We start from the raw sequence: 144179 nt of genomic DNA, 5'->3' as shown, positions 1-144179 counted from the left end.
ATTAATTCCGGGTTGGACATGGCCTTGTTTGTCAGGCACAGGTCACCTCTGAGCAGGCGGTATGTGACTGAATAGAGCTGGAGTTTCTTCAGTCTGGCAGCATATGACAGATTTTGGAGTCCCTTTTCCTTTTGGTGAGGAACTTTTGGGGTCTCTCCAATTGCTGCAGGTGTCGGGTGAGATACATCCCGAATGGGGCATTGTACTCGATCATTGGTCTGATAAGTGAAGAGTACAGGGGAACAATGACCTCACTTGATCTGGATGTGAATCCCTTCATGATCAGGTGGGCAATGTAGAAGGTCTTTCTAACCACTTTAGCAATGTGAGTGTCAAAAGAAAGGCCACTGTCAACCTGGGTCCCCAGGTCCCTGATAACCTCTTCTGTGCTTAATGGATTGCCACCTATATGGTAGCTTGGGGTTACTTTGTTTTTCCCGAAGGGTATGACTATACATTTTTTGGCATTTAACTTCAGGCCATGGTTCTGGCACCAGTTATCAGTTTCCGTGAGACCCCACTGAAGGATATCTGTATCCAATGTACTTTCCACTATGGCGCCCAGTTTGCAGTCATCTGCAAACTTTGTCAGCCATAGTCCTCCTATGTTTGCCTGTACTTCTGAGAAGTAGATGCCGAACAACAGGGGGCCAAGGACTGAGCCCTGTGGGACACCACTTGTGACTGGCTTGGAGTCTGACATGGTGCCAGCAACTCTAACTCTGTGGGTTCTGTCCTTTAGCCAGTTTGCAACCCATCTTGTGACATATGGGTTTACATTTAAGCTGGTATGTTTCTCTATAATACCCGAGTGGGGTATTGTGTCGAAAGCTTTTGCAAGGTCAAAGTAGGCTGTATGGACTGCCTTTCCCTCATCAATGGCCTTGGTGACTGTTTCGAAGACATCGACCAAGTTCAAAAGGCATGATCTGCCCTTGACAAAGCCAAACTGGGTCGGGTCCAATGTCTGCAAGTCCCCTATGTCTTTGTTTATGAGTTCCATTATGATCCTCTCCATAGCTTTGCAGACCAGGCTTGTTAAGCTTATGGGGCGGTAATTACCAGGGTCCGTAGAGGTACTGCCTTTGTGGAGTGGGACCACAGTTGCCGTACGCCACTCCTTGGGCACGTATCCTGTGGTAAGGTTAAGATTAAACAGCTGCCTTATATGCAGGTTTAGTTCCTCGTTGAGTTCATGTAGCACACAGCCGGGGACACCATCTGGTCCCATTGATGCTGTGTTTTTAGCTTTAGAGAGAGCAGCTTTCACCTGCACATTTGAGATGTCTGGAAGGCTACACTCTGCTGGGATAGTTATCTCTCCTTTTGGGGGGGAGAGGGGGGTGAAGTTTTCACTTAACCTGTCTGCCAGTATGTTGGCAATGTCTGTGGGTTCAGTGATTTTTGTATCATTTTGGACTAATTCTGCGCATATCTGGGAGTTTCCACCCAGGTTACTAACATAGCTGAAGAAGGCCTTATGATTGTCTTTTGAATCTATTGCAATTTATCTCTCAAAGTTGGCCTTGGATGATTTTATGAGTGCTCGTATTTTTTTACTAATAATGATCAAGGGTGTCTTCTCTTTTATGGATTTTGCTCTATCATGTAACAGCTTTCTCCTCTTATTGTAAAGTTTGTTTATGGCTGGGGTCCACCAGACTGGACGTTTGCCCTTGGTGGAAAGAGTCTTGGTTTTATTAGGGATTGCCTGATCCATGCAGTCCTGGAGGTGTTCGTAGAAGGCATTTGTAAGGGCTTCCGCAGCTTGGCTTGTGGTTTCCACTGGCTCAGGGGCCTTGAAGGATACCACACCAGTCTTGAGTAGTGTGAAGTTGGCTTTAGAGAAGTTCTTCACTGTGGTCTTTTTTGTTTGGGGTGGGGGCGGGATGTGGATTTCCAGTGAGATAAGTTTGTGATCTGATCTCACCAATGAGGGATATACTTCCGGTGTGGAGCATTTTGTCCTCATGTTTGTGATGATGAGATCTAGTATATTTTCTCCTCTTGTGGGAATGGTGACTAGTTGTTCCATGGCATTTGAATTTATGAACTCCAGGAATCTTTGGGCTAGAAAGTTGGGGCTTGAGTAATGTTCCCAGTCTATATTCAGGTAGTTGAAGTCACCCAATATAATGGTGTTTGGAGATACATTTATACCCTCCAGTGTCTTCAGGAAGGCTGTGTGGGGTTCCTGAGTTTGAGAGGGTGGCCTGTAGCATGCTACAAATTGTAGAGCAGTTTTGCCTATGGTTAATTGCACCTGGATGGTTTCCGATGCTTCGTGCATTGCCACCAACCAGGAGGTGTGGGTATCCTTGATGAATATGGATACACCCCCTCCTTTTGTGGTGTGGTCCAGGTTTTGGGGCCGGAACGCATGATATGAGGTAAAACCTGATAGTGCCGGGGTGCTCTCAGGAGCCTTGAACTAGGTTTCAGTCACAGCACAGACATCAATGTTCTCCATACTGAGAAGGGCCTTGAGTGCGTGCATTTTGAGATTTAGACTTCTGGCATTGAGCAGCATTACCCTTAGTTTCTTCCCAATTTTGTTTTCTAGGGTGGTAGGTTTAGAATTTGAGCCTTGCCTAAAAAAGGCACTATGGGGGTGGCAAGAGCCTTAGCCAATATCCAGAATCCCCGGGGTGACAGGTGCAAGCCGTCCCTTGTGAAGCAGCGTGGCTTGTCAAGCATGTCATCCCAGGCAGACAGACACTGGATCCCCTTTGAATGACACCAGAAATTAAGCCAATTGTTAAAGCTGATCATCTTGTCTCTATGTTGTGGCATCATTCTTGGTGAAGGAAGGATACTGCTCAGGGTCAGGGTCATACCTGCCTGGTCTACATAATCAGACAGCTCCTCTATGTCTCTTTTCAAGTAGTCCAGGGAGGTACGTCTCAGGTCGTTCACACCAGCATGGACAATGACTGTGTCATATTTGTACTTGCTGTGGAGTGACCCGAGTGCTTGTGTTATGTGACGGATTCTAGCGCCCGATAGGCAGCTTACTGTGACCCTCTCCTTGTTCAGCCTGGTGAGTGGGACGTCAGTGTGTCTGACTATGGAGTCACCTATGACAAGCATGTTTGGTGTTGTATTTGGCCTTAAGGGCTGTGACTGCTTTGCACACTGATTTTGTGGTTTATGTGTTGCCTGTGATATGTCATGAGGTGGCAGTTGCTTGGATGTCTGCTTTGGAGGCCTCTGCTGTTTAGGTAAATTTTTGCTCAGAGCCTCCGAGTATGACTTTGTGTGTTTATGTGTTTGATTCACTGTTGTGATAGCTTTATGTGAGACTGGTTTTGTGGTGTGCGTAGTTGCCTTCTCCTCCTGTCTGGTCTTGCCAGTCCTGAGTTGAGAGAGCTCAGTCTCCAGTTTGGCTAAATAGCTGCATCTCTCACAAGTATTTGTGTTATGTGGGAGGAGGAGAGGGTTGTCAGTGTACATGAGGCAATTGTAACATTGCCTCAAAATTCCCAAATTCACCAACTGGACAGGAGAGGATGCCAGCATCTGGCCCTTCGACATGCTAGAGAAATTTAGAAGTTAGGGGTGTAACTGAATAAGAGAGGACTTAGTAAGGAAGTGGGTACTCCTGGGGGGGGTTTGCTAGTGAGGGACTTTGTATAATACAGAAGTGCTAAACCTGAAAAGAAGATGCTTTTAAGACAAGTAAAAGCTTTTAGGAACAAGTGCTGCGCTTTTTAGTTAAGGGATATACTGTTTAGATTACTAGTAGAGCAGTTCTAAGGGAAAAAATGAAGAACAGACTTTATGGAGCCAGAAAAAGTTTAACCTTGTTAAACCAGTGCTGCCCGATGCTGCTCTAGTGGCAACTCCGTGCTAAATCGTGCTAAAGCACTCTAAAGCGTGCTTGATAGCAGGGGCTGGAAAAAGCCAGGAATTGACCCAATTAAACAGAGGAAAAATACTTAAAATATCAAAAGTGGCTCCTTTCTTCTCTCAGCATTTTCTCCTCTTGGTTGGTGCTTCACCAACAGCCAACAAGCCTGAAAAGACGCCAAAACCACGAGGCAACTAGGTTTTAAGAGAGGAAGATAAAGGAGTTTTGGAAATGACCCCTTTTGGCCAATAAAACTACAGTTTCAAGTCAGTAACCACTCCCACGGGGCAGGGAAGCAGCTCAATGTTTTTCACTGCCACTGATCAACAGAGAGACTTTCCTCTAGCCCAAGCAAAAATGGCCTCACAGAAACTTACAAAACAGTTCAAGAACAGCAAGCCTGTAACTTGAACTTTTTTAAATCTCAGAAAAGTGGGAAAAAAGCAAGATTTTTTTTGTTTTTGTTTTTTCAGAGATAGCAGAGGTTCACAAGTAATATCAAGTTATAACAGTGCAGTAAATGACCCCACACAAGAGTGCTAGGTCAAAGACAGAAAATATGCACATTTTGAGAAAAAAATGATTTTAAAATTAAGTGCAAACAGGAAATTCAGTAAACAGCTTTTGGTTGTGCTCTAAATACAGCTACTAATGCAGAAATCAAGTTTAACAAGCCAGAAAATGCTCAAACTAGGCAGCTATGCAGAAAAACTTATCAAATAAACAGAGGAAAAATACTTAAAATCTCAAAAGCGGCTCCTTTCTTCTCTCAGCGTTTTCTCCTCTTGATGGGTGCTTCACCAACAGCCAACAAGCCTGAAAAGATGTCAAAACCATGAGGCAACTAGGTTTTAAAAGAGGAAGATGAAGGAGTTTTGGAAATGACCCCTTTTGGCCAATAAAACTACAGTTTCAAGTCAGTAACCACTCCCACGGGGGGCAGGGAAGCAGCTCAATGTTTTTCACTGCCACTGATCAACAGAGAGACTTTCCTCTAGTCCAAGGAAAAATGGCCTCACAGAAACTTACAAAACAGTTCAAGAACAGCAAGCCTGTAACTTGAACTTTCCAGGTATCTCAGTGGCAGAGCAGTATGGAGTAATGCGTGAACCAGTGCCCTTGCAGATGAGAGTGTAGCCCATGCTAAGACATGTCAGCACTCAGAGCCCCTGTCCATAAAGGACACAGGTGGAATCACAAGACTGTATTTTCTGTTTCACATGCAGTTATATAGGAGTCACTTCACATGGGGTATTGAGGCACTCGGCTTGATGTGGACAGGGTCTGTATTCCACAGATTTGGGAGTCTGTGGGACATGTATCTGTCACACCAACAAGCCCTATTGAAATCAAAGACCAGGTTGATTCTGGCCTACAGGTTGATCGGGTGGGCCTTGACTTCCAGATCTGCAACAGTCCCATCAAGGCAGGGTCTGGATTGCTTTGTTTGCCAGACAGAGGTCACTCCTAATGAGTCTTTATGGAACTGAGTACAGGAACAGTGTTGTTAGTTTATCTGTTTAGGGTAGGTGTTTGGGGTCCTGGATTTTCCCGGTGAGGAACCTCTGTGGTCTCCCCAGCTGCTGCATGTGCTTTGTGAGGTATATGCTGAAGAGGGTGTTGTACAAAATAATTGGCCTTATATGGTTAGAATACATGGATCTTATGAACCTCTTTGTCCCTGGATGAGATACCCTTACTTTCATGTTGGCCCATCTATGAAGCTTTCTGTACAGTGGAAGCAACATGATGCTCAGACTTCAGGTTGCTATCAACCTGGGTGGCCAAATGCCTCACTACTGATTGTGTATGTAGGACATTGTTGTTAATGTGATAATATGTGGTGACTTCAGTCTCCCTGAAGGGGATGATGATGCATCTGCAGGCATTCAGCTTGAGGTCATGTTTCTGGCGGCAGTCATTTGTTTTAGTGAGATCCTGTTGTAGGACATCCACATCACTTTGGGTATTGATGACTGTTCCCAGTTTGCAGTCATCTGCCAACTTGGTCAGCTATAGGCCAGTGTTTTTGGCCTGCACCTCAGGGTAGTATATCCCATATAGCAGAGGCCCCCAGAACAATCCCTGGGGTATGCTACTCATTACAGGAGTAATGCTTGACTTGGCTATCCCTATTATGATTATGTGGGTCCTATCAATGAACCAGTTTGCTACCATCTGGTAACATATGGATTGCTGCCTAGTTGACAGAGTTCATGTACTATAGCCAAGTAGGGAATAGTGAGTAAGGCTTTGGCCGAGTCAAGGTGGCCAGAGTGCACCAACTTTCCATCATCCATGCCTTTTTTGGCTGTCTCAGGGAAGTCATCCAGAGTTTACTGACATACCTTCCCTTGAGAAAGGCAGACTGTGTAGGGTCAGGTATTTGGGGTTTAAAAATCTTCCTTACCATGTAGCACAGAGCAAAATAAGTCTGACTTTCTTTTCTTAAATTTGTGTTAATGCTATTTTTCCTCTTTCTACTGAGCAAGACCAGACAGGAGGAGAAGGCAACTACACACACCACAAAACCAGCCTCACATAATGCTACCACTCCACTGAATCAAACACATAAACACACAAAGACATACTCGGAGGCTCTGAGTAAAAATTTACCTAAACAGCAGAGGCCTCCAAAGCAGACACCCAAACAACTGCTACCTCAAGACACCCCACAAGCAACACATAAACCACAAAAGCAGTGTGCAAAGCAGTCACAGCCCTTAAGGCCAAATACAACACCAAACATACTTGTCATAGGTGACTCCATAGTCAGACACACTGACATCCCACTCACCAGGCTGAACAAGGAGAGGGTCACAGTAAGCTGCCTATCGGGCTAGAATCCGCCACATAACACAAGCACTCGGGTCACTCCACGGCAAGTACAAATATGACACAGTCATTGTACATGCTGGTGTGAACGACCTGAGACGTACCTCCCTGGTCTACATGAAAAGAGACATAGAGGAGCTCTCTGATTATGTAGCCCAGGCAGGTATGACCCTAACCCTGAGCAGTATCCTTCCTTCACCAAGAATGATGCCACAATATAGAGACAAGATGATCAGCTTTAACAATTGGCTTAATGTCTGGTGTCATTCAAAGGGGATCCAGTGTCTGTCTGCCTGGGATGACATGCTTGACAAGCCACTGCTGCAAGGGACGGCTTGCACCTGTCACCCTGGGATTCCGGATATTGGCTAAGGCTCTTGCCACCCCATAGTGCCTTTTTAGGCAAGGCTCAAATTCTAAACCTACCACCCTAGAAAACAAAATGGGAAGAAATTGAGGGTAATGCTGCTCAATGCCAGAAGTCTAAATCTCAAAATGCACGCACTCGAGGCCCTTCTCAGTATGGAGAACATCGATGTCTGTGCTGTAACTGAAACCTGGTTCAAGGCTCCTGAGAGCACCACGGCACTATTAGGTTTTACCTCATATCATGCCCGCCCCAAAACCCGGACCACTCCACAAAAGGAGGGTGTATCCATATTCATAAAGGATACTCACACCTCCAGGTTGGTGGCAACGCATGAAGCTTTGGAAACCATCCAGGTGCAACTAACCATAGGCAAAACTGCTCTACAAATTGTAGCATGCTACAGGCCACCCTCTCAAACTCAGGAACCCCACACAGCCTTCCTGAAGACACTGGAGGGTATAAATGTATCTCCAAACACCATCATATTGGGTGACTTCAACTACCCGAATATAGACTGGGAACATTACTCAAGCCCTAACTTTCTAGCCCAACGGTTCCTGGAGTTCATAAATTCAAATGCCATGGAACAGCTAGTCACTGTTCCCACGAGAGGAGAAAATATACTAGATCTCATTGTCACAAACATGGGGACAAAATGCTCCACACCGAAGTATATCCTCATTGGTGAGATCTGATCATAAACTAATCTCACTGGAAATCCACATTCCGCCCACCCCAAACAAAAACGACCATAGTGAAGAACTTCTCTAAAGCAAACTTCACACTACTCAAGACTGGTGTGGTATCCTTCAAGGCACCTGAGTCAGAGGAAACCACAACCCAAGCTGCGGAAGCCCTTACAAATGCCTTCTATGAACACCTCCAGGACTGCATGGATCAGGCAATCCCAAATAAAACCAAGACTCTTTCCACAAAGGGCAAACGTCTAGTCTGGTGGACCCCAGCCATTAACAAACTTTACAATAAGAGGAGAAAGCTATTACATGATAGAACAAAATCCATAAAAGGGAAGTCACCCTGATCATTATTAGTAAAAAATACGAGCACTCATAAAATCAACTAAGGCCAATTTTGAGAGAAAAATTGCCATGGATTCAAAGGACAATCATAAGGCCTTTTTCAGCTATGTTAGGAACCTGGGTGGAAACTCACAGATATGCTCAGAATTAGTCCAAAATGATATAAAAATCACTGAACCCACAGACATTGCCAACATACTGGCAGACAGGTTCAGTGCAAACTTCACCCCCCTCTCCCTCCCTAAAGGAGAGATAACTATCCCAGCCGAGTGTAGCCTCCCGGACATCTCAAATGCGCAGGTGAAAGCTGCTCTCACTAAAGCTAAAAACACAGCATCAATGGGACCGGATGGTGTCCCCAGCTGTGTGCTACACGAGCTAAATGAGGAATTAAACCCGCACATAAGGCAGCTGTTTAATCTCAGCCTTACCAAAGGATACGTGCCCAAGGAGTGGCGTACGGCAACTGTGGTCCCACTCCACAAAGGTGGCGCCTCTACGGACCCTGGTAATTACCGCCCCATAAGCTTAACAAGTCTAGTCTGCAAAGCTATGGAGAGGATCATAATGGAGCTCATAAACAAAGATATAGGGGACTTGCAGACATTGGACCCGACCCAGTTTGGCTTTGTCAAGGGAAGATCATGCCTTTTGAACTTGGTCGACTTCTTCGAAATAGTCACCAAGGCCATTGATGAGGGAAAGGCAGTCCATACAGCCTACCTTGATCTTGCAAAGGCTTTCGACACAAAACACCACTCGGGTATTGTAGAAAAACTTACCAGCTTAAATGTAAACCCATATGTCACAAGATGGGTTGCAAACTGGCTTAAGGACAGAACCCACAGGGTTAGAGTTGCTGGCGCTGTGTCAGACTCCAAGCCGGTCACAAGTGGTGTCCCACAGGGCTCGGTCCTAGGCCCCCTATTGTTTGGCATCTACTTCTCAGAAGTACAGGCCAACATGGGAGGACTTTGGCTGACAAAGTTTGCAGATGACTGCAAACTGGGCGCCATAGTGGAAAGTGCATCGGACACGGATATCCTTCAGAAGGGACTCATGGAAACAGATAGCTGGTGCCAGAGCCATGGCCTGAAGTTAAACGCCATAAAATGTATAGTCATACCCTTCGGGAAAAACAAGGTAACCCCAAGCTACCATATAGGTGGCAATCCACTAAGCACAGAAGAGGTTATCAGGGACCTGGGGACCCAGGTTGACAGTGGCCTTTCTTTGACACTCACATTGCTAAAGTGGTTAGAAAGACCTTCTACATTGCCCACCTGATCATGAAGGGATTCACATCCAGATCTAGTGAGGTCATTGTTCCCCTGTACTCTTCACTTATCAGACCAATGATCGAGTACAATGCCCCATTCGGGATGTATCTCACCAGACATCTGCAGCAATTGGAGAGACCCCAAAAGTTCCTCACCAAAAGGATAAAGGGACTCCAAAATCTGTCATATGCTGCCAGATTGAAGAAACTCCAGCTCTATTCAGTTGCATACCGTCTGCTCAGAGGTGACATGTGCCTGACATACAAGGCCATGTCCAACCCGGAATTAATGGACATGCTCCATCTCAAAAAATCCAAATCCACCAAAACCACTAGAGCAAGCGACTTAAACCTTAGCATGGATATAAATAGGACGTGCTGGAGGGATAAATTTATCACTCAGAGACTCCCTATGCTGTGGAATAAAATCCCTGTCCATGTGAGGCAGAGCACCTCGCTGACTCTGTTCAAGAGAAATCTAGACCTGTGGATGGGAGATCGTAGGTTTACCCCGGGAATCATCTCTGGGTCACTGCTGGACAGAGGCACAACAAGCTAATGGGCACAGTATTTTTTCATATAAGGGGTGGCATAAGCCACAATAATTTGGGCTAGGCTTATAAATGCCATAGGGCAGATAGCCTAGTATAAACCTATGAACCTATGAACCTATGAACAAATGTTTTTGTAAATTATATTTTCCCATCTCTGTTGTATTTGTAGCTACCTATTGAAATGTCAGCACTCAAAATGTCAACTGCCAACAAGCAAAAAAAAAAAAAAAAAGACAAACTACGGGAGAACAGCTAATCTCTTTAGTTTAAACTTGTTTTTTGAAGGAGGCAATCCCCCTATACACCCTCCTTGAAAAGGTGGGCAAGCTCCCCACATTCCCTGAACTTATATATATATATATATATACCACCAAACAAGAAAAAACAGCACTCAACACAACAAAGCTTCATAATATAGATATTACTATAACAGGCAAAAAAAATGAGTCTGGAGACATTTAATCCAAGAGCTAAATAGCTCTAGTTTACTGGTTTATCACCCTCAAGGCAGTGGAAAAACGGCAGCAGAATACAATGCAACAACAGACTGGTATCCGCTTTCACCCTCTGGCATCCTCAGTTTGAATAGAGGACAAGGCAAAAAACAGAACTGCATTTAAAGATATATACATACATATTGCCTTCACCCAATAATAATCAAATTTAAACATGTTTAAACATAATATATCCAAAATAAATATACACACATATATATATATATATATATATATATATATATATATATATATATATATATATATATATATATATAACATATAAACCCTTATAAACACTAAAAAAGGAAAAGAAAAGAAGGCAACTATAACGATAGTTAAACCTGGATAAGGCATATATCCTAAATATATACTAGATGTATATAAAGAAATTCAATGGTGAGAAATCAAAACTTCATAACCCTCAAGACAAATCTAACCAAATGGAAACACTATGGGCAGGATTCACGAAGGCTTGCACGGAGTGTAAGAGACGTGTAAGACTCCATGCAAGCCTCGTGATCCAGGAACAGCCCGAAACTCCATGTAAGAGACCAGTTAAAATGTCTTTTACACGGACTGGGCGTGGATATACTAAATACCACACTTGCAGCCAAAAGGCATGCAAATGAGGTAGAGTAGCAATCCACGAAACAGAAAGCAGCCCGTGTAAGAGCCGTTTTAGATGCAGAAATGTAATCAGTTGACAACTGAGTACGTTTCTGCAAAAATCACAATGGAGCCATGTCAGCTCCAAATAAAGGGTGCATATGTGTCAGGCATCATGCCAATGGCCAAATATGTGGCCATTGGCAAGGTACCCTGATCCAAATATTAAAAAAATATAAGTTTTTTTTCGGCGATCGCCGATGTTTAAACGCAGCGCAGCCCCGCGCAAATGGCTTGTGCTGTATAAAACATATAAATGATATAAATGAAGGTTATAAACCCACAAATGTGGGTTTTATGCAATACATGGAATTACAATGCAGGGACCAGCAGACCAAAAACAACATGGTCACCGTTTAGTGGTTGCTAAGGGGGGAAGCTGAGTCTAAGACATGTAACTAAGCATTAGTAGGCAATCTGATGTAAATGAGGGTTAGGATACTGAATCCCACTGTCACATAGCAAATGAGCACATTCTGAGTAGTGTAAGAGATACATAAGGGGGAGGAATAGAGTAGGAGATAGTTGACATCACAGGGGGGGAATGGTAGAAAGAAATGCAGTTCATTGGAGGTCAGTGTTAAATGACAGATGACAGACACAGATCATGGAAAGAGGAGTGCCACAAGATAAGCATGGGAAAGTCAAGAAATGGAAGGTGTACACTGTTACTTACACCAAAGTTTCTTGCTGGGCGTGCATGCACATGTGTGCGCGCCATGAGGCGCGGGTAGGACAGTGTGCGCACGTGTAGGGCAGACTGAGCATGTGGGAGCCTGTTGGCAGAGTTGTAACACTGTTTGTGCTGGTGTGCATGCGTTTTAACCCAAATAAGCAGATTCTGAACCGTGTAAGCATGTGTGCGCTCATGTAAGCCACTGTGAGCGTGTTTTCGGTGGTATGCACATTGCTCCCCCCTGAGGAAACATAAAGGAAAAAGGAAGCAACGGAATTAGTAGGAAGCTAGCAGGGAATACTGCTGGAGCTAGCAGGTGAAAACAATTAGAAGCAGGAAATTACACAGGCAGAATAGTAGCTCAGCCAAGCACTTAAAACTCTGCAAACAGCAGTGCAGGATGTATCTCTCAAGAGACACTGCAAGACAGGAGTAAGCTATTAGAAGTGAAAACTGAAAAAGCTGAACTCAGAGCAGAAATGCTAGGGGCTGCCATAGCTGTCATAAGGAGACATAGGTGACTTGCTGAGGGTGGTGACAATGCAGATGGTGCCAGACAACCCACAGTGAGGAGACGGAGAAGAGTGTACAGGCCTAGGGTCACCTACCACGGGTTACATGAGCTGGAGATAGTAGAGTGCTATAGAGTGGACAGAGACCTCCTGCAGCAAATTGTCGAGCTGTGCAGGCCACGCCTCACACACAGAACAAACAGAGGGGAACCCCTCCCAGTGGAAACCAAGGTATGTGTTGGCCTAAGAATACTAGCAACAGGTACCTTCCAGAGACCAACTGGTGATATGATGGGGATATCACAGGCATCAGCCTCCAGGGTACTGCACCAGTTCCTGGATGCCATGTCAGCACATATCGGTGATTATGTATATTTCCCCAATGCACGTGAGGTGTTGGCTAGCAATATGCGTCTCTTCCAGCAAATAGCGGAATACCCTGAGGTAGTGGGTGCAATAGACTGCACGCACATACGCATCAAAGCACCAGCCGGTGAGCGGGGTAGGGCCTACATTAAACACAAGGGCTTCCTCTCCATCAGCTGCCAGGTTGTGTGTGATGCCCAGGGCATAATAATGAATGTGTGGGCTGGCTGCCCTGGGAGCTACCATGATTCCCACATCTGGCATTTGACGCAGCTGTACCAGACATTTGCCAATGGGGACATCCCACATGGACACCTAGTGGGGGTTGCAGGTTATGCACTGGAGCCGTGGCTGATGACACCCATCAGAAATGCACACACACCTGAACAGGAATGCCATAATGAGGCACATGCACAAACACGTAATGTAATAGAGCATGTGTTTGGGCTGCTCAAGTCATGGTTCCAGTGTCGGAGCACATCTGGTGGAGCCTTGCAGTACTCACCAACTACATGTACCCAAATTGTCATGGTATATGCTATGCTACATGATATGATCTTGCGAAAACAGCAGCAGCAGGACCAGCATAGGGCCGGGCCAAACAGCCCCCCACCATTGCCAAGGCCATCACAGGCAGAGCGTGACTCAGAGGAGGAACAACCTGAGCCTGCCCCAGTAGGCAGAAGGAGGTGTGCCCAGTATGCCCTGGCCTTGGCAAAGAGGCAACGCATAGCACATGCACTGGCTCAGTAGGAACCCTGGGAATGATACCCCTCTCTGACTCACTCAAATAATAACAGGGATGCCTAAAATGACATGACCTGCTCTCAAACATGTACAGGGAGTGTAATATGTGCATCCGACAGAGGCAGCCCTGCAGCACCACCTGAGGCATGAATGCCATGTGTTAAGTAATGTAACACCATGTACTATATGCACACCTGAGGACCCTGACTAACATCCACCCTCATCAAGCATGAAGCAACAATATGATGATGGGATGATCAATTGCAATAATTGGCTGAAGTAATGCAGTTAGTCAAAGGGGAGCCAATGTGTTCCAGCCTGGGATGACATGCTGTGCATGACATGATGCACCACCTGCTAGGGGTGGTGTGCACCTATCAGTCCAGGCCTCATGGATACTGGCAAAGGCTGTCAGTACCCACAGCGTGCTCTGAATAGGTAAGTCTCAAAACACAAACCCACCTTCATAGGTACCACATGGGATAAGAACCTAGATGTAATGCTACCCAATGCCAGAAGTCTAAACAGCAAGATGCGTGCAGTGTAAACGCACACAGTATGGAGAATGTTGATATCTGTCCTGTAACAGAAAACTGGGTCAAGGCTCACATCAGCACCATAACACTACCAGGTTATACCTGATACTGTGCTGTACAGCCTCAAAACATGGAACAAGCTACAAAAGGTGGGTGACTAGCAACAATTGTCAAGGATAACCACACCCCCATGTTGGTACCACAACAAGAAGCAGCATGGACTAGCCATGGTCAAGTACAAGTGGCTAAAACCGCCTCCCAGTATATAGCCTGCTACAGACTACTGTCCTAACACCAGGAACTGCACCTGGCCTATGTTGGAATACATGAATATATCAAGCCCCCCAAACCACATTATATTGGTTGACTGAAAATACCCAGACATACACTGGGAACATTATACTAACGCCAACACTGTAGAAGAAATGTTCCTAGAATCCATAAACCAAAATGCCCAGGAACAACGTACCACTCCCACAAGAGGGGTAAGCATACTGGATGTGATAATCAGCAACATGGGTACTGGATGGCAAGATGAGAAGTGTATCCCTCACTGGTAAGACCAGACCATAGAGTAATCACACTTGATATACACATCCTGACCACACTCCCTGGCCAGAAAACCACAGTGAAAAACATGTGTAAAGCATAAGTTGCACCCCTCCAAACTGATGTGGAATCCATTAAAGGCCCTGTGCAGGTGCAAAATATGGGACACACCGCAGAACCTGTTATACAGGCATTCCATGAACACAGCCAGGAATGCTTGGATTATGCAATCACAAATAACAACAAGACACAATGCGATACACGCAGGCATCTGGCATGCTGGACTCCAGCCATTACAAAACCATGCAAGAGAATGAGGAAGCTACTACATGATAGAGCAAACATAAAAAGGGAAGTAATCACTGATCAGTAGTATGGCAATAAAATATGTCCACACATACAATCCACTAAGGCCAGCTACAACAAATAGAATCTGTGAATCCTGAGGCAATGTTACACCTGCCCCAAGTACACAGACAACCCTCAACTCCCCCCAATAAATACAAATATATGTGATAGATGCAACCATTTATCCAAACCGGAGGCTGAGCTCCCCCAACTCAGTACTGTCAAAACTAGTCAGGACGAGAAGGTAACCACACACACCACAAACCCAGTCCCACATAGACCTAACACAACTGTAAACCAAACACATAAACACAGAAAAACATTCCCGGAGGCCCTAATTACAAACACACCACAACAACAGAGGCCTCCAAAGCAGACCCCCAAGCAACCACAACCTCCAAACATAGCACATGCAACACATAGTACACAACGCTGGTGTGCCAAACAGTCACAGGCCAGGAGGAGAAACAACATACCTGATACAGTTGTAATAGGTGTCTCTATAGGCAGACACACTGCTGTCCCACTCACCAGACTGAACAAGGGAAAGGGTACAGTAAGCTGCCTGTAGGCTGCTACAATACGCCACATAACACAAGTACACAGGTCATCAAAAAGCAAGTAGAAATATGATACAGTCATTGTCCATGCTGATGTGAATGACCTGAGATGTACCTCCTTGGGCTACATGAAAAGACACATGGATGAACTCTCTGAGTATGTACTCCAGGCCGGTATGACACTGGCCATTTGCAGCATCCTACCCTCACCAAGAATGATGCCGCAGTACAAACACAGAATGATCAGCTTTAACAGGTGGCACAATTACAGCTGCCAGTCCAAGAGGATCTAATGTCTGTCTGCATGAGATGTCATGCATGACAAGCCATGCTGCTGTTCCAGGGATGGCTTGCACCTGTTACCCCTGGGCATCTGGATATTGGATAAGGCTTTTGCCACCTCCATAGAGCCGTACGTAGGCAAGGCTGAAAAGACTAACCCACCACCCTATAAAACATAAGTGGTAAGAAACATAAGGGTAATGCTGACCAATGCCAGATCTGTAAACCGCAATATGCATGATCCTAAAGCCCTTCCCAGTATGGAGAACATCGATGTCTGTGCAGTGACAGAAACCTGCTGCAAGCCTACTGACAGCACACCAGCACTTATACCTCATATCATGCGTTGTGGCCCCAAAACCTGGACCAAAACATCAAAGGAGGGGGAGTATCCATATGCAGGACAGACACCCAAACGTCCAGGTAACTGACAATGCATGAAGCAGCGGAGACCACCCATGTGCACCTAACTGCAGTCAAAACTGCTGTACAGTCTGCAGCATGCTACAGACCACACTCTCACACACAGGAACCCCACCCAGACGTCCTGAAGACACTGGAGAGTATGAATGTCCCACCAAATACCAAACAAGGTACTCACAAATTACCACATAGGTGGTAAACCAATATGTATGCAAGGAGTAATCAGGGACCTAGGGACACAAGTGGACAGTAACCTGGTATGTGACACTCACATTGCCAATGTGGCTAGGAAGACTGTCTATATTGGACACCGTATCATGAAAGGATTCACATCTACATCAACAGAGGTCATTGTGCCCCTGTACTGTTCTCATATCAGACCCATAATCTAGTACAATGACTCATATGGGATGTACCTTACCTGACACCTGCAGCAGTTAGAAAGACCTCAAAGGACCTCACCAAGAGGATAAAGGGTCTCAAATATATGTCATATGCTGCCTGGCTGTAGACACCCCAGCTGAATGCAGTCACATACTGCCTACACAGAGGCATTGCATGTCTGTTGTACAAGTCCATGTCCAACACAGGAGTAATGGACATGCTCCACCCCAGGAAAATCAAAGCCATTGGAGCTGTGAGAGTGACAGATGTCAACCTCAACACATAATGAAATAGGATGTGCTGGAGGGACAGATACATAACCCAGAGGCTCCCCACACCCTGGAACAGGATCCCACTCCATGTTAGGCAGAGCCCTTCACTGACACCCCTCAACAGGAATATTGCCAAGTGGATGGATGATCATAGATGTACACTGGGGTTCTTCACTGTGTCACGTCCAGACAGAGACACAGTAAAGTAAATCATAAATGGCCATACTATCCACATAGCAAGGGGTGGCGAAAGACACACACACTCTGGCTAGGCTTACAAATGCCCTAGGGTGGATAGCCTAGTATGAACCTATGAACGTATGAAGATACAAATTGTACAGGACACTAAGAATAATCACAAGGCTTACTCAACTGATGGTAGGAACCATGTTTGGAATTCACAGATATGCTCTGAATCACACAAATACTACCAACAACATACCAAACACACACACATATAGTCAACATACAACCTGACAGGGGCAGTGCAAACCCAACCCCCCAGAATGCAAAATATCTATCCCAGCAGACTGCTGGTCCCCTGACATTGCAGATGCTGAGGTAACAGCCAGCATCTACAAAGCAAAACACACAGCAGCAAAGGTATGAGATGCTGTCCTGGGCTGAGTCCAACATGGACTCTAAGAAGAATGGAATGCCAAATCACACTACTGCTCAATGTCAGCCTTACCACAGGATATGTACCCAAAGAGCAGTGTACAACAATAGTGGTCCTCCTCATCAAAGGTGGTGCCTGAATGGATACTGTAAACTACCACCCCAGGATCCTGACAAGCTTGGTCTGCACAGCTATGGAAAGGATCAGCATGTACAGCAGACATAAAGCTATCGGGGAACTACTGACACCGGACCCTACCCAGTGTGGCTGCTGTAAGTGTAGATCCTGCCCCTAAACATGTTTGACCCATTTGAAACAGTCATTAAGGTCATTGATGAGGGCAATGTGGTCCACACAGTGTAGGTGGACCTTGCAAATGCTTCCATACAATACCCTATGTGTTCCGTATGGATATGTACACCAGCTTAAATATAAACCCCTATGTCATTAGAGGGGTTGCAAACCAGACCAAGGACAGAACTGACATGGTCAGATATGCTGCATCCATGTCAGACTACAAACCAGATATAAGTGGCATCCCACAAGGCTTGGTCCTGGGACCTCCCTCGTTCCGTATATATGTCCCATAGGTAAAGGCCAACATGGAAGGACTGTAACTGAACATGTATGCAGAGGAGTACAAACTGCCCACCATATCTGACCCCCAGCTGACACAAGCATCCCACAAAAGGGCCACATAGAAACAGACAACTGGTGCCATAGCCATGTCAGCAAGCTAATTGCAGAAATGTGTATAGTCCACCACCGTGGATATACAGTAAGTGCCCACCAATTACCACACAGGTGTTAACCCATTACGTACCTAACATGTAATGAGAGACCTGGGGACACAAGGTGATAGATATCCTGCATTGGACAAACATGTGGCTGTAGTGTTCACAGAAACATACCATATACCCACCTAATCATGAAGGTTGTCAGATCTAGATAAGGGGAGGTCACTGTGGCTCTGCAGTCATCCTTCATCAGCGTTACAATTGACTACAATAGCCCTTGTGGGATGTTCCTCAGCAGACACCTCCATCAACTGTAAAGTCCACAACAGTACCTCACCAGGAGTAGCAAAGAGCTTGAACAAATGCCATGTGATGCCTGATTAAACAAACTGCAGCTCCACACACTGCCATACTGCCTACCCAGAGGCAAGCTGTGCCTGATGTATAAAGCTATGTCCAAGCTGGAATCAATGAACATGCTGCACCTTGTACAATGTGAATGGCAGTGAGCTATGCACATGAGAGACCTGAACCCCAGCACTGACATACATAGGACAAGCTGTACTGAATGATCCATAACATAGAAGCCACCCCCACTCTTGAGTAAACTCCCAGTACAGGTTAGCCAGAGAGTCACCCATCAACACTCCTCAAGAGGAATCTTGATGAGTGGATGGGAGATGGTAGGTTTACCCTGGGTATCACTGTTATGTCACAGGTAGACAGAGGCACAGTATACTAACCATGACATATGTCATGGCAAACTCGAGTTACAATGTGTGTCAAAGGACAAACACACTCTCTGACTAGCATTAGAAATGGCCTAGGGCACATCGCTAGTGTTTGCCAATGTCCACCTATGTTGTGGAATACACTACCAATGTTGGACAAGCCTGGTTTAGGTAGTCCATATCTGAACATAATGCAACATGGTCATATGTGCACAACTCACCCCTACACAGTCTGTTGTGCTCACTATGAAGCAGTGATAGGACTAAAGCCCAGGATACTATCCACCACAGTGAAAGTACTGAACCAGTACACTATACGGTTCTACAGTGTTAGGTCAGTATGAAAGGATGTTGACAACTGTATGCAAAGTATACCCATGCAATCCCTGCCGGTACAGTATAATCCCTGTTGTGTTCAGACACGAAGCAGTTGGCCAGTAAGTACACAACATGACACCCAACACACAACCATAAATGTGAGATATTGTTGAAGTTCACACTCACCCAAATATGTGTTGGACTGCAGAGTTCAACATATGGAATGCTCACACTGGGCATGCTCGCACACTTTGATAAATGAGGCAAATGTCAGACAACATGCCATGGAAAGGCTGAACTGGGCATGCTCACACACTTAGGCCATATCTCTGTTTAGCAGCTGGCCACACATATCTGGTATTTGTACGTGTCATTCCAGGAACCAACCACATCACAGCAATCTGCCCAGTGCACACAGTAAATCACTATAGAGACATAAGTGATATAGTGGATCCCCCTCATATTCAAACATCTTCCACAGATACACAAGTTGTTCATAGAAACAGGGAATGCTATGGCAATAAGACCTGCAAACAGTTTATCAGCAACAAATATTGTGCATCTGACAATTAAACATATGGGTGTAGAGGTCAATACTAGGCTGTTTGCCCTAGGGAATGACAGCTTAGCCAGAGTGTGCTTGGCATCTGCATCCCCAGTACAGTAGGCTACTGTGCCACTGTAAAGTAGGTCACATAAGGCATCGTGTGAAGCTAGTGTGCTGTGCCTCTGTCAAGCAGGGACACAGTGGAGATCCCAGGGTTTGACTGTGCTAAGCCACATCCATGTTGTTGGTGTGTGCTGGAAGAGGGTTGCTGAAGACCTCTAACAGTAAGTGGGCATCAATAACAGACTGAGGGGAGCCCTATCTGCATTGTCTGGACAATTTCACTGTCAACACTGTGTTGTGATGATTATGTGGGATTGAAGTGTCATGCCGGTACTGTTCAGAGATGTCCTCCCCTCTGTGGGCTACAGCTCTGCAATGTATTAGCTCACTCTGTCTGTTGGACAGCTCATATATGGCTGGTGTACACCTGACAGGTGTCCTGTTGTGGAGCAGTCATGGGTATATGTGGGATAGCATGAGCAATGCAAACCTTACACATGCTCATAGAATGCAATTGTCAAGGATTATGCAGAGTGGCCAGTATAGTCTCCCAGCATGGGTCCCTTGAAGTCGTCCACCCCAGTCTTCACAAGTGTAGAGTCTGCTTGTGCTAAATACAGTTTGTTTTCAGTGACAACCTTGCCTGGGGGTGGGGGTGGGATATGGATGTCCAGGGAAAGGTGGGTATGGTCAGATATCAACAATGGCGGTCTACCTCTGGTGTGGAACAGTGAGTACACATGTTGCAGATGGACAGGTGCAATATGTATTCCCCCATGTGGCTGTGGTGAGTGGTTCTGCCTTAGCACATGGACCCACAAATTGTAGTGGCTGTAGGGTAATGTAGAGGCCTGAGTAGTTCCCACACACAATATGCCTGTACCTGATGTTAACAACTGGAATGGTGTATGTGAACACCTGCATATCCCGGCACTGTTCCCAGGGAAGCAAAGTGTGTGTTCTGGATGTGGGAGGGGTGTTCTGGACTGGTTGTGTTGTATGTTACAGGTCCTGTGGTCACGAAGCATGGTATAGAACATAACCTGCCAGTGCGATGTGCATATCTGACCCTGAAGTAGGTGGCTGCAAATGCATATATATGCTATCCCCCACCTGACAGGTAGTACTAGATGTACATACCTCTGTAGAAATAAAGATGTCAGCACCCTATAAATACTGCAGGTGCAGAACAGATGCCCAGTAATTCGGATAGTGCGCTCTGCTAATGCATCTCCCTCGAGTGTCATAATATAGTTCGGTAGGAGTTTGAACCATGCAAATGCTCAGTGTGTGTGGGTGAGTGGGGTTATTGTGTGTGCAAGTCTGTGTGAGGGAAATGTCCCTTTTGGCAACTGGGAAAACACTCTACAGGATGCGCATTCCCCTTTCCAAACACTGATGATGTCAGCACCCTATAAGTACAGCAGGAGAAGGGAAACCTTCCAGTAATGCGAATAGCGTGCTCCGCTCCTGCGTCTCTCTCAAGTGTCATAACATAGCTTGGTAGGGGTTTGACTCCTGCAAATGGCAAGTGTGTGGATAAGGGGAGTGTGTGTGCTGGCAAGACTATATGAAAGATATGTGCATTTTGGCAATTAGGAGAACACACTACATGATGAACATTACCCTTTCCAAACACTGATGATGTCTGCACCATATAAGTACAGCTGGCGAAGAAAAGCTTTCCAGTAATCCGAATAGCACACTCTGCTAATGCGTCTCTCTCGAGTGCCTTAGCATAGTTAGGTAGGGTTTTGAATCCTGCACATGGCAAGTGTGTGTGTTTAGATGAGGGGAGTTTGTGTGTGTAATCCTGTATGAAAGACATGTGCTTTTTGGCAATCAGGAGAACACACTACATGATGCACATTCCCCTTTCCAAACACTGATGATGTCAGCACCCTATAAGTACAGCCGGAGAAGAGGAACTTCCTAGTAATCCGAATAGTGTGCTTCGCTAATGCGTCTCTTTCACGTGTCATGACATAGTTAGGTAGGGGTATGAATCTTGCAAATAATAAGTGTGTGTGTGGGTGGGTAGAAGGGTGTGTGTAATTGCAAGTGTGAGAGAACAGCTCCTTTTGGCAAATACTACAATACACCAGATGCTGCATATTCCCCCAGTAAACACAGGTGATGTCACCACACTATCAGTACAGCCAAACAGAGCTAATTGCTCAGTAATGCCAATAGTGTGCTCCGCTACTGGGTCTATAACCACTGTCAGAGCACAGATAGGTATGTTTTGGAAACCCACAACTGCCATGTGTGGTTGTGTCACACAATATGACCATGTGTGGGTTGTTCATAACAATGCATGACATTGCTTAAACCAGCAATGGCAATGCACACATGATGTATGTGTGTGACACATACACATATATACCTGTGACCTTCAGTAGTTACTATGTCTGACACGTGCCTCAAGTGGATAAATGGTATTTGCAATGCATAACATTATGACTGTGTCTTACTGTGCAGGGGCCGCATGTGGTATGTGTATATACAGTATGAGTTGTATATGGTATAATCCTAACAGTAGGGGATACACATCTGGTCTGGGCCATATAGTCTACATGTAGTTGATGAACAGGTGCTGCATGTTCCCACCTGTTGTGGGAGTGGTAACATGTTGTTCTACTGCAATTCAGTGACTACATGCTGGGAACCTTTCAGCTAGTGTGTTGTAGCTACATTAATGCTCACACACAATGTTCGGCTGGATGCAGTCCAACCATATAAAGACATATCTAGAGACTGTCATATTGCCAGTGTTGTTAGGGAGGACAGGTGGGTTTCCTGTGTATGGGAGGGTTGTGTGTGCCAGGCTATGAACCAGAAGGCAGTCCAACACACTGTTAGCTGCTCATGGATAGGCCCTGATGCTTTGTGCTGTGCCAACAACCTGGAGGTGTGTGTATCTGTGGTGCCTTGAGATACCACCCCCCTGTCCATGTGTGTTACATGTGTAGGGGACGACATGCATGGTATGAGGTATAACCTGGCAGTGATGGGTTGCACCTGTGAGCCGTGAATCAGGAATCTGTTACTGCACAGATATTGCAGTTTACCATGTTGAGCACAGTGTCCAGTGCATGCATCTTGTGGTGTACACTGCTGGTGTTGTGTAGCATTACTGTTAGTGTCCTATCCTGTGTGCTACCCGCAGAGGTGGCTATGTAATCCATGTCCTGCAGCAAAAGGCACTATGTGTGTATCAAGGGGCTTTGCCAATATACAATGGCCCATGGGTGTCAGGTGCAAGCTGCCCCTCGCAAATCATTGTGGCTACCCTAGCATGTAAGCACACGTTGACAGCCATTGGATGCCCTATAAATGACATTGGAGATTGAGCAGAATGTAGACATAGAACACCCTTCCTACATATTGTGGTAGCATACCTGGTGAGGGTATGATGGCAACCAAGGTCAGGCTCATACTGGCCCGTGCCACATGCTGAGAGAGCCCTTCTATGTTCCCTATCATGTAGTCCAGGGAGGTATGTCTCAGGTCATCCATAGTGGCATGGACAATGACTGAGTCATATGTGTCCATGCCTCTGACTGACCTGCATGCATGTGTTTTGTGGTGGACCATAGTGACCCACGGGCATATCACTGTGACCTTCACCATGTACAGCCTGTTGAGAGGAACCCCACTGCAGCGGCCAAGAGAGGTACCTGACACATCTGTAGCAGGTGTGTTGTGTAGCCCAACAGGCTGTGAGTGTGTGGCACATGGGATGTGTTTGCCATGTGTGGCATGTGCTCTGTTCTGACTTAACATATGCCTGTGTGCCAGCTGCGGAGGTGTGTGATGCTCAGGCAGGATGCTATTCTGAGTCTCCAAGTATGCCCCAGTGTGTTCGGATGGCTGTCAGTGCGGGTCTATGTCAGACTGGTATTGTAGTCACTGTATTATGTCATGCCACCTGACAGGGTATGGCAGTACTGGGTTCAGAGTGCTCAGTCCCCAGATTGGCTATGTGGTGGCATCTCACACATGTGTTGTACGTTCCTGGCCAGGGGAGAGGGTTGACTGAATACATGTGGCAGCTGTGACATTGCCACATGACTCACATAAACCACAACTGTACTATAGAGGTGATTCACAAGTTACCTTTGCACATGCTACCATAGTATTGTTATTGCCATGGTGATTACCAACATATAGGGCCAATGGGGAGCAATATACTGAAGGTGAGTATGTGTGGGTGTACTGCTACTGATTTCATAGCACTGGCATATATGACTGCACACGTGGGTAAATGCCAGGTAAGTCATATGCAATGTGTCACAGGCAATGTACATGCGAACAGGACAGACAGTGATGTTCTGTCAGGTGGAAGATTGACATACATATAGTACGCTATGCAGATGTCACTAGGAATCCACAGAAGCTCTGTAAATGGAATCAGTGTTCCAGGGAACCTCAAGCAAACATGCATGCAAACAAAGCTGCAGTAAGCAGGTCTGGAAGTAGTCCATTGTACAACAAAGAAGGGGTAACACTTCAAGTAGGTAACAGTGCAAATATGCAGGCACTATCAACATGTACCCAGGAATGCACAGCTCAGATGTCCATGGTAAAACTGATATTATGTCATATTTAATTGTAATTTGAATTAAATTGGTACTGCACACATATCAGCATGCGCAGACACCCACATTGCAAAGTCGTTGTGGGCAATATGCCACCATTAGTGTATATGTCCATCTTGCGTATCACTACTTGCATTAGCTTATCCCCTGTGCTACCTATGTATGCGGCTATCTGTTGACATCCTTACCACCGGTATGCAATAATGTGCAGCTGTTACACTATGGTACTTACTATGTGTGTAGATAACAATTCAGGACAGTCATACAGTTACTGCATCAGGCATGCCAGGATATACACACAATCATATCAGCAGACTGTACTGTTACCAACATGATACTAGTAATACACTTCTATGTAGTCACCCTGTGCATCAGCAACATGTTTACCTATTCCTGCACTGATGTTGGAGATAGCAGGAGGTGGCACAGTTTCATCATATGCACAGGGTGTGAATTAGGTATGCCTGAGTCTGCCACTGATACCACCAGTTGACATGTATGTGTATGTGTGTTGGTGAGGGACAGCAGTACAGGGTGGGGCACTGTTGGTGCAGTGTGTGCATGTATGTGGTAGCCCTAGGTGTTAACATTTCGCATGTGTGTATGCATGCACACAGTTCCACCTCTTGGCTGCCATATACTGGAGTTTGTGGACAGCCACAGACTGTACCTGGCAGGTCATACAGATCAGTGTCTGTGGGCACTGACATGGTACCTGTGCCTGGCAGGGGTGCTATGGACCGTATCTGGTACTAAGCCAGACTAGGTACTGTCATCAGAAGCGGGAGTTTGTTGACTGGACACAGGTCCCTGTTGGGACTGTCCAGAGCCACGTGCATGTGGTCTCCTGGGGCGGTCTGATGACAGCACAGACCCAGCATTGCTGGGGCTGCTGCTGGTACTATGGGGGTGTCCGCAGGCCTGTTGTCATCCGCACCGACTGCCAGCTGCTGCTGTTGCTGGCATACGGCCACGTCAATGCCGCAACCGTCCACCATTGCCCTGGCTCATGGACATGTGGTTGTGGAACTGCTGTAATATGTCCCCACAATGTCTGTCTATGATATCAGTGAAATTACGGATAGCATCCGCGATGTCACACATACTGTCAGTCATGGATGTGTGACATGCTCTCAGCTCCCTCAGACCCTGTCCGGTTTACCTTTCCATACGTGACTGTGCCTGCATGACAGCCTGAAACATAGCTGAGGTTGCAAGACCTCTTTCGGCACATCTGCCAGAGGCAGTACACCCACAGATGCTCCCACGAGAACCCATGGGCAACTGTCTGTGTGGTACCATCTCAGGACCTTGCCCCTGGCTGCTGTGTGAGGAAGCATGTGCCACAGATACGACATTACCCTGGTCAATGCCCACTGTATCCTGTCCATCACCTAGGGACAATGGTGACATAGGATGTACTGGCAGGATGACTGTGCACAATGATGGGGTTGACAGCTGTGTACTGTCAATTGGCTGACCAATGACGGACCGTGACACACCTTCCTGTGCCATTACACAGATATCATCATTATCAGTACCTGTGGCACCAGATTCAGGTTCCCTGCTGCAGGACACCAGAGCAGCACCAGAACCTGTGGGAGGAAGACAGGAAACACAGTTTACAATGTCTACACAATGTTACCAGTGATACACTAATGCACACATGCACACGTGGACACATGCACACATGCACACATGCACACGTGGACACAGGCATACATGCACACATGCACACATGCATATGTGGACACAGGCACACATGCACACGTGCACACATGCACATGTGCACACATGGACACATGCGCACATGCACATATGCACACATGCACACGTGGACACAGGCACATATGCACACATGCACACGTGGACACAGGCACACATGCACACATGCACATATGGACACACGCACACATGCACACATGCACACCTCGCAGTATACACACAGAGCACTACTGAGTTACACTATTTTTACTAGCACTATCAGGACTGTTATAGGTATTGTTAAAACACACTCACCAGCATGGATGGGCTGCCTTGCTGTAACACCGGAGGGACCTGCAGAAATGAGGGGATTAATGTCAGTGGGCACAACTGTGCCATTGATACGGCGTATGATACAGTTCAGTAGTACACCAGTTGCCTTTCACATGTCAGCTACTGATATTGGCAATATCACACCTGCACAATTACATACTATGTTGACAGCTACATACCAAGGACACACCTTACACATGCATAAACTAACAGTGTACAGAACAGTCAAGTGTACATATGGCATATTACCTGCATGCTCCATGTCGTGTTGCTGTTTGGATCCAGCCTCCATCATAATGCAGGTGTGTTGCTGTTGATGTTCCTGGGCTGGAGCCACAACACTTAGGAGTAGCTCCTCCAGTCTGGTGAGAGGGGGATGTGTGGCCACCCCACCTCCTGTGGCGACCTGTTGCCAGTGGATATCCGACGCACGCTGACGGACATTTCTGATTAAATCACTGCAGTGATGTCGTACCTGCTCATATGTCCTATTATGCGTGCCAATGTCATTTACCCTATGGATAAGATCTTGCCACAGTGCAGCCCTCTCCTGTTGATTCTGGCTGGTGCGGTAAAACAGTATGTCATAATCCTGCACCAGGCTCTGGTGTATCTCTTCATCTTCTGCAGCAGAGTAGGCAGGATTTCGCTGACGTGCCATGTCCCTGAAAGAGAACACAAACAGGATATCAGCAAACTATGTCAGCAATATATGGCACACATACTATACATGATACTCAACTTTAGTGATATACTACTACTCCCATATGTAGCACGTGTGTGTCTCTTGGTGGATACACATGTACATGGCCAGATATCAGTGCTCAGCCAACACCTGTGCAACAATACCTGCCACATTCCATACAACATAGTACCAAGCCCCATCGGTCAGCACACTGCGACAGGTCCAATGCACAACCTCACTCTGGGGTTTCATACCAAAGTACTGTATGTGGAACGCCATCCACTAGTGTGATCTGGACACAAATTAATCGGCCTGGATATACATATCCCACCACCACCACCACCAGCACAGTAGGCTACTTTGATATATATGTGAATAGACAGATTTTCACTTGTTAGGACTGACATGGTATCCATGTAGCCCACTGGGTCAGTGGAAGCCACAACCCACAATGCTGACCCCTATGCGAAAGCTTCCCACAGACATCCCAAAGACTGCATGGAACATGCGCACACATTTCTAACCCAGACCTTATGCACAAAGGCTAAGCATCCTGTCTGGTGGACCCCAGCCAAAGGCAAATTGTGTAATGATAGAAGGAGGCTACTGCAGGACAGAGCAGATTCACATTAAGGGAAGGCATCTGTGGTCGGCATTGGTAATAAGCTAAGGTCTCTCATAACAACATCCATGGCCAACTCTGAGAGGGAAATGGCCACGGACACTATAGATAACCACAAGGCCTTCTTCAGTTTTGTTAGACATATGGACCAAAAGCCTCAGATATGCTCTGAGTTACTACAAACCTACTTAACATTCACTGAACCCACAGATATTGGCAACATTCTGGCAGACAGGTTCAGTGCAAATATCCCCCTCCCTCTCCCCCACACTTAGAAATACTTATCACAGCTGAATGTAACCTCCCTATCATCTCAGATGTCCAGGTGAGGGCCGCCCTCAGCAAAGCAGACCACACAGCATCAATGTGACCTGATGGTATCCCTGGATGTGTGCTACATGAACTCCAAGAGGAGATACAACCACATATAAAACTGATATTTAACCTTGGCCTTACTACGGGATATGTACCTGAACACTGGCATAAAGCAACAGTGGTCCCACTCCACTAAGGAGGCACCTCTACTGACCCTGGGAACTACCGCCCCATAAGCTTAACCAGCCTGGTCTGCAAAGCTATGGAATAGGACGCATATACAGCGATATTGGGTACCTGCAGACACTTGATCCGACCCAGTTTGCCTTTGTGATGGGCTGATCCTGCCTGTTGAACCTGGTTGACCTTTTCAAAACAGTCACCACAGCCATTGATGAGGGCAAAGCAGTCCATACAGCCTACCTGGACTTGCCTAAGGCCTTCAACACAGTACTCCACTCAGGCATTATAGACAAGCTCATCAGCTTACATGTTACTACATATGTCACATGATGGGTTGCAGACTGGTTGAACTACAGAATCCATAAAATCAATATTGCGGGAGCCATGTCAGACTCAAAGCCAGTCACATGTGGTATCCCACAGGGCTTTGTCCTAGGACCCCTCTTGTTTGGCATTTACTTCTCAGATGTGAAAGCAAACATGTGCGGGTTGTGGATGACAAAGTTCCCAGATGACTGCGAACTAAGCGCCATAGTCATTACACCAGCTGACACACACATCCTACAGACAGGCCTCACTGAAACGGACAACTGGTGCCAGAATCATGGCCTAACACTGAATGACATGTAATGTATAGACATCCCCTTTGGGTGAAACTACGTGCACACAACTTATCACATAGACATACATATAGATACAGACCAATAACACATATGGAGGGTTCACAGTATGTAGACTATTAACTAGTTACTTTACATTACCTGTGTTTGTCACAGCTGGTTGCGTTACTGTTACTATAGCTTCCTGCTGCTGCTAGCCCAGCTTGATACTGACACTGATGACAGCTTCAACTTAGTTTGTCTCACGTGTGTTTTTATTTTTTTTTTCTTTCTTTCTCTCTCTCTCTCTCTGCCTCCAGATGGTGCAATGAAAGTATTGCATGTGTGGAGTGGGAGTACAGGATGCTTTTGTAGGTATCTGCCTAAGTCCATGTGATGGCCTCTGCACAAATTGTAAGCCAGCATTTGCTAATTGCATGCAGCCAGTTGTGTACTGATTGCAGTTCTCACTGTGATTTCAGGACAGTGCTATAAAAGGGTATGTGAGATAGGCATTGCCCTTTCAGATTGTAAGGGCGGGGACCATGCTGGTATGCTGTGGACACTGTTCTGTGTGCATAAAGGTTAGTATCTCTCTCATGATTCAGGCTGTGTTGTAGATTCACATTTCTCCATTCATCTCTCCTGTTTCCTGTACTAAGTGTGTATGTACACTGACACCTACTGATAAAATGAAATGTTTAGCAGCAAAACACCAAAGCAACTCTTCCACTGCTCAAAGAACCAGTCGATGGAGGAACGTAGTAGAAAATTTTATTGCCCTTGTCTTAAAATCTTTTAAAAACTTGCTATTCAGCACAATACTTCGACCAAATAAAAACCCAACAGTTTAAATCAAGCGCTTTCGCTTGGTCCCATTGCCAAGCTTTGTCAAGATGAAATGTCAGTAAAAATAAAGCTGTATATATGGGATTCATTAACCGTCATGTGATAGCTATACCAATTAAGCTTTAAAGCTATACATTTGGTTTCTAACCTGCCTGTTTTTCATCCACATACCACTGTTGTACAATTCAATAATATTGACATGCATAGAATATAAAACTTTACACAAAATTCATTAAATCAAATTGTCTGTATGCTGTCATTAAATTAATTCATAATATCTAAAAATGTACCAAATTCTGTAGATCCATATGTAAAAACTTGTTGCAAACATAGATCCATACATTTCTTATAAATAAATATGTATACTATACATTAAATAAATAAATATTATATAAATACTAAAAAAGTTTGAATATATATTTTCAGTTAACTTGATACATATTTTCTAGACTGTCGTTTACTGATTTAATACCTATAAAAATTATTTGAAATGGATGTATTGTTATGAAATTTGTGAATATATTAGTTTATTAATCCACTGTACTAAGAACATATTTGGTTCAAATAGTTAAACATTCATGTACAATAACATCTCTTTACTTATAAATCACAATCTGGCCATTCTTAGTTTAAGGACACTTTTTATGTTTATACTATCGTTTAGACCGGGACTTGTGGCAGCATCCAATTTAAGCTGCCACAAAAGTTCCTTGTATTCTAAACGCGTTTCCCAGTCTCCCCCTCTACTATCCATTTGCACCTGTTCCAACACAATGAATTTTATAGACATTTCAGGACATGAAATTGAATGTTTGTAAAAGGCATTTGTATCTTTTTTTCTGGAAACTTCATACATGTGCTCATAAATTCTCTTTCTCAGGGACCTTTCTGTTTTGCCTACATAAAAACTAAAACACTTGGTACAATGTCCCAAGTAAACTATTCCCTGCGTTGCACAGTCGCATGGATGTTGGCTTTGAAACAAAAATTCCTGGAAGGAATGTATAAGAAGTCTCTGTTCAAAATGTGTATGCATTTCTTACAACTTCCACATTTATAGGTACCTTTTTTCCAATTCTTATTGTTACTAATTCTTTCTTGTGGTTGAAATTTCTCAGATAGTTCCTTTATGTTAGTGTCCCTACGTCTAATAAACTTGGGATGCTTCGGAATGTGTTTACTTAGTTCTTCGTGTCCTGTTAAAACCAGCCAAAATTTACTAATAACTTCTTCAATTTGTTGTGAATCACTTGAATAAGTATGTATATAGTTATTAGAAAAGGCAGCATTATTAATTTCACTAGATTTGACTTCTCCAGTCTGGCCTAAGCCTAATAAAGGGGGGAACTTGCTCTCTCTATGTTCTGTGACGTCTTTACTTATCACATCTATCAAGTCCTCAGGGTATCCCCTTTCTAAAAACATATTTTTTATTACAAACAATTCTTCCATGAAGTGTTCTAGGGTACTTGACATTCTTGATGCCCTTACCATTTGCCCTTTAACTATGCCTTTCTTTTGATAGTAAGGGTGACCACTTGTGTAGTGCAAGTAGGTGTTAGAAAAAGTGGATTTTCTGTACAATTTAGATGTGAACCTATTATTAACACGATCCTTGGAAATTGTGACATCCAAATAATTAATTTTTTCATCACTCATACCATATGTGAATGACAAAAAATTGGTTGTGGAATTGATGTACTCAAAAAATTCCAAAAATTGTTTCTCAGTACCAGTCCACAATATGCTTATGTCATCTAAAAACCTCGTGTAGTGCTTGATGTATTCTTTCCATTGAGTGGAAAAGATGAAGTCCTGTTCCCATCTATGTAATATTATATTAGCATACATGGAGGCACATGGTGCACCCATTGCCACCCCCTTCTTTTGCCTGTATGTTTCTCCATTAAAAAACATGAAATTATTTTTTAATATAATCTCCATGAATTCTACTAATAAATTTATAGTATTAGTTGACAGAATTGATTCTTTGACTAGTGTTTCATTAAACCATTCTAGTCCCTGCTCATGAGGTATACTTGGGAACAAGTCCACAACGTCAGTGGTTATTAATAATAAATCTACTTGGAAGAATTCTCTCTGTATGCTTCTTAGAAAATCCCAAGAATCTTTGCATACGTATTGCAATGTTGTAGCAAAACTTTTTAACCTGAAGTCAACAAACTTGCCTATAGGTTCTAAAATCCCTCCTTTACCTGAGACTATCGGCCTAAACTTTAATGGTTCTAGACCTTTATGTGTCTTTGGAATTCTGAAAATTATTGGGATTTTGGGTTTGTTAACATTCAGATAATTGTAGACCTCTTCATTTATAAAACCCTGTAGTAGATGATCCATTAAAGTATACTTAATTTTGGAATAGGCCAATTTCACTTCATTTCTGGATACCAACTCGTATTTTTCAGGATCTTGTAATAAATCAAACAGATACATTTCATAATCTTGCGTGTACATCAAGACTAACCCCCCTCCTTTATCTGGTTTCATAGTTCTACATTTTTCTTTTCTTAGAAGCTGTATTAATGACATTTCTTCTGGTTTCATATTTACCGGTACTCTTTACACTGACACCTACAACTATATATATATATATATATATATATATATATATATATATATATATATATATATATATATATATATATATATATATATATATATATATATATATATATATATATATATATATATATATATATATATATATATATATATATATATATATATATATATATATATATACATACATTTACATATGTATAATAACTGACATTATTGCATACTAGCTACCAACTAGCATGGCTGTTTCTGTTCACACACTAGTATTATAGAAATCCACTAGATTTGACAGTAAATATACATGACATGCTTTGTGTACTCCACATCCTATATTCTCTTTACATTCATTCCTACTATTACATGATATGTTTATTGTAGCACAATGCTCTTGTATAACAGTCATGGCTTAGTGGTAAGTCATGCAGACTACTGTTTCCAAGGTCCTGGGTTTGGGACTGATAGTGGGATTTTATTTTGCTTTTGAACTGACTACAGGACCTGTCAATCAGAGTGACTAAGGCACTTTTAAGCAGTTGTAACTGGGTTAGCACTGGTTTGCATGGAGCTCCCGCATGCGCACTGGCGTTCAGCTCTGCGCACACCCGCTTACAACCGCTTAACAGTGCTTACTCTGGCGCACACCCGCGCTATTTTCTTTGAAAGAAATGAAAATGGGGATACAGGAAAGTGGTGAAAAAGGGGTCACAAAGAGGGTAAGACAGTAGGGAAACAAGCTTGGGTTTTGCAGGAGAGATGTAGGTAAGGTCCATAGCTGCCCATTTCTTCATCAGCAACAGCTGTGCATATGTTTGTAATTTGGTGTGACATTTGAAACCTTCCACCCCTGAGAGAGGTGTCAGGACAACAATAATACTTGTTGTACAGCCAATTGTAATTGATAGTTTCCATGTCCAGCAGACATGTGTGCAGAATGGGCAGCTATGTATGGGGCGTAATTTTTTTGTGGGTACAGAGTGCCCTTTTTTTTTTTTCTTTTTCAGGTGAGAGTGGTATGTCAGGTAAAGGAAGTCAGTATAGCTGGGGAGGTGGGTTGGGTAGGTCAACAGACAAGACAAACAAGACGCATACAGGGGCGGTGTATGACACGTGTGGGGGGGTTACACATTTGACAAGGACAGATGTTTGGATATCCAGAGCCCATGAGCCCACAGATGGCAACAGTGGAACTGATATCCCCGCCCATGGGCAGTTGCCACTGTTCCTTCACTGCCCAGGACGGGGCTGTGCTGAGGGCTGTGTAGGCCAGGCAACAGGCATGCCCGTAAGTTGTGCCACCTGTGCCTTAAGCTGGCATAGGGGCCCAAGAACAGATTCCTGGATCTCCCTACGCACCACAGTCCGGACGCTACGGAGGGTGAGTGGTGGTTCTCCTCTGGCCACACTTGCAGAGGAGGGATGGGCCCCATCCCCTGCAATGCTTCCACCCACAGGTGGCACAGGGCCACCAGAGGAGGGTCCAGACTGGGCACTAGTGCCAGGTGCACTCGCCAGCTGAGGTGGGAGAGGTGGGTCCGCTGGAACTCGCCTTCCCTGTCGTCCTATGTTTTGCATTATGTCATGACAGTTTGGGTTAGTAACATACAATACCATTCGCAATTAGTTGTAACAGCATGCATTAGTATTCCCATTAACCAAACACCCAGATATTCACACCATTGAACAGCAAGCATAACACATGCATAATTTGAACAGCAATACACAGTCTAACAACATGCAGGGTTGATTGATGGCAACAGGCCATCAGGTTTGGATGTGTGAACAGGGCAGATGCATCAACATAAATGCAAATATGTATGACAAAACAGGACAAATGTCCAGGGGTGTTAATTGTGATTGCACATACCAATTTCACGTGGAATGGATTATATGTGGTTATAGGGTAGGGTGAAGAAAATATAATTAACACCTTCAAATACCAATACATATGTTGTACATTTCTAAAAGCTGCAGATATATACACACTACTGTTCTACCTACAGTTTCCTATGTGATAACTACTTCAAGTTGGTGATAGGACTGTTACTGCTACATCAATATACATTTTATTGTTATTCATACACGTTCATATCTGGCTTTGTTCAGCTACATCATCCTGCTACATTTGCTGTATATAGCTATAGACAACTGTGGATGTTTGGTATTTCAGAAAATCATACTATCTGCATATTGCAGACTGAGAGCAACATATCCAGATCTTGGGATACACATTCCAGCTGCAGCAACATTTTAAACACATTTTGCAGTTTGGTTCTGCTTGTCACTTTCATTTCATTCTGTACTGACTGCAGTATACTTTATTCAGGGGTTATTACTACTTTATTGGTGGATTCATAACTCTTTCTCACACTCTCTCACTTGTTTTAATTTTACAATTCAGAATGGTACTTACTTTTAGGCTTTATTGACATGTTTTACCTGTAGTTATTACAATCCTTTCCAACAGTCTCACTTCTGTCATGTTTCAGTATTTCAACAGGGATGTATTTCACACATGTGTTTTGCTCATCTTCTGCAGCTGTACTTTTCAGCATGCTACAGGTTGTGTACTATTATATTACAGGTGGGGCATTTTTATTTCAGACTTTATTTCAGACATTTTCATTTTTCTGTTTGGATTACAGACTGTAACACACTTTTGTAATCAAGCAATACTTGCAAACACTCTTACACTGTTACTTGCACATTTTATTACTTAGTGACTACACTGCACTCTTTTGCTAACTGTCATACTTTTATATTTCTTTACAGTTACTGGGAGAGGATTACTGACCTGCCTGGTGGTGCAACCGCACCAGCCTATCGCCATAGGCTCTGCGGTTCGCAGAACGGACACCTGCAGCTGTAATATAAATGAAGTAATATTGGAATACACATCTCCATAATATCAGCTAGTTTAATTTCTTACATACATAATTAAATGTAACTTACTCAGTAGTGGGGCGTTGGGCATTTGCCGGGCCTCATGGATCCAAAGGTTCAGTTGGTCCTGATTACGTCTCTTCGGGTCCGCATGGTGGTGATGGACCTTCTCACCAGTCCTTGGAATCCCTGTGGCACTGGTGAGATCATGAGCCAACCGGTCCCCCGCCTCAGCCCTATATGCTCCCCACAGGACCTGGCCCTGCATGAGTTGGGCCTCATGATTATGGACAAGGAGCCAGACCATATATCTGGACTCCTCAATGCCCCACCTCTGTGCTCGAAAGCAACTACCCTCACCTACTCCTGACATTCTGGCTGCAAGTTAGTTCTACAATCGCTTATGCTGTGTCTTCCCGCCTATGGGGCTTATATGTGCCGTTTTTCCAGCACTTATCTGTGATTGGCCATTTTGGAATTGTATCAGCTTCACAAAACCTGCTTTGTCATGCTCCACTTTCTATTCATTCCTATATATTTGCTATTTCTGCATTTCTAAGTATAGCTGTCATGGCTTAGTGGTTCAGTACCTTGACTATGGTGCATGGTATCCTGGGTTCGAACCTGACCACTGCTTTTTATATTTTATGACTGTCTAGACAGGCTAGGGTGTGTGTCTGTGTAAAGGCAGTTTTGTTACAGCTTGCTCAACGTTGCCCGTCGGTTAGCTTGTTGGCGCGGTGCGCAGCTCCGCGCAAATGGGTTATGCTGGTTTACACCTCATTTGGCTGTCAGCACGCATATTACGCTCAGCTACGGGCACACAGTTTCAGCATGTTAAAACATGGCTCACCTACGGGCACTCATTTTGCACCTGTTAAACCACTGCTCACCTACGGGCAGTTAAACTGTATCTCAGCTATAGGCACATCTGGCATGTTTTATTATTTTATCTCACATTTCTTCTAAATTAATGGCCTATTTCATTACATTTTACATAAAATATAATTTTATATGTGTACATATGTGTCAGGGACTGGTTTCATGTTTATTTCACTGAAAATAAAAATTGATGTTGTGGGGGCTTGAACCATGACTGCCTGCTCTTCAGCTGATGTCTCTACCACTACGCTATTGCTTTTTGGCTTACTTTGCATAGTTAGTTCTTATATGCTTTTCCACTTATTGCTAACTGTGGCTGAGCTACGGGCACACCCGCGCAAACAAGCGCACTCATGGGCAAACATCTTTACAGTTTTAAAAAAAATATTAAACATGTTCATTTCTATGATTTTATGTTCATAGTCTGTGGGGGCATGTGTTGTGTTGTGTTTATTCACATTTCCATGTACTCTGTTGTGGGGTTTACTTTGGGCACTTTTACTCTTCTGGGGGTGTGTCCGCTTGCAGGGCTCGGCCTACGGACACGCTCCCTACTGTCTTCCACAGACCGTGTTAGCCTTAGGTGTGATTCAGCATGCCCTCATGCATATGCATGACATGCTGATGTCACATCGTTTAACTGCAGCCTCCGTGTAAGCCTTGTATCTCTTACACAGAGGCTTCATGAATCCTGCCCTATAACTACAACCAAAATAAATCCCAAATAAATCAACCCCAATAGCCATTTAAGCCAGGTTTATATAAAGCACCCAAATTAGTAATCCATAATTTTTCCTTTTTATCCAATATCTTATGTTTGGCTATGTTTGTTAAACAAGATCCAGCAACCACATCAATCCCTACAAATACAAAATGGGCTGTATGATAGGTCTTTTACAATTAATATCACTCAAATGAGTTGCTATCCTCATTTTAAAAGACCTAGATATTTGGCCCACATAGAAGGCACCACATTGGCATATATTTATGTAAATAACTCATTCAGTTTGACACATAATCAAGTGTCTAATTTCAAAGACTCTTGATGTATTGATCAAAGTAAAACACTTTTGTTTTAGATATAACTTTACAATATACTTCCTTTCAACCCATCTTGTACAGGATAAAGATCTTTGTTCATTTTTTATACCAAGACAAAACCTCACCAATATTCTTATTACATCTATAAGTAAAAGAACATGTTTCTCCTGAATATCGATTCAACAAATCAGCAGATTTTAAGATGTGCCAATGTCTATTTATTATTTGTTTGATTTTTAAGGTGTTAGTACCATATGTTGTAACAAATCTAATTTTCGGTATATCCTGAACTGGTACTTCAGTGCTATCTGTGTGGTATATAACAAAGATTTTCTTCTAAAATGTATAGCCCTATCACACACAGATTTTATGTGAGCTTTATTATATCCCCTCTCAATAAATCTATCCCTCATTTTGTGGGCCTCATCAGTATAATTTTGATCATTACTACAAATGTGGCACAATATACATATATACACACACACAAACACACACACACACACACACACACACACACACACGCCGACTCTGAGATCACAATCCTTTGGTGAAAAGGGATTTTTTCTGGAAATGGCCATCTTGGACTTGGAATATGTAAGTCTGTTTTTTCAGACATTCGGTCTTTATGTTTCAGGGCTCTCTTTAGAGTGTCCCATCATTTCAAATTGTTACCCAGCTACATTCTTGATTTGTTACACTTTAGCATACCAACACATTATCCAAAGCATAATTCTTGAGAATGAAAATTTTGTTTTTCTGTGTTGTGAACATTTCCAGTGTTTGCAAGATTATGACAGTCACATTTTTTCATAGGGAGACGGTCTTTCATTTTCAACACATGATGACAGGTGAGTTGTTATCATGTATCATGTGTTCTATATTTTAGCTGATATATTTTTTTTACATGAACTACATACCCAACCAGCCTACTGTCTGTGCTTATTGTGCCAGGCAAGAAAAGGAACCTAGAGTCACCACTGCCCTTAAATGATCTATTTGTCATGTAGATAATTACAATTTTACATTTGAACAGAAAACCAGCAACTTTCCCAAGTTGGGATCTTCTGGATAGCCAATTTGCAAGACAACAGACAATATAGGGATATACACTAATTTTGACTACTGTTTCATTAGTAAAAGCAACAGGTATAGTGTCAAAAGCCTTGGTTAGATAAAAATAAGCAGGGTGACAGATTAACAACTGTGCTTACCCCCCGTGTCCTTTGCATAGAAGCTTAGTAGATTCAGGTGACAGAACCTGCCCTTCACAAAATTAAACCTTATTGAGATTAAGATTACTTAAGTAACCAATGTCTACATAAATGAATTTTGCTATGGTACATTCCATAACTTTGAATATAAGACCGGTAAAACTGATGGATCTCTAATCTGATATAAGGCAATTATTATTTATGTTACTGTCTGTGTCTATTGTGTTACTTATTCCTGTCGAAATATTTACAGTTGTGCTGCACATAATCTGCGATGGTTTAATTCACCGCAATGCCTGATGCCACAGGTGTTCATGAAATAGCTTATTCAGCATGCCCTGGTTCTATCATCTCACTGCAATATCCACTGTGTGGAAGTCAAGTAACTCTGCATATGATATGTCAAAAACACAGATTTTTACCACATATTGTCATGCAGCTTGTTGCTGGACATACTAGGCACACCGTCCCTTGCCCTTATGAATGGTGTTCCTCTTCTTCTATGCCATTATCAGTGTTTTTAATGTTCCTGTCTTGATGTAAGGGCTGACTACACCTCCCTAGTCTGCACAAGCATTCTTTTGACATGTGCCAACTGGGACAATCATTACTGGCTGGGTGAGCATCACCACATCTTCCTTTCAACTAGCTCACCTGTTCAAGGTGGATCTCTACTGATTAACTAGAACCCTGTCATCAGAGCAGTGATATGAGTACCTTAGCAACTAGTAGAACAGTTCTTCCCTTGGATGAAGTCAATACTTTATCCCTCTGTAACACCTTATTACAATTTAGAAAAATAACATCTTCAGTTCTCTTAGAAATTCTAGAATTTATTACCAACTTTATCATAAACACTTCTGCAGTAACACCAAGGCTAGGGATATGGTAAAAATATAATTAAGTACTTGTAAACTCAATCTGTGAAAAATATTAGAATGATAAAGATCAGATAAAATTATATCACAAGTAACTACCTCAAAAGCCATATAATGATTCTAAGCTCCCTCTGTTCCTGCTGTTGAGTTGAACTGAATTACAGAAAACACAATATATGATTTGATAATTGATTTTTTCAAAGATATTTTATATTACTTCACATTAACAATCTATAAATCATGAGTCACATTTGATTAACCCTTTTTAATTACTACTTGATTTTTTTCAAAGTTATATATTCTGCATTTCAGATATCTAGAGATTTCATTGTCATGAATATTATTCCATCAAAAGGGTTGTCCTCATTTCAAATACGTCATCATGAATTCATGGTCTGGCTGATGTATTTGCTGCTATTACCTCTCTGGGTATGGCTCTAATCTTTATATCTGCAGACACAGATTTCAACAACATCCTCATCTGGAAAAGAAGAACAAAAAAGTGCATTAGTACATTTGTTTTCTGGAAATGAAATACTCATATAATGTCATTAATGACACTGCTGGTTTGCTTTATTTTAGAAATGGAAAACAGTTCAGGTATACAATGAAAAACAGATTGCTACTGCAAGATTCTCAATGATTCCGTAAATGTCAGTAGCACCTATATGAAGCTAAAAATACTGCTACAAAAGCTGAAATATGACCTTCCAAAACATAAACGCATGCCAAAATATATTACCATATATAGTACTGACATCAGGAGAATGTGCAGCTGCCTATAGATTGGAGAGATTTATTAGTCTGAATGCTTCTGACTTAAGTATAAGTACTTCATAAGAAACATAATCATAATTTATAAACATGTCACACTGTCTGCTTGTCCTGTAACAATATCCCTTCACAAGGCACCCCTGCTTATGGAAATGGCCCATTTAATCATTTTTTCTGACAGACTGAGCAACTTTGCTTTCAGGTTTCCCAGCTTCATGAATTGAAGACATGACTGAAGATGCCCTTTAACTTCACAAATAAACAACAAATACCTGAGATGTTTGATACTGTCTTGTTCAGCCTCATTTAGTTTACCTTGTAGTCACTTACAAAGATGTCCTGTCTTAATTTTTTGATGAATCTGATATGGTAGAAATAAAATTTAGGAGAAAACCATTTATTCAAAAACACTTTCATTCAATTGGATGTGGAATCATGATGTTTCATCAAGACCAGAATACCCTGTCTTCTGAAATCATTGCAACCCAGCTCATTTTGCTTCTTTGAAATATGTATTCTCATTGTGTTGGTTATATAAGTTACAGGGTATTGTGGATGGACTGTAATTCTCTAATATATATATATATATATATATATGGGTCTACTACCATAGATCGAAATTACACTATTTTGAAATACAATAGTAGTGTCCCACTAACTCGAAAGTGCACTTTCACGAAAGTCACTAGAACAGAGGGTTAGTGCTTGGGTAATGGATAGTAGATAGCTAGTAGGGCTATCTACTATCCTTAACCCAAGCCCTAACCCTAAGGTCTATGACTACCGCTCCACAGTGCAGGAAATTGTATTTCCTCCACTGAGCAGCAGTTATGGACCTATTTCCTTTACTGTGGTATGGTAGTAACGGACCTTAGGGTTAGGACTTGTGTAAAGGTTAGAGGATAGCCCTACTAGCTATCCACTATCCTTAACACAAGCCCTAAAGCTAAGGTCCATCACTACTGCACCACAGTGCAGGAAATGTCCCGTTTGACTTAGTGACTTTCGCAAAAGTGCACTTTCGTTGAAGTGCACTTTCGCGTTAGTGGGGCACTACTGTCGTATATCAAAATAGTGTAATTTCGATCTATGGTAGTATACATAGATATATATATATATATATATATATATATATATATATATATATATATATATATATATATACATATACATATATATATATATATATATATATATATATATATATATATATATATATATATATATGGAGAGACAGAGAGAGAGATAAAGCCCCCCCCCCCCCCACTTGGATGGTTTTCTTGTTTCACTTTTTTTACTTTTGTCCTGTGGTCAAGTGGTTGCCTTCCTGGGGTTAATTTTTCACTGTTTTAGGAGTCTGATGAAGTGAAGATTTGGTGAAGTAGTCTTGATGAACCAGGATTCGTTATTGTGGTACTTTGAAATTTGGAAGTAGACCCATATATATATATATGGTTCTATCTATATATATATATATATATATATATATATATATATATATATATATATATATATATATATATATATATATATATATATGCATATATATTCTGAATGTCTTTAATAAATTGCATTGTTAAGCATCCACTACCCTTATATCACCTAGTATACTGTATTGCAGTGCACAGTTCAGTCAGTGATATTCTGTGTCGTTTCTCTGAAATGCACCTGTAGATTGGAGCGCAATTTAGGCTTTAACAATTAGTCTGGTGTGCACTGAATGCGGTTGTTTCTGAATCCCATCCAGTATATGTAACATGTTTCTCAAGAATCATTTCAGACATCAGCTGATACTAAGTAAAAGTCTATTTTTCTCTTGGTTTTGATAAAGTATGACTGTACTGCACACCATTATTATTACTAAAGCATAAGGAAGCATTTCTATTGCACTGCCTTCTACAAAGACAACAGCAGATCTTTCAAGCTCTTATCATATTCCACATTACACCTGACACTAGTATGTCAGTCTGTCTGGTTTGAAAATATGCACACTCAGTTTAGCAATAATCCTAGACTAGGTGTGGGTAATGTTGGATTTCCCCATTGCTGGCCTGGTTTGATCTCATAGTTGAAGCCTGAGTGAAACAATTAAGCCAGCCGTGGATAAACCAGCATTACCCACATGCAGAAATTGATTATTACTATTATACAATAAGATATTTAAAAACTGTGTATATTATTTAAACAGTGATAATTTAGCTGAATAATTTTTCTCTCAGTTGTCTGTTATTTGCCATCTTTGCTGGGGACACTTTCCCTACACCATGGGAATGTATAGAATATGTAGATGCTGAGTCTTACACAGTACATTAAAACACACTTCTTGACACTTTCCATGTTTAAATTGCAGTTCAGTTTGAGTGGTTGCATTTTAAAGCAGTCATACTAGGATGCTTTAGTTTGTGCTTATACTTGTTATGATTTGTTTATTGATTTCTATGATGCCTGTGAATGAAGCAATTTTTTTTTATGTAGAGACTGCATGGAAGGCATATTACAATTTGCAATGCATTGGTTTGTGTTTGATATTGCTATTTTAGATTGCTGGCAGTTTTTGTGTGTTAGGAAGAATTTCACACACACACACACACACACACACACACACACACACACACACACACACACACACACACACACTCAAGCGCGCATGCACACACACACACACACACACACACACACACACACACACACACACACACACACACACACACACACACACACACTGATATCTGTGATCTATCACTCTATCTAGCTGTCTGTCTGGCTATCTATCTGTCTATGGGTGTCATACGAGTGGTCTATCACTTTATCTAATCCCAAGGGGTCAAAAAATTGATCTAATCACATTTATTCTAATGACAATCTTCAATTTATTTTGCTAGTTACAACTCTGATAATGAGTAACATTTATGATTATTTTATCACTGGTGTGAGTTTCCATAAACATTTATAATTAATGCTGCAGTTAGCTTTATTACATTGTGCTGGATTTTGCAAGCTGGTGGTCCATTTCCAGCTTTTTTTTTTTAACTTTCTTTGCTTATTGTTACTGTGGAGTTGTTATATCTAATTCATTGGGTGTGAAGGGCGCAGGGGGACTTGCCCCATGCAAACATTTTTTTTTTGAGTCATACTGGTTTAGATGTTGTCTTCAGTCAGTTGTATTTACATATTCAGATTTTTAGATTAACTGACATACATTTATATGCACACACATACACACACACATATATATATAGTTAGTTATATATATATATATATATATAGATATATATATTATATATATATATATATATATATATATATATATATATATATACATGTATATACATGTATATTTATATATATATATATATATATATATATATATATATATATATATATATATTTACACATATATATATATTCATATGTGTATATATACATATCTATATATATATATATATATATATATATATATATATATATATACACACACACATATATATATATATATATATATATATATATATATATATATATATATATATATGTATATATGTATATATATATATATATATATATATACATATACATATATGTATGTATATATGTTTACACACACAGACACACACACACACACACACACACACACACACACACACACACACACACACACACACCATCAAAAGCTTGTATTTTACAACAGGAATGCTGATTCCTGCTGGATCTGATCAGCATACACATTTTTTCAACATCAATTAGGTTTCATTGTATAATTCCAAATAATGGTTAATATCTCAGCTGCCCTGCATTTTAAGCTAACTGCCTTGCTATCATTTCTTATTTATACCCTGTTCTTCTACACTTCCTGTTTAGTCACTCTGTGAAATCCAGTTTTCTGTAACCTCAGTTAGCATGCCAGGACTATCTGTCAAGAATTGCATATGTTCTGGGAAATTCATGTTCATTTCTTTACAATCACACTCCATTCACTTTAACTTTTTCTTTTGGCTTCTGTCTTCCACAGCATCAAGTGCCTTCCCTGTTGAAATCTATCTTCACATTATTATGGTAAAGAATCTGTGTTATAGTTTTGCTATCATGCCTTCCAGTGAACAGTCTGCTGGAGTTACTTTCTTAAATAGTGGCTGGATTGATCTTCTTGCAATTCATGAAATTCTTAAAAGTTTTCTCCAATACAAGAGTTCAAAAGCATAAACATTTCAATACATAGCCATATGTTAGTGCTAGAAAAACAAAGATTTGATTATATAGTCAGAGATTTATTGACAATGTGATGTCCCTGCTCTTTAAAATTTTATTTAAATTTGCCGTAACTTTCATTTTAAAATGTAATCATTTTTTTTAAATTTCATGGCTGCAATCACGAACAGCAGAGACCTTCGAGTCCAGAAAAATAAAATTGGTCACTCTCTCCTCTTCTTCCTCATCTCGTTGATCGAGCTAGGTGACATATGTTTAGTTTTTTTAATTTATTTCATTATGAGAAGTTTCTTCTTTCACCTTCAACATGCTCTTTATTTCTTCCTAGCTTTCAACTATTATGGTGGCATCATCTGCATTTCTGAGGTTGTTAATATTTCTCCCAAGTTCAGGCAATGTTCATTCCAATGTCAAATTCATCTAACCCATAATTGTGCATGGTAGAGTTAGCATATAAACTGAGTAAATGGGGTGACAATATACAGTCCTTACTCACTCTTTTTTTTTAACTTAAACCAGTCACTTTTTCATATTCAGTTCTAACTGTTGCTTCTTGCTCCATATATAGATTATACATGTGGCACATAAGGTGAGCTGTTATCCCCAATTCCCTAAGCAGTTGCCAAAATTGGTTATGGTCCAGAAAGCCAAAAGCAGCGACTCACTAATGGTGCAGCAGCAATGTGGCTGCACTAACACTATTGACATTTGCAGGACAACAAATAGCAGTGTCCATTTAATATGCATGCAGCCAGGACAGTGTCAAGGTTGAAGAGACTGGCATCATGGATGCAGCACATGTGACTACAAATAGCAGTGTCCATTTAATATGCATGCAGCCAGGACAGTGTCAAGGTTGAAGAGACTGGCATCATGGATGCAGCACATATGACTACAAATAGCAGTGTCTATTTAATATGCATGCGGCCAGGACAGTGTCAAGGTTGAAGAGACTGGCATCATGGATGCAGCACGTGACAACAAATAGCAACATCTATTTAATATGCACACAGCAAGGACAGTGTGTAGGATGAAGAGCCTCGCATCATTGATGCAGCACATGTGACTACAAATAGCAGTGTCTATTTAATATGCATGCAGCCAGGACAGTGTGTAGGATGAAGAGCCTTGCATCGTTGACGCAGCACGTGACTACAAATAGCAGTGTCTATTTAATATGCATGCAGCGAGGGCAGTGTGTAGGATGAAGAGCCTCGCATCGTTGATGCAGCACATATGACTACAAATAGCAGTGTCTATTTAATATGCATGCAGCGAGGGCAGTGTGTAGGATTAAGAGCCTCACATCATGTATGCAGCACATGTGACTACAAATAGCAGTGTCTATTTATTATGCATGCAGCCAGGACAGTGTGTAGGATAAAGATCCTGGCGTCATGGATGCAGCACATGTGACTACAAATAGCAGTGTCTATTTAATATGCATGCAGCCAGGGCAGTGTGTAGGATGAAGAGCCTCACATCATGGATACAGCACATGTGACTACAAATAGCAGTGTCTATTTAATATGCATGCAGCCAGGGCAGTGTGTAGGATTAAAAGCCTCACATCATGGATGCAGCACATGTGACTACAAATAGCAGTGTCTATTTAATATGCATGCAGCCAGGGCAGTGTGTAGGATGAAGAGCCTCACATCATTGATGCAGTACATGTGACTACAAATAGCAGTGTCTATTTAATATGCATGCAGCCAGGGCAGTGTGTAGGATGAAGAGCCTCACATCATTGATGCAGCACATGTGGTACATCATTTTAAGGTATCTTGCAGCCACATGAAAATACCAGCAGCGGAGGATGGCGGTTATGATGCAGGAGTACCCCAGTGATGTTTGGGAGTACGCACACACAGTTGTATAATATAATGTTGCTGTAATCAAAAGCAGCAAGGGCACACACACATACATGTGCAATAGAAGGGAATGTAACACAGATGCAGAGGCTGCAGTAGTTGTTACACAATCAATAAAAGAGTCAGTAGAGATGAGCAACATAACATCGGTAGTGGAGCTACTGAACACAACAACAGACAGAAAAGCAAAGCAAAGAAGTTGCTGTGACAGTTCAGCATTTATCAAGATTGTGAGGTGTATATTCATGTGAGGTGAGATGTATTACATTAATGTGATGTAACTACTTGCATTAGAGCTGGCAATACCATAGTGTCAGCATTGGACCCTTATTTTGCCATGAATGTCATTAAAACATGTGTATCTATGTTCAGAGTTAGTGCAGAATGGCACAAAATACACTGAACCAACCGATATCGCCAACATCCTGGCAGACAGGTTCCGCGCAAACATCACCCCCTCTCACTCCACAAAAGGGCCCATAACCATACCAGAAGAATGTACAGTCCCTGAAATCACAGACACTCAGGTTAAAACAGCCCTCTCCAAAGCCAAAAACACAGCATTAATGGGACTGGGCGGTGTCCCAGGCTGCATCCTACATGAGCTCAAAGGCTAACTAACCCCTCACCTAAACACACTGTTCAGACTCAGCCTCGCCACAGGATACATACCCATGGAGTGACACACAGCAACGGTTATTCCACTTCACAAAGGTGGATCCACAACAGACCCCGAAAGCTATCGCCCTATATGCCTGACTAGCTTGGTCTGCAAGGTTATGGAGTGCATCATCATAGAACTCATTAACAGAGACATTGGGAACCTCCAAACACTGGACCCTACCTAGTTTGGCTTTGTTATGGGCATATCATGCCTCCTAAACCTGGTGGACTTCTTTGAGACAGGTACCAAGGCTATACATGAAGGAAAGGTGGTACACACAGCCTACCTAGACCTTGCTAAGGCCTTCCACACCATTCCCCCATTCTGGTATTGTAGACAAGCTCACTAGCCTGAACATAAACCCCTACATTACAAGATGGGTTGCCAACTTGCTCACTGACAGAACCCACATGGTGAGAGTTGCTGGAGCTAGGTTTGACTCTAAACTGGTTACAAATGGCATTCCCCAGGGCTCAGTCCTAGGACCTCTCCTGTTCGGCATATACTTCTCAGAGGTACAGGCAAGCACAGAAGGACTATGGCTGGCCAAGTTTGCAGACGACTGCAAACTAGGGGCTATAATTGACTCTCTGGCTGACACAGACATCATCCAAAAGGGTCTCACTGAGACAGATACCTGGTGTCAAAATCATGGCCTCAAGCTAAATGCCAAAAAGTGCATGGTCATCCCCTTTGGAAAAAACAAGGTACCCACAAACTACCACATAGGTGGTAGTCCCCTAAATACGGCAGACGTAATAAGGGATCTGGGGACCCAAGTAGATAGTAATCTCACCTTTGATAATCACATTGCCAAAGTGGTTAGAAAATCCTTCTAAGTGGCCCACCTAATCACAAAAGGGTTTGCATCCAGATCAAAAAGGTCATTGTGCCCCTCTACTCATCACTCATCAGACCCCTCATAGAGTACAATGCCCCATTTGGGATGTACCTTACAAGACACCTGCAACTGCTGGAAAGACCACAGAAGTACCTCATCAAGAGGATTACTAGCCTCAAACAGACTTATGCAGCTCGACTGAAGAAACTCCAATTGTACTCGGTTGCATACCGCCTACTCAGAGATGATCTCTGCCTGACATACAAGGCCATGTCCAACCCAGAATTGATGGACATGCTCCACCTAAAGAAAACCTTATCCCCTCAAGCCACATGCTCTAGGGAACTAAACCTCACCACAACAATAAATAGGACTTGCTGGAGGGATAGATTCCTGTCCCAGAGACTTCCCATGCTTTGGAACAAGATCCCCATCTACATTAGGCAGAGCTCCTCACTAACACTCTTCAAAAGAAACCTTGCAGAGTGGATGGGAAACAGAAAGTTTACCTCTGGGATCACTTCAGTGGCTCTGCTGGACAGAGGCACAGGGAACTAATCTAAGGGGGCAGCGAAAGCCAACACATTCTGGCTAGGGTTATAAATGCCTTCAGGCAGATAGCCTAGTACCAAACTATGAATCTAAATATACACAGTAAAGTGTAATTTCCCTTAAGAGCACATAGAGATTACAGTCAGTCCGAGGCTGTTTGCTCCCTTGCTCTACAGGTCCCCAGTAATACTCCCCACTGGCAGAGCTATAGGGTCCAGATCTCAGCCAGCTGGGCAAGCTAAAATCTCCAGCACCCTCTCTGACCAACCAGTGCTTCATGTCCCTCCCCCAGTAGCTATCACACACACTTTGAGATAAGAGTTTATATAACCACACAGACACTTCTGGGGAAGGCTGGCACAGGTTCTCTGGCTGTGCCCCTTTTACCCAGACTATACGATAGTACCACTTGCCACCACCCAGCTAATATTTATCACCTACCCAAAGGCCCTTAAAAGGGTGTCCAGTTATTACTGTGCAATATTATTATCTAGTTGGTAGATGTGACTAAACAGTCAAGCTTATTTGGAGTGACTTGGACAGTAAACTCTATAAATATGCAATGTACTCTAGAGCTTAAATTATCTCTACACAAACCAACTACAATTAAAAGGTTTTAAAATATTTAATACTAAGTAATTAAAACCACAAGACAATACTTTTTACTACACAGTCAGTGCTAGTCAAGAGTTCAGAAATCACACAGAAATACTTAAAATAATTCAGTAGTACAGTTCTGACATAACAGAAAAACACAGTCTAAATTTTCTAGTTCTAGCTATCTCTAAAAGAAAACATAAGTCTAAGATAACTTGCATAAGACAACAGGCAGAGTGCTGTAAGTTGGATGATCAAGACGAAAATGCTTAATGCCTTCTGATTCTCTCTGTTTAAATTGCTATTGCAGTTCTGATAAACATTACATCATCTTTACACTTTCCTAGAGTTCCCAGGCTACATATTAACTGCATTTACAGTCTTAACATCTCTCTTTTGTTATCTTGCAGCTGGTCAGGAGCAGAACAATAAAATACATTTGCATGTTTAAATCTAGCAATTTAACTCTTGGTTAAAACAATAGAAAGAATTGTTTTCATCTAGACTTCTCAGCACCACTGTCTACTTCAAAGGGTCACCCCATGCTTTACTTTGCTCAGTAGACTGCACTGTTGACACATTTATTTCCAGTTTTACATGTAATAGTATTTCTTTACATTTAAGTCAACAAGCCTGTAGTTTACATTCATATTTACAAATGATAGACTTATCTGCACAATTCTGTCTGGCTAGGCTGGCAGCCTTCACCCTTCTCTACCAGTTTTCAAATTCTACATCAATGCCAGGTCTATCAGCTATTACCCCACCCCTCAGACTTAATCTGTATGCTGCTGGGGCCAGTTGTGTAACCTAAATCCAGACCATCTCTTCCTACTACAGTCTCAGATGCCCAAGATGTTAATTTATCCATGGTCACCTGGTTCATAGATGGGATGTTATTCCTCTATGTCATGGGGCTAGCAGGTGGAATGGATCTCTGCTCTTGATGATAAAAGTTTCAGTTAAAATATCTAATGTTCTTCAAATTATTGAGATGAGAAGTGAAGCCCGTTTGATGATCTTTATGTTGAAATGTTCAGCATTTCACACACAAAGGCTAATGAAAATATGACGTGGGGATTTTTGATGGACAAACTAGCAGCCATTGGTGTTCAGTGTATTTCATGATTTCATCCTGTTTTTGCATCTGTAATGCTATAGCTGAAACATTTGGATGCCTCCAACATACCTAAAACTTCTGCAAGTTGTTTTCTTTGCTGAAAACCATTGGTGGTGAAAAAACATGTAGTGAAGGAAATAATCAGTGATTGAACTAAAAATAAATAAATAAATAAATCGCGCAGGGACAGAAGCCTTGTTCGATATGCACTTCCAACTGCGATAACATCCGAGTCTTAAATACATCTGTAATGAGTTACATGGTGAAATGAAATTCATTTTAAAAAGTAAATTTTAAAAGATAATCTTAACAAACATATAACTAATGCAACTAACTGGCAACTATTTCAAACTGCATTTAATGTTACCTACAGCATTAAGCCCTGTTGCACTGTTAGCTTTTAAAAAATAATTGCAATCCTAATTGCTTAATCTCCAAATCATTGCTAAAAAATACCCTCGTTTATGGATAGAATATCATTGACCAGAACAGCAAATAAATGTTTGTTAAAATTTTTTAAAAACAAACTATGCTTGACTAAACCATTAGTGAATCAATTTTCATTAAGGCAATTTTCTAGTAGTCTCACCTATTTAAAAACACATCTCAAACACTTGACAATTAAAGCAAGATGTTTGTCAATAAAAAATTAAGATGTGTAATCCTAACAATCAACTAATACTAATAAATGTACACGCTTTATAAAAAAGAAAGGTATATTACCATAGATTACACATGATACAGCACTTTCTTTATATTACCACCAGTTTTAAATGTAAATACTCACTACTCACTTTTGAAATGTCCATATTCCACAATATAATTATCAATTTATTTTATGTTATTAATAGTAGTCTTACTAAGTCAATTTGTGTTGGAAACATTTTAGACTACATTTTGCTAGAACATTCCTTTATTATAGGTTCATAATTAGTACTAAGCTAACTGCCCTTGAAGCCATTTTAAGCCTAGCCAGTTATCCCTTGTGAGACTCAAACCCTGCACCTTGTGTTTGTAAGGCAGCTACCTTAACCATTAGGCCACTCTCCCAACCCAATTATGAAATGTATGATTAAATACGTGAAAATATATAATTTCTATGTTTCCTTACTTCTGATCTTGAAATAAGTTTAGTCTAATTATAGCATTTGCCTATAAATAATTTTATCAAAATGTTTGCAAACTCAGCATCTATACAGCACAGTTGACATGCTCTAAAACCTGCCCTGTATCACATAGCATCTCATGAACATGGGGTGAAGATTTTAACAATATAAATAATTATTAATGGAAGTTGGTTTGTGAAAAAAAATTGCTATAGAATTTTCAGCTGTGTATATCCAAATGAGCACTAACATCCAAAAATATGCCACTGTTAGTCCATCTCTACTGAAGCAAAAAATATAAAAAAAAAAATCACTGCTAAAATTCATATCAGCACTAAACAGGCCAATATAGTGTGAAAATCCCATACAAATAATAAATAAGTTATCAATGAAATGCTTATAAAAGGTAATATAGGTAAAGAAAGAATGTATATGCAAACAATTGTTTTCCCATTAAGATAACACCAAGTTTGCAAACAATGTGCACAGCTCTTACCCCAATCGCTACCAATTTTAACTGTTAAAAAATAACATTATCAAACACCAAAAATGTTTTTAACATTAAATACAGCAGTATGCAGAAAATGTTAATCTTGCTGTTGATAAAATTTGTAATCTTGGCATTCAATCCTAAACATATTGTGGAAACAAAGAAAATGTCTGTGCATCAACTGTAAAAAGCATGGTTTCAGTTTCTACTGCTTCATGCTACGTTACTTTAAATATTTTCAGGAATCTTTACTAATCGATTCAGATTGTTGTGTAATGATATTTAACATATTGTCTAACTAATGAGAAATATATTCTGTTTTGAGCCACTGTTTGCCAATATAGGTGATAAGGGAAATTGTCTATCCCCCGGATTCATGAAGCTCGGCGCAAGTCCGGCGTAAGGCTTGCGCCAGCCGTGCAGCGTAGATATGGAGTAGTCAGGCCATATGCATATTAATGAAGGCATGCAGCCGCCACAGCCACGTGCATAGGAAACATGCGCGAGTGCAAGGGGCGTATTGAAGTTGCGCAGGGAGGTGTGTCAATGTCGGCTTTCGAGGAGCAACCTAAACTGCTGAACATTATATTCCACCAGCAATAGTAATCGTACCTATCAGTGTCCGTGGAGACTGAAACGTATGGAAAGCAGAGTCCCTGCGAACAGAAAATGAAGACTCAAACACAAATGGATGGTAGGGAATAACGGGTCCCTACCCATGAACAAATGACAGGAAAGCTGTGTGCCTGTAGTCCAACGTAGTGTTGATAGCTATACCATGTGGAAGTGAAACGTATCAGATGTTAGCGCCCCGCCAGAAGGTATGTCCAGTCCAACGGAGAGGGTCACCAGCCGACCCATAATTTGAGGGAGGGAATATAGCTGTGCAGATGTGTCCATAACAAAATACATGAGGAGAAATGTAGATATAGGTAGTAACCGTATGTCTGAATCATATCCCACAAGCCATGTAATAGTCACATACAAAAGGTATGTCCATATTTCTCATACCAAATGTGATAGGAAATAGCATACGCATGTAAACGAAACAGAAGGAGCATATAAATGAGCCATAACAACACGGACACATGTAGGCCGAATGGAACAGTATGATCCGTACCGTCAACCAAGATTACCACCTGTCCCACTTTGCAAGCGACAGTCCCTCTGTGGGCAGATGTGTCCTGACACAAACATGTAAAACTGGCAAATGTCCAAAGAATGTTGGACATAATTCCTCTGTAGATGTCATTCAATAGTTGCATTAAACATATTTCACTGGACTTATAATACATAAATGTCATAACAAACAGAATAAGATACCGAAATGCTACAAGAATAAGCTTAGATATAGGCAAGAATTGTAAGTTCTATCTGCCAAACTGACCGTGGGTATGTGTTGGCCTGTAAAATATGCTGTGTTCACCGAAACTGTCACAGTAGGGTTGCCACCCTTACAAATGGCCAAAGTGGGACATGTTTGGTACAGACATCAGACTGTACAGGCAGGCACATACCCACAGCCAGTACAAAGGACAGAACATAACTGTTTTGCCTACAGAAAAGCATATTCCTGTAGCATTTTAGTTGCTTATTCTGTTTCTCATAACAGTCAGGTATTTCAGATACAGAATTAACTGTTTAATGCAACTATCACATAAAATGTAAGAAATATGTTTGTCCTAAAATCTCAGGACATTTGCCATGTTGACAATTACATGTCAGGACTCAACTGCCTAAAGAGGGACTGCCCCTCGCAAAGTGGGACAGGTGGTAACCCTATGTCACATTGTGGCCAATTGAAAAGGTGGAAACACAACTGTTGACTGTGGGGAGGCAATGTCCACAACAGTCGGACATGTGTAAGGAACAGCTTGTATATAGGAAAAGGTGCCATCCTACCAATGAGTAGAACAGGCTGGCAAAATCCGGAAGGCAGCTGTATAATCCGAATGTGTATGTGACACAGTTGAACGGGTAGTACCCGGATACACCAACCAAGTAATGAAAGTGAAGTAAGGATGTGTACCTATGTGCGTGAGGTATAGCATGTGGAAAGCAAACATGGCAGGGTATTCCACACAACCATAAAGGTACCCAACACATTTAGGGTAGTCAATGTGTAACTCTGGCCGTGTCATGGGCCAACAACCAAAGTAGTGCTCTATGGGGTGTGAGTAATTTGCGTGTGAGGGGTGTGTGTTTAATGGTAAAGTCCTCAAAGGTGATACTTGTGTCGTATGCAGAAAAGGTGAACCAGAGGTGTATGAGGGGGCATTGGGTGAAGTGGAAAGAAACACAACCTCATGTAGAAACAGCTGCAAGACAAGCAGACAGGCCATACTGTAGAACACAATCCCACAAACATATGAATATGGAAATATGCGAGACAAATGTATAGATACGGCACCGTCACATACCCACAGATGGGTCCTGATGGAACTGGCTATAACAAACGCAACACACCTGGATGCATAATAGCCTACCCAGCATATCCTCCACAACACACAGCCTGCCACCATACCAGAACATCCACCAAATCCAGCCGTACTTGGTCCACTGGTTTGTTGCAGAAACAGCTACACACAGTGATCCCTACGCATATGTAGTAGGTATTGTCACCCTAGGCAGTGTCAGGATTGCAAACCATGTATCCCCTGCAAGTAAAACCCCCTGCACATTTTCGTGAAGCCACAAAAATCTTTGTTATCTAACTTGTGTTGGTCTTGACCAATTTTTGGGATATCCCTCACGGGATGACCAACTTGTGTAAATAGTAAATTGGGTATGATGACATGATGTCCAATCCAGTAGATATCTGGACACAAGTCAGAACGTGCAATGGAGGTCCATGACACTGTCCAGCCCTAAGTGGGCATGCATAACCTACCACCCAGGATAAAATACCTTCCCGTGATGCACGTGTCCAGACATGAATAGGAGGGAGAATATAATGCACACATTTGCAAAGTGGAAAACAGCAAGAGGGCAAGAAAGACACTACATAAACAGGTCAACCCTGATCAAGTGTGAAGGACACTGACTGTGTGCAGTCGTGACTGACCATACCTGTCAACCTGTGTGAGCAAGATATCTGGACAGAGCCGTGAATATAAGTGAGACAAAGGTCCAAAATCAGGGACAATCTGTAAACATATCTCTTAGAAAAATAGAATTTGATAGAATAACAGTTTGCACATTGGCATTAATGTCTGGAGTATGAAGTCTGAAACCCAACTGTCTGTCAGCACGTTCCGGCTGTAGTCTTTAATGCTGAGCTACTGCTGTGCCAGAACACAACAGTGTATTACAGAGGTCCATGCCATACCACTCAACTGTCCGGATATTTGCAGAATGACTAGGGTCACCACCTGTCCCACTTTGCGAGTAGCAATCCCTCTGTAGGCAGTTGTGTCCTGTGAAAAAAATCAAGACATAGCAAATGTCTTGAGAGTTTATTTCCTAATTTACTTTAATAGTCGCATAAAATGGTTATTTTATATATGAATCCTCAATATGTTATATGAAGTAGCATAAGCAATTGAAATGTTACTAAAATAAGCTTTTATATGTACAAAAAAGGTTAATGTTCAGTACTATGCACGGCTGTAGGTATGTTTTGTCCTGGAAAATCTGACATCTCTACAGAACATGTCCCACTTTGGGCAATCGAAAAGGTGGCAACCCTAAGAATGACCACAGGTTCGCCCCATAGTGTTGGTGTGTGCCTCCAACAATCTGCACCAGTGTGGTAAATAGCTGAGGATTGATGTCACTAAATAATGAGAAATATCCTGAGTATAAGACTCCACAACCTGCAGAATAGTCATGCTAATGCAAAACCTAGCATTCTATCAAAGTTCTAAGCTTGTAAGAGCAATCGTTAAAATGTGTCCCTAATTGTCCCCCCATCATGTAGGTTTTGCACAGGTTCAGTGCTGTAAGAGGTTCAGAGGTATGGTCCGTACATATTTACAGGAACAGCCCTTCACACTTGTGTAATGTACAACTGCATACTTGTAGTCACTTCATGTCCAAAAATAATAATCCCCATATGACTGTATACAGGTAATAGTCAAATGTGAATGGGAACACACCTCACCGTGGAGTATGGACTGTAACAACCCCACCCATAATATGTAATGCCAACAGAATAAGCTGCTAACAGGTGCCCAAACACCTGTGTCTATAAACACAGGTAAAACTTCAAAATGGGGAGATAATCCCTGTCCATATGCTTCGTCTGACATTTGACCTCAGCCAGACAAGTTCCGTTCACCAGGTGGACAAGCCTAAACCCAAATCACTACATGAACACCCTGACAATCAAAGACCTGTATGTAGTTGGACTATATGCCTAGGTGTTCTGCATATCCTCAGAGTGATTAACAATGCAGCCAGAGTCCACAGCAGTAGGCAATAGGGAATGTGTAATATGTAGTAGTGCCTTTTTCCCAGCAGGAGAATGGATGCCTTTGTCATAGGTGAAGCGGTGAGGCATATGTTGATGTAGCTAAGTACTATGGGTATGCATATCAATGAGGGAGAACACCAATAGAATAGCGGTTTCGGTATCCGGCCAATGTGAATGTAGTCTCGGTTGACCTACGACCACTGCACATATAACTTGAAAGTGTAATGAAAGCGTTCATGCAGTACACACATTTAAATATGTAAAGGTGAACGTGTGTTTTGCAGTAGTCCGTAAACTGGAATACAGATATGTAACTGTTACTGTCAGAATTATGAAGGTTCATGGAAGCACAATTATCTATGAAACATATGTAACCCACAATAAGGATATGCAAGTGTGCCTGCGCATGTGTAATCCACTCACAGAATAGAAAATGAATGGTGCTTTCCCCACGTTCTATGTACATGGCTCAAACCTGTTAAACCCGTAAAGTACGAAAACGGACAAAGCCATGACAACAACTGGTACAAATAGGGACAATCCCCAGATATTGCCTAACAAACATAGAAAGTGGATAGAATAACAGGTGTGTCACTAGCATGGATTCTCTGAAGGGTAAGAAGTCGTAACCTGAAATGTTTGTCATTATTTACCAACGTCAGTCTTTAATGATATGCCACTAACTTGCCAGATAGACACAAGGTTATGAAAAACGGACCACAAATAGGGACAATCCCCAGATATTGCCTAACAAACATAGAAAGTGGATAGAATAACAGGTGTGTCACTAGCATGGATTCTCTGAAGGGTATGAAGTCATAACCTGAACTGTTTGTCATTATTTACCAACGTCAGTCTTTAATGATATGCCACTAACTTGCCAGATAGACACAAGGTTATGAAAAACGGAGCAAAGATAAGAGGCAAACAGCTGTACATGCAGCAGAAATCTGTAAAGTTGAAAGGTATGATATGGAGATATATATATGTATACACATATATCCACAGACATAATCCAAAGCAAATTACGAGATGAGGAATGTACAGACATATGTATATATGTACAGATATTTATATCTATACACACATGATACATGAATAGATATATACACAAAAAATTGATCCGTATGAAGTGCGGACCATCATTGATGTTAAAGACGTCACAGCTGCAACTACAATATAGCTGTACATGCAACAGTAGCAGGTGCAAGGGTAATAACACATGGGTCGATTGAATGTATGACGTACGAGCTGATATCCGCAGAGTGGAGAGTGCTCGATAGTGTCCTCACACTTTATTATCGCTCACATTAAACATGTCTAATGGGTACTGTGGAGATGTGTCAGGTATGGAAATCATGGGTATGCAGAATTGGGCCAAGGTGTTGGTTGGCACAGATCTATTAGGTACGCCCCATGGAAGTGATCAATATACCTATGTGGGTATAGCACACGCCTATATTCACCAGAAAGGTGCAACACATCCACTGGATATTGTGTAAATCATTGGGGGAAGACATAGGGACCTATATCAGTGTCATGTAGGTGATTATCATGGATGGACACGCATACGACCAAGATGGTAACCATACCTGCCAGAATGTCAGGATAAGACAGCTGGACTAAGGCATAGTACACGACAGACAAATAGGGACTATATTAAATATACCTCAGACAAAGTCAAACCGTTGATAGAATAATTGCGTAGTCAGGAATACGAATGTTATGAGAGTTAGTAATCATGAAATAGAAATGTCAGTCATGATTACTTAACCGCACAGTCCATCTTGGCTTGCCAGCAATCTATCAGAAAGGCACATTATCATGACAAATGTAACAGAATCATAGGTCAAACCCCAGGGCGTATACCCATAATGTGTACAGGTGAGAGGTATAAAGGTAACCCGTCCTAAGTAAATGTACAGAACTAGTGATACTAGGTGGACAGTTGAGAAGAAAGACGTCAGGACAAATGACAAAACATGTACAAGTCATAAGCATGTTTGTCCACAAATGTGAATTACAATGCATGGCCTGTGAAAGTCAATGTGGAAGGTTAATAGACTCAAATGACATGTGTCCCTCAGGGTGTTATGCAGTGTCACCGATACAGTGTCCAGTCCCCCATACTCGTACGTGAGCTCTGCCACTGACAGAAAGTGCAAATACTGGCGTACACATAAGGTACATGATGGAATAAGTAGTGTGCATAAGCACCTGTTGGCCTGTGTGAGGAATATAACCCAGTGGGTGGGTGTGTCCTGCAATAGGAATGTAATGTAAACTGGCCTGTGATGGCGCCATGTATTGTGTGTATTGGCATAACTGTACAAATGTGCAGATGTATGCCTCATATGTGTGGTGTGTTCCTCTCACAATCTGTACCTGTCTGCCAAATACCTGAGAACTGACATCATTAAATAATGATAAACATATGTGTTTAAGACCCCAAATCCCTCAGAAAGGTCATACTAATGCAAAACCTATAATACTGTCAACTATCTATGTTTGTAAGAGCAATATGTAGAATCTGCCCCAATCTGTCCCCCCCATCATGTTAGGCTTTGCACATATGTTTTGCACTAGGAGGTTGATAGGAATGATCAGAAAAAGATACATGTCTGAGGAAACAGCATTATCGACCGCAAGATAACGCAGAAGGAATGAAAAGTGCTGCAGTAGGAAGTTCATCCGCAGGTATGTGTTGACATGTCAAATGACACAGCAGTCTACAGGAAGTACCTATAGGGCATCACCTTTACCAATGATGACAGTGGGACATACCCACAGCCATGCATACACCACAAATAGACATAGCACACAGCAAAGCTTAGGCCATGATACATGAAGCCTCCGGCGTGTATGGATTGAGTGAGAGTACAGCAAGGAAAGATGACTGCCAGGGTATTCAGCAAACACCCGTAGGGGCGTGCAAGACTGCCTGTAACATGAACATTGCACGGACAATGTTGGGATTTGCAACATACCCCATTTGTATGTGTAAGCTATGCAAATGATGTAATTATAGGGTTGCCACCTTTCCAAATGGCCAAAGTGGGACATTTGTGCTACAAACATCAGATTTTGCAGGGCTAAATATACCCACAGCCAGTACAAAGGACAGAACTTCAGTTGTTAGCTTGAATAAAAGTTTATTCTTGTAGCATTTTTGTTCCTTATTCTGTTTTGTATAACATTTAGGTGTTTCAGATACAGAATAACTGTTTTATGCAACTATTACATAAAATATAGAAAATAATTTTGTCCTAAAATCTCAGGACATTTGCCATTTTTTCACATTTTTTGCAGGACACAACTGCCCAAAGAGGGACTGACCCTTGCAAAGTGGGACAGGTGGTAACCCTATGTAATTACGCGATACATGAAACAATAAGCTGTCCGTGCAAGAGCAGAGTTATGTGCAGAAATGTACTCAGATGTTATGCGCCTAACGTTTTGCACATTGCTAAACGGAGCAATGACAGCTGCAAATACAGTATGAATACAGTCGAAGAAGCATGCCAATGTCCATGTTCAAGGCCAGTGGTGGCTTTGTCCATTGGATATCAATGAACCAGTAGTTGTCCTCCCCCGATCTCTGGTGTGGAAGTGTACCGCAGCACCACGAGAACACACTGCACTTCAAAACAAGACATATGGATAATATACATACAAAATGTAGGTTTAGTTAGATGTTAGTACGCCATGCAGATGAATGGCAAGCTGGAGACAACATGGCTACTGCGTACTGGTACTTATGTGTGGAAGCGCTTTGTCAGAGATGTAACAAAGCATGTGTAGGCAATTTGAGGCAAGTGAGGCTGAGGATAGTGAATCACATGTCATGCCATATGGGCCAAGCCTCTACAGTGTAGTGTAGGTTAAGGGGACTATTAGAGTAGAAGATAGGTGACATGAGTGTGTATGTACAAAACACTGTAACCTCACTGGAGCAGTGTCACATGTGTGCTGTCAGTACTCAGTGGAAGTGGCGTGTCATGAGCTTTCCTAGGGAACATCAGAAGACTGACGGTGTACGCCATGGATACCACCGATGTGACCTGCAAACCTGCCCACAATGTGTCTGCGCCTGTGCATGCCAGTAAGCCCGAGTAAGCATGTGTGCGCGCGTGTTAGCCCGTGTGCAGGTGTGGAAGAACGAGTAAGCTAGTGTACGAATGGTGAAGCCCGTGTAATGTCGTGTATGCATTTGTAAGCATGTATACATGTGTACTACACACATCACACACGTACTGCACACACAGACACACATGCTGCCAATACTACACACATCAGTGAAATGGCACATGGATGGAGACTACATTATCAGAAGTAACAGTGCTGTAAACTATGCTACAGTGATGGTCATAGCTGCAATGCATCATGCCTGCTGAAGTACACCTGGAAGTAACACACTGTGTGTTAACAGCATGCTAACATCAATACAGTGGAATAAAGCCACCATGTGCAGCAGCACCAGGTTAGTCAGATCCTACATCAATGTTACACATCACAGGTGGTGGCACAGGTGACATCATATGCACAGGGTGTGGTGTTAACATGTCCAGAGCTGTCATAGAGCCATCCAATGTACACGTAGATGTGTTTGTGTGAGGGACAACGGTTATTGCATGGCCCACTGGTGGTGCAATGGGTGTGTGTATGTGACAGCCATAGCTGTTTGTGGAAAGTGTGTGTGTCTGCATATAAACAGGTACAGCATGTGTCAGCCATATACAGGAGGTTGTGGGACAGTCACAGACCATACCTGCCAGGCTGTAGAGACCGCCATTACTGGCCATGGACACCCCTCCATGCATCCAACACAACCCAGTCCAGCACCTGTCAATGTCTACACATACAGTGCTGGGATCTGTATCACAACCTGTGGATAAATGTGCGTCTGTAATGTTAACCTAAGGTGCATAGAATTGACAGTTACTACAGATGGATATGAGCCATACTCACACTCCAATGTAATAACCACTGCTGACTGTTGCCGAGATCTGCATACGACCAGTCATAGGTGCTGCACTAACATTGTTTCCAATGCCCGTGTAATACCCAGCAACACAATAACCGGTCACTACACATGTATAACCCACGATCACTACAGCACACAGTATGTGCACTATCACAGAGCCATAGCAGATGTACATTCATCCAAGGTGCTCACATACAGTCAACGCAGCAGAGTCAAGAGTGATAATCCCAACATACATATCTATATACAATATACATTTTATAGCTATATACATATATATATATATATATATATATATAGATATATATATATATATATATATATATATATATATATATATATATATATATATATATATATATATATGTAGATAGATACATACATACATACACACACACACACACACACACACACACACACACACACACACACACACACACACACACACACACACATACACACACGTGGCAGGGTTGGGAGCAGAACATAAATGTAAGCACTGTACCACATGACAGCATTACGCAGTTACAAAATGTGCTACCGTGATCAGTGGATCACATGATTCACACATGCACACGTCTAGCCTGCAGACAGCAGCATCAAAGGCAAAGACGCCACACGGATGTTATGGAGAGTGAATACTGTAAAAGTAATGCACTGTTGTCATGCAGCTGGAAACACACACACACTTGGCAGGGCTGGCAGTCGAACATACACCTAACTATCTTAACATGCTACAGTATAACGCATTTACAGAATGTGCTACCGAGATTACGAAGCACAGCAGTCCCAGAGGCAGACATCTAAGTGCATGTCATCATCTGCAAAGGCAAAGACGTTGGTAGGAAACTGCTGTGGTATGCGGCATCTAAAAGCAAGACTGCGTCCCCAGACGGACAGGAGCATGTGTGCAAACACACACACACACACACACACACACACACACACACACACACACATGGCAGGGCTGGGAGTTGAACATACACCTAACTACCCTAACACACTACAGCATGACGCATTTACAGAAATGCGCTACCGAGATTACTAAGCACAGCAGTCCCAGAGGCAGACATCTAGGTGTGTGTCATCATTCGCAAAGGCAAAGATGTCGGTAGGAAACTGCTGTGGTGTGCGGCGTCTAAAAGCAAGACTGCATCCCCAGGCAGATGGGAGCATGCGCACGAACACACACACACACTTGACAGGGGTGGGAGTTGAACATACACCTAACTACCCTAACACACTACAGCATGACACATCTACAGAACGCGCTACTGAGATTACTAAGCACAGCAGTCCCAGAGGCCGACATCTAGGTGCGTGTCATCATCCACAAAGGCAAAGGCGTCGGTAGGAAACTGCTGTGGTGTGCAGCGTCTAAAAGCATGACTGCGTCCCCAGGCGGACGGGAGCATGTACGCAAACACACACTTGGCAGGGCTGGGAGTCGAACATACACCTAATTACCCTAACACACTGCAGCATGACGCATTTACAGAATGCGCTACCAAGGTTACTGAACATAGCACTCCCAGAGGCATACTTCTAGGTGGGTGACATCATCCGCAAAGGCAAAGACGCCGATAGGGAATGCGTGCGGTGTGAGGCATCTAAAAGCATTACTGTGTCCCCAGGCAGCTGGAAACACACACACACAAACTGGACAAGGCTGGGAGTCGAACATACACCTAACTACCTTATCACACTGCAGCATTATGCATTTAAAGAACATGCTACCAAGATTACTGAGCACAGCACTCCCAGAGGCGTACTTCTAGGTGGGTGACATCATCCGCAAAGGCAAAGACGTCGATAGGGAATGTATGTGGTGTGAGGCATCTAAAAGCATTACCGTGTCCCCAGGCAGCTGGAAACACACACACACACACACACACACACACACACACACACACACACACACACACACACTTGACAGGGCTGGGAGTCGAACATACACCTAACTACCTTATCACACTACAGCATTACGCATTTACAGAATGTGCTACCGAGATTACTGAGCACAGCACTCCCAGAGGCATACTTCTATGTGGGTGACATCACCCACAAAGGCAAGGACGCCGATAGGGAATGTATAGAGAGTGAGCAGTCTGAAAGCATATTACTGTCCCAAGGTAGACGTAGACAAACAAACGGCAGTGGTGTGATCGGGGCAACCAAATATCTACGGAGTACTACAACAACGCTACATAGATACGGGATGCACCACAGACAGTACACCCTTCAAGACAGCAACCAGTGTGTTCAATGTAGGCATTCATCGTGACATTGAAAATGGACATCTGTTGCCTGGATGACCACCATCGTTATACAGGATGTCAATGGCCATGCCCACACGCTTAGTATCACAGGTCTGTTTGGAATGTATGGTGTGTCCATCTACACAATGGCATACTGGGCTTGCTCACACACTTAGCAGTTGCAAAGGGCCGTCTTACATGCACACGGATTCTAAACACAGAAGGGTGCAGTTTGGGATGTACTGTGTCCATCTACACAACGGCATACTGGGCATGCTCACACACTTAGCAGTTGCAAAGGGCTGTCTTGCATGCATGCACACAGATTTTAAACACGGAAGGGCACAGTTTGGAATGTACTGTGTGTCCATCTACACAACGGTGCACTGGGCATGCTCACACACTTAGTTGCAAAGGGCCATCTTGCATGCATGCACACGGATTCTAAACACGGAAGGGTGCAGTTTGGAATGTACTGTGTGTCCATCTACACAACGGCATACTGGGCATGCTCACACACTTATTAGTTGCAAATGGCCATCCTGCATGCACACGGATTCTAAACACGGAATGGCACAGTATGGTATTACTGTCCCCACATACATGAAGGCCACTCACATGTATTAACCAGTACACACTCAGGAGCTATCACAGATGTCTCAGGTGCATATCACAGAGGTACACACCACAATCTACAATGTAGCCCTCTGACATCAATATGTCATTGGACCAGCAATACACAGCCATACATTAACACAACACCGTGTGACTCATGACCAGTGGACTGCACATAGGTCTACAGCAACTGTGCAGACTACACATGTACCGACAGGGTTCCATCATGTGTTATGCATTGCAATGATACCACTGTACATAACCAGGTTGGCTCTACACATATCAGGGGCCCTGGGTCTTACACAGCTGTGACAGATGACTGTCGCTGTACACCAACAAACACACATGTTTGGCTATGTCATACACATAATTGTAGTGGATATGTGCATGGACCAGACACACAACACATATGTACATAGCATAGCTTTTGCTGTCCTCCATGCAGACAAGTGGCTACAGCAATCATACGCACGCAAATGGAAAGTGGGTCCATGGCTGTTGAATGCTAACAGTACATGAGGCAGCAATGTTGACCGAGGACACATTCCCTCTGTACTAGTTACCCATGACACCCATCATATCATACAACAGTCCATGTGTTATGTATGTCAACACACATGTCCACCAATTGCAATGCATACAAACATGGCTACATGACAGGCATGTAGGACCAACACACATGTAAAATCTGTAGTGTGCATGCAGCTACCATGCATGTGCAGTAGCTGATGTAAGTAACTCATCTGTGCCTAACTACAACATGCAGTTGCAATGCAGCCCCATCATTGACACCTGTATATGGTGACATACTGACAGTACGGTAGGATGTACAGCAGGTATGGATGGATGTGTGTACATAAAGTGCTGATCCATCTGTGTAGATGGATGTTTGCTGGGGACGGCTCACAGGTGTGTCACACGCCATCCTACCATTACATGTGCAAATAGTACGCTATGTTACCGTTACTTGACGGTGGAGACATAAAACCTACACAGCGGTCAGGTGTTACAGACAGTACGTCACTTGACAACTGTAACACTTACATCCTCCTGTGTGCATATAGCAGCACAATTGCCGACATAATGCGGCCAATACTGCTGCATGTCTGTCAGACTTATCATCGTATAGCAGGTGTATCATTCACAGTACTGCCATGTGTGTTTGCTTGTGTGACCATATATGCCACATATGGTGGGGAATACATCCCAATTGTTACACACCCCTGTACACTGTTGTAGAGATCTCTACATACTGCAGTGTGGAAAGCATGACGTAGGCAGGTGTGGTGTGTGTATCACACACATCAGCTATCCATATGCGTATGACATTTGTGGTCTCCACAGTGTGTGTGTGTGTATGTAGGTATGTATAGTTGTCTGGTGCATGGAGTGAGGGTGTATGCTACCATACAGATCACACAGGATCCCTAACCCATCATGGTGATGCAGTCCACTACCCTGTTGATGCCATCGGTCTCAGCCGCACTGGCTACCTGTATATGTTCTTTCTCCATGTCACGTCGTGTGGGTTCACAGAACTGTGACGGTGATGACCACATTGGCAAGGGTCCTTACCTCAACACTATGGGGTGTGCGTTATAGTGCTGTTGACCCTGTGAGTGTGAGCATGTTCCTGTAATGTGACAGGGTATTACTGCTACACAGTGAGACCTTATGCTATCAAGTGGCCTCTAACATTATCATTGGCCAGACCATTGTGTACAACCCCTGCACCATGTCAACATACCTGTGATGTGACCTGGTATGGATGTTATGTCTCTAGCCATTGTAGCCTATTAAACTGCCCTCATGCTTCTGGATCAGTATATGTGTGGACATCTGTGTTATGTTAGACTTTCCAACAGTCAGGGTGAGGCTACGTATAGCATGCTGATATTGCCATATGTGCCTGTGAGTACTCCACAGTTACACATGGGAGACTGCAAACAGTGCTACCTATAGGCACATGCAAGTAGACCATAAGGAGGGAACCAGGGCATCATTACCAACATGCTGTTACTGTTGTTACCGAGACACATACTGTGAACATATAACAATGCATGCTAAACCTGTACTACATGGTATGTCTGGTGTGTGTCAACAGTACACAACTAATGTAATATACATGTCTCTCACTATTCACACACAACTAATGTAATATACACTTATTTCACTATTCTTACACAACTAATGTAATATACACTTCTCACTATTCTGTACACCCTGTGCATCAGACCATTTGAGCATGTCCCTGCACCAATGGTGTGGATGACAGGGATGTGGCACAGGCTTCATCATATGCACAGGGTGATAATGTTTGCCAGGGGCATAGGGTGCACCAATGGATAACATCTTGTGTGTGGGTAAGGGTCAGTGATATGATTGGACATGTCTGTTCAGTATGCATGTGGGTGTTGTGGTGCCCTACAGATGTCTTTGCTGTGTGCGTGTATGTGTGCACACAGTTTGGCCTTTTGTGAGGCCTACACAGTGTATTATTGACAGCTCCAAATTGTACAGACCAGGTTGTACAGCTCACTGTGTCCAGCCATGGCCATGTGACCTGTGCCTGCCAGGGGTTGCATGGGCACTACCAGGCAGAGGTACAGCTTGGCTACTGTCCGATGACACATGTCCACTGGAACCGTGTCCCCGCTGGGAACATCCAGGGCCATGTCCACGTGGCCTGCTGTGTCCTGGTGTGGACAGCGCAGCACCAGCTGCACTGCTACTGCTACCAGCACTATGGGAGCGGGCATGTGAGGTGGCACGCTCATGTTGACCTGCACTAGGTGGTGTAGCTGGCCTACGTCCACGTGGCCTATGCCTCACTCCTACCAGATGTTCCAGCACAGACAGCTCATGCTCATGGATTGCCATGCCATGGTCAAGGATTCCGACCATGTCACCCAATTGCCTGTCCAGAACATCAGCAATCTGCTGTTGAGCATTTGCCAATGCCTGGCTGGATGTTGTCATTTGGGGAATGGATAGCAGCCCTCTGCAGCCTCTGCCCTTCTCTGTTCTGCCGTTCAGCACGTGCCTGTGCTGCCATTACAGTCTGGAACATGTGTCTGGTGATACCAGCTGCTGCGCTCTGTCCTGCAGGTGCATGTCTGCCAGAGGTCCTCTTACAAGCAGCACCAGCCACATGCCTGTGTGACACATCTGCAGTCATTAAACTGACACCATGGTGTGTAGACACACCTTCTGTAGCCACCACATGTTCCTGTTCCACGCTAACAGACGCTGACTGTCCTTCCTCTATGGCTGCTGGTGATGCGGTATGTGTTGGCAGCAGAACTGTGTGCGGGGAAGAGGGGGACATAGCTGGGATGGCAACCATTGGCACAGATTTAGGCCCTGACAACTCTGCCTGTACCTCATGCATATGTTCATCACTGCTAGTATCTGTGGGGTCACTAACATCAGATGGACCGCAGGAGGGTAACGCACCTACATCACCTGTGAATGCAAAGAAAGACTCTAAATTACAATAGACACACACACACAGACACACAGACAGACACACACACACACACACACACACACACACACACACACACACACACACACACACACACACACACACACACACACAGCCACGCCATGCATGTGATTTGACAGATGGCATGCAGCATGCCTGTGATACAGCAGAGGGCATGCAGCTCAGACATTAATAGTGTTAGTAAGCATACCTTCCTGGGGTGCACACTACAGCAAGCAGGTGTCATATCAGTAGCCATGCAGTTCACACAATCATGGTACTATGCATGCATCCCCGTGATACACCATGTGGACCAGAACAGGATAACAGTACACATGGCTGACGTGATCTTGACATGTAATCTGCAGACGTGTGCATTAACATGCATACATGTCTGACACAATGGTGTCCTCACACATGTACAGCATCGTAATGGGCATCACATTGTCGTGTTGTCTGTATGCCCTACAGATAGAATGCATGTTTAGCAAATGTACATGAGCATGGAAGGGTAGTGTGAGCCGTCTACATTGCTATACAGTGTGAAGTACAGACACTGTGCCATTGCATGGCATCATGAGGCAGCTATATTACTGCACAATGCATAATATGTATACATTGCATAGCCATAACTGCATGCATACCCATGACATAACTGTGGATTGTGACCCATGATGCTGAGGTGTATACACACCAAACCATGCTGTGTCAAGTGACAGGTCACTGGAGGACCTACAGATGACACACCTGCACAACAACTACAGGGTCTTAGCTGCCTGGCAACCATGTCCACACATAGCGGACATGTCAATTCACCATTTCCCACATGACATTGATGTACTACACACATGAGGTGCACAGCTAATGGTGATGTCCTACAGCAGCAAGGGAAATGTACAGTATCTGTAGCCTGATGTGGTGTCAATGTCTGTGGAAGCTGTACAGGTGACTACTATCATGCTATGCCACAGTCGTGATGTTCAACAGATCTTATATGGTAGACTTCAGTGACACCTCCTCTAGCTGTGCACAGGCTTTTAGGATATCCAGTGTACCACATCAACTGTATAATCAGTCAACTAAGGCTATAATTGGACCATGTGTGGACAATGTGCAACAGGGTGTATACACATCACATCTACTATGTGGCTACTTGTTTCTGGCCATCCCCCATGGCCATGTGTGCACATGTGTTGGCCAAATGTGTGTGATGGCCATCTATCTCACATGTCTGTGTTGTCCCATATGACATACACCCATAGATGTCAGATATGTCACCATCCACAGGGCTATGCAGACAACGGGTTGTATGTTTGGTATGTGGGGTATGGGTCATGTGATAGTGTGACAATATTGCAGCCAGAACACTACATGTCTGGGACATGTCATATGGCACATCACAACATGTGCACCCAATGCATGGGCATATAACACAATGGTGACACCTGTGGGCTGCCCATATCACAGCTCACTGTGTGGTACTGTTTGCGTACCACACGTTGTTCCAATGCATACTACATATGCCTCCATTGTAGAACACCTCCACCATTGTATGCACAGCTGACCACACATGTAGCAATGACAACTACTGTGGTTTCAAGTCGGTGTATCATTTCATTTGTATATATTGCCATGGGTGGCCTGTGTGAATGATGAGTGATGCGACCTGTATATCGTGACTGGAATGAACATCAAGTGTGCAACTGTTAACTGGCCACATGGTAAATAGATCTATGCTTTAACATGCCTGATACTGATGACAGTCTCACCTGCAATGGACTCATGTCTGTGCGGCATGCTACAAGTACCTGTATAGGGGTGACACAGCAGTATGAACATTATCCATGACTGTATGACAGCCACAGGGTGCACTGTGCATGTTATCACATTCACCTGTATAATAGCATATTGTATGCACATGTGTGCATACACAGGGTAGCATACTGTAGTATGCAGCATGTGTGTCCACATACCTTGCATATGTTGTTACTTTACATAATGTACAGTGACACATGCAACTAAATGGGATCTAATAGCCATATGTGCAGTACTGACTTACCAGGCAACTCCATGCTCATTGGTTGGGAAACACCCACCTCCCCGATGGCAGCTAGTGTGTGTGGATGCTGTTCTGAGGGTGTCCCCAGACTGGCCAGTAGCTCCTCAGTGTGTGTGAGTGGGGGCTGGGTTGGTGGCCCACCACCTGTTCCACCTTGTTCCTTGGCAATTGCAGTGGCACGCTGTTTTGCATGTCATATCAAGTCCATGCAGTGTCTGTGCACCTGCTGGTAGGTGCGGTTATGGCCACCGACATCATTCACCCTCCTGCGTAGATCCTGCCACAGGTCATCCCGCTGCTGGGCATGCTGTGGCACATGGCTGAACAACACCTCATAGTTCTCATGGAGGTACAGGATGAGGACATCATCCTCCTGGTGGCTGTACGCTGGAAGGCGTGTACGAGGCATTATCTGTAAGACATAATGATGGTGACAGGTCACAGTTTCAGAGATGTACAGAGATACTGCTGCACATACATTACTATGACATCTAGTACATCTGCACAGTCATCTTTGCAAATCATCATGACACTGACATGACTGACATGCTTGTGTCACACACATGTAACACCCGTTATGCATTGGATATCATTACCATATATGTGTGTCACCACATTACAGTGTACATACTCTGTGTGAATGCTGTCTTGATGTGGGCATGTCTATTTGCCTGCACTGGTGTTCTTACCTATCTGCACATGCCTGGATGTGTCCACGGTAATGCTGTTGACCTTGATGCTGTGTATATGTCACATATCAACACAGACATAGCCTTAATGGACTTGAGCAGTGACAATGCACACATACGCATGGACACCTGTACATGCATGTGTTTTGCCATATACATCTACACAGCACTGTACAGCTGTTCAACATCCTGCCATGGATCGCCCATGTTGCACATGTGATAGACATGGGACAATGGCTAGTCAGACGTCATTCGCAGGGATGGTTATCAACCATAGCATGTACGGGCAAAGTTTCCTAGCTGTAACAGACAGCCATTATGCCACCGCAAGGTGCATCAGTGCCACATTACTGATCCGGACAGTTAATACTACATCTACCATGCGGCCATCACACCATGTATGACTGGGATGGCATGTTCAGCTTTGATGGACAGGGTTGCATGGTTTGACGGGAGTATGTCACATGTATGGCACAGGGATCTGTCCAGCATGTGGCGATCCTAGTATTAGGATGGTGGCTGTCCATGACGTATGTCTTACAGATCAGGATATGGACATATACATATCCATCATCATGGTGTAGCAAATGTCTTTATGCAAGGTAGACAGCATGCTGCATCGTGGAGGTGAGGATTGTGAAGGCTGTTATCGCCCATCCACACATGGCCATTACCCCTTAAAGGTGATATGTGATCCAATATTGGTCACCCCAGGGCTGTATATGCCTGTCCAATGATCTCCTTGCTCATGGATGGCACCCTGTCATGACATGGGTATCTCGTATGACTACCCAAGGGGCCTGAAGACGTCAGCAAGGCAGGGAGGTGTACTGCACAGCACCATCCCTTACACAGTGTCCATAATGTTGATCACAGCCTAGGTGGTAGTTAATGGGTACAGGGATGTTCATCTAGCGGTGACAATGCTGATATCATCCATCAGAATGTGCACATATGTCACACACCTCACCCACACAGCCCATTCTGTATGTTGTTCACAACACTGACACAGCTATTCCTCATAGGTCATAGCCATTCACATCCTTACATACACAGATGCCTAACATTTGTCTGTGTGGTATGGGCTACAATGAGGGTGGAGTACAACACATTAACCCTGTTCTACTGTAGCTGGCACTGGTGTGATATGCACATGTCACTATGGCACCTTTTGTAGTTGTGAGTCTGTCAACAGGCCACTGGTAGAACACTCCTGTGACATACAAAGGTATTTCTAATCAAACATCCGTATGGTCTTGTACATCTGTACTGCTAACATCTACAGTGATAAAGCTTCATGGACATGCACACCATACTCAGCAGGGTTATAGTGTGGTGCCACCCATTATGACTGTCGTCACCACTTTTGGGTTGATATTATCCAACACCTTATCTGTATGGTCATGCTAGGCACTTGTTCAGAACTTGTGAGCATATCATGAGCTACTGATTAATATAGCACCCATTCCACACCATTTCCCACAGGTACACTGGCTGTCCTAAAATTTCCAGCTTGCTTATGGTACAACAGCTGTTGTACACATGTAACGCACATATCCTGTGAGACATGGTTGCATATACAGGCATGTCCAACTGTCACGTACCAGTGCTATTGCCTGTCTATATGATGGATATGTCGTACATGTGGCAATAGAGAAATTGTCTCATGTACACATTCAATGCTCACCTCCCAACATACGACACTACAGCCTGTGGGGGATGCACTTATGCAGCCCTGCTGGGGGTAATGCTGTCACCAACCCTGACTGCACCTGACAGTCATGTGGGGATGTGTAACATTCGCAACGCACCCCACTCATCACATAGTCTCACATGATCTCCACCACAGGCCACACATACGAGGTCAACTTGTGCAGTACCTCTACTTACTCTGTGTAGACACCAAAGTCAACCCCCATCACAGAACACAACATTACCAACTTATAGCCCACAGACTCATGTGTGTCCATCACATACAGCCAATAGGGTGTTATAACATACACAACACACCAGTCATAGGTGACTCTGTAGGCAGTCACACTGCAGTTCCACACAGCAGGCTACACAAGGTGATAGTCGCTAACATCTTGCTGTCAGGTAACCGGTTCTGCAACATAACCTATGCACCCATGCCACACCTCACCAGGTATGATGTGACTGTCATTCTCCATGTTAGTGTGACTGCGCTGAGATGCCACTTCACAGACATGTGCAGGGACATGCAATAGCTCACCAGTCTTGTAGCCCTGAAGGTGTGGGCCTAGCCCTGGGGAGCATTATGCATTCATCCGGACCGGATACCACTGTACAATGACTGACTGTGTCACTTCAACAGTTGCCTTTGCTTCTGCTGTCATTCCACAGGCATCTGGTATCTGTCCGCTTTGACTGACCTGGTCAAACGCAATGCTTTGGCACAGATGACCTGCACCAGTCAGCCCTGGGAGTATAGATCATATGTAAGGCTCTTGCTGCTTCTATACTGCCTGTCTTGCACAGTTTCCAATAACAGTCACCGGCAGAACGGGAACTGGCATGCAAGACATGGGGTTATGTGACGCAATGCTTGCATCTTCCTCTGTAATGCACACAGGCAAGGCACACCTTATAATGCACCATTCCAATATCTCTGCAGTGACTGGGACCTGCCTCTAGGCTCTGCAGAGCACACCTGCAATGACAGGTTATAGACAGACCATACCTTTCAGGCACATACCTGGACCAGCACACCCACAGCTGAGGTGTTCCCATATCCCACTATGTTGTACACACATCCTGGCTAGTTACTTAGCACAATGTATCAGAGGTGCTCCATGTGCAACTAACTGTGTCCGGAACTGCTATATACATTGTAACAAGCTACAGATTCAACAACATACCCCATGGTTACCAGACCTCATTTGTTGGTGTACTGGACAGTAGGGCTCAGACAGCTACTACTGATGTGTGACTGACACTACCCCACACTTAACTGGGATAGCCACTCATGTACCGACACATCCATGAGTCATAACCTCCACTCCGCTGGATCAAGCCATACACACCACCTTCAAGACCAACATTAATCTTGACATGAACACTACCAACATGTGACTGGTGTTCCACACCTGGGGTTATCCCCTTATTGGTGGATTCCGAACACATGCTAATCAACCTTGTTAGCCACATCCCAGCACTACACCCTTCATGGCGTACACAGTACACGAGTACTACAACACCTACTACAGACGTCTTATGACAGCAGTTGTTAACATCATGACACCTGTGCAGATAGACAATGCACATACAAATGCTGAAACATACCCCAGTGCACTTCATTAGCACATACATGACTGCATGGATCATGCTATGCCACACAGAGCCATGATGGTGCACACCAGATAACAGATGCCACTCTGGTGGTCAAGTTTCATGGACATAATGTACAACAACAGGTGGAGGCTGTTGCACTGTGGTGTACAATCCTATGGGTGGGGTAGCTCATTGGTCAGCCACAGTAGGGCCACGGGATCCCTCATCACATACTCCAAGACTAGCTATGTAAACATTACTGTGACACATTCTGGGGTGTACCACAAGGCATTATGGTGGTATGTCAGTAGTCGATGGCAACACCCAAATCTGCTCTCACATACAACAGTCACTCAGGAACATTACAAACCCAGGTGATGTTGGCAACATGCTGGCGGATGGATTCAATGCTAACATTGCACCCTCTCACTCACTACAGGGCCACAATCCATGCAGGACCATTGCGGTGTCCCTGAGGTCACACCTACACAGTACTAACCTGCACTCTATATGTCCTGGGACACTGGCCCCATGTCACCTTCCAAAGTCTCAGGCTGTGATGTCCACAAACCTCTGAACGACATGTCTCCCCACTAGGCCACCATAGTCAGTAATAGCCTTGTATCAGACATTGTGGCCCCTGAATGACACACAGCAACATTTAACACACTTCACACAGGTGGCACCACAATGCACGAGTGGGACTATAGTCCTACACACCTGACTGGACTGTTCTGCACAGCTATGGGGCACATCATCAAGGACGTCATTCACAGAAACATTGTTGGGCTCCGGTCCTTTGATGCCACCCGGGTTGGACTTGTTAGGGCCAGAGCATGGCCCCTACACCTGGTGGACTCCTTTCATACAGTTACCAGGGTAGTTGATGATGGTACGGGAGTCCACACATCCTATATTGTTCTCTCTTTGCCTTTCAGCACCGTTCTCCATTCTGGTATTGACAACATACACATCCACCTGCACATCGTACCCTATGTCTCAGGATGTTATGCAACGTGGCTCATGGACAGGACACACAGAATGAGGGTAGCATACCATAGTTACCATAGTTACATTTGGCATACCACAGTCCTCAGTCATTGGGCCCCTCATGTTCAGTATATGCTTCCCTGAGGTACAGGCTAGCACAGAGCGACTTTCCCTGCCTAGCTTTACAAACTCCTGCATACAATGCACCATGATTGATCCACCAGCTGATACTGACTCCATCCATATGGGTGTCACTGTGACAGATACCTGATATGAATATCATGGCCTCAAGCTGCATGACACAAGGTGCATGAACATCACCTTTGCATTACACCATTCACCCACTGACTATCACATAGGTGGTAGTCCCCTATATACAATGTCACATTGTACATGTTTGTAGTGCACACGTATGTCGCACCCACTCCTGTGGTTACCGTATTGCCACTGTGGCGTGGATATCCTTCTATGTGGCCACACTTATCTGTACTGGGTGTGTAGCTGGTACATAGGCACCCATTGTACCTCTGAACTCAAGAGTTCTACACACATTCAAGGGTACACCATCCCATTTAGGGTGTACCTTACACAACAGCTACAGCTTTGCATACCACACCATTAACACGCCATGACATTTATTGAGCTCTGACAGTTAAAGTATGCGGCTGAACTACGGACACCATGTCTGTACACATTTGCATACTACATACTCAGGGGTGACCTCTGCTGAACAGACAGGGCCCATGTCCACAACAATATTAATGGATATACTCCACATACGCGACATAAGCAAAAGCCACTGTGAGCAACATGCTCATGGATATGTGCACACACGCAACAATGAGTGGGATGTGCTTGAGGGTTACATTCCCAAACCAGACACTCACCATGCTTTGGAACATGAGTCCTATGTACATCACGCAGGGACACTCAGTAGCACTGTTTATGTGATACCTCCCTTGGTGGTTGGGAGACACATGTATGCCAGGGATCACTGCAGTGGCTGTACTGTGCAGAGGTGCAGGTAACACATGGCTCTGCTGTTCACAGGACACTACCCTAGAGAGGTGCCACTGGTGTGAACACTGTAGTTGTGCTTACACATAGACTTGCCAGACTGCATAGTACGCCACTATGAACCTGTGAAGCTATTACATGTCCTTTTTGCATGGTTACCTGGTAGCCCTTCCATTTAGATTAGCTATCATGCTATTGCAATGTCCCATGCCTACAAGTCATATGTATCCTGTTATTGTACATGCCAATAGACAATACCTTTGGTATGCATGATATGCCTGTTATGCTGTGTAGAATATCTGACATATCTACCTACAATACTATACATTACACATATTTCACATAGTATCCCATAATGCAAAGCATACTTGCACAGCGGGACCACCTTAGACATGTCATTGTTGTTATATGCCCATACACATGCCTACTGTGACAGTATATCAACATATACTATCCCCTGCTATGGCACGTACTTGTTGGACATACCCTACCACTGACAGTGGGTTGTATGGAATTGTTCTGTTTAAAGCCCTCATGTAGCATCTCTTGTGGTGTCTGTGATGTGTACCTTGTGGCCCACTGCTGGACGCACAGTTTCTACATGCATTAGTATGCTCAGCAAGACATCACTACATAAATACCTTTTCCCACTTTATGCATTGCGGACACTTTTAATTAATGCAAACCAGGCTATACATACAGTAAATAATTAACAAAAAACATGCTATACATAAACTTACATACCGAGTTTTCTACATACCTTGTTATCGTTATGGAGTTTTGTCTCTATCTCCCTCACACTGCTTAAACAGGTATTTTGTATGAGCATACGGTTTGAATGTCTGGCAAGTCATCCTTATATACGTCGATACCTGTAACATGTGGTTTCCTCTCGCCAATTGGTGTTCCTGAGTGACTAATTACTTGCATATCAGCTGTGCAGCTACTCCATTCACCAATTACGTGGCAACAGTGGGGTATAATTGAATTCTCCACCTGGGCGTTGCCCATTTGCCATAGCTTCGGGGAGACGGCCTGTATTGTGTTTTGTTATGTGTAATTGTAACTGCTATGCATAGAGACAATTATACTTTGGATTCATGTCCCCCATGGATTGTGTGTGGCAGCTAGAGTATGTGGTTCAACATGTGGGTGTACCTGTCATCCCAACGTCTGATAACGGACTATTGCAAACAAAACCTGTAACATCGCCGTTTGTTCCATTATATAACGGCTGCAATTTTGCATGGCACCTTTAATTGTGTCTCTCACAAGGTATGTTGACGGTTCTGCAGATGTAATTGACTGACTGGATGTTTGCGCTGTTATTACAGTTTATATTGCTATAGTTTCTAGTGTGGGGGATGTCGGTGGGTGTACGTAGCATATACAGGTTTGTGAGGCTTGCATTTCCACATATTCCATATATATGTGTGTGGGCTCCGTCCCTAATTAAAGAGCTATCAGTTAGTAGACTTATGTTACGGGATTGTACATTGGGCCGTTGTTAGTTGGTTTCTATATACTATGCAAGTGAGGTTGATATTTCCATACCTCTGGAATTGCAGCGATATGTAAAGGGATATGTCTAAATGACAGCTATCCTGTGTATTTCTGTCCCAGATATTTGAAGTCATTGCGGTTGTGTTGGTAACAGAACTTCTTTGCCATGGGTTGCCACCTTTTCATATGGCCATTGTTGGACACTTGCGGGACACACAGCAGTGTTTACAGGCCAACACATAGCCACGGTCAGTACACAGGTTAGCACATACTTTTATCCTCAATACATACCTATTGTGGGACTTTGGCTACTTATCATATTGCATGTAACATTTACGTTTCTTACATACAGGCATAACTATTTAATGCAACTATTACATTATATATGGGACATATTAATGTCCTACAATCCCGGACATTTGCCCTTTGTAATGTTTTATGTCAGGACACACCTACCCAGGGAGGGGCGGTCCCTCCTAATGTGGGACAGGTGGTAACTGTATGCCTATGGCTAGCTATACCCACACCTACCGTAATGATCTACCTCCGAGTTGGCACTAACAGACACATGATGCGGACACACACACACACACACACACACATTACAGTCACATGGAGACGCACACGGCACCCTCAACACACACATACACAGACTACAGCACTCACAAACACAGATGAACATAGTACCTACATGGACCGCAACACCGGCAGCAGTAACTAAATGTCCCTTCATATCATCATACTATTACTCGCAGTTGTACTGTTCCAGTACTGTGTTCTTTCGGTCTTTCAGCCTCGTGGTTACGCATGTCGGTATGTTACACATTCCATAGTTGGTGGTATCCTATGTATTTGTACCTCCAAGGTGTTATGAATGTCGTTGACCTATCTATATATATTTGCAGATATCGCTGAATCCGTATATATCAACATATATCACTCTATCGCCCTTTCTATCTGTATTATATATATGTATATATATATGTACAAATATATATATATATATATATATATATATATATATATTTGACAGGGAAAGTGACAGGCAAGCTACACCTTTCATTGTGTACTTGTTGGTGTATAATGTTTCCTGGACTTCGCACGTTTGTGTCTGTACCTGTCACATTGCACACCTGCCGTAGGTTAGGGTTACCAGCTGTCCCACTCTGCGAGGGACAGTCCCTCTTTGGGCAGTTGTGTCCTGCAAAATATTTGTAAACATGGCAAATGTCCTGAGATTTTAGAACATACTTATTTCCTATAGTTTATGTAATAGTTGCATAAAATAGTTATTCTGTGTCTGAACCACCTATATGTTCTAGAAACAGAATAAGTAAGTAAACATTACAAGAATGAGCTTTTATCTAGGCAAAACAGTGAAGTTCTGAATTTTGTACTGGCCAGGTGTATGTGTCGGCCTGCAGACATCTGATGTATGTCCCACATTGGTCATTTGAAGAGGTCCAACCCTACCATAGGTACATCTTGGCTAGCAATAGTGTTAGGTGATTCTATACATGATTGCATGTTCTACTCCTGGCATTGGTTGTTTTACCCTTCAGAGCATGTGCTATTAGTACAGGGGTGAATAATGCTGGTTTCACCTGTTCTGGCCATCACTGACCATGATCTGCGCGATATTCGGAGAAGCTTATCCCTGTTTCGCGCATATCCATATAGTCATATTTAAACATTGCTTACCAGCAGTAGGCAATGCATATTCCCGCTAACGTGTGCTACACATATGATCTGATGACCTGCATCCGACATGCATTACTCATGCCTTTGGTATTACGTTACATCCCTTGCAGGATGTGGGACCGGGAACATGCATGATGGTCACTGCATTTAACACATGGCCATCTGGGATTTGTACACGTGTTATGTTGTTTTGTACGTGGAGTATACTATGGCTGTTACTCCATACTGCACTCACATGGGTAACTCAGTTAGTTTACATATTGATGGGTCCAGTTAATGGTATGTCCATGTGATGTTTACTGGATGTGCTCTGGCATTGGGTATGTATATCACAGTGAGCCACACACAATACTGTGCTACACCTTCAAATGACCATAGGTGGAGCATGCTGGGGTGATGAATACCTGTCATGGGTACACCCCATGCCTTGACACAACATCCATGATTATATTATGTGGAGCCCCTCATTAATGCATCAGGGACTCCATGCTGAGTGTGTGCTGAACAGTGCTTACACACATGTGCTCCCACAATTGCCTCTGCTCCACTAAGCGACAGTTGGTTACTCGATGTTGTGGTGACAGCGGACACTGTTTGCCCCGTTTGGTGTATGGCCTCTGACAATCAGCTGTGTACCTACCGATGTGCCTGGGAACCTATACACACAGCACCACCATATGCTGATAGACGCATGTACTGTTCAGGTGTTGACATTCTGTGTTCCAATAGCTGTTGTGTGTACAATGTTTGAGGGCTGCCTATGTAGGATTCACACAGTGGGCCACCTATACATTACAATTTACAGGTGGTCGTGTTTGTGTGCTATCCATTTTACTGTGTGTGCAGGTGGAGTGGTGTGTCAGTCCGTAGGGGCCTACACTGTCAGAGTATGTGCTATACGTTCCCTCTTTGCAAAGGCATAGGCATATTGGGCACGCCTCCATCTGCCTACTGGGGCTGGCACAGTGTGTTCATGGTCTGAATCCCTCTGTGCTTGTGATGGCCTTGATGATTGTGGTGGGCTATGAGGGCCTTCACCATTTTGTCCCTGCTGCAGCTGTTTCCGCAGGATCATATTATGTAGCATGGCACATACTATGACGATGTTGGCACACGTGCCTGGAGAGTACTGCAAGGCTCCACCAGATGTGTCCAAGCACCAGAACCGTGATTTCAGCATCGCAAACACACGCTCTGTGATGATTCTGGTTTGTGAATGTGCCTCATTATGGCATTCTTGCATGGGTGTGTGTGCATTTCTGATGGGAGTCATCATCCACAGCTCCAGTGCATAGCCAACATCCCCCACAAGGTGGCCATGTGGGATGTCCCCCCTGACAAATACCTGATACAGCTGTGAGGCATGCCAGATATGGGAGTCATGGTAGCTTCCAGGGCTGCCAGCACACACATCCATGACAAAGCCCTAGGCATTGCACATGACCTGGCAGTTGATGGAGTGGAATCCCTTGTGGTTTATGTAGCACCTACCATGCTCACCGGGTGGTGACTTGATTTGTATGTGCGTGCAGTCTATCGCACCCAGTACCTCCGGGTAGTGTGCCACACGGTGGAAGTGACGCATATTGCTGGCCAACTCCTCCTGATGTTGGGGGAAGTATATATGCTCATTGGCATGTGGTAACATGGCATCCAGGAACTGGTGTAGTACCCTAGATGCTGATGCCTGTGAGATCCCTATTATATCTCCAGTTGGCCATTGAAAGGTTCCTCTGGCTAGTATTCACAAGCTTACACATGCCTTCGTGTCCACTGGGATGGGTTCCCCTCTGTTGTTTCTGGTTCTCAGGCGTGGCCAGCACAGCTCCACTATTTGCTGTAAGATGTTCCTGTTCACCCTGTAATGCTCTACTTTCTCCAGATCATGTAGCCCCTGGTAGGTTACCTTTGGTCTGAACACTCTTCTCCTCCTCCGGAGCCTGCGGTGGTTGTCGGCATCATCCTCCACAACACCGTCAGTCTCTAACACATGCTGATGAATCACAGCTATGGCAGCTCCCAACATATACATTTTAAAAGTTCCCCATGTGTTTACACCTATTGTGCAGTGTTTGGGAATAGACTGGTGTGTGTAGGGTGCTTTCACACTTTATACTATTGTGCTGTGAACACCAATGATGTCATAGGGTGTGTATGTACGGTCGTAGCTACAGGGTATCTTATGTGTTTTACTACCGGAACTACTATTGTGGTGCATTTGGTGTTGAATTACATATGGCTGCTGTGGATTACCTCTTGACCTTCCCTTTACATTTCTGCACATTCCACCTACCATTTTCTGGCATCCATCCAGCAGCCTGCTTTCATTTGTACTTTCCTAGACCTGGCATATCTTGCGTAATGTGTGCTATTGCCGCTCTACTGACATTTTGCTTTGCTCTGCTATGACAAATCTCCTATCTTTGCAATTCAATGCTTCCCCTCCTTTCTTTGCATTCCAATGCCACCCCTATCCTGTTTTGCAGGTTTCTGTGAGCAGACTTTTCAGCTGCCGTCGATTGGCCGCCGTGAGTTTATTGGTGTTTATTGCTCATTAGTACTCCAATTACCTTACTTTGGCATTTCCTTCTTTTCTTCCCTTGACCTTCCTGTTTGTGCTATTGTTCATGGCGTGTGCATCCACTTACTGGGTTTTGGGCAAGTTTTCATCCCCGTATACATGCGCTTTTGGACACCTGTGTGCTCTCAGCTAAACGATTCTATACCTTCCTCCCCAGCCCTGTCCTGCAGCTTTGCTTAGCAATGGCCAGGCCAGATTTGCATTGCTCCAATGTGCTTACTGCTACGGTGGCACACCCCTCTGCTGATGTCATGTATCTCCTCTGTGCCACTCCTCGGTGTTATTGTGCTGCGCTGTATGGTACAACCTTCATGCAGCAGGACATTTGAGATTCAGTATTATCTGCCTCATTTGCATGGCATTGACTACTAATTCATAGTTACCATGCCAAACACTGTCACAGGCCCTTAGCAACCCTTGCACCTTGGTTGTGGTGTTCCATGCCTACCATTGTGTATTATGGTGTAAACCTGATTTGTATTACATTGCGATTTTATGACATTTTTATATAATTTCTTTATGTTCCAGTTTACGCACACATGCCCTGCAGTTGTACTGTACGTTACTGTGGACATGACATTAAATGTTGTTTTTTAGGTGTTGTGCATCTTTTCTTATGCCATTGGCTGTGTATTTCACCATTGGCATATGTTAACTTTGTAATACATGAGTCTGGTCTGCTTCCATAGCTCCGATGTTCTGTTTGGGAAAAGGTAAACCGTGTTTTTTGGTTTACATTTCCGTGGGCTTACGCTACACCTGCACCACTTCATGAATCACTATCTGCCTTCATTTTCATGGTGCGACACTGCACATGGGGTGATTAGCATATCTATGCCGAGGGCCGCGCAGTTCTGGTGTACACCCATAGTGCGCATGGTATTGGATCATACCTGAATCGCTCGATGGCCATATTTGGCATTATTCCGCCTACACTACGCCTGTGCTTGGCGCAAGCTTCATGAATCCCGGGGTATATCTTTATGTATTTTGACACTTCAAAATGATAGCCCAGCCTATGACAAGGATCCTGAAAAACTCTTAAATTTGCATATTCAAATCCATCTGATGTAAAAGTACTTGTACGGCATTACCTATATACATGTCTTTGTTGTTAAAGGACAGACTTACTGTACTGTAACTTTATTGTCAGATTTCATAGGTTCATAAGTGAATATTAGGCTAGCTACACTGAAGGGCTGTTTTAAGCCTAACTAATAACACAAGGTTCATAGGTTCATAGGTGTGTTCTGGGGTAATGGCCCTGGAGCCTTTACAAGCCTAGCCCATAGGATTACCCTAGCATCATGCCACCCGACCTTAGTTCCCAGTGCCTCTGTCGAGTAGAGCCACTGGATTGATCCCCAGGGTAAATTTTCTATTTCCCATTCACTCATCAAGATTTCTCTTGAAGAGTGCCAGTGAGGTGCTCGGTTTGACATGTATGGGAAGTCTATTCCATAGCATGGGCAGTCTCTGGGTTATGAACCTGTCCCTCCAGCATGTTCTGTTGATTGTGATAATGAGGTTGAGGTCTCTAGAGCATGTGGTGAGGAGGAATTGGAATTTCTTTAGATGTAGCATTTCTAACAGAGCTGGGTCAGACATGGCTTTGTAAGTCAAGCACAGATAGCCTCAAATTAGGCAGTATGAGAGAGAGAATAGTTGGAATTTTTAGAGTCTGTCTATATAGGACAAGTGTTTAAGGCCTATAATCCTCTTTATGAGGTACTTTTGTGGCCTCTCCAGTTGTTGCAGGTGTCTAGTGAGTTACATGCCAAATGGGGCATTGTACTCAATGATCGGCCTAATGAGGGAAGAGTAGAGGTAGACAATGACCTCCTTCCTGGATGCAAAATCCTTAGGAATGAGATGTGCCACATAGAAGGACGTTCTGATCACAGTGGCAATGTGGTGGTCAAAAGAAAGTTGCTGTCAACTTGTGTTCCCAGATCTATTATGATGCCTTCTGTGTTAAGTGGACTATCATTGAAGGAAGCTACTGCACGACAGAGCAAAATCCCATAAAGAGAAGGCATATCTGACCAGCACTAGTAGAAAGCTATGTTCTCTCATAAAAACATCCAAGGTCAACTTTGAGAGAAAAATCACTATGGACACTAAAGATAACCACAAGGCCTTCTTCTGTTATGTTAGAAACCTGGGCGGAAACCCTCAGATATGTTCAGAGTTAGTTCACAATGACAAAAAATACACTGAACCCACAGACATTGCCAACATCCTGGCAGACAGGTTCAGTGCAAATTTCTCCCCTCCCTCACCCCCAAAAGAAGAAATACTTATTCCAGCTGAATGTAACCTCCCTGTCATCTCAGATGTCCAGGTGAGAACCGCCCTCAGCAAAGGTAAAAACACAGCATCAATGGGACCTGACGGTATCCCGGGTTGGTGCTATGTGAACTCCAAGAGGAGATAAACCTGCACATAAAAATGCTATTTAACCTTAGCCTTACTACAGGATATGTACCTGTACACTGGCGTACAGCAACAGTAGTCCCACTCCACAAAGGAGGCACCTCTACAGACCCTGGTAACTACTGCCCCATAAGCTTAACCAGCCTGGTCTGCAAAGCTATGGAAAGAATCATTATGGAACTCATAAACAGACATTTGGGACTTACAGACACTTGATCCTACCCAGTTCAGCTTTGTAAAGGGCAGATCCTGCCTTTTGAACCTGGTTGACTTTTTCAAAACAGTCATTAGAGCCATTGACGAGGGCAAGGCAGTCCATACAGCCTACCTGGACTTGGCTAAAGCTTTCGACACAATACCCCACTCTGGCATCATAGACAAGCTCAACAGCTTAAATGTAAATCCATATGTCACAAGATGGGTTGCAAACTGGCTAAAGGATAGAACCCATAAAGTCAAAATCACTGGTGCCATGTCAGACTCAAAGCCAGTCACAAGTGGTGTCCCACAGGGCTCTGTCCTGGGAACCCTCTTGTTCGGCATTTATTTCTCAGATGTGAAAGCAAACATGGGAGGGTTGTGGCTGACAAAGTTCGCAGATGACTGCAAACTAGGTGCCATAGTCGATACACCAGCTGACACATACATCCTACAGAAAGGCCTCACTGAAATGGACAGCTGGTGCCGGAGTCATGGCCTTACACTAAATGCCAAAAAAGGTATAGTCATCCCCTTTGGGAAAAACAAAGTACCCACAAATTATCACATAGACAGTAACCCACTGAGTACGGAAAAAGTAATCAGAGACCTGGGGACCCAAGTTGATAGTGACCTCTCATTTGACACCCACATTGCCAAAGTGGTTAGAAAGACTTTCTACCTTGCCCACCTTATCATGAAGAGATTCACATCCAGATCAGAGGAGGTCATTGTACCCCTATACTCCTCCCTTATCAGGCCCATGATTGAGTACAATGCCCCATTTGGTATGTACCTCACCCGGCACTTGCAACAGCTAGAGAGACTCCAAAAGTACCTCACCAAGAGGATCAAGGGTCTCCAACATATGTCATATGCTGCCAGACTAAAGAATCTCCAGCTCTATTCAGTAGCATACCGCCTACTTAGAGGTGATCTGTGCCTGACGTACAAGGCCATGTCCAATCAGGAATTGATGGACATGCTCCACCTCAAAAAATCCAAATCCATCAGAACCACGAGAGCTAAAGATTTAAACCTCAGCACAAATATGAATAGGACATGCTGGAGGGACAGATTCATAACTCAGAGGCTTCCCATACTCTGGAACAGAATCCCAGTTCATGTTAGGCAGAGCCCCTCACTGACTCTCTTCAAAAGAAATCTTGACGAGTGGATGGGAGATCATAGGTTTACCCCAGGGATCATCTCTGTGTCACTACTAGACAGAGGCACAGTAAACTAATTATGTTATGTAAGGGGGTCTTCACTGTGTCACTACTAGACAGAGGCACAGTATTCTAAATCTATTCTGTACACTTTTGTACCATTACATGGGGTGGCGAAAGCCACATCACTATGGCTAGGCTTATAAATGCCCCAGGGCAGATAGCCTAGTACTAAACTATGAAACTATGGTAATTCATGGGAACTGGGTTTTTTCCAAAGGGGATGACGACACATTTTTTGGCATTGAGCTTAAGGCCATGGTTCTTACACCAGTCGTTGGTCTCAGTGAGGCCTTTCTGTAGGATGTCAACATCAATTGGGGAGTTAATAATAGCTCCCAACTTGCAATCATCTGTGAACCTTGTCAGCCAGAGTCCCTTTGTGTTGGCCTGGACTTCACAGAAATAGATACCAAACAGGAGAGGACCCAGTACCGAACCCTGTGGGATTCCACTTGTGACTGGTCAGCAGTCTGACTTGGAGTCAGCTACTTTCATACTGTGGGTTCTATCTGTGAGACATTTTGCAACCTACCTAGTGACATAGCAGTTGATGCCTAGCTTAGTGAGTTTTTCTATGATTCTTGAGTGGGGAATAGTAGCAAAGGCCTTGGCCAGATCAAGGTAGGCTGTATGAACCACATTGCCTTCATCCACAGCTCTGGTGATTCTCACAGCAAGGTGAGAATAAAACCCTGTACTGTGTCCCTATGAGGCAAAGACCTTTGCCATTATGTAAGCCTCTCACCCTAATAGTCATTCCACCCATATCATCTTCTTATTATTCATATTCCTATTTTTGCCTAGTATGTGCCATGTTATTATATCTGTACAATGAATACATCTAATCTTTATGTTAAGTATAATGTTTTAACTATTTCCATACTATTTCAATAATTTTTTAAATAATTTCCTTGATGTGTTGAAATTGTTTGCAACTTTACTTGAAACTTTATGTAAGCTCTTTATGTTTCCTTGGACCTTTTCTTCTTGGGCATCCACTGAAAATGGGCTCCTTTTTGGCCTAGTGGACTTTCCCAGAAAACAAATGCCAATAAATAAATAAATAAATAAATAAAATCAACATTGTCCATAAAAATCACTAAATTGTCTGATCAGCTTTTATAACCTGATGTCATGCATGACACTAAGTTCAAATAAGGCTCTATTCTTTAAAATCATTAAATTAAAAAAAAAAACATTTTCAGTCTTTTCTTCGGTTCGATTCTTGGCCAGAGTTCCTTCTGTGTGGAGTCTGCACAGCACCCTGTGGCTGCGTAAACGATAAAGACATGCAGGTAGGTGCATGTGCATGTGGGTGTGCCTTCCATGACAGTTGTGATTTCAGCTAGCACCTCGGCACCGTAAAAATCCACTGCCAATCATTAGTGGACCGGTGATCCGCTATGGTGACCCCTAACTGGGAAAAGCCGAAAAGACATTGTTGGATAGGACAGAGATTAGCTTATTATCATAACTGTTAAAAAATGTGTCCAAACTAGAATCTAAAACAGGAGTGTAAAAACTGTGTTTCTTTAAAGTTGTTTCACTGAATTCATCTTTAAAGTTAATGACATTTAAAACATACACTGGCTTCAGGATTTTAATGAAATGCCTAAGCTGCAAAAGTATATATGATAAACATGCCCTGGATATGGGAATAAATGAGAAATATTTTGAAACCATTTGCCATTGAACAGGTCTAGGTGTTATGGCACTGAAATTATAAATTGGTGCTCATATGGATGCAACGCTCTCCCTTGTCCTCCACCCACTGTATTCATTGTATGTGCAATTGTGTTGCTATTCACAAGGATTTGTTTCAGTAACTGTTCTGTATGACCCACATCCACCTTATTTGTAATGTGTCCATATATAGCATCTGGGCAATCACACATAGATTTCCAATGAAAACATATAAGCACACTGGAAAAGCTCACCCAGACTCTGTCACAGCTTGCAGTGAGGGAAATGTTTGCTTGTGTTTGCTTTCCAGTATTTGTATTACTTAATGGAGTTCTTCTTTTTTGTATATTGTGATGTGTTTTCATTACACTGTGTTTACCTGTATTCTGTTTTTAATTGAATATTTAAACTATGTAAGTGACCACAGCTGTGTCTCTTGTGAGTCACACACAAATTAGAACAGGTCAATTAAGGTTAATTATCTGTCAACTGAGGCTGGAGCTAGGAACTAAACCTGCTTTTTAAGGAATAAATTAAAACATTTCAAGGTTTTTCTGGAAAAGCTCACCCATACTCTGCCGCAACTTGTTGTGAGGAAAAGGATAGTTTGCTTTTGCTTTCTTGCATTGGTTATTGCTTTATTGTCTTCTGTGATGACATGAGGTACTACCAGCACAGCTAGGTGGAATTTTGTAAATAATTATATGTCATTTGTGAATATCGACATCATTTATATAAGATGTTTGTGTTACTAATGTATTAGAACTGTATGCCATGTGTATATCAAACTGATTAGTATAGACATATGTTGAAAAGGTACTTGTAAAGTGCTTGAGTTTGGACTGTATTCACAGTGTGCCTACTGCAGAGAACAGAAATGTACATGCACTATTGCAACTGTTTCCTTTCCTTATTCTTCTCTTATCTTTTTCTCATCTTTTGCACCTCCATCCTCCTACTACCACACCCTATTTTATCTTTTATATCTCCATCCCTCTACTCCCTTATTCTCTCCCACCATATCCATCTAACTACCCACTTCTCCTACTCACATCATCCTTCTACTCACAGCATCCTTCTATTCACATCACAGTTCTCTACCGCCAAACAAATAGTATACCTTTCCTTAATATACTTCCACCCTTATTCTCAGTACAATGAATATACAACATATAGCTTATACATTTTTATGTGTGTTTTATTATCTATTATGTATGTTTCTATATTTTTATTTTTGATGTTACCTACCAGTTTTATTTTGTCATATAAGTTAACTCATTCATTATGCTTGAAGTAACCTTCCAGTTTTACGTTGTTATTTTAATTAATTAATTCAACGTATTTTCATTAAAAGTTGTACTGTATATCCAGTTTTATGTCATATGTATGGAACGTTTCTCCCTCGGCCTCCACTGAAAATGAGTCTCTAAGCCAGTGGACTTTCCCGGTTAACATATGTCAATAAGTAAATAAATCAATAAATAAATAATTTAAATGTATATTTTTTAACAGAGGAAACTAGAGGGTTAACTTCAGTCTAACAAATTTGAGAAAAACATCTGAAATTAAATCACTTTATAGGCTAGGCCATAAAGATGTTATCTCACAGGTTTGAAGGCAGCCAGAGACACAAGGTCTGTACTTGGAAGCTTTTTGTATTGTCGTTTGGGGTGACTTAATTGCCACTCAAGAGTGGAAGTGTTTAGTTGTTTTACAAATTCCAGAAGCTCAACAGATCTGAGCAAATCCCCTTGTGCTTGGTGTATTTTTATTGGTAGGTGCTAAATACTGCCAGCTGCCATCAATGGGGGTTTTACTGGGCAACTACAAGTCAGATGACAGGAAGTGATGTCATTCTGCAAACTATATCAGCAGTAATATTTTAGATATTATTTTCAAAAGTCTATTAGTGAAACAGTGCATTCTGTAGTCTGTCTTGGACCTGACAACAAGAAGAACCATTCACCACATCATCTGCCTTGTTCTATTAGTAAGCTATTAGAGTATAATAATTTTCTTAGATACAGTCAGGAATTTAGTGACGCTTAGCTTAGGTGTTGTTTTTCTTTATTTATCTGAGCCTGTCATGCAATGTTATTATAAATATTGCTGTGTTTTGAAATCTGATGTCACTGTGAATATATAATTAGAATTTTACTTTTATTATTTATTATTAAATATATTTAAACCTTTCATTGTGGCTCTTTGTAGAGATATTTAAGTTTTGAGAGTACTTGCTTATTTATTTGGCGACACTGTGTGGGCCACTCCTAACAGCCTTGCTCTTGGGCAAACTACCATTTATAGTAATATTAATTTCACTCAGTACATTGGGTACCCTTGGAGGAGCCTTAAGGTAGCTGGAAGAAGTGCCTGGTGGCAGTCATGACTGTGTGTGTGTGTGTGTGTGTGTGTGTGTGTGTGTGTGTGTGTGTGTGTGTGTGTGTGTGTGTGTGTGTGTGTGTGTGTGTGTGTGTGTGTGTGTGTGTGTGTGTGTGTGCAAATCAAATCTCAAAGAGTGTGTGTGTGTGTGAGTGTGTGTGTGTGTGTGTGTGTGTGTCCATGTCAGCTACCTGGGCAGCAACACAAAGCACTGGTTGGACAGAGAGGGTGCTGGAGGCCTTAGCTTGGACACTGAACTGAGATCTCAACACTATAGCTGTGCCAGTTGGGAGTCTTACTGTGGATCTGGAGAAAGTGTGAGAAACCACCCCCAGACTGACTGTGGTCTCTGTGTGCTCTTAAGGAAAATTGCACTTGATGCAGAGAGCTACATCTGGAAATACTGTGTGTATTCCTGTTATCCTCTCAGTGAATGTCTCCCCAAAGGTGCCAGTGGTGAGGACTGAGACTCCTTGATTACTGGCCCAGAGGTGGGATATTCATGTCACATATTGGTTGGCAGTGCTGGGTCGCCTCACCTCCTTCTATTTTGTATAATGTGATTTCTTTTCTTTACATGGTGTTTTACTTTTATTCTATTTTTATTGCATATTTAAACTAGGAAAGAGGCCACACCTGAGTCTCTTGTGAATCACACAGAAAATAAGTTTTCCCCACCTCCCACCCTGGTGCTGTTGAGTTTTTAAATTCAAGTGTTTTTTTTTTTTCTGTTTACCTATTTATATATTTATTAGCATTTGTTTTCAAGGATAGTCCACTAGGCCAAGAAGATCCCATTTTTAGTGGAGGTCCAGGGAGAAAAATTCCATGAAGAAACTTGATAGACTATACAATGCAAAGGTAAAACTTTGCACATAGTGTCATGGTAGAAATTATAATAACAACACAGTACAAAGTATACCAGATTAGTCAAATAAATATTTATAATAACAAGACAGTAAAAATATTAATAAAGTAGTTAAACTATAATTAGCATAGCAGAGGGGTTAAGCTATATATCAAAGATATTTACAAGCATCTTATGCCAGAGGTTCAAGATTATCATGTTAAGAGATGCCTAGTAGCTATTTAGAGCAGGAATAGAGTATAAAGGAAAAGAAGAATGGAAGTGGGAGGGTATGGATGGTAAAATGTGAGGAAATGTAGAGATTAGAGTAGCAGAGATAGGGTGATGGGACAACATTTATTGGTGAGGGAAACCAGTGTAGTATGTAGGAAAAAGGTGGCGCAATGATAGTAGAGACAGAGAGAGTAGTGGGGAGTTTTTTGGTGGGAGCTAAAACAGTGGGATAGAAAGGAAGAAGAACTAGGTTATGGAAGGGGGAGGCTTACTTGCCTGATCCTTATTTTAATTTGACCACATATCTTCTTTCCTCTCCACTTTCATTGGCTGTTGTGAGTAGCACAAAATTATAATTTTGTGAAATCCCTTCCCTTCGACTATTTAAATTTATTGGTGATCTCACTGTATTCCATAGAACCAGAATACAAAGTGCCCATCCTTTCCCCATCAATCCTGCTATTTTAAAATTAGTGTTTCTGCACTTAGATAACTGATGCTTAGTAATCTTCTCTTTCATATAGAAGTGCTTAATGAACACCGCGACTCTTCGGATATTAACTGATTCTCCATCTTACCTTTAAAATCTGCAACATCTACTTCAAGACCACCAATTATTGTAGATCACATATTTTGCTGCTCAGTAGTCATATGTAATTAGTGCTTCTGTTTGGCCCCTGGTGAGAGAACAAGCCCAGGGACATTATTTCCTGGAGACTGCTGATCACCAGAAAGCTTAATGTGTGCTTCATAGGTGCCAACTTGGACTTTGTGCTTATATTTTGCTCCTGGTGAGAGAAGGAGCAGAGTGCATTTATTCCTGACTGTTTCTGGTTGGGCAGTAAGTGTTTGTGCTTGGTGTTCCTGACTGGTCTGGTTGCTATTCAAGGCATCTACCAAGAAAAGGTTACAACAATCCTACAGACCTTTGCATAATCTGGGACAACCATGTGGATCACTAAACAGGCTGTGGCCTGCTTCTCACCTTGGTATTGGCGCTAATGTTTTACTTCTAGTGAGAGAGGAACCAAAGGAGCATTGTATCTCAGCAGTGTGAAGCTGTGCTGAGACGAGCACTAGTAGTAGCCAGGCAGTAGCCATTCATGTGACTCTCCTCTTTTCATCATTCTTGACAAGCTAATTATTTGTTTTCAATAAGTACTACTTGATTTGTTTCAAACTTCAAAATATCTGCATAAATACGTCATCCATAAATTATCAGGGTCTACTTATAAGATTACGCTCAGGTGTTTGGTAGTGGCCTTTATTGACACAGACACGTTGAGTGACATTTTTTCCTGTATAGCACAATTGAAATTTCATCAATACCTAGTTGCACACAAGACAACTTGTTTGCAGTGACAAACACTGCCCCCAGAGTTGAAAACCAGATACTCCTGACATTGTTTTATATTCTCACTCTGTCTAATCAATAAAAAGGGTCTGTTGCCATGGAGGTGAACTTTCCCACTATCTCCATTATGAGCTTGGTGGATATGGGCATCCTGAGGCAACATAGAAATTGCCTCATATTTACTGACAACCAATACATTTTCAAACAAACTGATATGATATTTGAGAAATGTGTTTACAGAATGTCACTGGAGGCAAAGCTCTCACATAAAAGTACTCATAATGTCAATAAGGTTGTCAGTCGTACACACACCACACCCATCACATACAATTTAGGGCAGACATATAGACCCACATATCCTGAGACACTTAAATGTAACCATCCTAATCCCCAAAGACCTCCTAGATAAAGTACACATAACAAACACCCTCAGCAGCCCTGAATGTACCCTTACAAAACAACACCCCCATCAATACATACAGCCACATTTCATGGAGCCTTTACATCTAAACCCATAAAGCAAGCCACCACACAATCCCAACATTCAGTCACTGAAGACTCCATTGAGTAAGGAGAAAGTCATTGTCAGCTGCTTATAAGGGGCTAGGTTCTGCCAAATTATTTACACAGTCAGGTATTTGAACCACAAGTACCAGTATGACTCAGTTATGATCCATGTGGGTGTAAATGACCTGAGATGTACCTCCCTAGACTATATGAAGAGAGACATCATGGAACTCCCAGAATATATGTCCCAGTCTGGTATCAGCCTAGAACTGAGTAACATTTTACCTTCTCCAAGGATGATGCCAGAATATGAACAAAAGATGACTGACTTAAATAGTTTCTGGTGTGGTTCTAAGGGAGTGCAATATTTGTCATCATGGAAGGAGATGGTCAAAAGACAACAATGTTTTGCCAGGGGAGGTCTGCACCTCTCCCCTCTATGCTTTCAAATTTTTGCTAAAACTTTGTCTTCCCCCACACTGCCTTTTTTAGGCAATGCCAGACTGAAACTACTTCTGACATAAATCAAAACCAAGAAAATCTAAAGGTAACACCAAACTACCAAGTCAGTAAAGAAATTCCACGAGTCTTGTATTAGACAAATTTAATAAAATTCACTCTAGTGCCTCGGCATAAACCAACCTTCAAGTAGTTATAAAATAATCATCACAAAACACACATATATATATTTATACACACACACACACACACACACACACACACACACACACACACACACACACACACACACACACACAGTCAATTGCATAATAACATAATTAATCAATTATCTTTAAAAAAACTTTTAAAGAAACACCCTTCAGTTGCATTCATTATTCAAGCCTACTGGAGAAAGTGTATTAAACTTTAAAATATACAAAGTTTCTTTATACAGCAACTTTTTTCACAATCCCCTCATTTGTCTATAAAATTTGTTCCAAGATACAAGTTCTCAATAGGGAAAAATCACTATTATGGCAAGAATTAAAATGTATAGTTACAGGCCTTATAGCATTTTTATTTTTTGTATCTCTAACATGCTCCTGAATCGTAACTTAAATACTCTAAACTTAAAAACTACTAGTTTTCCCTATGTAAAACAAATTACAGGGGCAGGATAATGCATATATTACTGATTTAGTAGTACATGTATATACAGATGTAGAACAAAATCGAACACCATTAATTCTATCAAAACATTTAATAATGTTAAAACAAACTGAACACCTTCCACAAGGGAAGGTGCCACACATAGCAAGATGTACATTCAATTTTTCACCTGGTTGTATAAACGTATTATGCACCAACATAGCTTTAATATTCCTACTTCTCTTAAATTAAATACATGGAACTCTATATAAATTTTTACACCTTCTTTATTAATTAAATAAGGCCAATAATATTTAATAGCATCAATAATTTTGTGACTCAGAATATTATAAACCATCACAAAATAAACTTTTTTACCACCATGTACTATATTAGCCTCCCAGTTAATGGTTTTCCTTTTAGCTAAGGGCTCATTACAAGCTGAATAGAATTCTACTAATTTCTGTTAGGAATTCAGAATAACCCTTTCATCATACCCTCTCTGTCTAAAATTGACACAGGTATTTAACATTTCTCTCTCTGCATTAACTTCGTCATTACATAATCTACTTACCCTTAGAAGTTCATTATATAGCAGGGCTTCCATAGTATGTGGAGGATGACAACTCTTACTATCTAGAATATTACGAAATCTAAAGGTAATACCGCTCAATGCTAGGAGTCTAAACAAAAAAACTACACTCCATAGAAGCTCTGTACAGCTGAATAAATAGAGCAAACTGAACAGAATAAGACCAGCATTTTAGCGTAAAACAATATTTAATCTCCGCTTTCGTCAATCCAGACCTCCTCGGAAATGCAAAACATACTAAATAACACAGCATATAAATACTCAAAAGAACAATTGAATTCAATTAAAATCAATTAAAACACAACCATTAAATGCAAGCACTTAAAAGAGCAACACATTAAACACTATTTGAACTATTTTTATTAACATACAATATAATTATTTAGAACAGAGTGAAACTAGGTGGCAGATCAAACTAAAAGCCGATCAGCCTCCAGGTTTGAATGATGCAATTAATATTAAATGTTTCTTAAAAGATCGCAGGGTGTATGTTAATAGAAGTAGTTCAAATAGTGTTTAATGTGTTGCTCTTTTAAGTGCTTGCAGTGTCTGGATTGACAAAAGTGGAGATTAAATATTGTTTTACGCTAAAGTGCTGGTCTTATTCCATTCAATTTGCTCTATTTGTTTAGCCGTGCAGTATTTCTATTTCATTTAGTTTTTTTTATTGGTGTTGCTTTATTAGTTTTGGTTTCTGCTATGGCTGAAGTGCTGGGGGACATTTTATTAGATGTTAGTATTCATATTGGTTGAGGTTCTCCTGAATTACATTTGAACCAGGTCTTTTTAAAGACCATGGAAGACATAGAAATGTCACTACACTTGCTAAGTGAGCATCTTAGAAATGAATTGTCAGCCTCTGGATCTGAGGATGATGCAGACACTGTTGTGGAGGTGAATACCAACAGACAGCAAAGTGAAGCGGTGAGAAATACTGAGCCTGTGAAGTCAAGGAATGTCAAGTCAAAAGGGTTATATTTTAATATAGCAGCCGCTTTAAACAATGGTGAGAATCCTTTTTTCAATACTAAGAGATCTATTGGCGCTACCAGCTTGATTGAATACAAAGCCTTGTGCGACAATTTAAGCAAGTTGTTCAAAAAGTACAAGAGTATTGACAATGAGAATAATTATTTTTTCAAATGTATTGAATTAAGCATTGTACCAAAGAGACTCCGATTTTTTAAATGTCCCAATGGTATAACAGACAACAATCCATTTTTCAACAGTCTAAAGAACTTCTTCAATGAAGCAGGCATTAGTTTCCTTAGCCTGTTGACTGAGTGAAACAACGATACTATGGTGGTATTGAGGGAAGAGATTCTTAAGGTGGAGCAAACGATCAAGAGTAAATTTTAGTTCATTTTCTGTGATAGAACTGAATCTTTTCTCATGCTAGAAGAATTAGAACAGCATGAAAAGATGTTGATAAAGAGGAAAAACAATAAATTAGATTGAGATTTGTCCGCGTATGAGATGGATAGTGCATACAGTATGTTTCTCCCAAGTAAAAACAACTATTCTTCATTTAACAAGAGAAATTTTCAGTCATCAAAGCAAGTCCACTTTAAGCAATATGCTTCTACATGGTCTGCCTCTCTTGTTGACGTCATGAGTGAAGAAACACCGTTGACGTCTTTTTCAAACAGAAGTAGGATAGGAGAACATAATACTGATGTTAATGGATCTGTTGACGGATTCATTCCTTCTCATGAAGAAATGACTGGTCATCCTTTCAACAATAGTGATAACAATAAGGAATTGGATGCAAAATCCAAAATTATTTTAGTTCTCAAAAAAGAGAAGAGACAGTTAAGACTCAAGCCTATACCTACGCGCAAGAAGGGACAGAGTGCTCTGAGGACTTCAGATTCATCAACGGACAATGAATAAGGTACAATGCTTCTGTGAATGACATTATAAACCTATCCAGTTTTAATTTAAATGATAATCATATCAATTTGCTGAGATTAGGTTTTAATTTTATACCCAATATGAAAACCATTATCACTAATGTTATTTTGGAGCTGAAACTGTTCACTAGAAAATTAAATTTGTCTTATTTAATGAAAGATGTTAAAAGTGTCAAGCAGTCACTCATTAAACCTTCCAGTTTTAATGGATTGTTAAATCACACTTTAAAAATTTTTGAGTCTGCTTGTGAATGTGATTTTAGAAGTACTTTGGGGAGGAACACACAGTCTTTTGTTAACAACAGTTTGAGTGAACAACTTAGAATTGCAATGAAGGAATTGCGTGGCAATAAATCTATATGTATTATGAAAAGTGATAAGGGGGGCATGCTTGTAATTATGGATCAAAAAGATTACATAGTAAAAATGGAAAATATGCTTGCTAACGAGTGTGAATATAAGAAAGTTAACAATTCTGGAATTTTCAAATGTTATAAATACATTTCAAATTTTTTGTACGACAGTTTGTTGGTGAGTGATTTGAATTTGGCCATGTATAATTTTTGTAGTATTGAAAATCCTAAAGTTGGCATGTTATTCTGCATTCCGAAGACACATAAGAATTTAACTGACCCCCCTTTCAGACTCATCATTTCTGCACCTAATTATGTTACAGAGGGTATTTCATTGCTCGTTGATTCATTTTTGCAACTTTATGTTCATAAAATGGAATTCTTCTTGAAGGATTCATGGAACTTCTTTGAGGGTTTTAGGTTGTTTAATGAGCAGATGAGCTTTGACCCCCAATATACATATTATTTTTACATTGGATGTCACTTCCTTATATACATGTATATCCCATGATATAGGGGTTGAATATGTTAGAATGTATTTAAACAAGTTTACTAGTTGTGATAACAATGTTATTAATTTTTACTGCAACCTGCTAGATATTATTTTGAATAATCATTATTTCTTGTTTAATAATTGTTATTATAAACAAGTTCAAGGCATAGCTATGGGGTCAGCAGTTGCTCCTTCTTTTGCTAATGTCATGATGGGGTTGTGGGAACAGTTATTTTTAATACCTTGTTTCAACTATTTCCAGGTTGTGTATTATAAAAGGTTTATTGACAATTTGTTTTTTGTTATTCAAGGGGGCAGTGACACAACACATGCCTTAGTAAGAACTATTAATTCAAGCTCACCCTTTCTTAGATTTGTGATGGGAGATCTTGGCACCTCCATAAATTTCTTGGATGTCCATTTGGAATGGGATGTTTTGAAGAACAAGTTTAGTAGTAGTATTCATAGAAAAAACTACCTTTATGAATGGCTACTTAAATTTTTCTAGTCAACACCCGATTCACGTAAAAAAAAAGAGCATTCCAAAGGGACAGTTCATTCGTGTTAGCAGAATGACTAGTGACAATGAACATTTACAAACTTAGTTTTTATACATCATTCTTGGAACGTGGCTATGATGAAAAATTGTTGGATGATCAAATACAATATGTATGGAATGGTAGAGAGGATAGATATCCACCCATTATTAATAAAGCTCTTGTTTTAGCCCCAAGGAACACATCATGTGGTGATATACATTTGAGTTTCAATTTAGCAATAATCAGTGATGCTCCAGTCATCAGAAAAATAATATTTTATAACTGGAAAATAGTTAAGGGCAATCATGATTTGTTTAATAGTGCATGGGAGTATCCAAGCTTTGTATATAAGAAAGACTCCAATTTAAAGAGCTTATTGGAGAAAGGTAGGGATAAGTTTGTGGTTGATACCATTAGTCTAAGTGAAACTAAGGGAATGCACAAATGTCTCACATGTAGCATGTATAGATATATTTTGTAGGGGCAATTCATTTATTTAACACATCTGCCATACACTATACCTGTTTCTAGTTATTTCTCATGTAAAAGTGTGGGGGTGATATACATCGCTGTATGTAGTTCATGTCCTTCTTTTTACAGTGGCATGACTACTAGATGTTTATTGACCAGGATTAGAGAGCATTTGTATGATATCAAAAACAAAGATCCTAATAATGCATTATATAGACATAATATAGTTTGTCATAATTTTAAGAAATTCTTGTTCTCTATTTTAGAACAGGGTCATTTAAACTTGAGAGGGGGTAATTTTAAGAATTATTTAGAACAGAGAGAAACTAGGTGGCAGATCAAACTAAAAGCCTCCAGGTTTGAATGATGCAATTAATGTTAAATGTTTCTTAAAAGATTGCAGGGTGTATGTTAATAAAAGTAGTTCAAATAGTGTTTAATGTGTTGCCCTTTTAAGTGCTTGCATTTAATGGTTGTGTTTTAATTTATTTTAATTGAATTCAATTGTTCTTTTGAGTACTTATATGTTGTTTTATTTAGTATGTTTTGTATTTTTGAGGAAGTCTGGATTGACGAAAGTGGAGATTAAATATTGTTTTATGCTAAAGTGCTGGTCTTATTCTGTTCAGTTTGCTCTATTTGTTCAGCCATGCAGTATTTCTGTTTCATTTAGTTTTTTTTTATTGGTGTTGTTCCATAGAAACTCTATTTACCCTAGGGAATGCTGATGTCTGTGCAGTCATTGAAACATGGTTTAAAGCTGAGGAGAGCATACCGACAGTGCAAGGTTATAATGCCTTCCACACATTTAGACCAGCTACTACACAGACAGGGACTAAAGGTGGAGGTGTCTTGATTTACATCAAAAATAAATATATCGCAAGGCTGGTCAAACAGGGCGATGCACTTGAGCTTCTCCATGTTCAAATCGGGTCTATATTATAACATCGAAATCTACAAAGATTAAAAGTTATAATATCGAACCCTAAACACCGAAATCCGCAAACATCGGACAGTCAGAATAGCTATTTTTTTCCCAGGGAAAAAAATTGCTATTCCGAGAAACATACAAACAAACACAAACACACACAAGAAACTGCAATCCACACACATACACTTAAAATCCTACACCTAAACTAAACTTTACATACACTACTAGCTATCCACTTACCTTAACCTGACCCTAACCCTAAGGTCCGTCACTATCACACACTCATCTCACCCGCGCCCTAACCTTAACTCACCTAACCCACCCCAAACCCTAACCTGCACACAACCGCACACTTACCTGACCTGGTCCCTAACCCTAACTCACCTAACCCATCCCCCCTTACCCTAACCTACACACAATTGCACACTTACCTGAACCCGACCCGTAACTCTCCAACATATCGAATGCTGAAAACAGCCAAGCCACAGCAATGGCCCACCGAATTCTTTCCCTGGGAAAGTGTTCGGTGTCCTGCACCTTCACTATTTTCAGCGTTCGACAAAACTGATTTGATATTATAAAATTTGAACTTCATAAAATTCGATGTTATAATATAGACACGTTCAAATCACCACAGGCAAAATCCAATACCTCTTCCTTGCAAGCTATAGGTCCCCCTCTATGACCCAGGAAAACCTTATCATGTATTTAAACTTGTTGGAAACACTCACCATCCAACCCAATACCATAGTCATGGGCAATTTTAATTACCCCACTATTAACTGGGAATCCTGTATGACACCAAATGTACAGGCACAGAGATTCCTGGAATTTATAAACAAACTTCCTGGACCAGATTGTTAATACATCAACCAGGGGTGCAATCACACTGGAACCGGTCCTCACTAATATGGGAGACTGCTTCACACTCCCTAGTGTAGTGACTTTCCTGGTAAGGTCAGACCACTACATGGTCTCCTTTGAAGTAAAACGAAAACCTGGACCACAGCTAACCTTGGAATACTGAGGAACTATTCTAAGGTAACTTCCTGCTATGAAGTGATAACCTGGCAACATTTCAAGCCCGTATAAACCCTGAGAACACTACTGCCTATGCAGAACTTTTCACAGAAACCCTATACAAGCATGTTAATAGCTGCACAGAGGCAGATGTACCCACCAGGAAAACGTACAGAATTAACTCATATAACAAGCCACCCTGGTGGAATCACAACATCATTAGGCTGTATAACAAAAGGAAGAAAATCATGGCAAAAATTATGAGGTGCAGCACCCAGCAGGATAAAAACACTGTCATCAAATGAAACAAAGTATTTGGAGGAAAAATAAAGTTTATCAAAGCCTTGGCATCACAAGCCAGGGACAACAATAAGGCATTCTTTAGCTATGTCTGCAACCTCAAAGGCAATACACAATTGTGTGCAGAGCTCTTTGATAATGGAGCCACCTATACTTAGCCAGAAGATATAGCAAACATAATGGCTGACAAATTCAGCTCCAACTTTACCCGACCCCCCCCCAACTTTCCCTGAGGAAATGCCATCAAATATAACTCCTCCTGCTATCACTAAGGAGCAGGTCCTTAGTGCTCTCTCTAAGACCAAGAACACTGCATCAATGGGCCCAGACAATTTCCCAGCATGCCTTCTAAATAGCATGAAACATGGCCTATCAGGTGCCCTGGAATTGCTATTTAATTGTAGCTTCTAAGCAGGCTTTTTGCCTCATAAATGTAGAACAGCAACAGTCATCTCTCTACACAAAGGTGGGCCATCTACAGACCCTGGAAACTGCAGACCCATAAATTTCAATAGTCTCATATGCAAAGCCACGGAAAGGATTATCATGCAGATTATCAGTAATGATATAGTAATCCTCTAGACACTAGACTCAACTCAATTTGGTTTTGTCAAGGGCAGGTCATGTCTACTCAACCTGGGAGACTTCTTTGAAAAGGTAACCAAAGCAATGGATGAGGGAAAAAATGGTTCAAATGGCCTACCTTGACCTTTCCAAGGCATTTGACACAATACCCCACTCTGATATTGTTGACAAACACAAGTGGTTAGGTACAAAGCCTTATGTCACCCATTTGACAGCCAACTGGCTCACAGACAGGAGCCAGGAAGTTAGAGGTGGGGAGTCCACCTCTACAAAGAGGCCAGTCACAAGTGGGGTCCCTCAGGAATCAGTCCTGGAACTGCTCCTCTGAAGTCAAGGCCAAGGTCAATGACTTCTGGCTGACTAAATCTGCATATGATTGCAAATTAGGAGCTGTCAGTGAATCTCACACCAACACAAATGTTCTCCAGGAGGAGTTGACACAGACAATCAACTAGTGTCAGTGCCATGGACTAAAACTAAATGCCAAGTCATGCATAATAGTATCCTTCTGGAAGTCATTCATACATGGTAACTATCATATTGACAACACAACCATTAGAGCTGACCCAGTGGTGTGGGACTTAGGAACACACACAGACAGTAATCTAGCCTTTGCCATCATGTGTCTGCAGCAGTGAGGAAATCATTATGTGTTGCACAACTTATAAACAAAGGCATTTTTTATTTATTTATTTTATTTTACATTTGTTAACTGGGATGGTCCAGCTGGATACATGTCCATTTTCAGCGGAGTCCCGGGGAGAAAAGCTCCAAAGATACAAATTAAGATAAGAAATAGACATTACAAATAAATGTTCAACTAATAGAGGTTACAATAAGAAATAGACATTACAAATAAATGTTCAACTAATAGAGGTTACATAGAAGAAGATTGTAGACATAGTACATAGATATAACGTAACAGACAATCCACTAAATTGTGGTTACAATACAAGTTGATTGTAGACATAGTATATGCATTCTTCCATGAGGCCAGTGGCATACTTTTCTATTGACAATAGAAGTCGAGGATAACAATAGTTGGAGTTGCAGTCATAAAGGATCTCATTAATTAAATGAGGGGGAGTAGCTGTGCAGAGTGTGTTGGAGGGAAGTGTGAAGTCTTAGTCTGGGTTGGTACAGTGACATATCCAGTGTGACTTGAGGTGACTTATAAGTTTATGTTTAAATATGGTTGGAGAAGATTCTTTGGTAATGTCAGTAGGTAGTGAGTTCCAGTTTTTACCGACAGAGTTGGTGAAGAGGGAGCCGCCTGCAGCATGGTTGGATTTGATTGTAAGTACTAGGAGTTTGGTGGATGAGCGTAGTGGACAATTGTTATTGTAGGGGCAGATTATGTTTCTTAGGGCTGGGGTAGTGTCTGGTTGGTGGAGGATTTTATGGGCGACTTTGAGTTGGTTGAGCTGTAGGAGGTGGGGTAGTTCCAACCAGCCCAGGAGTTTTAGGTTCTGGCAATGGTGGGTACGGTAGGGTGAGTCAGTAGCAAATCTGGCAATTTGGTTGTAGCATGAAGACAGTTTTTTTAAGATTGGTTTTATTCAGGTGGGGGAATAGAGGAGAGCCATAGAGAAGGGTAGATAGGAGGTGGGAGCGGGCAATTGTTATTCTAGCTTGTGGGGTGAGGTATGCTTTGATACTGAACAGACTACCAAGTTTTTTATTGGTAGTTTTTATCATTTGATTGATGTGTGCATCAAATCTGAGTTTGCAGTCGATCATGACACCCAATAGTTTAGTTTGGGTAACTGGGGAGATGATGGTACCATTATTAGCTGTTATATTGAACAGAGGTGAGGTGGTCCTGTGTGTTGGGGTAAAGAGAAGTAGTTTAGTTTTATTGGGATTTAGTATTAGGTGTTGGTTTAGCAACCAGTTTTCTACCTTGTTGAAGGTACTTTGTGTTATTTTGGTAAGTTCGGCTGGGGTGGAGGCAGTGCAGATCAAGGTCGAGTCATCTCCATATTGAATGCAGGTAGCCTCTGGTATGGCTGTGCTAAGTTCATTTATAAAGATGGAGAACAGAAGGGGACCTAGTATTGAGCCTTGGGGTACTCTTAGTCTGATGGAGAGGTGTGAGGAGAGTTTACTCTCCCACAGTACAGCCTGTTTCCTGCATTGTAGGTAGGACTCAAACCATTGGAGGGCCAGTTTGTTTAAGTTGTTGGCTTCCAGGCTGTTCATTAGCATTTTGTGGTCCACCATGTCAAAGGCCTTGGACAGGTCTAGGAAGAGAGCAGAGGACAGTACGTTGTTGTTACGATTTTGATTTATAGTGTCTGAGAAAGAGAGAAGGTCTGTAGTGGTGCTGTGATTGGGCCTAAAGCCATGTTGTGAGTTGGATAAAAGTTTGCTTTGTGTGAGATATTTCATGAGTTGAATATGTACACACTTCTCCATGATCTTACCTAGTGGAGACAAGATGGCTAGGGGCCTGTAGTTAGACAGTTCAGTGGAAATGCCCCCTTTGTGAAGTGGTATGACATGTGAGATTTTCCATATGTCAGGGATTATGACTTCTGATATGGATCGGTTAATAAGGATGGTATCTAGGTCCAAGGAAGTCATTGTGTCCTTGTATGCAGCATTCATCGGCCCTATCATTGAGTATAATTCCCCCTTTGGTATGTACCAAACCAGGCATGTGCAATAATTGGAATGTCCACCGAGTTTCCTCACTAAAAGAATACAGGGCATAAGTAACATGCCCTATGTAGACTGCCTAAAGGCCCAATCCCTGTATTCTGTCTCCTACAGGCTGTTGAAGGGAGATATATGCCTGGCATACAGGGCTTTATCCGACCCCTTTTTGATGAACCTTCTGCATATCCAAAAAACAGACAGCACCTGAATTACCCATTCTAAAGTTTTAAACCTTGCCTGTAATATAAATAGGACCTGCTGGAGAGACAGGTATGTATCCCAGAGATTACTACATATTTGGAACAGGCACCCTCCCCATGTATGTGAAGCAGAGTTCCTCCCTAACCCATTTCAATTGTAACTTGAACTGTTATATGGGGAACAGAAACTTTACCCCTGTTTTGACACCTATGTCCCTAATGGACACAGGCAGCCTGTATATGTCTCATCTCCTTGGCTACTGTCTGTAAATATTTCATCTTCCAAGACCCTGCTTACACTTAACAAGGGCACCAGAACTTATCAGAGATTTGGGATGCATAGCTAGGCTTTAAAAGGGCCTTGTGGTCATTAACCTAGTAAAGACCTATGAACCTATGTATAATTGATGCAATTACGTGACACAGGTAAAGTTGTATGTCCGTGTAAACAGTACCACTGTGTAGCACGTAATGCAAACTCAAGGTTGTATTTGGAGTTGTCTCAAATAATGTTTTAAATAAGTATGAAATTTTAAGGGGAACACACAAATAAGTGTAGAGCTGTTTGTGGATAACACCAGCATACTCAATTGGAGAAAATAGACAATCTACTAGCTGACAGTTTGGATCAAAATTCACCCCCCCCCTGTCTCCACTGGTCATCAGCCAAAGTAGACATGCAAACATTACTCAGCTTATTTTCTCAGGATAGCAGCTCATCTGTGCTCTCTGTAAGGCTAAAAACACATCATCAATGGTCCCTGACAACATCCCAGGTTGTCTACCCAAGAACATAAACCCTGACCTACCAAACACAGTTGTATCCCTACTTAAACACAGCCTCCAGACAGCCTATATTCTAGCAGAAGGGTGACAGCAACAGTCATCCATTTAGACAAGGGTGGAACATCCCTTGATCCATGGGATCATAGACCCATAAGCCTCATTCACCTCATCTGTGAAGCAGACCAAAGAATCATCATGGACTTTATCAAGCAGGACACAAAAAAATCTCCTGAATGAGCAGCCAGTGCATTTTTGATCTGTTACGGCTACATCATATCTGTTAAATCAGGCTGATTTCTTCTTCAAGAAGGTCTGCAAGAACATGGATGAGGAAAAGACTCTGCATCATGCATATCTTGATCTACCCAAGGCATTTACATTTCTGCAAATAACACTACTCTTACTCGGATAGGTTCGGGTTTCTTGGATCGCAAATTTACCTCATTTGCATCGCTTTCTGCAGCAAATGAGGTAATTTGCATATCCTAGCCCTGTCCGTTTAAGACTCGTTTTTGGAGCTCTATTGCACGCCCCTACCAGCTGTTCCTGGATCGCTCGGCTGACATGATGGCTGCATGGAGTCTTACTCTACACTTAGACTCTGTGCAAGCCTTCGTGAATCCGACCCTAAATGTATGCAGACAGCAAAAGACTTCTTACAAGTCCAGCCTCTGAGGTTCAGTTGGCATTGCCCCTCCAAGCACTGGTCCTTTCCTGCCCCCTCCAGGCCAGCTCAGCCCAGGCCCAGGGGAAGCAGACCCACCAGACAATAGCCCCAGGGAATGCAGAGATCTAAACAATGGAGTTCCTCCTCTTCAAAAACAGGGAGTGCAAAGCCACCCCCTTATGGTAAGAACTCACAATGACTTTACACTTCCAATCATCTCCCTCTGCTCACCTGCACTTTTCCCTGGGAGGAAAACTCTCCTAACATGCAGGCAACTGGGCTACCATTACCAATGATTGCTGGGTCTTCAATATATTCTCCCAGGGATACACATTTTATTTCCACACTCTGCCAAGCCCAAAGGGTTCCCAGATCTTCCAATCTCCTCCCTCTGCTCACCTGCTCTTTCCCCTAGGAGAAAAACTCTCCTTCCATGCAGGCAACTGGGCTACCATTGCCAATGACTGCTGGGTATTCAATATATTGTCCCAGAGATACAAATTTTATTTCCACACTCTGCCAAGCCCAAAGGGTTCCCAGATCTTCCTCCAAACCAGTGGGCAGAGGCCAAAAAGTAATTCCTTTCCCTGCTCTCCATGAGGGCCATAGAGCATGTTCCTGCAGAACAGATAGGTCAAGACTCTTCCTGGTATCCAGAAAAGAGGGCACATGGCACCCCATCATCAATTTATTCATTCTAAACACCTTTCTGGTGATACCAAAATTCAAAATGCTCACCCTCCAGCAGCTTCTACCTATGATTTTCAAGGATGCTTGGTTAGCAACCCTAGACCTAAAAGAGGCCTACCTACACATCCCAATCAGGGAATCATGCAGGAAATACCTACGTTTCAGGACAGGATGTATGCACTTTCAGTTCTCTGCACTTCACTTTGGCTTATCTACTGCTCCCAGATTTTTCACAAATGTCTGGCTCCCACCATTGCTTTTTGCAGACAAAGAAATATTCAAATTTACCCATACTTAAATGACTGCCTAATTCAGGCAGACAGTCAGGAAAAGCTGCTTCAGCGCCTGACCTTTGTAAAGGATCTACTGACATCCCTGGGGTATACTATCAACGACAAGAAATCAAAACTAGTCCCCACACAGAAAATTGTATTCCTGGGAGCAAGCCTGGACACAGCATCCCAGATTGCATTCCTTACTCCTGAAAAACAAGCCTACCTGACAAGCTAATTCTCTCCACTGGCCACCAGAACCCAGTTATCCACAAGGAAAATCCTGCAAGCTCTAGGGTTCATGGCCTCTTGCATTCTACTCATTCCAAATGCCAGACTGCATATGAGGAAACTACAATTGTACTTAAAAAACCTTTGATGTCAGCACTCTCAAGACCTGGAAACTCTTATACCAATGATACCTTGTCTAATGAAAGATGTTCTTTGGTGGGCAATAGCATGCAACCACAACAAAGGACTTCTCTTCTCATAACCCCACATCACCCAGACCCTCACCATAGATGCATCATACTATGCCTGGGGTGCTCACTTGGATGGCAGGTACATTCAGGGCCAATGAAGCCCAAATCAAATACATCTGCACATCAGCCTAAAAGAGATGTTAGCTGTTCAGCACACACTGGCAACTTTCATACTCCTACTCTCCCCAGGACCTCTACTGATCAAAACAGACAGCACCACAGTGATGTGGTATATCACCGAGCAGGGAGGGACTCACTTTAATTCTCTCTGCAGGCTTGCCATGACCCTTTGGCACATGGCTTTAGCTATGCAACTACACCTGTTAGCACAATTCCTACCAGGCTCTCTAAACTCACTGGCAGACAAATTAAGCAGAAACCTTCTAGACCCATACAAGTGGCAGCTAGACCTCAGAATCTTCACCCTTGTAACCCAGAAATGGGGCATCCCGAAAGTAGACCTCTTTGCCTCCCACTCCAATCATCAGCTCAGCAAATTCTGCACCAGGGAACCTCACAGCAAGGCCTGGAAAGTGGATGCTATATCCTTCCAGTGGGTAAACCTCTTGGTCAATGCATTTCCCCCTGTACTACACATTTCAAGGGTACTGCTCAAAATAAGGGAGGAAAAACCGAGGGCAATCCTGATTGCCCCAGACTGGCCACACCAGTATTGGTACCCACTGCTGCTCAGCCTGTCACACCTGACACTATGGCACCTACCTCAGATCCCAACATTCGTGACCCAGAGGAATGGAGAATTCATGCATCCCCAATTGCAGACCCTCAACCTAGTAACATGGCTTATTCCCTGACCTCTCCTCAAGCTGCCAGATTAAGCAAACAAGTTCTAGATGTTATATGTGAGGCCAGATGCCCCAGCACTAGAAAATCCTATGCTGACAAGTGGAAAAGATTTTGCACCTGGATCCAGGCTAAGAAAGCCGGAAGGCACATCACTCCCTACCTCTCATCATGGATTACCTGGCAGGCCTACTACATAGGGGTCTATCTTTCTCTTCTATTAAAATTCATGCCTCAGCCATCTCTGCTCATTTCAGCACAGAGCCACCGCTATTCTCACACCCTCTCATCAAACAGTTCCTAAGAGGGGCTAACAACTAAGGCCACCCAGAAGAGCTCCTACCCCAGCCTGGGACCTTAACTTTGTGTTGGGAAAGCTCCCCTCTGCCCACCTTTGAACCTGCAACTTCAGCAGAGTTAAAATTTCTCTCTTGGAAGACAACCTTCCTTCTGGCCATCACTTCAGCTAGATGAGTACCAGAGCTACAAGCACTTATTGCTGTTGAGCCTTTCATCATTTTCCATGCTGACAGGATCTCCCTCAGGACTAACCCATCCTTCATGCCTAAAGTGGTGCCCAGTGTGGCTCTCAACCAATCCATTCATTTGCCCACCTTTTTCCCTAACCCACAAAACATGGGGGAAATGATTCTGCACTCCCTAGATGTGCACAGACAGCTCAGATTCTACCCAGACCGGACTAAATCTTTTAGAAAACCTGATAAATTGCTAGTCAACTTCTCTGCAGGAGCAGAGGGCAAAGCCATATCCAAACAAACAATCTTCAAATGGATAGCACACTGCATCCATTTCTGCTACAAACACATGAAACCACACCCAAAAAGGGTCTGGACACATTCAACAAGAGAAACCTTCACCTCTGCAGCTTTCCACAGAGGGGTCCCCACCAGGGATATCCTGGAGGCTGCAACATGGGCATCTGCTCATACCGTCACCAAGCATTACCACCTGCCTATCTTCAACAAATTCAGGGCAGGCTTTGCCACCCCAGTCTTGCAGGGCATCCTAGCCAGCCCCCAGTCTTCTTGACTGCCTGCAACCTTTTCTTCAGCTTTGGGAATTAACCCAAATGCGATGACTGCAACAGTGAAACACGAAGAACATAGTACAGTTGTGTACACTTACCATAAATGTAGATGTTTGAGTGTATTCACTGTTGCAGTCCTGGTTTCCCTCCCTCTATCCTCCTTGTCTCTCTCTCTCTTTCTCCTTACAAGGAAATGTTGGTATTTACTTTCTACTGGTGGTGTTCCTCCACCATATCCTAGCTCCCTATTGGGGGCTCCTGACAGTTAGGGCAAGAAAAACTAATGTAATGGCGTCGGCTGCCTGATTTTATACCACTGACCACCTGACATCGTTTTGGACTCACAGCAACCGATGCAGAAATACTAAGCCTTTGGTATTCAGGCTGACTGAGGGCTACAACTGGCAGGATAACCCAAATGTGATGATTGCAACAGTGAATACACTCGAGCATCTCCATTTATGGTAAGTGTACACAACTGTATTCGCTATGTTCTAAGGACTGCCATCAGAATGCAGTTCATCTCATGACTAATGTTGTCCTTTGTCTGTCTGGACATCTGCTCCTGCATCATTCATTTACCTAAAACAACACAACAAAGTCATACATTGAAACTGTTAATCCACTCATCAGCCAAACAACACAGCAATGAAAGCGTCTCTGCTTTCATCACAATAAAATCTAAGGCCTGAGTAAAAAAAAATAACATTTTGACATAACACCCGCATTTATATACGCACACTGCAAGTTTAAATTAAGCCAGGTAAAGCTGATGTTGCAAAAACCTATGCAGAGTCATCAACAAATTGATAGCAGTATTGCAGACATTTAAAATGACACTACTATCTTATGCAATTGCTGACAGATATTTTTCCTTCCGCTACCAGTTATTTGTATTTAGCCTGTCATTTTCATTCTAGAGGGGTAGTCAGAAATCCCCAGTAAAGCAGCATGTATCCTGACACAACACTATATTAGTGAAAATGCAATAGATGAGATTTCAGTCACTTAAATGTATACATTTATATGCTCTGTATCATAATCAATAAATGCCTCCAAAAATACTTTCAGAAATACCTTTCACACAGCAAGTAATCATACCTCTCAAACTCTTAGTGCAAGAAATCTGGACAAATCCCAAAGTAATGGGGAGACAAAGGCCCAAAAATAGGGACATGTTTTAAATATTGCTCTTATAAACTTAAAAAGCCATGAGAGTAACAAGGTTTGTATTAGAATGCATTTTCTGAAGGATATGAAATCTGAAACTTAAATGTATGTCATTGCTTAGTGATGTCAATCCTTAGTGATGTGCCTGAAAATCACAAATTCTATGGAGAACATACCAAAAATATGAGACAAAAATCTGGATATTCTGTGAAAATCTGGACAGTTGCGAGGTACACAATTAATCCCTACACACTGCCAGTGCTGCACTCATAATTTCTTTCTATAAGCGACACTCATGTCATGACTATATACATAAACCATTTCCATCACACTATCATATCTGTAAAATGCACTTTATTCCTAGTAAACTCTGTAATATAAACTCAATATGACCTGTTTTCAATTAATTTCCATTGTTTTTAATATTATCTTACTTGAAGAAGTTCAGAATTTCCTAAAGTCTTTCCTGCCTATCCCAAGTAATTTGAAGTTAATGTGGCAATCTTCAACTTATGCACATAGATTCAGGGTCATCTATACATGTTTATGCAAAACAGACTTATTTGTGTTTATCTGTATGAAAAACAGTAATATGTGAGCAAGTAAGTCAGCAATCCCCAAAAGTACATCTCCTGTACTAAGCTGTGAATGTTCTTACTTTAGCGGCAGTGTCTACTGTAGTCCCCAACACAACTCAGCTGTCTACATGAATACAGGAACAATCCTAGTTATTCTTAAAAATCCCTCTGCTTAGAAAAAAGTAAATATAATCATATCGCATTGAGTCTCAGTGTTCAGGATGTGTAATCAATGGCAATCCCACATACTGTGATGCACCTTATCATCCCAAATTACTCACTACTTAATATAAATTCATAATGACATACACAGGGACATATCTTTATTTAGTAAAGTAAAAAAGTAATGTAAATGGAAGTGGTTCACAATGATCCAATACAGAAAAAATCAAGCTTAAAGAAATAATGTATGCATGTTCATCAGTTTTATTATTTATATAAAAACAGAACAATAGCAAATGACAGACACAAAAATAGATGCAATCAGTAATGATTTCATAATGAATTTTTATTCACCATGTGAAGGAAATGTGAAAGTATTGCTTTAGAAAATTAGAATGCATGTGACAAAGTAATTTGATAAAAAAAAAAACTTGCCAGTAATATCAGTTACATTAGTAATGTCCCTACAGGATAACCTTTTTTCTTGTGAAGATGTCACACCTCAGGGAGTGCAGTTCTAACATTGTGTACCACAATCCTGCACTTACAGTCCTCATTCTGGTACTGTGACTTCAAAGGAGCACCTGTGAAAGCACGAGGCTGAGCTCTGAGCTGGTCTGACAAGGAGACCAAAATAACAATTTCTACCTGGATAAGATTAAGTTATGTGTCCATGGTTGAGACTGGAAGAAAACTGACAACTGGCAGGAGACAGGTGAGCACCTGCCATCCTTGACAAGGATCATCCACTCTGGCCTAAGTGCCAACACAGGCACAAAGACCTACAGAAGTGTAGGCCTCACTAGCTGGCTGAGCTTCTAGATTAGGTGATGATGAGAAAAACAGAGATCTACAGTAAGTATTTCTATTTTTTTTTAAATAATTTAAAACATAGAGTAAAAAAAATACTATATAAATATTGCATAACTGAAGGCATATGATAGAAGAAATGTATGTGCACCTGCAAATATATATCTGTATGTAACTGAAATGCATCAGTAGACACAAACATTTCAGTATGCAGAAATGCATCTGTTCCATAATATGGAATGTTTATATAATCCCATACTTTATTATATAAATACAAATGTATGTGCATGACTAAAGAAACATGTAAGTATATGTACAAATCTCATTAAAATACAGTTGTATATCTGCATGAGTATGCTTACAATTATTTTCATATATTCAAATGTACATATTTATATACAAACAAAAAACAAATTTGCATTGCCACATAACTTCATGTGCAGTGTGCATTCATTTAGTTATTAATTGTACGACATGCACACAATTTCTGTAAAGAAAGGATTTTGTTTGTATAGGCCAGAAAATATCTACTACTATGTACTCATCTGTGACTTTTGTATTTTATCATATATGTGGAGCTTTTGTATTTTTTATGATCGTCATGTAAGTGGAGCTTTTCTCCCTGGGTCTCTGCTGAAAACAGGCACCTGATTGCCCAGTCAGACCAACCCAGTAATCAAATATAAAATAAATAAAAATAAATACTTGCATAAGGCAGTAATTTCTTCCACAATATTAACTGCACATACAAGCTGGCTGATGTTAGTCAGCTACCACACCCTACTCAGGATGGTGGTTAACATTTCAAGTTAACACACATAGTTTAATGAGAGATGGCCAGTTTTATTACATCTGTGTACATTATTATATAAACCAGATACATGTGTATACATGCTAAGCAACAAATTATTAAAGAACACATATAAACATGTAACCATTTGTAGGAAGATGTAGTCTTACTATTTCATCTTTTATTAAAGAATATGCATTAACACAAATTGATTAGGTCTAATGACTTTATAACTTGTCTAAAAATAAAAATAAAACAAATGTTTAAGAAAATCAGTACACAAATTAAGCAAGTACACAAATGACTCCCATGCCTTGATGAACAGTACAAGCAATAATGTCAGAAATATTAAGGAACAAAAAGATGGGACATGTAAACAACTAGTGTGTTAAATGCTATCTGCACAACTGATGACGGAATACAGTAATTTTGAATGTATACCCATTTCTTACATTAAACCAGCATACTTCACTGGTATTAGTAGACTGCAAGTGTAAAAAGCATCACAGCTTGAAAGCAATATTCTGATTGTTCCCATGTATCCATAAGTATTTCCCCCAAAAAAACTGTTTACTTGAATGATGATTTAATAAAAGTAAAAGTTCAGTAGTAAAAACTAGAATTATGAATAACATTACGTGTGAAATTCTTGTCTTCTTTACCCCCCCATTTATTATTTTAATTATAGGTTCATAGATTAGTACTAAGCTAACTGCTCTTGCAAGCCTAGCCAATTATCCCTTGTGAGACTCAAACCCTGCACCTTTTGCTTGCACGGCAAACACCTTAACCATTAGACCACCCTCCCAACCCTAAAGCAAGACCCAAGCCTTGAGGAGATGCTTTCCTCTGTGCTTTCCTTCATGCTTTCCTTTCTCCACAAGAGTGGCCAACAAGCAACTCGGGTAGACTTTCTCTTAGTAAGCAAAGGGCAGTGGGGCAGAATAATTGATTGCAAAGTCACCCCCAGTGAAAGAGTCAGCCACATCATAAAAACTGGTTGTCACAATCAGCTGCAAACAGTGGAGGAGAAGGCTCTAAGGCTAACACAGACTAGGGTAAAGACCTGGAAGTTGACTGGAGAAAAAGCACAAGAGTTCAAGGAATTACTCAGGGATCTATCACCTTGAGAAAAAGAGGAAATAGATGAAGCTGAAGAATGACAGTACCTCTAAACAGCATGCGTGAGGACTATGAAACAGATATGCAGCCAAGCCAGGTAAATAAATAAGGTACCTTAGAAAAGCTGGTTGTTAAATGCAGGGTTCAAGGAAGTCATGAAGAGAAAGAAAGAGTGCAGGAAAAAATGTGAAGTAGAAAATACAGACCACCCTATGAAGGAATACTGTTTGGCTAGTAAACAGTCTATGAAAGGAGTTGCAATAGCAAATTACAAGGCATCAGAATCAATTTACCAGCTTCTGGAAAGTGAGCCAGTAGATGTCACAAAGAAACTATGTCAGGTTGCATGGAAAAGACAGAAAGTTAAAGAAGATAGTCAGATACCCTTCTTAAGGGGTGTCACCAACAACCTGATCACCATTCCACAGGACATCGAAAGCAAATGGAAGCAGCATTTCAAGCAGCTTCTGAATCAAGAAACCCCCACAGAAACTGTACTGTCCCAGACACAGCCTACAATGAAATAATAGAAAGAGCCCACCCTAAAACATGCAAGAACAGCACTAAGGAAAATTAAGTCAGGGAAAGCAGCAGGCTCAGATGAGGTCACAGCAGATATGATCAAGATGTTGGGTAAGATAGGGGAGAAATGGCTCCTGAGGATACTCATAACACAATGGAGTGAAAGGTGTATCCCAGATGACTGGAAAATAAGCATACTCATGCCAGTGCACAAAAACAAAGAGGTCATGCAGTGAGACAGATAGCTGAGAAGAAGCTATAGATGAGGAAAGAGTCCAACTGGACATTCCAAGACTTGCAAAAAGCATATGTCAAGGTCCCAAGAAAGATAACTTGGGCAGTTCTGCAGTGGTTTGAAGTCCCAGAAACATTGCAGAATTAATGCAGACTACATACAAGAAACCAGTGACTCAAGTACAGTGTACAGTCTCACAGTGGGGTTCCCAGTGGGGTGTGCACTGCTCTTCATTCTGATGATGGACTACATTAGTATTAGGTAGGACGGGAGAGATCAGGAAAAGTTGCTGTATGCTACGAGGTGGCATTACAGACAGGCTCTGAGCAAGAACTACTTCAATAATAGGGAGATGGAATACAAAACTAAAAGCACTTGAAATTAAATTGATTACAGATGACACAGTTGTAACAACAGCAAATGGGGGGACTCAGAAGATGCAAATTAAAATAGATGGGAAAATAGCAGAACAGGTTAACAGCTTCAAGTACTTGGGATGGGTGGTTAAGGAGATGGGAAGTCTGAATGAGGAGATCAAAGCTGGGATCAGAGGGGCTGCAGCCAATTGGCACAGAATATAAGGGATAATGTATGACAGAAGAATGTCAAACACGTTGAAAAGTAAGGTGTACAAAACAGTGGTGTGAGCAGTACTACTGTATGGTATAGAAACCTGGGCAGTAAAGGCTGTGCAGCTGAAGAGGATAGAGGTGATGGAGATGAAGTGCCTGAGATGAGTGGTAGGTTTCACACTGTGGGATAGATGAAGAAATTAGGATATCAGAGCAGAAGCCGAAGCAGCTCCAACTGTGAAGAATGTGAAAGGAAACAGATAAAGGTGGCACAGGCACATGGCAGCAAAGCAAAAGTCAATCCAGTGAAGACTATAACTTACCTATCTCTATCCTAAGGCTTTGTTATTATCTTTGAAAATCCAGGGAGAACCAGCTCCCAAAGACAGGGGCATGCAAGGGATGCCCACACATCTTACATGAGTGACTTAGACATGTCTGTAAGATCCAGCCACAGTGCTGCAACAACTACTGAACCAAGTGTATGCATGCAGACACACTCAAACACACACACACACACACACACACACACACACACACACACACACACATACACATAATGACTCTTTCCCTTCCCAGAGAATTTCGCAGTAGTCTCTTCCATTTGCATTCAGGACAAGACTGCACAATGTTATTTTCAGCTTCTACAGCAATTATACATTTCCTTGAGGAACACACTGCCCACTTGTGCTTCCACCACCACATGTGGAAATGCTATAACTGTGAGCATCTGCAATGCATGGTCTGACCAATCTACGAATGGGTAAGTGCAGTCTGCTTGTGCATTCCCATGCATCATGTTTACTGCGAAGTATATTGTTTGCTATGAGACAAAGCTATGTGGTAGTCACTGCATCTTGGTCAAGACATGGTTTACTACTTTCCCCTCCATCAGGCATGGGCAGTCCCTACCACTTAGTCATCCACTGACTTCTTAACTGGTTCCCTTTCCACTGCTTGGTGCAGTGAAAGATATTCCCCCTACAAATGACTTCCCTTCTGCAATTATTTCCTCAGTATTGTACTGTGTGATTTTGCACATACTGAGAATATTTTTGCACATGTGCCGGGGTCATGTTGTAGCACACTGCAAGATGCCCCCAGTCAGCAAAAGCATATGTTTAACAACCCTTACATATTCTCAATGAAGGCATTTCAGGGCAGAGAGGAAGAATGCAAGAGGAAATGAGGGCAACCAGCAAATAGAGGGATATACTGAGTGAGAGAAAATCTATGTCTACAGATTCCAAATAAATAAATAAATAAATATAAATAAAATAATAATATATTTGAACCCGTCAATTACAAATGCTATAGTTTCAGGTGTTGACCCATTAGCCCTTTCATAATTCTTTTGCATTTTTAATTATTGGTTGATTTTGACTGGGGAGGTTCAAATATGTTATCATTAAGTTGGAAATATATTAACATTAAGAAGAAAGTTACTGTATTAACTCTGAAGAAGACCCTGAATTGTCAAGATGAAAGCACTAAGTTGTTAAAAGTTTTTGACATTTTTATATAGGACTTTAGACCTTAGGAGCAGGTGAGTCATGCTCCTTCCAGGGAATGGAACATTCACCCTCTGCCTATCCAGGACCATCTTCACAGGACTGGAGATGCTGCACTGGTCCTGTAGGCACATGGCAGCCTGGCAAGTCTCATTGACTGTGGACTGTACTACTTGTTTGATGACATTGTGAAGCAAGTAAGCAAAGAGATGCCTTCAGCCAGGACATGATTCTCTTCAGCAGGTTGAGGACTCACTGTTTCAGTTAGCACCAACCACCATGCCACCACAGGCCCCTGCCCCATCAACATGAGGGTCCTCCACTCCATCAATATCAGTTAGTAGAAATGTTTGAAGTCATGTGGACTAAGGGGTCCACCTGGGCTGAACTCATCATCACCCTTCACCCTCCATTCTCACTCTTATACCCTCTAACCTTCTTCACACCCAAACTATCCTCTTATATAAAAAAAACAGTGGTCTAACCACCATCAAAAACATAGCACCCATCCTCTACTAAGCAACACCTTGGCTAAATTCCAAGCACCCCCAAACCCAGTAAACACCACAAAATACATTGAGCTATTTACTAAATATCTGTACAGCCATATTGACAGCTGTATAGGGTGAGCTCTTCCCACTCTTATTTAGAATAAGACAAACTGAAAAGACAAGCCACACTGATGGAATCACACTATCAGTTGGTTATGCAACAAAAGAAAAAAAAATATTGGCCAAGCATCGGAGGAACAAAGCCATACATACTAAAAAGTCCCTGACCAATCTAAAATGGCAACTAATAGGGTTAGTTAATACTTCAAAGGCTAAATTTAAAGACAACATAGGTTCTCAGGCAAAGGACAACCACAAAGCTTTCTACAGCTATGTCCAATACCTCAGAGGAAATACATGACAATGTGCAGAACTTATTATAAATGGCATCACCCACACTGAACCAGAGGCCATTTCCAACCTTTTGACTGACAGGGGCAGCTCAAATGTCTCCCCCAACTCCCCGCCCCATATTCCAAAGGAAATACTACATAATACAATGCCCCCAACCATTACTAGAGAACAAGGAAACAATTATCTTACATTTGTTGAGGGTTTACCAGTGGAAAAGTGAAGCAAACAAAGAAAAAACCTCTGGTATTCCACCACAACAGAACTGATCTGAAGAAGGCTAAATAGCTGAAAGCGCTTATCGTTTTATCACTATGGAATTTTAATGCTGTTTTTACTTTTTCCATTAAATTTGCTTGTTGTTTGACACATGACTCTATCGTGGTGGATTTCTGCTGTGGTGGAACACCAGAGGTTTTTTCTTTGATTACTAGAGAACAGGTCATTAATGTACTTTCCCAGTCCAAAAACACTGCATCAATGGGCCCTGATACTATCACAGGATGTTTAATAAAGAGCATGAAACATGACCTCTCTAGGCCACTTGAATCACTTTTCAGCTGGACTTTTCAGTCAGGTTTTATGCCCAAGGAATGGAAATGGCAGTCATTCTCCTGTACAAAGGAGGTCCAACCACTGATCTGGGTAACTACATGCCCATAAGTTTAACAGCCTCATATGTAAGGCCATGGAAAGAGACATCATGGACATGATAAATGAGAACATAGGTAACCTGCAGACACTGGACCCATCACAGTCCAGCTTTGTTAAACGAATATCATGCCTATTAAATCTGGTGGATTTTTTTGAGAGGGTCACCAAAGCACTGAATGAAGGTAAAAATGTGCACACAGCTTACCTTGACCTGGCCAAGGCTTTTGATACAATACCCCACTCAGGTATTATAGACAAGCTCACTAATTTAGGTATAAAATCTTTATCACCTGCTGGATAGCCAACTGGCTTACTGTTAAGACCCAGAAAATCAAAATAGGTGAGGCCACCTCCACCAAGAGGCCTGTCTCAAGTGGAGTGCCCCAGGACTTGGTATTGGGCCTCCTCCTTTTTTGGCATCTATTTCTCTGAAATGGAAGCAAATGCTGAAGGTTTATGGATGACTAAGTTTGCTGATGGTTGCAAGCAGAGGATGATCACCAACTCCCCTGCAGACACTAGCATTCTTCAAGAAGATTTATCCCTGACTAATAAGTGGTGCCAAAGCCATGGTCTTAAACTCAGTGCCAAGAAATGCATAATTGTACCATTTGGAAAATCAAACATCCTAGCTAATTACCATGTTGACAATACACTCCCTAAGAGTCGACTCAGTGGTCAGGGATCTGGGTAGGCATGTAGACAATAGCCTTACCTTCGACCCCCACTTAGCCACAGTGGTGAGGAAGTATTTTTATGTTGCATACCTTATAAGTAAGGGCTTGCCAACTAGGTTCAAAGAGGGCATTATCCCACTGTACTCCACCCTTATCAGACCAATCATAGAGTACAATGCTTATTTTGGTATATACCTAACCAAGCATATGCAGCAACGAAAGTAACTCAAAGGTTCCTTACAAAAAGGCATAATAACCACGACTTACACAGAATACCTTAAAGCCCTTTCCTTCTACTCAGTCTCCTATAGATTGCTGAGAGGTGATCTATTATTGGCTTACAAGGCATCCGCAAACTGCACACTTATGAATCTCCTTCATATTCATAAGTCAAGGAGAATCAGAAATACAAGGTCTAAGGACATAAAATTTGTCTGTGACATAAACAGAACATGCTGGAGAGACAGATATGTGTCACAGAGACTGCCTGTCCTATGCAGCAGGCTTCCCATCCATATGAAGCTGAGTTTGTGTATTACTAAGTTTAAATATAACCTAGACAATTGTATTGGGACTAGGAAGTTTACACCAAGCCTAGCGTCCATGTCCCTTATGGACAGAGGTAGCATATAAATGCCTGGCCCTCAATGTCCTATTTGAATGCAGGACATCATTATTCTTTCAGGAGAACTTGGCTAGGCTTAGAAAGGCCCCCTTGGGTCATTAGCCTAGTAATGATCTGTGAATCTATGACTCTATGAATCCTCTCATATCTCATCCAGCACAACTCTCTTGACGTTTTCTTGATGTGTTCCCTTTTTGTTATGTCTTCCCTTTTTCGCTCTTTCCTATCTCCTCCTCTCCATTCTTTAAAGCAAATAAAAGGGTGTCCACATAAGGATACCCCTATATAAAAAAATTTAGCCCCCCCTTTTTTTTTAAAGTTAATAATAAAATCTGCACTGTTCACTACTATCCTCAACACTTTCAGGCATACCTGAGCATAGATGTGTTCATCTGCTATATCTGGATATATAAAACCACATGAATTCAAATATTTTCAGATAGTACTTTGCACATATTTAAGCCATAAGTGGGCATGATTATTAAAATATTGTTATATTTGTTTAGTCTGAATAGTCTGTGCTTACTGTACCTACATATAGGTATATTGTTGCTCTTCGCGGATAGCCTCTACTCAACTGTGAACCTTTGGAATATGAATTCCACCCTAAGTGACATATTTACATTCTATAGCTTCTAGGAGAGGTTTGATTCAGTATAAACGTGTCTTAAATATACTGCCTTACAATGTTGTTATCTGGTGGACAAAATATAATATTGCATTTTAAACATGTGATTGGTTTGGTCAAGCTTAATATTTATATATTTAAATCTTTCTTACTTATGATACCAGAATCATGTGAAGCAAATAACACGTTTCCAAAAGTCAGTGCGACAGTATACTCAAAATATATTTATACTGAATTTAGTTTTATTGCAAAACAATATTCATTATAAACATACATTAAATGTACTTCCATACAACGTTACCATCTAGATGACAACAACTACTCAAGCCCAAACACTCTAGCCCAAAGGTTCCTGGAGTTCATAAACTCAAATGCCATGGAACAACTAGTCACCATCCCCACAAGAGGAGAAAACATACTTGATCTCATCATCATGAACATGGGATCACAATGTTCAACACCGGAAGTATACCCCTCACTGGTGAGATCAGATCATAAACTAATCTCGCTGGAGGTCCTCATCCCGCCCCCACCTGAAATAAAAAAGACCACAGTGAAAAACTTCTCAAAAGCCGACTTCACACTTCTAAAAACTAGCGTGGTCTCTTTTAAGGCCCCTGAGCCAGTGGTAAACATTACTCAAACCGCTGAATCACTTACAAATGCCTTCTACCAGCACCTACAGGACTGCATGGATCAGACAATCCCAAACAAAACTAAGACTCTTTGTACCAAAGGCAAGCGTCCAGTCTGGTGGACCCCAGCCATAAACAAGCTCTACAACAAAAGGAGGAAGCTACTACAAGATAGAGCAAAATCCTTGAAAGGCAAGACACCTTTGATCATTATAAGTAAAAAACTAAGAGCTCTCATAAAATCATCCAAGGCAAATTTTGAGAGAAAAATCGCCAAGGACTCAAAAGACAATCATAAGGCCTTCTTTAGCTATGTTAGAAACCTAGGAGGAAACTCCCAGATGTGCTCAGAATTAGTTCAAAATGATGTGAAGATTACTGAACCTACACACATTGCCAACATATTGGCTGACAGGTTCAGTGCAAACTTCTCCCCCCCCCCAAAAGGAGAGATATCTATACCAGAGGATTGTAGCCCCCCAAACATCTCCAACGCCCAGGTGAGAACTGCCCTCTCCAAGGCAAAAAACACAGCATCCATGGTACCGGATGGTGTCCCCGGCTGTGTGCTCCACGAACTCAATGAGGAATTAAACCCGCAGTTAGGACAGCTGTTTAATCTTAGCCTCACCTCAGGATACGTACCCAAGGAGTGGCGCATGGTGACTGTGGTCCCACTTCACAAGGGCGGTGCCTCCACCGACCCTGGTAATTACCGTCCCATTAGCTTGACAAGCCTTATCTGCAAAGCCATGGAGAGGATCATAATGGAACTCATAAATAAAGACATAGGGAACTTGCAGACTTTGGATCCAACCGAGTTTGGCTTTGTCAAAGGCAGATCATGCCTTTTAAACTTGGTTGACTTTTTCGAGACAGTCACCAAGGCCATTGATGAGGGAAAGGCAGTCCATACAGCCTACCTCGACCTGGCAAAGGCCTTCGACACAATACCACACTCAGGTATCATCAAAGAACTCATCAGCTTGAATGTAAACCCATACATCACAAGATGGGTTGCAAACTGGCTAAGTGACAGAACCCACAGGGTCAGAGTTGCTGGAGCCATGTCAGACGCAAAATCTGTCACAAGTGGTGTCCCACAGGGCTCAGTCCTGGGTCCACTCTTGTTCGGCATCTACTTTTCTGAAGTACAAGCAAACACAGGAGGGTTATGGCTGACAAAGTTTGCAGATGACTGCAAACTGGGTGCCATAGTCGAAAACACATCTGACACAGATATCCTTCAGAAGGGCCTCACAGAAACGGATAACTGGTGCCAGAGCCATGGCTTAAAGTTAAACGCCAAGAAATGCATAGTCATACCCTTCGGGAAAAACAAGGTTACCCCTAGCTACCATATAGGTGGCAATCCACTGAGCACAGAAGAAGTCATCAGGGATCTTGGGACCCAGGTTGACAGTAGCCTTTCATTTGACACTCATGTTGCTAAAGTAGTTAGGAAAACCTTCTACATTGCCCACCTGATCATGAAGGGATTCACATCTAGATCAAGGGAGGTCATCGTCCCCCTGTACTCATCACTCATTAGACCTATGATTGAGTACAATGCCCCATTCGGAATGTATCTGACCCGACACCTGCAGCAGCTGGAAAGGCCCCAAAAGTTCCTCACCAAAAGGATAAAGGGTCTCAAAAATATGTCTTATGCTGCCCGACTGAAAGAACTCCAGCTCTACTCAGTCTCATACTGCTTGCTCAGAGGTGACCTGTGCCTGACATATAAGGCCATGTCAAACCCAGATTTGATGAATATGCTTCACCTCAAAAAATCTAGATCCCTCAGAACCACAAGGGCAGGAGACTTAAACCTTGACACAGTTATTAATATAACGTGCTGGAGGGACAAATTCATCACCCAGAGACTCCCTTTGCTGTGGAACAAAATCCCAGTACATGTGAGGCAGAGCACCTCACTGGCCTTGTTCAAGAGGAATCTTGACCAATGGATGGGAGATCGCAGATATACCCCAGGGATTACTTCAGTGTCACTGCTTGACAGAGGCACAGCAAAATAATAGGCATAGTTTTATTCAAACTAAAGGGGTGGCGAAAGCCACATAACTATGGGCTAGGCTTATAAATGCCCTTGGGCAGATACCCTAGTATGAACCTATGAACCTAGGAACCTAAGTCATACACTGTTCTTATTCTTTTTTTTTAATTTTTCTGAGCCGCTCTTTTCCAACTTTTTTACAAATAATGCTGCAATTGGGTTACATTCTGTATGTAGTTTGTTCATTGTTTTCTTTCTTTCGGCTGCTGCATCTGATGAAGATGTAAGAATCATTTCCTTACTCTGTTACAGTATTATTTTTTCTCATAGTTTTTCTCCATTTTTACTTTTCTTACATTATGTTTGTTTTTTTTCCCCTTAGGCCAGCATGACTATCTATTGCCAGAGACCACATGAATAAAATAAAAAGCAGTATCTGGAACACCAGTATTCGACTTCAAACCATCAGTCAATATATGCAGTCAGTCAAAACCTTCACAGCGAGTCAGGAACAGGAACTCCTAATTTTGGATCATAAGCTTAATCAGCAAATACAAGAGATGTTAAAAGGTTCATAGGTAGTTTTCAAGCATGCACTCCAGAAAACCATTAAGAAGCGTAGTGTAAATTCCCAATTGCCCTACAGCACTCTCGGGTTATGTTACATTCCCAAGCTCACACAACATGCAAATAAAAGCTGAGGGAGTCAGACATTATACCACAGAGAGCAGCTCATTAAGACCTGGCAGACCACCGTTTGTTGTAACACAGAACAATACTGAGATCTAGTAGATCCAGCAATTATCAACTATTTAGGATAGCCAGATTGATAACAGAGAAAACTGTATTAGGTATAAAAGTCTAGTTCTTTCTTATCCCTACTTACATCATTGGCTATATTGTTGTTGAATTTTCTTGGCTTTAATCTATCCTTCAAATTAAGTTAGTGTTCTAGCACAACTCTAAACAGTGAATGGCCCCCATGTTTCATTAGCAGTACCAAGCAGTCCTGTCTGATAACTAACGTAAAATAGTTCAAATCGATTAACCTGACTGATATTTGTGGTACCTTTCTTATTGCAGATATATGCAAAGCAGGGTAGAAATTGCTTCCCTTTCTTAACATCTCTGTCCATAACTTCCCTTATCATAGACTTAAGTGTTTTATTGAACCTCTCTACTAATCTATCAGACTACAGGTGTTGGCTGATGGCTTCATCGGTGACTTTATAGCACCGGCATAACTCCTCAGTATCGTTTTAGGATTCACAGTCTAGAGAATAGTTCCAGTTCTCTGATGATAGTCCAAGCATTAGCCTTGTATAACGGCACAGTTTATGGATGTTTTGTAGTTGTCTACTACCGATTTTCAGTGCTACATTTTGCCAGTGGCACTGCAATGTCTATAATAATACATTTGAACAGTAACTTTATAATAATCATTGGGATTGATGGACTCATAACCAGGACAAGATGCAGCTTTCTCACCATCTAGACAAGAAGCATGGACATTTTCTAACTCCGCCATTTATGCCACAACACTAAAATCTAGCTACTACACTAGCTTTAGTTTTGTTCCTTCCCAGGTGACCTAACTCATGACTACAGAAAAACCTCACTACTGGTGTCCTATGTCATTTTGGCATTAGTGAGTGGTGTAGAATTTCTTCCTCTATTTTACTTATTCTATATAAAAAGGCTATCTTTTAGCTCAAATTTGGGATAAGAGGTAATGTAAACACCCTATTCATTGTAATCAGTTAAAATACTAGCTATATGCTCTGTTGCCCTGGTTAAAGTATTATCTTCCTACTGTGACTTTTAAAAGTTTATGTGACTTATTTGAAAGTCAGTTACCCAAACGGATGGTATCAACTAGAGATATGAAAAAGTAAAACCCGGTGCACTCCATTAAAGTGTGGAAAATCAGGAACCAATCCATGAACTGAATACCAACAATTTTCATCATTTACCAACCATGCATAATCATAAAATAATGAAAAAGATGCTTTCGTTTGTTTTTATAACTTGACTTCATCAGAATAAAAAAGTAAGCTAAACAAAAAACATCTTTATTAAACTATCCATTATGACATAAGCACTCATACAGTTATATAAAATGAAAATAAGCCACACCGATACACTCCCAGTTGCAAATATTATACATCACTTATAACCTACCCAATCATTTCCAGTCAAACATTACATAGTTCAAGTCCTACCTTGTTTTAAACCTCATTCCCTCCGCATGTATTGTTCCCACAATTCCCATTTTTTACAATGTAGTCTGTTCCTATCCTTTTCTAAAGATGTCAATTCCAGTTGTTTTATCTCTGTTACTAAATTTACTACTGGTGTTTAAAAAAAAGAATAAAAAAACTAAGTTAATTTTCCATTTTTTAAATTAAATGGCACAATATAATCCAGTTTTATAGGCATTAGCAGAAACATGTAAATATCCAAATGGGTACACTAAATGAATCACAAAAAAGAAAAAAATAAATATTACACATTAACTACTGCATACTATGTATAGTAAGTTAAGAACAGATACAAATCCTTAAATGTATAAAATAAATGGAAATGCAAAAAATCAACATGTAAACCTCATGATGAGCTGTTTATTTAATATATATATATATATATATATATATATATATATATATATATATATATATATATATATATATATTCTAATTACTGTCAATTAATTAATAATAATAAATACTGTTAAATAATTAAATAAAAAACATAAAAATAAAAAACAGGACATTCTGGTATTAAAAGTGCTTGCAGCAGCTTATTAAATATGTGTAAAGTTGTAATTGTGTACATAAAGTAGTGCTGATGTTATGGTTCAGCAGCAGTAAGTTTATAGAGTCGTTTTGACTTTTGATTAGCACCATTCCTTATTAAGAACGTTAATCAAATATTTCCCAGTTCCTGTTCATTCATTTTGTTCGGGTCAGGGTCAGGAAAGGGAATAAATATAGTGTTGTGAAGGTGAGTATGTGTGTGTGTGTGTGTGTGTGTGTGTGTGTGTGTGTGTGTGTGCATTGTGCATGTCCGAGCTGTCTCTTCAGTGATAGTTTTACAGAAAGGTTTTTTTAGTTTCTATTAAATTAAGTAATTAATTAATTAATTTATTTATTTATTTTACATTATTATTTTATTTTACATTTGTTGACCGGGATTGTCCGACTGAGCTGAAGAGCTCTTTTTCAGAGGAGGCCCGAGGAGAAAAGCGCCAACATATTAAACAATTTTCATTATAAATTAGCATTAAACAGCAATGTTACAGGATTATTACAAGGCATTAAGTAGCAATACAATCTTATACAGTGTCAATAATCAGGAGTATAGCAAAACTATTTCAAGATGTATAAAAAGAAATATGTCATTAAGATGAATATAGTTTTTGGGGTAAGTGGTTACAAAAACCCAGTTTTATCATAATGAAGTTGCATGAAGGCAAGACAATTACAATAGAATGTTTCTCTGAGATGATTTGCTTAATAGATTTTAGAAGACAGTAGAAAGAGTATCCAAATGACACATAGCCCACAAACTCAGTGTGCCACTCAACCACAGCCCATAAGGCATAACAACGTACCCAACACTCTAGTCATAGGCAACTCTATAGTCAGGCACACTTTTGTTCCACTCACCAGGCTAAACAAGGAGAAAGTTACTGTCAGCTGCCTGTCAGGTGCCAAGATCTGCCACATAACACACGCACTAAGGTCACTCCACAACAAGTACAAATATGACATTGTCATTGTCCATGTTGGTGTGAATGACCTGAGATGTACCTCTCTGGACTCCATGAAAAGAGACATGGAGGAACTCTCCGATCTTGTAGCCCAGGCAGGTATGACCCTAGCCCTGAGTAGCATCCTGAATACCCAGAATGATACCACAGTACAAAGACAAAATGATTAACTTCAACAATTGGCTAAGCTTCCGGTGTCATTCTAAGTGGATCCAGTATTTGTCTGCCTGGGACGACATGATCAACAGACCACGATGCTTTGCCAGAGATGGCCTGCATCTGACGCCCTTGGAATTCCAGATACTGGCTAAGGCTCTTGCCACCCCTATAGTGCCTTTTTTAGGCAAGATTCAAATGACAAATTCACCACCATAACAGGTACAAGCAAGCAAAATCTGAGGGTAATGCTACTCAATGCTAGAAATCTAAACCTCAAAATGCATTCACTCGAGGCAACTCCTTAAAATGTAGAACATCGACATCTGTACAGTGACAAAGACCTGGTTCAAAGCTCCAGAGAGTACCCCTGCATTACCAGGCTATAATTCATACCACACCTTTTGGCCACCTAACCGGGAATGAAGCACTAAAGGTGGATGCGTGTCCATATTCATTAAGGATGTCCACACCTCCAGGTAGTTGCACAGCATAATGCATCCAAGATTATCCAAGTGCAACTAACTCTGGGCAAGATCGCAATCCAAATTGTAGCTTGCTACAGACCCGCCAACATGCCCCAGGATTCCCACTCCTCATTTCTTGATACACTGGAAAGTATTAGGGTATAACCCAACACCCTAATAATGGGCGATTTCAGCTACCCCACCATTTACTGGGATGAGCTACTCATGTACCAGCTCTTTTGCTCAACGTTTTCTGGAATTCATAAATTCATAAATTCCAACACCTTGGATCAACTTATTCACACCCCCACCAGGGGAAGCAATATCCTAGACCTGGTCATTACCAACGCGGGCAACCAGTGTTCCACACCAGAGGTCAATTCCTCAGTCAGATCCGACCACAAGCTAATCACCCTAGACATCCACATCCAGCCCCCACCCTCAATTAGGGAAACCACTGTAAAACCTTCTCCAAAGCCAACTTCACACTTCTTAAGACAGAAGTGGCAAACTTCATGACACCCATGCAGATGGACAATAGAGGTACGACTGCTGAATCATACACAAATGCACTTTATAAGCACTTACACGAGTGCATGGATCATGCTATCCCTAATAGAACCAAGATGCTGTCCTCCAAAAAAGGAAGCCAATCTGGTGGTCCTCTGCCATAAACAAACTCTACAACAGAAGAAAGAAACTGTTGCAAAAAAGAGTAAAATCCCATGACTGGAGGAACTCCCTGGTCAACCTCAGTAAGAAGCTGAGATCCCTCATAAAATCCTCCAAAGCTAGTTACGAAAACAAAATTGCCACTGACTCTAAAGACAATCACAAAACATTCGATAGCTATGTCAAGAATCTCAATGGCAACACTCAGATCTGCTCTGAGTTATAGCACAATGGCACAAAATATACAGAACCAACTGATATTGCCAACATCCTGGCAGATAGGATCAGTGCTAACTTTACCCCCTCTCACCCCCTAGATGGTCCATCTCTATACCGGAAGAATGCAAAGTTCCTGTAATCACAGCTGCACAGGTAAAACACATACTCTCCAAAGCCAAGAACACAGCATCCATGAGAACTGACAATATCCCAGGCTGCATTCTACACAAACTACAGAATGAACTGGCACCTTACCTAAGTACCATGTTCAATCATAGCCTCACCTCAGGCTTTGTGCCCACTGAATCACACACTGTGATGGTTATCCCACTCCACAAAGGTGGAGCCACGAAGGACCCCAGGAACTACTGCCCAATTAGCCTGATGAACCTGGTCTGCAAGGCCATGGAACGTATCATCATGGAACTCATAAACAAAGATATTGGTAATCTCCAAACTCTGGACTCTACCTAGTTCAGATTTGTAAAAGGCAGATCATGTCTCCTAAACCTGATTGACTTCTTTGAAGCAGTCATCAAAGCCATAGATGAGGGTAAGGTAGTTCATACAGCTTATCTAGATCTCACCAAGGCTTTCGACACCATCCCCTACTCTGGAATTATAGATAAGCTTACTAAACTAGGTATAAATCCCTATGTCACAAGATGGGTTGCCAACGGCTCATGGACAGAACCCACACTGTGAAAGTAGCAGACTCCAAATCCGACTTCAGACCAGTGACGAGTGGAGTACCACAGGGTTCAGTCCTGGGTCCTCTCCTATTTGGTATCTACTTCTCTGAAGCACAGGCTAACACAGAAGGTCTTTGGCTAACAAAGTTTGCAGATGACTGTGAACTAGGCACCATAATTGAAACTCCTAAAGATGTGGACATACTACAAAATGGCCTCACTGAGACCGATGCCTGGTGTCAAAGCCATGGCCAGAAGCTCAATGCCAAAAAGTGTATTGTCATCCCCTTTGGTAAAAACTCTGTACCCATGAACTACCATATAGCTGGTAGTCTACTTAATGCCAAAAATATGATAAGAGACCTTGGGACACAGGTGCACAGTAGTCTCTCCTTTGATAATCACATCGCCCCAGTGGTCAGGACATCCTTCTACGTGGCTCACCTCATCACAAAACGTTTCTCATTCAGAAAAAAAGAGGTCATTATTCCCCTCTACTCATCACTCATTAGACCCAGTATAAAGTACAGCGCCCCTTTTGGTATGTACCTCACAAGACATCTACAACAACTGGAAAGGCCGCAAAAATACCTCACAAAGAGGATTACTGGCCTCAAACAGATGCCCTACTCAGACCGTCTCAAAAAACTCCAGCTTTACTCCGTCGCCTACTCACAGACGATCTCTGCCTAACATACAAAGCTATGTCAAATGCAGAGCTGTTGGACATGCTCCACTTAAAGAAATCCAAATCCCTCCGAGCTACACACTCTAGGGACCTAAACCTTGTCACCACAATAAACAGAACATGCCGGAAGGGATAGATTCCTGTTCCAGAGACTTCCCATACTCTGGAATAAACTACCTATCTATGTCAAACTGAACTCCTCATTAGCACTCTTCAAGAAAAATCTTGATGATTGGATGGGAAATAGCAAATTCACCCCAGGGATCACTTCTGTGGCTCTGCTCGACAGGGGCACAGGAAAATAATTTTCTTGGGTGGCGAAAGCCAGGGTACATTTTTGGCCAGGCTTATATAGGCCCTAAGGCCAATAGCCTAGTAACTACCTATGAACCTATGAATAGTCAAAGGGGGATTAGAGAGAGCTAGTGAGAAGAGTGAGTTAAGGGCAGAAAGTAGATTAAGGTATGAGAAGTAGGGGATATTTAAGGAGGGAGAGTGCAGTGGCAGGACCGGTGACTTTTAAAGTGCTCTTTGGTGGCTGTCTTAAATTGTTTAGGCTGTGTAAGGATCCTGATTTCTAGTGGGAGCCTATTCCAGGCAATAGTGGGGTGATAGCTGTACATGTTGCATCCAAATTTAGACTTGGGTTTGTATTTATTATTATATTATTTATTAATTAAAATATTATTAATAAATTATATAATTTATTTATTTTATGTAAGGCAAGGTGCACATTTAGAACTGGGATTAAGGTTAGGGGCAGAGTTAGCACACATTACTAAGGGGAGCAGGGATGCAATGTCTCACTGAAGTGCTACTTTTGCAAGTTTTGTAGGGGAAGTATCTTTTTACTATCTTGATACACATTCTAAACTAAGGACAAATTACTCATGGAAAACAAGGCAGATTTTCTTAATGTAATTACAAAGGTAACTATAGCTACACTGCACAGTAATATTTAATCCAGCATTTAAAGGTGTCATGCCAAAAAAATATTGGGGTTTGTGTGGAGGTCTTCTGCTGTGAAGAGGAATATCATGGTCATTTCTCAGTGCGTAGGTCAGCTGTTGTTATTAGATTGCTTAGCAGCATGGATGTGAATGCTGAGCATACTGGGGGGAAATGCTTAATGTAGGTCAGGCATCAAGTATCAGCACAGCTTGCTCTGATTTATGTCCTTCGATTGTGAATGTTTTTATATAGGGGTCAGTGTTGTGGGCAAAAACTAGTCACACAGCTGCAGTTCCATAGATGAGCACACATTGCAGTTCTGGCCACGTTGTATAGGTGCAGGCAGTTTGCTGTGACTGCTGACAAGGATAGCTGTAATTCTTTAGATGGGAAACACATGTACATCAGCCTGTCCACCTCCTATATCTCTGTATTAGCATGACTGTGACACGGATTGAGTCATACACCTCAGAAACTATCATTTTACCTATCATTGTCCTTAGTTTAGAATGTGTGTCAAGATAGTGAAAAGATACTTCCCCTACAGAATTTGCAAAAATAACACTTCAGTGAGACATCGCACCCCTGCTCCACTTAGTAATGTGTGCTAATTATAACTCTGCCCCTAAGCCTAACCTCAGTTCTAAATGTGCACCTTGCCTTACATTTAATTAATTAATTAATTAATTAATTAATTAAGTTGTTGTTGTTGTTGTTGTTGTGTCTTTCGGCTTTTCCCGGTTAGGGGGTCGCCACAGCGGAACTCCGGTCCGCTAATGATTGACAGTAGATTTTTATGTGCTGGCTTGCCGGGCCTAACGCACAACCTTCAATGAAGGAACGCCCATTCACGCATGTCACCACACAGAAGACACTCTAAGTGAGAATCGAACGGGCAACGTCTAACTGTGAGGCGACAACGCTACCGCAGCACCACCACTGCTGCCCCTAATTAATTAATTAGTAATATATTAATTCATAAATAATATAATAATAAATACAAACCCAAGTCTAAATTTGGATACAACATGTACAGCTATCACCCCACTATTGCCTGGAATAGGCTCTCACTAGAAATCAGGCTCCTTACACATCCTAAACAATTTAAGCCAGCCACCATACTCACACAGTGCATTTTCTTTCTACGCAGTCTCTTACCTGGCAAAGGTATATCACAAAAATGCAAGCTCTCCCATACAGAGAATGGAATCTTGCTGCAGGCCCTCCATCTCCATGTTCGGTCATTTTTCAACCAGAAAAATGCTGACCGGCACAACCAAGACCATACATGATAGTAAGATGTGTCAGGCATTAATGCTGTCAGTTGCCAAGACCAAAACTATGAGAAGGTCAGATTCAGGATCATAGAAATGGGACGAGATGCACACAATCATACTGCCTGCCTTACATAGGAGGGGAGAAAAATGAGAGGTGGGCCTTCGGATGAATCATCATTAACAGAGAAGGAATTCTTGCTATTTTGCATATGAGACCAGAATCATTGCTTTCTCGTGGTGGTGCTTTGGACCTTTGAGCTGATGTCCTGCATGGCCAAAGGGGTGACCATTTTGAATGCCCAAGTGTGGTTTGGTATTGTATTAGATTGAATTGTTAAGACACATTTTTTTATTGGTATTGTTTTGTGTATGACAGTGAATTTGTATTTTTCGTGTTAAATATTTACATTAAGGCTGCAACTGACATGGTCACCTGCACAAGGTAGAGTTATATTTTACAGTACTAGAACTATTCAAAGTACCGGTTGTTTTTCCACTGGCAAGATAGTGAAGGTGGCTGGTGATACTTGTCTTGGGTGTAGTGTTTTGAAGTCTTAACAGGTGATGTACTGTCTGGATATATCTCTGTGGATATTCCGTAGCCTGATGTTGGATATGAGCCTGACTCTGACTATGACGACATCGAACAGCTGGTACTGTCCAGAAGCAACATGTTAGTGCTGGATACAGAGAGTGTGTAAAAAACAGGGTCAGAAGCATGGCATATATTCCTGTATAAACCACACAGGATACACAGAATCCAAATGATGGACAGGTTGGTTCTGACAGATGTTGTCAGGAAAGTGAATTTTCCCCTGAATCACAGCACTCATTGACTGCCACAAGCTTCATAGGGCATGAGGATGACTGCCTGGGTGAGCATATTGGTGAACATAGGCTCCATGAGTACTCCCCACCCCCAACTTTCTGGCTATGTACACAACCCAACAAGTGCTCAGGGTCATCACAGAGGCAGATTCTAGCAACTCCTTGGTGTTTAATCATGGAAGCATCCTTCCCATAGGATGACATACTTAACACATTCCATCTCCAATCTCCAGCTCAGATCCTCCTTTGCTCACGGGACATGTTCTAGGCATTTATCACATATCCAGTCCATCTCTGGCTGTAGTGCAGTTGGCCAAAGTGGATGGGAAAGACCAAGGAAAAGGATACATAACACCAAAATTTCCTCAGCAACATCTAATGTGGAGGTCCATATAGGCAGCACAGGACATCTCCAAGTGAGTTGTGCTTATGGCACTGTCATATGTGTGATAGGGAGCATTGCTTACTGTCATGCAGCTCAACTACCTCTAGTCCAAGGGTTTGGTATTACCTGTGAAACTCCATGGTAGAAGCATCTGCCATGGGTAGGGGCATGCAAAGGATGCCCGCACATCTTCCATGAGTGACTTAGACCTGTCTGTAAGTTCCAGCCATAGTGTTGCAACAACTACTGAACCAAGTGCATGCATGCAGACATAGTCAAACACACATGCACATGTGTGCACACAATGATGCTGGCCCTTCCCAGAGAATTTAACAGTATTCCCTTCCACATTCCTTCAAAACAACACTATACAATGTTATTTTCAGTTTCTACAACAATCTCCCATTATATTTGTGGAACAGACTGTGCACTCATGTTTCCATCCTCACATGTGGAAACAATATTAACTGTGTCCTGCCCTTTGTACTTTGTTAGTTGAGTTGTCTGTCTCTGACCAGGATATAAATGGGTAAGCACAGTCTGATTGCATTTTTGCATACATCATTTTTACAGTAAAACATATGCTTTGGAATGAGACAAAGCTGTGTGCCGGTTACTGCATGTTGATCAAAGCATGGTTTACTACACCCACCACAATCCGGCATGGTCATCATCTGCCAATTGCCCTCCACTGACTTCTCAACTGGCTCACCCTCCACTGCTTGCTGCAGTGATAGAATTTCCTTCTGCAAATGACTTCCCTTCTGCATCTATTGTCTCAATATTATGTTGTGTGACATTGCACCTACTAAGAACATTTTTGCACATGTTTCAGGGTCATACTGTAGCACTACAAGTTGCATTTGGTCAGCAAAGCATAACTTTAGTAACCTTTAATATGCTCCATGATGACCCTGGTTTGTGATAAGGCATAGTTGTATGCATTGCCTGTCGCAGTACAGTATGTGCATTTTTGATAGGTGTTATCAACCAGGGCTCCAGGTCATTTCTGTTATCACAAATAAGATGTCCCTAGCAAGAGTAAACCCTCACAAGCTGCTAATACAAGTGATGTGCCAAATGTGGGAGTCATATTGGCTGCCTGGTTGGCTAATGAAACATTCTAGATAATAACCTATGCTTTACAGGGGTATACTTCACCCTGTCAAAGGCCAACAATATCAAAGCTTATATTGTTGGCACCAAAACGTCGAAAGCGAAAGTCATCCCGCGTGTAAATGGAAATCAATGTAAGGGGAGATTTCCATTTACTGCAATGTAGTGCAATCTCGGAGTTGGTATATTTAAGTAGCAGGAGGTGTGGGGGTGTAGGGGGGCTTGCCCCCCTGCATAGAGCAATTTATGTTGTGCTTGGGTGTTTTTTTTTTTTTTTGTGTGTGTGTTCGATGTTCGGGGGTTTCGACATTTTCTTGTCGATTATTATGCTGTCGACAGTTTGAGTTTTTGACAGCATAATATAAACACCTTTACAGACCACCTGGCAGTTAACGGACTGGTAACCTTTGCAGTTTCCATGTTTTCTTTCCAACTCACATAGTGGAGCCTTTATTTCACTGTGGGTATAGTCTATGTCTCCCACTTCCTTGGGGAAACTGGCCTTATCATAAAACCCCACATGCTGTTGTCTCTCACCTGTGTAGTACAAGGAAACTGCAGTCTACTTCACAGTATACTATGCCATGGCAATAAGAAACTGGTTGAGTATCCTTGAGGCAAATGACAAAGATAATCCCACTATGTCTTCTGTAGCTAATATTCTTTAAATCCACACATACATTAGTATCCACTGCAGGACAGGTAGTCTGTGACTACACCTGCCTTCATATGAGGGTGATATGTGATCACCAGCTCCTGTACAGTGTATTTACCCAAACAGTACTGGTCTATTATGTCAATGTCATTAATAACATGAAATGTTAAGGACAGCTGGATGACATGCCCCCTCCATGGATGATGACTTGTAGCTGGATGACATGCCCCGTCCATGGATGATGATGTGCAGCTGGATGACATGCCCCATCCATGGATGATGATGTGCAGCTGGATGACATGCCCCATCCATGGATGATGATGTGCAGCTGGATGATATGCCCCGTCCATGGATAATGATGTACAGCTGGATGACATGACCCCTCCATGGATGATGATGTACAGCTGGATGATATGACCCCTCCATGGATGATGATGTGCAGCTGGATGACATGCCCCACCCATGGATGATGATGTGCAGCTGGATGACATGCCCCATCCATGAATGATGATGTGCAGCTGGATGACATGCCCCCTCCGTGGATGATGATGTACAGCTGGATGACATGCCCCGTCCATGGATGATGATTTGCAGCTGGATGACATGCCCCCTCCATGGATGATGATGTGAAGCTGGATGACATGCCCCCTCCATGGATGATGATGTGTAGCTGGATGACATGCCCTGTCCATGGATGATGATTTACAGCTGGATGACATGCCCCCTCCATGGATAATGATGTGTAGCTGGATGACATGCCCCATCCATGGATGATGATTTGCAGCTGGATGACATGCCCCCTCCATTGATGATGATTTGTAGCTGGATGACATGCCCCGTCCATGGATGATGATGTGCAGCTGGATGACATGCCTCCTCCATGGATGATGATGTGCAGCTGGATGACATGCCCCATCCACGGATGATGATCTGCAGCTGGATGACATGCCCCCTCCGTGGATGACGAGTTGTAGCTGGATGACATGCCCCGTCCATGGATGATGATGTGCAGCTGGATGACATGCCCCGTCCATGGATGATGATGTGCAGCTGGATGACATGCCCTCTCCGTGGATGATGATGTGCAGCTGGATGACATGCCCTGTCCATGGATAATGATGTGCAGCTGGATGACATGCCCCGTCCATGGATGATGATGTGCAGCTGGATGACATGCCCTATCCATGGATGATGATGTGCAGCTGGATGACATGCCCCGTCCATGGATGATGATGTGCAGCTGGATGACATGCCCCCTCCGTGGATGATGATTTGTAGCTGGATGACATGCCCCCTCCATGGATGATGATTTGTAGCTGGATGACATGCCCCGTCCACGGATGATGATGTGCAGCTGGATGACATGCCCCATCCATGGATGATGATGTGCAGCTGGATGACATGCCCTTTCCGTGGATGATGATGTGCATCATAGCTACTAGCATGAGCAATAAATAGCTTGTTACGTTTAAACACCTTTTACATCTCTGGGTACCTTTAGAAAGTTCTGGTACTACTCCAGTATTTAATGTTGGGATTTCAATGAGGTCAATCTCACTTCATGTGTCAGACTGTGTACAATTCTGATGTACTCTATCATATAATTTCCCCCCTCATTTACATATACTTAGGCACTCTTTTAAATAATGTTGCTCATTACCATGTCATTATACCACCACAGCAGGCAATGCAAGTGGTCACGCTCTTCCACATCCCCCAGTCATGCTCGGTGCATTGTTGAATTGTACACATCCTGCACAATCCCCTACAACAATGGTGGCAAATGTTTCTGAATCCCAAATATAGCTTGTATGTGAAAAAAATTCAATACATTAAAACAGATATTTAAATTATCAGTCTTACTTTGAAAGTACTGCAATAAAAGCACAACTTATACATGCTTTTACTACAATATAAACGTCACGCATGTCACATTCAAATGTCATGAAAACCAAGAAAACAATCCTGCATTATATTCAGCCATTCATTCACAGAAAAGCAAATATGCACTATTTTGCACATTAATGTCTGTTATTTAGTAGCAGAAGCCCTGAAATGTTAGTAAAATAGACACTTACTTGGTTTTCCAGTGTTTGTGTTACATCAGAAACATTTAAATTCTGTTCTGCTTCTACTTTTAGTTGCACTCGCCCAATTAAAACAATTTTCCAAATACCTAATTTAAAAGGAAAGTGTATAATTTTACAATCTTATTCTAATATTAACAAAACAACCATTGCAGTTTAGTACTCTAACAAGGGGACTTTCTGCAAAATGCACATATTTGTGTAAATTGTAGCAAAGTCTGAAGCATTTGTTTACAAAACGTTTAGCTTTCAAACTGCAGACCATATTTTAATTTCCATTACCAGTTTGTAAGTCTAATGCATATTTTGTATTTTCATTAGCAGTGTATTAGCAGTGTATCACAGTCTTTTAAAATTAAAGTAAATACAAATAGACTACTTCAAAAAGTTTCAACAGTAGTTCACACAAAATGTTCAGCTTTACAGCCAAAAAATTTACACACGTACACAAACACGAACACAAACACACAGGCATACATATGCACACACACACAAACACACACACACACACACACACACACACACACACACACACACACACACACACACACACACACACACACACACACACACAGCTTCAGCTAAACTTAATATTTATTTCTAAGCTATAAGGAAACAAAACATGCTTTGACATGGCAACACAAAGAAAGAATGTATTATTTTCAAAACATGAAATAAGCCTCCAGTAATTTATAAAGAGATAACTGTCATGATCATTTAAGCTTTGGTAAGAGTGGAGTGTCTGTGAAAATGTCGGCCTCATCTGTAGTGCTCTATGCAGTTACTGTAGCATACAGCCTTAATTTGGCCATTTCATTACAGGTTACGCCAACGTCTTTTATAACATCTCTTGCTTTAGGTCTTCTAATTGTTAAAAAGGTGGCATTATATCTAAAGTGGGTCACACTACTGAAAGGAAAATATTCTGCCTGAGTTCCCTTTAGCAGTGTATTTCTCTCTGTCTCTAAAACGTTTCCTGTCTTACAGGATCAAGATATCAATATTTTGGTTGTGTTCTGTAACTGTTATCGATTCCACGTCTCATCCTTGTGTACCAAAGTTTTTGTGTCGGTGAATACACAGCTATCATTACTTTCTTGGTATATTTTATAGCCTCATACTAATCTCTGGTCTTGAAATAATGCTGTGGAAGTCTAACTTAGCCTCATAAAAACAGCTACTGCAACAAAGGATGACGCAAAGCACACGTCTGTCACAAAATGTCTTACATGAACATTAGAGTGACAAATGACATTGAAGTAAATATGATTATTAATTCAAGTTAACTTAATAACAACAAATCAGTGGACCATGGTATAGGTTCACTATTTTCCAAGCACTTCATGCTGAAATAAACAAAATGATTGCTATGAGAGCTTCAGTAGTCTCTCAAACACGGATCCAACTTCTTGCAAAGCCTCAGGCTATCTTCTTACCTCTTGACTGCAGTGATGAACAATATGAAACAGTTCTTATTTATTTATGTTACAGAACCTTTACAGTTAAAATGGGGAGGTAACTTAAAATTGTCATGTTACTTTAGGTATACTAGTTAACTATTTGCAGAGCTTAATTATTGATGTAACTTGTTACTGTAGGGAGGGGAACCTGGCAAAAGCATTGCTAGATAAAAACAACTGGATGAGACATTCACATTTAACATACAGAACACCAAATATATTATGCAGTTTTCAGTTCACAATGTGCATGTATATTTTTTCTGGATTTTATTTTATTTATTAAGACAGACCTATAATTTTTTTCTTGAAACAGAAAACTCTAGCCATGAGATTATGAAAGACTGGACCCACAATGCCTCTCTGCCTAAATTAATGTAAAGGTAGCTGTATGTTTGCAGTAAGACAGATAGTTGAGAAGAAGTTAGGGATAAGGAGACTCCAACTTGGCATTCCTAGACTCGGAGAAGACATGACAAGGTCCCAAGAAAGCTGATTCGGGCAGATCATGGGTAGAATTAGTGCAGGCTGTGTATATAGACCCATAACATAAGTACAAACAGAGTTTGGTCTTACAGAGGGGTTGCCATTGGTAGCGGGTTGCATCAGGGTGCAGCTCTGAGCACACTGCTGTTCATACCATTGATGGAGTACATTAGGAAATGAGTTGTTTGCAGATCATGTGACAATACAAGCAGACTCTGAACAAGAACTCCAGCAATGATACAGCAATAGCATGAACAACTGAAGGCACATCGATAAAATGGAGTACAGACAAGATACTCATCATGGCAGCAAATGGCATGGCAGCAAATGGGGAAATACAGAAGAGGCAAAAAATTGGGATAGAAAAGAAAATAGCCAATAAGGTTAACAGCTTCAGATATGTAGGAGAGGGTGACTGAATAGTAGGGAAGCCTGAATAATTAGGTCAAAACTAGAATCTGAGGGGCTGTAGCCAACTGGCACAGAGTGTAAGGGGTATTGTGTGACAGAAGACTGCCAAAGAAGCTGAAAAAGAAGGTGTAAAAACCATAGTTAGACTAGAACTTCTATACAGAACAGAAACCACCTGCCAAGTTACAGCAAAGCAGTTAAGGAAGCTAGAAGTGATGTTGATGAAATGGTTGAGGTGAGTGGTAGGATGCATTCTGTGGGACAGACCAAAAAAATTATGACATAAGAGCAGAACCCAAGTTTGCTCTAATTGGACACAAATATTACAGTAGTCTGAGCACATGAGCAGAAAAAAAAACAGGAAATAATTTGGCGAAGAAGTTTTGGAAGAGACAGGAAGGAGGCAAGTAGAAAAAATGGCAGCCAGCAAAAGGATTAAGCAGATGGATGGATTGTGTTCATAGGTTCATAGGTGTGTACTAGGCTAATGGCCATGGAGCCTTTACAAGCCTAGCTCATAGGATTACCCTGGCATCATGCCACCTGACCTTAGTTCCCAGTGCCTCTGTCGAGTAGAGCCACTGGAGTGATTCCCGGGGTGCATTTTCTATTTCCCATTCACTCATCAAGATTTCTCTTGAAAAGGGCCAGTGAGGTGCTCTGTTTGACATGTATGGGAAGTTTACTCCATAGCATGGGCAGTCCCTGAATTATGAATCTGTCCCTCCAGCACATTCTGTTGATTGTGGTAATAAGGTTGAGGTCTCTGGAGTATGTGGTGCAGAGGGATTGGGACTTCTTTAGATGTAGCATTTCTAACAGAACTGGGTCAGACATGGCTTTGTATGTCAAAACAGAATAGTTGGAGTTTTTTGAGTCTGTACAAATTCAAAAAATAGAGCCAGCAACAAGTGAACCATGCAGTATATAGTAGTTTATTAAAAACTACTAAGACCCCATTCCATATTAAGAAAAAACAGACCGGTTTCGGCCAACAAAAAATCTGGCCTTCTTCAGTGAAATACAAAGGACATATAATATGGTATGGTCTTATATAATGAATAAAGACATATCATTGGATGACATTTACATATTAATTAATGAACTCATTAATATTAAAGAATACTAAATACAAATAGTCTGATAACACCACATATTAAGAGTTCACTCAAAAACATTCATTAAGTCCTGGATTAAACAAAGCCCCAAGTTTTGTAATCCATTTTTTCTCCCGAGCATCAAGTTTCTTATGCCAACCAGATTTTTGGCTTCGATCCCCAATAAGTTTATCTATAATAATAAAGTGGAATTGTGCTGTTGTATGTGTGAGTGTATGTTTATATAAGGCATTGGTAGTTCTTTTACATTTAATATCACTAAGGTGTTCAGACATACGTAGCCTGAATGGTCTGGAAGTCTGACCTATATAAAATGTATGACAACTACAACAAGCCATATAAATCGCCCAGTCTGTGTTACAGTTGGCAAAAAAACGAATATCAAAAACAATACTGCTGTTTCTACTAGTAAATTCCTTGGACTTCAAAATGTGTTTACAATTAACACAATGCCCACAGGGAAAACATCCAATCAATCTATCACCCAAAATAGTAGTTTGATATAATACAGGTAATAGAGACTCAGAATGATGTTTATAATGATTAAAATATCCTGCTAAATTTTTTCCTTTACGAAAAGAAAAAGAACAAGTGTTAGGAATTAGTGATTGAATCTTGCTGTCAGCTTTTAGTATATTCCAATTGTCTTTCACAATATTAATGAATCTGTTAGTATTCCTGCCAAACGTAGTAGTAAACCAAAGTATATTAGATGATGAAGATTTCTGTTTATATATTAATAAATTTTCCCTATTCAAACCACAAGCATGGTTATGAGCCATAGTAACATATCCTGAGCTATAACCTCTATTCATAAATCTTTTGTGTAAATCCTGAGCATGATGTTTAAAACTAACATCTTCTGAACAATTACGTCTTATTCTAAGAAATTGTGATTTTGGAATGTTTCTTGCTATATGCTTTGGATGAAAGCTGGAGGCATGGAGTAAAGAATTGTATTGGGGGAATTTCCTATAAACTTCAGTTTTAAGAGTGTCATCCTCATTTTTAGTAACCAGAACATCCAAAAAGGTAATGGATTTCTGGTCATAAGTAATGGTAAACTGAATTCCCCATTTGTTGTCATTTAAATACTCCATAAATTCATGCAGATACCCAATATCCGATCTCCATACCATCCAGCAGTCATCCAAATATCTCCGCCAGATATCAATATCCGGCAGAAATAAATTATGCATATCATCATAGATCATGATTTCCTCGATATAAGCCATAAAGAGATCAGCATATATGGGGGCAAAAGAAGCCCCCATTGCTGTACCCTTAATCTGTAAATAACATTCCTGATCATAGAAAAAGACGTTTATAGTTAGTACATGCTCAGTCAGATTTATGAGAAAAGTATTGAAACCAGGTTGGTACAAGTTAGATTTGTAAAGCCAATATTCAATAGCATCAAGACCAGCCCAATGAGGGATGTTAGTATATAATGAACTTACATCCAATGTGCATAGCCACCAATGCTGTTCTAATTGCATATCATTAGCTATGCTCAAAAATTGTGTCGTGTCTTGTATCCTAGATCTTACCCAAGGTAGAAGTGGTTTTAAATACCTGGTCAAAAACTGTGAGAGTGGCTCAGTAAGTGATCCTATGCCCGAAACTATTGGCCTGCCTGGTGGATGTAAAGGATCTTTGTGTATCTTCGGCAGGAAATAAATAGATTGTCTGGCAGGGTCAGTGATGGTTAGGTGTTTTGATGTTTGAGAAGTGATGATCCCATTATCAACAGCAGAATCTAGAAAATCACGAATTTGTTCACTAAAAACTGGTGTGGGATCAAGAGGCATTTTATTATAATATCGGGCATCGCCCAATTGTCGATGAGCCTCATTATCATAATAATTCCAATCCATAACCACCACTGCCCCACCTTTATCAGCATGAAGAATTACCAATTCCTTATTTCTAACCAGTTCATCTAGGCTAGATATATCACTTTCAGTCATATTATTAGGCATTGGTTGTAGAGAATTGTGCTGAAAGTGTAAATCACTGAGTACATTACGTAAAAAAAGGCCAACAGAGGGATGCCTGGGTGGTGTAAATGTTGAAGCATGATATTTAAACCCGTCCAAGTGTAGTTGTTCTTCATCCCCCTTGTCCTGAAAAAATAATTTAAGATTAATAAGCCTGCAAAAAGAAAATAAATCTTGTGCAAAATTATCTTCAGGAACAAAGAATCCGGGGATAAAAGATAATCCTTTATTCAATAAAGATATTTGTTCAGATGTTAATACAATACTAGAGATGTTGCAAACATTATTCACTTGTTCGTCAATACTTCCATCAAATTTTGGAGACTTGTAACCCTTTTTGTGTTTCCTACCACCCCTCCTCCCCCCCTGTTTGGTCTAAAGGGAATATTTGGTTACTACGTTTGGGCGTAGGGGACCCCATGGTGTGTTGTGTGTCCGTGTCAGTCCCTGATGAGGTGTCATAATCAGTGGAATCTACTATATTACCACGTCCCTTCAAAATAGAACGCGGACGTTTCCTTTTGGAACTGTTGCTGTTAGTATTTTGTACAGTTTGAAATCTGACATGTCTAGTATTTTTGAATGGTTGTCCTTTCTGATAATCAGACAAATCACGTGAAAATTTTTTAAGTTTCCTGTCCTTAAGGCTAGTATCAAAATTTAATAAATCAGAGCTAAGTTTGGATAATAACGGAGGAAAAAAGCTATCCTGCTGATACTGGTTACACTCCTCAATTAGTTGTAATACCTTAGAATTTTCTTTATCAACTATCCTAGTATAATACTTGGACAAGGAAAGAACAAACTTCATAGAACATTCTTGTTGAATGGATGACCATTCTGTAGTAAGAATGTCATCTGGATCCGCCACCAATGGCTGGATCTTAACCCTGAGACCCCTAGGACAAATCTCTTTAGCCAAATAGGCTTTTAGTAATTTAAGGTGCCAAACACTAGATCTGAGTGATCTCATATTCTTATTAAGATCATCAAATAATTTTTGACATAACTGTTCTGGCATCAAAGAATTAGAGTTCAAAGAACCTTCAGAGTTCAAACCAATACCAAAAGGTGCCAGATCATCTTTATCAGAAGATAGATCCAAAAATATTTTATTTAAATCCATCATTAAAAAGATGTAATACTATACTATAAACAACAACCACGCCCTGTGTCAAAATCAAAACAATAATGGCCTAAATATAATTTATGCAAGAACATGCATTCTTCAGCCACGTTGCACACAGGACTATAATGGCATAATGCTGGTATAATCAAACATGAGATGAAAAATCCAAAATAGTATACATCTAATATATCCAACACCAAGTATTAACTGAAATAATATATACCTAATATAATATATTTTAAATATTGAAGATAATATAAGAAATATATATATATCTAATACTAATGAGGGTTCAGTAACCAGCATCAAAAACAGGACAACACACTACTAGCATGGTATATATACATAGAAACTTGTTTCTATAAACTGATCATTTTTGCTCAATATACTGACCATTAATTTTGAAGCACAGTGTAAAATAAAAAGCCGCAAGATGACTCCTAAGGCTAGATTATATGAGCCTTATAAATAATTATCAGTGATGTCCAAAATGTAATTATAATCACAAATATGCACAATCATAAAATAGTATCAAAAACTGGTAATATGATACTATAAAAAATAGTGATCATGAAAACCCTGTATTTGTTCCCTATAACATGTCAAAATATAGCATACATCAAGTTCAATATAAATAAGCTCGATGCAGCAGTTACTGGACATCTAAAAAGGGAACATAAATGTGGCATTAATAAATAAATATACACCACAATAGTATGAGCAAACAACCAACATCCAATTATTTACTCATTCATTCAAAAAGAATATGAATATCACTAATACCATAATAAGACCATGTAGGTGCAGTGAGACCTTGTAGTAACTTCGCCTCCGTTCATAAATGAATACAAAAGACAAAGGAAAAAGAAAATATAAGCCCCATACAGCGCAATTATTTTCAAACAAGTATACAGCAACCAATCAGTTCTTTGTATATATATGAAATTCACAATGCCATTAAAAAACTGTCTTTAGTAAATAAGTCTTTATAGCAGCTTTCCCACTGCTGATGACTAAATTCAAAATGGCGATGTCCTGTATACAATAAGAAAAGACACGAAACACAGTTCCATAAGTAGAATAGGTATAAATGTGCCCTCCGTATTGCAGTTTTCAAATAAACAGTCCATCCATGAAAAAAAAAGGGGGACCATGAAAAAGTTCGCAAAGATGTTATGTTGAATTTGAACTTCACCAAACACTTAAGCTGCTTCTGATGTAAAAATATAGTATAAAGACAAAAACATTTATTAGTAATTGTCCATGTAAGCTAATATAATGTATTCTCTTATAAACATATACCCAAGAATATATTTTCACGCTTAATTGTAACTAGACAGTCAATAACAAAAGAATGGTGGTAGTTATCCAAACAAATCTTCCGCAAGATCCAAAAGTACATACGCGACGATAACAGCTTGTCCAAAAAGATGTTAACAGCCCTTTATATCCAATTCACACATACAATTACAATATATGCTCATTTGCATAATGGCACAAATTCACGTTGAGTCACTTAAAAGGACGCCAAAACATATCCAGTACCTGATCGTAATATGTTGAAAGCACATGGACATATGCTCAATTCAGTAATGGCACAATTCACGTTAGTTCACTAGAAAAAACGCCAAAACATATCCAGAACCTGGTCGTTATGTGTAAAAACACATAACATAAGGTAAAGTCCTCGGAAGCTTGGACAAAAAGTTTTAAAATGTAGATATCAACCCAAGAAGAAACGGCAACACGCCAGCACAGCACACCATGAGGTCCCCAGCAGGAAATACGAAAATGTGTATCACAAACAAATTCCCCTGCACGTGGGAAGTTGCACGGCAAGAAATACTGAACAAATTCAAAAAATAGAGCCAGCAACAAGTGAACCATGCAGTATATAGTAGTTTATTAAAAACTACTAAGACCCCATTCCATATTAAGAAAAAACAGACCGGTTTCGGCCAACAAAAAATCTGGCCTTCTTCAGTGAAATACAAAGGACATATAATATGGTATGGTCTTATATAATGAATAAAGACATATCATTGGATGACATTTACATATTAATTAATGAACTCATTAATATTAAAGAATACTAAATACAAATAGTCTGATAACACCACATATTAAGAGTTCACTCAAAAACATTCATTAAGTCTGTCCATATAGGACAAGTGTTTAAGACCTAGGATCCTCTTTGAGAGGTACATTTGCGGCCTCTCCAGCTGATGCAGGTGTCTAGTGAGGTACATGCCAAATGGGTTATTGTACTCGATGGTTGGCCTAATGAAGGACAAGTA

General features: G+C 41.7%; 1 long non-coding RNA gene across 1 annotated transcript; it reads right to left on the bottom strand.

The window, feature by feature from the left end:
- Positions 1-39374: 39374 nt before the first annotated feature.
- On the bottom strand, positions 39375-93700 carry LOC122794809. Its single transcript, XR_006363709.1, has 2 exons — positions 93474-93700; positions 39375-39605 (listed from the first exon to the last, which is right to left on the bottom strand). It is a non-coding gene; the product is annotated as an uncharacterized LOC122794809 (long non-coding RNA).
- Between the last annotated feature and the right edge of the window lie 50479 nt (positions 93701-144179).

Source organism: Protopterus annectens, chromosome 2.part1, assembly GCF_019279795.1.
Source record: "Protopterus annectens isolate FY-2018-M chromosome 2.part1, PAN1.0, whole genome shotgun sequence".
Lineage (NCBI taxonomy): Eukaryota > Metazoa > Chordata > Ceratodontiformes > Protopteridae > Protopterus > Protopterus annectens.
Note: the sequence above shows the minus strand (reverse complement) of the source record. Positions and strands in the feature narration are given on the sequence as shown.